Here is a 144,179-nt window from a genome sequence, read left to right as displayed (position 1 = left end):
ACTTAAAATTATCTTGGGAAGTCCTTGAGATTAATTGGGAATCTATAAAGTTAGAAAGATTCTTAAATAAAATTAATAGGAATTTATTGGTGTAGTTTTAGAGTTACATATAGCTCTCACGAGTAGCTTTAGATTGAGAAATAAATTTGATTCAATTTGATTTTAATTTATCAATTCTCTATTTGTAGAGGTGTTAAGAGTATCCTAGGGACTCTTTAATTTTTACTTTGACTTTTAAATTAGCTGGAAGACCTCTTACAGAGAGATATTGAGTTTTTTGAGTGAACTCGAGCCTAAATAATTTCTTTTCAAGTTACTTGCATGCTAATGTTTTTGTATAAAAATATTGAACTAAATATAAACAGAATGCCTATCATAACCTTTTGCAAAAAATTGGCTTATTGGTGAAAAATTAAATTTTTGGGAAGTTTTTGTGAAACCATGGTTAGTGAAAAACCTCTAGGAATTTTTATAAATGGTTTTTTTATAATTTATAAGACTAGATAGACTCACATTTATCATAATTTGACTAGTTGGAGTTTGGTCAAATTGTTTGAATATATACAACATGTGAAGTTTAGTAGTATCTATAGAATGATAAATGCTAGAAATTTTGAGAAATACTAGTTGTGAAAATTGTAATTTGATTTAGAATAGTAGAATTGTATTGTTATGAGGTGGTTGCAAGTTATGGATTTAAAATGAGGAAATAAAGTTAGATTGTGATCATGCATTTGCCCCCATGTGGCATGCATTGGGTAGTAGGGGTGTTCATAGGTTCGGTTTACTAATAATTGAGACCTGATCGATTTTTATGAAGTTCGGTTTGGTTCGGTTTTATTTTCAGTTTGGTTTGGTTTGGTTAAGGTCTTAATCAAGTTTTAATGCACTTGTTTAATTTTTTTTCCTTTTCTTCATCTTCATAATGGTGCTTTGTTAATTCTTTTTGGCTCCTTTTTTTCATAAATAGAGGTATAAAAATATAATAAAATTTCAATGTGATAACAATAATTAATCATAAAAATTGATATAAGTTTTTAAGATTAAAATTATTTAATATTATGTATTTTCATTAAAATCCTTTGAAAATGTTTATCTATGTATCTATATTTTAATAAATAATGAAAAACTTATTATACAAAATTCAAAACAAAATGTTTTTTGTAGATAAATTAAATGCTGAGGCTTTTAGGTTGTAAATAATTAAATGATGATCATAGCATGATTATTATAATTATTTAATATTATGCATTTTCATTCAAGTATTTTAAAAATGTTTATTTATTACTATAAAAAATTCAAAACAAAATGCTTCTTGTAGATAAATGGTTATATATATTACAAATAAATAAATAGAATTTTTTTAATCAAGTTTGGTTCGGTTTGGTTCGGTTTCTAGTACTCAAAACCGAACTTGAACCGAATCAATCGGTTTTTATATCATAAAAATTGAAGCAGACCTAATTGTTATTCAATTTTGATCGGTTTTTGTCGGTTTGAATTAGTTTGGATTGGTCCTTTCGGTTTAGATCAGTTTTGAATACCCTTATTGGGTAGCACCTAAACTACTTTGATTCCTTTGACTAGGGTCGAGATGAACTTGGTACTATTGGGCACCCTTTACGGTCAATAATAGGAGATTGAGGCTTGATGAGGAGCAATAAGGCCTTGGGTCGAGCACACCCCTTATTGCCTAGAATCTCAGCTTGGGAAAATAAAAAGGAAATAAGGTAGAAAAAAAAAGGATTTTGTTTGTCACTTTTTACTGGATTCGAATTTGAAGGGTTTAATCATATTATGAAGAATGCAATGAGATTTGGTCATGTTGAGTGCTTCTTGAAACTCCAAAATGTTGGAAGCTTACCTAGCAAGCAAGCACAGACAATGGCTAAGAGGAAGTATTCATATTCCTTAATTGTCAACAGAAGCCTAGAAATAGGAAAATAAATACTTGTATAATAAGAAGAAAATGTTACTTGTTTCTCCCCTCTAACTACCTTTACTCTAAAGATTCCTGATTTGATTCTTTAAAGTGGGAGGAGAGACTATGTTGAATATGATAATGATGATATGCTTTTTCAATTGACGTTGGTAAATAGAAAATGCTTCCATTACTTCAAGAAAAATGATGAACAGACTGACAATGGTGACAGACATAAGAGTCATAAAATGAAGGAGTAAGATCTAATTTTGCCCTAGTATTTTTTTTAAGAAGCATTAGATATCTTATATTTTTAACTTGTCATTGTGTAAGGCTAGAAAAAGTTGACTTGGCATAATCAGACCCTCCTTTTGTCCAACTACGTGGGTCTCCTTGTTATAACATCAATCATAGAATAATTTTTGGAGGAGAAAAAATGTCCTTATCAAATGCTCAATCTTTCATACGCATAATAAATTAGCATTTTCTGGCCTATTTTCAGATCATTTGGAGTGAACACATTCATGAAAACTACACAAGAAAATCAAAATCAATCATAAACCTAGAAATTAGATAAGAAAATCAATCATAGAAGAATCAAGTCATTTACACATCCAGAAACCTAAACATTACAGTGATAATTAACAATCGATTTGACATAAATGTACAAGAATAAAATTGTGTGGGGTTGTCGCGGCTTTAAAAATATGGGTTGCTAGGAAATATCAATCCAAACTAGATCTAGATTAGAATCAACAATATCGCTAATCAACAACATCGCTTATGATGCTCAAGTATGCCTTCTTACTTTGTTCATTTATGTTGGCAAAACCATGTTTTCCAAGCAGGAAAATGAGTTTGAAGGCTTTGAATTAGAGAATCTCCAGTATAAGCGCCTTGCTCATAGTGCCCATTGCAAAAGGTGAATTGGGAGATGAAGATTTTGTAAAGGAGAAATAAAAGCACAAGCACCTCACTTACTGTTCCTATCACAAAAGGCATTTTTCTCAACCTCAATCACTACATAGTTTAGATTAATTTTCGTGAACACCCAGTGTAGTTCTAGTGAGACACAACAAAAGCAGAACAAGTAACAAAATATTAAAAGCTATAAGAAGGGAGGGAAGGAAAGCAATTGAGGGAGATTTGGGTTTTGAACGATAGAGAGTAATCAAGGTCAGAACTATGAAATGAAGAAGATTAAGATTTGGGATTTGGATGGAAGTAGAGTAAAGACATAGGTAGGGGGAAGAGAGAGAGAGGAAGCAAGTGAAAAGGGAATAAGCTATATGGGAGAAGAAGTTGAAGTGTCTTCTTAGGCAAGCAAGCCAAGTCAGATCAAATTTGTCGAGGCCCATATCTTGCCACGTTATCATATAATGAGGGAATAAATAGCTAGTTGATAGAAGGAGATTTCTATTCCTTTAAAAAATAGTTCAAGAAAAAATTTGCCTCATTTAAAAGTATACGGTGCCCAGTGCTTCTAAAAAAAGTATAGGAATAAAATTGAACTTTAACACTAAAATAAAATATAGGAAGAACGAAATTTAAGTCCTAAAAGAATTATTTTATCCTATTAAAGCCCCAACAAATTTTAAAATAGAAAGGAAGTCCCTTAGTCCTTAATTAATCTTTTGACAAAATTTTAAATGTATAAATTTACAATTTATTTTCTAAAATTTGCAATTTCTTTTACTTTGATTTACAACTCAATTTCCTATTTTAATCTAAGAACACAATTTTTATTTTATAAAAAAGAAAATTAATATTGAATTTTATAAAATTTTGTATTAAATTCTAAAAATTTGCAACTTACTTTTTTAAATTTGCAATTTCATCCACTATGATTTGCAACTACATATTTCAATTTTATTTATAAATACAATCTCAATATTTATTTCCTTATAAAAAATTACTAATTAAATTTCAAGATTTTGCAACATACTCTCTATAGTTTGTAATTCCAATTACCCAAGTTTGCAATTTGAGTTCCAAATTTTATTTAAATATTCAAGATTTCAACCTTGAATTTGTATTGTTATTTTGTGAGCTATAGGCATAATGTTACTTTCCCATATTTGTAACTTTATATCTTAATTTTATTTATGAACAAATAATTTCAATATTAATTTTATTTAAGAAACTTTATTTATGAATTTCTAAATAATATTTGGAACTCAAGTTGTAAACTAAGATAAATGGAATTGCACATTAGGTAAAGTAGATTGAAAATTCTTGGAATTGAACAAATAATTTCTCATAAGAAAAATAAATATTGAGATGATATGCATAAATAAAATTATGATATAGGGTTGCACATATCGAATAAATAATCTTATAAAATTTCATGTTAAAATTCGGTGTTTTTCATTTTTAAAAAAATGCGTGTTTTTAAATTAAATTAAAAAATTGAGTTGTAAATTTCAAAAAAATGGCTGCAAATTTAGAAGTTTAAAATTTAGTCAAAGGATCAATTAAGGATTAAAGGACTTCCTTCGCATTTTGAATTTCATTCAGGCTTTATAGTGATAAAATGGTTTAAATGAAACTTAAGTGTTTTACAGAACTTTTAAGTATTAACATTATTGACCAGCTATCCTATAATATTTTTCATTTTTTCTCCATAACTTTTTGATCATACGGGAAGCCAATCAAATTATATATATTAGCACAGTGAGAACCTTTTTCTTCATAATAAAGTATTTTAAATTGGTTATTACTACTTAAGTTTTATTTATAAATTACTTCCAACATGTTTTATTAATATTAAGAAAAATTTTAAAACTTATTAACTTTATTTTAAATTTTAAGAAGGTATCAACTTTATCCCTATTAAATATACATATTTCAATAATATATTTTTTCTCTCCAATATTCAATGGAACATAAAATAAAAAATTTATGATAAAAATTTAATGACATAACTTGTAAATAGAATAAAAAAAATCCTTCTCTTTATGTCCTATAAATAAGATTAGAGGGAGTATAAAAAAAAATCTTAAATAAAGTGGTTTTCATTTTGGTCATTGTTGGCCAACTTTTTTCTTCTCTTTTTTTGTGAGTTTGGTGAAGTAACATTTAAAAAATGTTTTAACATGGCATTCAGTGCCTTGCCTACTTAACTACTGCCAAATAAGTTAAGATCAATATCTCTGTTGAACCCCGCCCATGGTACTATTTAAAATTTGCATGTGCATTTGTTCATCTGCCAATCCAACCCTAATCTTTGACCATTTTGTCAAATTCACACTTTTTCCAGCTGTCAAATTCATCTTTAATCGATACCATACACAAACATTGAATAATTACATTACAACAACCTAATATAAATGACTACTGCCATACAAACTTAGAGGATATTCAATGTCTCGTGTTAGTTCATGAGCTACATGTCTAATAAGTGTTTTATTAATTATATTTAAATTTGTACTATTCAATTCCCTAAACTCATCCTATCTGTCTATTTTTTATTTTAGTTTTTCCTTCATACAGAATACATCATGAAAATGCAGCTTTTTTATCATATGTACAAAAGTTTCATTTCTCACTTTAATTTAATAGGTCCGTAATTAATAAAACATTAAATTTTGTTTGGTTACATAGAAACTAGCATTTTTTGGCCAAAATATAAACTCGCATTCAACATTTAGATCTGAGCATATACTACACTCTCCCCAAAATATATCTCCTTACAAATTAAAGTATGAGGAGAAGTACTGGTGATAGAATAATATAGTCGCTCAAAGGAGAAACTTAAAGCGTACATCGTCAGGCTACTCGATGGGTATCCCATTTTTCTTCCACATCTTTGGCATGAGAGGAGAGACAGTGTGTTGAATAGTGATGGGCTTTTTATGTTGTCCTGTTAACAGAACAATCAATGCCACTGGACTGAAAATGGGTTTTAACATTGGGTTGTTTATCCAAACACACCCTCGAACCCTTTGGTTCACTATTTTCGATGGCAATGTGTTCGGAAAGTAGCCTCCTTGTGTCTTCGTCACAGCATTTGGTAAAGAACCCCACAAACTCAATTTCATTAAATTGCAATTATGTTATATTCCCTTAAAAAATTATATATTTAATCTTATATACTTAAAGTACTTATTTTCAATTAAATTCAGATATGTATATTTATTATAGATTATTTATTATCTAATAAATTTTTGTAGAGCCGGTAATTTGGGTCAAACCTGACAGGCCAACCCGAATTCACGCGAAAAATTTAAGCCCAAGCCAAAATAATAATAATTTTTTTATTGTTTGGGCCTATTCGGGCGGCCCGAATAGGCCGGAGAAAAATACCTGAATATAAAAAAATAAATTTTTAAAAATATATATAATATAATAAATATTAATTATTTTTTAAGTTTTATATCATTTTATTTTAAAATAACATATATTTGAGTGTATTGCTATAGTTATTTTAAAACAAATAAAAATATTTACATTTTTCTATTTTTTATTATTTTTAATCAAATAAAATATCTCAAAATAATTATTAAAATATATTTTAATATTAATTTTTATATTTTAAGACTCAATTTTTTTTTGAAAAAAATTGAGTCATACACACCATTTTCTTGTCCAAAAAATTATATTATATATTTTTTATAAATAAAATAATTAATTTTAAATTAAAAATAATTTTAAAAATAAAATCTGGGCATGTACGAATTCCCAGCTCTACTATTAAACAAACATAATAAATAAAATAATATTTTTAGATAATTATTTGATTATCATCCATGACAGACTTAGTTAAAATTAAGAATGAATTAAAGTAAATATTCTTTGTATATAGGACTTAAACAATATAAAAGGTTAAAGAAAAATTCAAAAAAATAGTATTTTACCCATAATTAAATGATTTTATTTTATATAATATAATGATGATTATTTTTTTCATATTCTTAAAAATGAAAAGCACAGTTTATCTAATAGTTATTAAAAACTTTAAACTAATTAGGACAATAATTTTAAATTAGTAGTCTAACCGTAGTTGAATTGAGATTAACTTGATCATGACTAAAATAATATGATTCAATTAAAATATATAAATATTTTTATATAACCATGATAAGGGCAATATTTAAATAAATAAGATATTAATTTATAAGTAAAGGAAATATTTATGAATAAATTGCACATAATACAACAAAATAGTAACAAAACTACTTAAATACTTAAGTATAAAATTAATAAGTTATTATTATTTTTATTTATTTCAAGTTAAAATAATATGTTATGCTTAATAAAATTATTTAAAAATTAAAATTGATTAAAAATAAAAAAATATTTTTAAAAAAGTTTCGGGTATTTAGGCCGGCCCAAATAAGCCCGAAACTCGAAGGCGTTAGGGCCAGGCTTGGCTATATAAGCTTTTTAGAAATAGTAAGATTCTTTAAGCCCGATTCGAAAAAACCCGACCCGAATTGAGCCTAATCTGAATAAGCTCAGCTCGCCCGAATTACTGGCTCTAAATTTTTTTTATTAATATTATTGACATATTAAAATCTAGATGTCTTGATTTGATTGGATGAAAATATATTAAATATATAAGTCTTGCCCTTGCCATTATTGAGGCTGAACTACAAATAATGTTTTGAAATTTATTCTCCTTAGTCAATCATGTTTATTACAAGACACATTTAACTACTTTGTTAAAATCAAGGAGATATAAGGTTAGTAATTTTGTTTAAAAATATAATAAAATTTCAATTTTATATTTATTTAAATGATTTTTTAAAATTTACATTATATTTTTTAGTGATTTTAAATAAGGGTAATATTGAAAAAAATAATTAATACCTTATTAAGTGCCCTATATTAAAAATCAAAGACTTTTTAAAACACATCTTCTGAAGGAATGTATACTAAAACATACTATTGTTACTATTTGTGTAATAATAAGAATTCAACACATATGCTATTGTTTTAACTTCCAGTACATTCACACAAAACGTACAAGTTTATTAACCTGTTGTTTTCTGCGCCCACCAAAAAGTTGTTTTCTTCTTGAAGGAAAATCAATATTTGCCTCTTATTCTCAGTTTTTTAGTGCTTTCGAACATACAGTTGAATCAAAAGCCTAAGTATAAAGTGCCCAGATTACTCCTAAATAACATAAACAAACACTCACTTCTTATATAATTACAAAAATGAATACATGTAGTGTACAAGTGACTGATCAGCTCAATTTTCCCTCCCAGAAATAAAACAAACTCTCATAGGATGCAATAATGCAAAAGATGAGACAAAGGGACAAGAAAGAGGCTCCTTACCTCTCCTTTTTCCTTGCTCCCAAAAAAAGATTTAAAAAATGACAAAACTAGTGGGTCCTAATTCTGTCTGTCTAATAAACTAATGCCCTATTTACCTGGCACAGCAACCTTCTGTTGGATCTCTCCAGCTTTGCAAGCCAGGCCTTTACTCACAAAATACAATTTGACAGGGTGGCTTTTCCTCATCAGCCTTCACACACATACACTCATCATCCTTCTTTCCCTTAGAAGGTGATGATGGACACAACCAGAGAGATTCTCAATCTCTTAACTAGACCCTACCTACCAAAAGTAAGTATACCAAGTGAAATTATAAATAAATATATAAGCATGCCCAGGTTAGCTTGATTTTCACTAAAAAATGAAGAACTTGACATGCTTACATATTTTGTTCATAATTTACTCAGTTTACTTATCTTTAGCAGGTTGAGACTATATAAGTTTTCTGACGCAACCCATAAAAATTTGGGTTTACATGGACAATAAAACGAGGATTAAAAATAGAACAGAAAATGGCAGGCTTCATTTTGTTGTCCACCATGATATCAAACAGACCATACCAGGATTCTCCCTTCTCCATCAGGGAACTCCCTCTTGCATTTTTTTAAAAGTGAACTGATGCTTTGGTGTTCTGTATAATGCATGCTTGATTTGCAGCTTGCGGATCATCTCCAATGTGGCAACTCTATATGTAATAAGAGCTTAATAAATCAACAAGTTCTGTCCCAATAAATAATTAAGAGGAAAATGGCGTTCCAATGGCGGGGAAGGCTAAGATTTTTACCTTTTTTTAGTCTCTTGGCTAAGCTGGCAACAAACTCTTATGAAGCAAGATCGCTAATATTCCTCACTCTGAGTTCGACACTTCTCAGATCACGTAGATGTTGTAAAATTTCTTGGAGAAGGTCTAGGCCTTTGTCCCCTTTTCTCAAGGAGCTAATACAGTGCTTAAGAAACTCTCTGTCTGCTTCAAGTGCTTGTAGTCTCTCGTAAAGGTTATCGATCTCTTCTACTATAACAAGCTTCTCCTTCTCCAATTCAACATTTTCTTCTGAACCATTTTGCAGGGAATCAAAATGCAACCCGTTTTCATCACCATTAAACACCCCATCTTCTGCTTCTGAATCAACAATAGCATCAAAAAGTGGAAGAAGTCTCTTGGCTTTTGGACCCATGATATTCTTCCCTAGATGATGCTTCCCATTGATTTCCTTCGCATGACCATTAGCAAATCCATTTACCTGACCTCTATCATCCTCATAATCATGGAATCCATTCCCATTCTCGACACAAAGATGTTCTGTTGATTTAATATTATCAAAAGCATGTTGTTCTTCGTAATTCAACTTAACCAGCTTTTCTTCCAGTACTTTCAGCTGCTCCAGAATTGATACCCTCTCTTCCTCAAAGTTCGACAATGATTCTTCCAAATATAGAACACCATCCACTGGGGTGTTTTCGTTGCTGCTGCTTTCTTGATGGCTGTAGAAGCCATTTTCTTCCTTTGCTTCGTGATTAAGATCAATAGATAGTCCATCACTGTCTTCAGCATTGCTACAAGAAGGAGACGAAGTCCTGCTTCTTATTGTGCAATCCCTTCTTGACATCAAAGTTTTCTCTCTAGTTTCATACTCTTGAACCTTCCACCGATATGCTTCAAGCTCCTTTTCTAGCTCTTGATTCTCTTTCTCCCTCTTCACCATAATCTCATTCAGAAGCTGCAAGGCCTCTTGATCATACTCAGATTGTTCTTCCATCATCCTTTGGTACTGCAAAGCTTCCATCTGCATTGCTGCTTTCTCTTCCTGAAGCCTATTTATCATTGCCATTGTCTGATTGGCTGCTACGGCAGATGCACTCCTCTCTTCTTCTAGCTCTGCATAGAGGGTATTTAAAGCCTTCCTTTCAGCTTTCAATGCTGATTTCAATTTCTCAGCTGTTAGCTCACCACAATCAATGTCACTTATGACACTTCCATCCAATGAGTCTTCTGTTCCAGATTCTTTCCTCTCAAGTAGTAGCAATTTCTTGTGTAGATGATGCAGATTCTCCACAGAAGCGGGTGTATCAGGAACTTTCTCATCCTCATTTTCAGAAGTGGGGGTATCAGGAGCTTTATCGTTCTCATTTTCATTAATATCCAAAGATGACAAATGATTGTTTTCCACTGGGATCTTTGGCTCAACTACCATGGTTCTAAATTCTACAAATTCTTCCTCACCTTTGTCATGACCTAATTATATATTTCAAAATAGATAAAACTCATATCTTCTATATCAGAAAATCAAAACTATAGACTTGTGGAAGAAGATAGTAGATAAAAATTTGAGCCTTACCACATTCATGTTGATTGGAATCCAAGAGAATATCTTGGCTTTGATATTCATTCCCTAGTTCATGTTCAGGAATTTCAGTCCCTATTGAGACATCTGCGTCAAATTCATCACCGTGAATTTGTGCTGCTTCTTCAGATGCTGCAGGTAAAGACAGATATCAGAAATGGGTACAAGAACCAAGAAAGACCATAGCAAAACAAAGAACAAAGGAGACATATTATTACAACCTGGAGAAATAATATTCGTGCACGTTTCTTCTTCTCTTCTTTCCATGTTTGCTTTAACATTATCAACCTTAGGCGAGTCTTCTTGGTTCTTCTCAAAATTTTCTTCTTCTTGAAATCCTGAGGTTGCCTCTCTGATGTTGACTTCAACTGGTTCAAGCCAATTGAATGTGGAAGCCTCTGTACTCTCACGAGCTGAAGATAACGCCTCAGTATTCCCAAAAGTGTGCCAGTTTTCAATAGCCGGTTCAGCTTCAGCTTCAGCATGCATATCAAAGTCCAAAATAACATCTTCGTTACTGTCAATTCCATGATCTACAACATGTTGACTGTGGTTCTCAATAGGGATCAATCTGCAATCGTCACCATGAATTAAAAATTCCAGATGCTGAAGTGAAGTTCCCTGAGATTTTTCTTCAGTTCCAGAAATCTGAATTAAGGACAAGTCACAAGATTGATCATCCTTGGGGATATTCAGATTTTGCTCCTCAGCGGCTTCCTGTTCTTTATCCGTACCCAAATCCAACTTGTAATCATGATCATCCACAATCTCCTTCATATTATCACAAACAGAGCAAGCACAAGTGTCATCATCCTCCTCTCCTCTTCCACCAGAACCCTCATCAACATCAGAAACCAGGTGACTTCTCTTGTTTTCTTCAGTGCTTCGTTCATCTTCATGTTGATCAACTGCAAAATCCAATCTGATAAGATCTGAGTGACCACCCTTTTCAATCTCTGCATCAACCCCTCCTTCTGTAATCAAATTTTGCTTCTTGGTATAGTCCAAAAAGCTCAAAGAAGGTTTAATCAGAACACAATGAGGGTAGAATCTGCTGTCCAAGGGAACACGACAGCAAGAACAACTCAAACTTTCCTTTTCGTTTTCAATTTCCATATCATGAGCATCCTGAATCCTACCAATCCGCTTCATCCATGGGAAAAAACCAAAATTCTTGGAAATTTTGACGTAATCTGCTTGAGATGAGGACGAGCAGTCCTCACACATATATTCCGATTCAGCTAGTCTCCGATGAGTCGAGCAGAAACCCAGTTTGGAAATCTCAGAGGCATGAGCTTCACACACAAGATCTCTCAAAGAATTCTTGCTGTCGCCAGGCTCGATGATGTGATCAATTCGGGTACACCACACACAAGGTCTTTTGAGGCCAAAGTAATCGGCGAATTTCAATATCAAGAAAGAAAAGAGAGAGTTTAGAAGAAGAAGAATGATGAGAATCCATTCCAGGATGGCATAGACAAGAACAAGGGTGATTTTGTTGGTGTTTCTGAGCAACATGGTAGCAAACTTGTTGGCAGCCATGGATGGATGATGCTGTGTTGCTGATATGTACAAAAGAAGAAAAGTTTTGGGAGGAAAATCAGAGAGGAACCAAAATGTTACAGAGAAAGAAGCGGAGGAGGGGAAGACAGAGATTAGCACAAAGTTTCAGAGGGAAGAGAATTTTCAGACGAGATGTGCAAACTTTTATTGTGGGTAGAGTACAAAACAAGCGAAGTAAGCTATAGTAGTTTTATAACAACTAGCTGTATACTTTGATGAGTTGAAGTTTAATTTTAATTTTATATTTATTTTTTAAAAATATTAAGCATTTTATTCTTTTAAATGCGATATTTTTTTTAAAAAAATATTTTTTTGGATTCAAAAATATTCTTCTATTATAAGGTTGTTAAGTTTTTTAGTTTTTACTGATGCGGTATTTGGTTCATGCATAATAATAAATAAGATTTTGATCATATTTTTTGATATTAATTTATTTTAATTTTTTTAAAAAAAATACTGGGCACCTTAAAAAATTTTTTTATAAGTAATGGGTACCTTGAAGTCTGATTAAAATAAAATTTAATAAATATTATCAAAATATTAAATATTTTTTATATTTAATAATTTAAATATTATTATTTATAAATTTGCATTCAAAATTTATAAATTACTTTTTAAATATTAACAACAAATTAACATTTTATAAATTTATAGATGACTTTTTATTATATATCAATCTTCTCTTTAAGATAATGCTTAAATTGTTATGCTTTTTGTGCGCGTCAGAACTTATTTATATTTTTAATATTGGTTAAGTTTTTTAAATTTTTAGGTCATTTTCTATAATTTTTTTGGTCAATTAACGATCTTTCTCTAAAATATTACACTACCCAAATTTAATACCCTCTATACATTGCATTATTAGGAGTAAAATAAAAAACATACAAATTAAGACCAACAATATGCGAACAAAAATGTTAATATAAAATATATCACTCATTTCATTAATGTGTTACAAAAAAGAGAAAAATGGAGAGATGGGAGGAAAAAAAATCTCTTTGTTAATTGAAAAGTTTATTCCCTTCATTTTTAATATAAAATTATAAAATATAAAAAATATTAAAATATTAAATTAGGTGGTCTAATTTTTTAAATAAAATATTTAATATTTCAACAATGTTTAATAAATTTTATTTTAACAAGATTTTAGAGTGCCCAGCGCTCATAGGAAAAGACTTAAAAGTGCTCAATACTCTAGAAAAATAGTTTAGGAATAAATTAACATCAAAGGACATGATCAAAGTCTCACATATTATTGTGCCCCCACGTGCCACATTAGTAGAAAACGAAAAACTTAACGGTTGACTAACACAAAAGATTTTTTGCTCCTCAAGAAAATAATTCAGAAGTAAAATTGCCTCACTTAAGAATATATGATGCCTAGTACTCTTAAAAAATAAGTATAAGGACAAAATTAAACCTTAACCCTTATTTATTCTTATTGAGAGATTATCATTTTAGCTATATTTTGAGCAGAATTTTTTTTTTTCTGAAAAATGTGAACAGAATTTTAATTCATTCCATAATGTTCTCATTTCAAGGTATTTTAATGACAACTAGAAATTAGAGGAGACTGAGTTGGGAGAAAAAGAAGGGAAAGGAGCTTGAGTTAAAGAAAATTAAAGAATGTTACTTTTATTGGTATATGGAAATGCTTATTACAAAAAAAAAAAAAAGAACAGCTAAACCCATTAAATGCATACATATAAGAATTTTGTTTTTTATTATAATGTATTGGGGTCAAACTAATTTGAGTTTCTAACGATACAACACAAAGCACTGGAATTTTCCATGGAGCCAAGGAGGGAGGTTATGTTGGGATTCAGTCATGCCAGCTCCTCTGATGAAGTGGTGGGGGCTGCCCTAAAGTTAAAGGGTGGGACCTATGGTGGCTGCAGATGCTTCATTTCATAACGTGGATTTGTTTCCCAAGCTGCTTTCTGCTTTTAATTTTTCAACATTTCCTCCCCCACTCTCTTCAATTTATCAAACTCTCTTTTCCTGCCGCTCACAACTTCACCAATCTTACTTTGTTAACAAGCTTCTTGGTTTCTTCTTAATTCATTTTCTACTGAGCCCTCTTGCCTTCACCAAATGCTAATCTTGTTTTGTTATCATCACAAAAATATCTCGTCCTTTCATTTCTCTTCACCAACATTTTGTTTTATCATATATGTCTCTAGAGTCATTTTTTTTTCTTTATTTTATTTTTTAAAAAAATTATTGACACTTAGAACTTCCAATTAAAATATTAACAATAGCTGGGATGGAGTGAAAGGAGCTCGATTCCCTTTAATTAAAGTCGAGGATTTAAATCTTATAAATGAAAAATCACATTAAAAAATTACTTCTAATTAGACTAACAATACTTAATTAAAAAAATCAGATATTGTGTTTTGTTTTTATTTAAAAAAGACTTGCAACTAAAATGAAATGAATCACTTGAGATTAAGTCATCTATCAATCAAAAAGAAGAAAGGGAGCTAAATGAAGCCAAAATGCCTCAAGAGTCATGCATTCATGCTTGTTTTCGTTATGGTTTTGCGTTAGGGCCGCACCGTCCTTCACCGACTTATTATCGTCATCTTTTTTTTCTTCAGAAAAATCATAAAATCCTTTTTGACCATTTGAATTTAATATTTCATAGATTGGATCTGCTTAAAACTTGTTATTTGCTTCACCAAACATGTACCGCTAAGTTTTTCAGCGTCTTGTTTGGCCCCACTGGTTATAATTCAGCAGATGCCTCCATTACCCCCACCCTAAAGCTAATTTAATTAAACCTAATTATGCTTCCATTACAAAAATAATTTAAGTACAAATATGCCAGCTTAAAGGATTTCAAAAAGAAAGCAGCAGCCAACTTTTTCACCTTTTCATGAAAAATATTTGAATCCAGAGAAACATGTAAACATTCTCAGAACGTTAACCCTGACACAAATTTTAGGTGCAAATTATTGTTGTCACATGAAAAATTGCATAGCACCTGATAAATACTAAGTACTAGCTATTAATTAAATGAAAATAAAATTTGAAACAACTGTATTCAATTTGTGGAGAACATGATTGCTCGCATTAAGCCAATTAAATACTCTTCTAATCTTATTTATATTTATATGGTAAAAAAAGATTAATTTTAATTTTATTTATAAGATATTTTATTGTTTTCTACATTCATTTTTACCTTTATGCTTTTATTAAATGTTAAAAAAATTATTAAAAATAATTTTTGTTGTCCTTATTAGATGCTAGGGATGAAAATTTATTAAATTTTAAAACAAAAATAATAAGATTTAAGATTTTTTAACTTTAATAAAATATATTAAAAATAATTTATAAATAAGACCTAAGGAGTAAGCAATAAAAAAAATCATTGAGATAGTTGGATAGATTGGAGATAAATAGATAGATATTTTTAATGAGCATTCCATTGTGTCATGATGCTCATGTGAGTGCGTGTTATGTTATAAAATCTGGGTTAGAGACCTGGGTATTTATACACTCTGATCTCATTTATAAAATATATTTTAAAATTTTCATTTAGTTTTACTTAAGTCACTGACTTTTTAAATAACATTTAAAATATATTTTTAAAATTATTTTTTACAAGAAAAAAAAAGCAACATAACATCATTTTTTAAATTTGTTATACATGGACATATTTGAAATTTTACATATTTTATTCTTTTTACTTTTTTCGCATTGGCATTTGATAAAGTTGATAGAAATAACCTATAAAAAAGACTGTTGGAGTATAACAAATCATGCAGAAGAAGGCATTAGAATAATCCAAATTATGCTAAATTAATTAAGTTACGGTTTGGAAATTGAATTGATGGATTTAAATTTAAATTTGTAGATTTAAAATATTTCATTCAAAATCCATCTATTTAAAATTTTTGTTTGAATAATATAAAAGGTTGGATAAATTGGCCCACCGATAAAAAATAATATTGTGTCAAAAAAATATAGATCAAATTTTTAAAAATTTAAAAGTATGACCTATTCACATTGATATATAAAGAGTTTGTCATTGATATATGGGGTCTATCATTAAAAATTTAAAATTTACAAAGGATTTATTATTAATATACAATGACATATCATTAACAAATATAATAAATTAATCATGATACAAAATATAATAAATGTTGGATTGTTTACTTAGTTTTGTCATATAAGATGGGCTATTTTTGCTAATGCCCCTAAAAATTTTTAACGGTGAAGAGAAATATGAAATTGGAAGCAAAAATGAAATGTTGAAAGTGATGTATTGTTCAATCAGAAAGGGATGAAAATGAAAGACAAGAGAAGTGACAAGAATGATAAAATCACTGATGATAAAAATATGAAAAAAAATAAAAAGGTTGAAGTTAATAAAATTTTGAATGATTAGGATTTAAAAAAATTCAAAAACTTCTGTGTATTTAAATAAGTAATTGATTTAAATTTAAATTTAAATTTTCATGCATTCAAACACACTCTAAAATTATTAAACCATAGATGGATCTTTAATGGGATTAAAGAACATTGAAGTAAAACCCACTTTGTAAAGTGAATTACTGGTGGGAGCCCGGAGCCCTTAATTACTCTTTAACAATGAATTTTGTGTTCCTTTAATCACAATTTTTGTGATCAATAAATTGGCTCTTTTTCTGGCAAAAAAAAAAAATCACAATTCTCTCACTCTAATCCAAAATACTACTCATTTTTCATTTTAAAAACTGTCCTCTGGTCAGCTTTGCAATGCGCGCAAGGGGTTCAAAACATTAAGACACAACGACCTAAAAAAAAGAAAACACATAAAGATTATTTATTGGCCCCCGCATTGCTAATAAAATAGTCAACTATTATGAGCCAAAGAGCTCCTAACTAAAGCTTTATTGAAAACTTCAAATTTGACGACCCAAGCTAACACATGAATGTGTGTGTGATTGATGATTCATGAATGTAGCATTATTGTCAAATTACTCAATTAGATGGGAGGACCCTACGGCATCATGTAAACGGCTCGCGTGGGCACGACGACACCATCTAAAAAAGCAATTATAATTAGTATTAGTATTATTTAAAAAATATGGGAATGAATCTGAAACTAGTTTGCTTAACCGTGCATATTAATCAATATGGAGCCTATTTTCAATTTCCAATGATAACCTTTAACGCCACCTTTCAGCCACAGCTTTTTTTATTTTTTTTATTTTTGTAAAAAACCATTAGTATTTCGGCAGTGATATAAAAATTGATAAAACGACGAGGTATTCATTATTTTAATTTAATAAATTTTAGTAGGACTTAGGAGCCTCGTTGAAGCGAGTGGTTTAAAAAGCCTAAATGGCCTACAATGAGTGGATCGGATTATTATTTCTACGCATAACACGATATATGTGATTCGTTCAAGGTATTAGTACGACTATATATATAATATGGGATTGATCCTTAATTAATTATACAGATAGGATAAGCATAGATTATGGTTGGAACGTCCAAATCTTTGGTCCTCAGGTAAGAATCCAAGCAAAATTTATGGGACCAATTTTTACTATTTTGTTAGTGAAGGAAAAATAATTACTTTAAGTTTTAGTACACAAATAATTCTCAATGCACTTCACTAACTTGGCTCGATTTTAAAATTAAAATATTGTATACCATATTGGGAAAAAATATTAAATTCGGTTTTAATTTCAAATCACAATTTGAATATATATTTTTGGACAACTAACTGATATGATGAATTTCGTTCCATGATATGGCTCGTTGCCTCAATTAGATGTACCGTTTTGATTTCTCATCTCTTAATGGATATTTTCTAATTAACTGATGGAGACTTGTTCTCTTTTCGTGCAACATACTGACCTTTTTTTTCTTTTTCTTTTTTTTTTCACAACTAAAAATTGAAACATTGTATCCTCAATCATAAACGACATGAATCGGTAAATAATGTCAACAAGGAATGTTATTTTATTTCTATGTGAAAGATGTAGCATTATACAAGCTGTTAAACCATTTCATTAGCTGCCTTTTACCAGTGGATTATACTCTCTTTACAAATATTAAATATACAGTGATATATACTTGGAAGAATTTAACTTTAATTTCTAACCCATTCGTCTGGCAAACTAGTCAGTCCCATGCGGTTCATCTTCATCCATCTCTACTCTTTCCTATTTTCTTTCTTTCTTAAATCAAAGGTCTTCCATTAAGAAAATACACCATATATGTTTCAAAGAAGGATTTTGTTATTAAAGACCATCTTTATCCCCTTTTGTATTACCACCAGTCTTGATGTCTCATAATAACTATAAATATTATACTTTTTTTAAAAAAATATGCGTATAAAATAGTTTCGTGTGTGCGCGCGCGCGTTTTTTTTTTCCTTATGGGGGGAGGTGTTTCGTTGCCTGTTCATATGATTATTTTATGAGCCAAAGATTTTTGTTAAGCTGTTTCTTTGTTGTCTGCCGTTAGAATGGGAAGCACATTTGGTGCTCATTAGAGTGCTTATCACCATTAAAAAGAATTTAGATTGTCCATATTTAATTTAAACTGTTTAAATTTAAATATATTTTTTAAATTTTTTAAAAGAAAAAATTTATAAAATTTAATAAATATATTAATTATCAATATGTACAGTTTATATCTAATCATGTCGGTCCAAATTTGATATTAATATTTTTATATTTTTATAAATTGATCATACAAATTTACTTTAAATTGTTTTGAGTCTAACAATATAATAAATTAAAAATTTTGAGTTTGAACAATACAAAGTAAATTCGTATGGTTAATTTAGAAAAAAATTAAAATTAAATTTGAGCCAATCTCATTAAATATGAATGATACATATTGATAATTAATAGATTTACTTAAAATTTTCTAAATTTCATTTTAAAAAATACAAAAAAATATATTTAAATATGAATCATTTCGATTATTTTTAGGGGTGTTGATGGACACATAATGTGCACCCATTAAAATGGCTCTCATATCGACGGGGAATTAAAAAAAAAAAAAGAGGTGTCGTATTGTTATTGTCTTTTCCTGCTTTGCTGAGCTGAAGGCCAACAGTTGAACCGCTGATAAGAAAGACCTGGAATAGATAGTATGTTCTCAGTAATGATCAAGAAACTCCCCAGACCTCGGAGTCGAAGAAAAGTGAGAATTACACATGTCAGATCAACATTTGGTTTGATTGGAATGTAACGGTGGAGTTTCAAGTCGTCGCTGGTTTATTATATGTCGCGTGTGTTTGGATTGAGGAGAAACGCGCGTTTTCAGCCCCAGAATTGATTTTTTGAACAAAATATCCAAACAGTAGAAAAACGCAGAAATCGATTAAAAACACAAAACGCGCGTTTTTTTATAAGCTCTTCCCACTAGCTTTTCGCAAAAAATTTGTCAAAAATGTTAGAGAAAATTACAAAGAAAGGCCCAAGAAAAAATTATAAAAAAAGCACATAATTTAATAAAAATAAAATTAAACTCTCTTCTTTTCCCTTTTTTTTTCTTAATAAAATTTAAACTTTGTATATTCAAAAAATTAATATTTAATATTTAAAAATTAAATTATATAGTAATTTATATAGTTAAAAATTAATTTTAATTAAATTATCCAAACAACTTCAATTCTATTAAAATCAATTTTAGAAAAATAGTATCCAAACAGATTGCGTTATAATATAATCAATTATGATTAAAATCTACTACTTAATCAATTATTTTCATAATCTATTATACCCAACTGAAATCCAAACGGACCCGTCGTCATCTTCATGGCCTGGACGGCAAGAGCATTAAACCCCTCAGCCTTGTACTTTGTAATTTCTTCCTTGTATGTGGGGAAGGAATATTGGCCTTTTGTCTTGTTTTCTTTCAAAACATGGGATTCTGTCATACTTGCGCACACAAGATCACAAATATTATTCCAAAAAAGAAAAAAAGAAAAGATCACAAATATTATTCCCAGAGAAAAAGTGACGATGGTGAAAGACCTTCTGCCTGATAATATTAATATAGGATGAAAATTAGTATTAGGTCCCCCATATTTCAAGCAGTTTTCATTCTTGCCCCCATATGTTCTTTTCTAGATTTGTGCCTACTCTCTGATAAAAATATAAAGTATTTTTAACTAAATCTTACCTCCATAAAGTAGTAATTTGTTTTCAAATTAACATCATCTTTTTATATTTATTCATATTTAATAAGGTGTTTTACTTTAAATTAAATATAAAGTGATTTATTTATTAGGAAGCTTAAAAAAAACAGTTATTACACTTTAAAATATTAAAACTGTCTTACATATTTAAACATTCAATATCTTAAAAAATGTAATGACAAAGGTCTTTCAACATAAAAAATGAGAATCCAAGAGAAATTCGTGAGATAACCCTGAAACTATTAAAGATAAATTATTTTAAAAATGGTTTTAGCACTCTCTCTCTCTCTCTCTCTCTATATATATATATATATCAATTTAATCTAATTCTCTCCATCTCTATTTCTTTCTCTTTTTTTAATAATTCAGTTTTATTTACTTAATATTCTTTTTATAAAGACAGATGACTTACTGAAAATATATGACAAAAGGATAAAATTAAATATTTTAAGAAAACAAAATGACAAATTTATCTGCCTCATATTTAATATTTTTTTATAATTCAAATATCTCACAAAAAAATAAATGAACAAAGATTAAATGTTATATATATATATGGATTTTTTTAAACTAGAATTCATATGGGAGAATTTTATTTAAGGATCATTGTAAGAAGTTATTTTCCAATCAAACTCAATAAACTTTGAAAATACATTGCAGGGTATGAGTACCTAACTGAAATTATCTCTCTCCGCAAAATGACCAAAAGGCCCAAATGCTTAAACAAAAAGAATAAACTTTGGATAACTTCTAACAACATGCACAAAGACATCATCAGAAGCGATTTGCATAAATGGAAGGCGATTGCTTGAGGAATTTTCTTGACGACCTTCCATCATCAGAGGCTTCTTTGAGTTGCTTGCTTTGTCGCCTCACATTTTGATTGCCTTTGAATTTTTCACTTCCAAAAGGTACATCTAAAACGGCTGTGCTTGCCATTTTGGGCAACAATAGATCCTTAGGAGGATTGACCACTTGCAACGGTGATTCTTCTTTTGCAATGGGTTGCTATCTTATGAATGTATGTGATATGTAAATTTTTGAAGGCACTTGAAGGCATATTGGCACAAGTACTAGCATGAATTTTTCTATGAAGTCTGTAAATATTACTTGTTAATAATGTTACATGACTTGTTTCTTGCTTTATGTTACTTGTTAAAATTGTTACATGAAATTATAGATATTGTGAATTTTTCTTAATTTTAGTTGTTAATTCTTGAACTTTACTTATTAATTTTGTGATGAGAATTGTTAAATCCTGAACCTGTATACATTGAACTACGTTACTTATTAATTTCTTAACAAGACTTGTTAACTTTTTAACTCTACTTAACTCATAAACTCAATTACATTATTTGTTAATTCTTAACAAAGACTTGATAATTTTTTTTTAACTTTACTTGTTTATTCTTGAACTCAAAAAATCAATAGCTATTAATTCCTTAATTCTTGATAATTTTTTAACTTCACTTGTTAATTATTTAACTCGAAAACTCAACTACACTGCTTGTTAATTCCTTAATAAAATTTGTTAATTTCTTAACATAACTCGTTAATTTTTTAATTTCTCAACTACATTACTTGTAAAATCAATGTGGTGAGTTACTTGTTCAATTAATTATATGACTTGTTAAATGCATAATGTTACTTGTTGATTCTCCATCATTACTTGTTCAACATCTAACTTGTAATAAATCCATTACTTGTCAAATTATTATCTTAAATTATAAAATACCCCCTCTAATCCTATTTATAAGAAGCCTCCTAGAAAATATTTTTGATCCAAAATATATGATACCTTATAATAATTAAACTATTTTTTTCAATTTTACCTCTTTTTTTATTAGCATGATGTTATTTAACCTTGTTGTATTATTATTTAAAGCCAAGGGCACAAATGAGAATACATCTCACTTTTTTGTGATATTAAGAAAAAAATAATTTTTTTAATATAGGTGAAAAGGTTGAAAGTGTTTTATAATAAGAACATGAAAGATTACATAATATTATTTGTTAAACAAATAACATTACTTTATAAGTGTCTGACATCACTTGTCAAATAGGTAATTTAAACATAAAAAGAGCATAAATGCATTTTAGCACAAGGAACATTTGCTATTAATTTACATTCCATTTGTAATTACGAAAAGGAGAACATCAAAATGATGCATGCTTCCAAAGCACAAATTCTCTACTTCCCCAACCAATCAGAAAACTGAGAAAAATGTTTAGTTTGATTATCTTATTAGCATTGAACCAAGTCACAAATTTACAATTACAACTATCATATTTACAACATAACATAATCATTTTACGACTCAAAACCCTTTTGTCTTATCTTCTTTACCTATGGGGAGAGCGTGTTCGCCTGATTGACAAGGTAGCTTGCTTACTTATAAGATAAAAAAGCAAATGAGTGCTAAATTGAGATATAGACAGTGTTCCGTTAGGTCTCTTTCATTGAAACTAGGAAAGGATTCAAGTTAAAAGTGTGCTGTGATGGTCTAACTATAAGTAAGCTTCATTGTGCTCCTTATCATTTAGGTTACTAACAAAACTTTCCCTATGGTCAAGCAAGCTCTCACTTATTTTCTCCTTCTTTTTCTTTGTGAAGATAAACTGTTGTTTATTGCTTTGCGTGTCAAGCGTGAGATTGGCATTAAGGAATTGTGTCTGAAAGGTTATCTATATGAGACTATCTATCTAGTATGATTGATCAAGTCATTCATTTGTTTTGGACAACATAACTTAATACCATAAATGTCAATAACTACCTAGTATGATCGATCAAGTCATTCAGTTGTTTTGGACAGCACAACTTAATACCATAAATGTCAATAATCTTCATCCAGCCATCTATTTTGCAATGTCATGTAATAGTTTTAACAAGTAACATAAAGCAATAAACAAGTCATGTAACATTATTAACAAGTAACATTTACAGACTTTACAAAAAATTCATGCTAGTACTTGTATCAATATACCATTACGTACCTTCATAAACTTGCACATCAAATACATTCATAAGATAGCAACCCATTACAAAAGAAAAAAAATATTTTGGTTGTGTACTTGTACACAAGAGCTGCTTCCTCAATCAAAAAATCTAAGGACAATGTTCAATTCAACTACCTTATCAACACTAAACCAAGCTACAAATTTACAACTACAATTATCATATTTACAACATAACATTAAGGATTTTACAACACAACATACAATTGTTCTAGACAGCACAACTTAATATCATGAATGTCTAGAACCCTCACCCGGCCATCTATTTTGCAATTCTAATGTCAAATGTTTCAAAGTAAAAATTACATCACAAAAAACCCAATCTAACATAGCAAGATAGGACGAAGACAAAACTACCTCCTGTTTTGGTTACAAAGAAGAGGAAAAAGAAGAAGAATCGCCACCACAAGTGGTCAATCTTTCTAAGGATCCACTGTTGCCCGAAATGGTAGGCACAACTATTTCAAAGATACAATACCCTTCAGAAGTGAAAAATTCAGAGGCAGTCAGAATCCAAGGCGACAAAGCGAGCAACTGGAAGAAACCTCTGATAATGGAAAGTCGTCAAGCAAATGCCTCAAGCAAGTGCCTTCCACTTCCACAAATCGCTTCTGATGATGTCTTTGTATAGGTCGTGTGAAGTTCGTGAGAGCTTATTCTTTCTGTTTAAACATTTGGGTAATTTCAATTAGGTGCTCATATCTTGCGGTGTCCTACAATAGTCCTTACATGAAATTCTCTCAATTCATATTCAATATGTTTGAATATTTATTTAATAACTAGAGTCTAGCAATCTCTTGATGGCATAGAGTGATTAACATTGACAGTGCTTTTTCTTCACTCTGCTTTCTCCTTACTGTCCCCCTTGTAGCTCTCTCTCTCTCTGTGCGCCAACCGATGAGGACACTGGAGGCAGCGATTGTCACGAAAGCAGTGTTGTCAAATGTCAACTCCTCTACTAGTTTTGGCCCCAAAAAACCCAAAAAAAAAAAAAAACTCAACTAATTAGTGAATAGACAGGCATGCCCTCAAGGCCTGCACTGCTTCATCATTCAACTTGAGACAATCCTTCCTTCCCTTTTCAACTCCGCCACTGCCGCATGCACTCCTTCAAAATACTAGTCCTTCTTTTTCAGACGACATGGCACGCAAACATCATCCATATTTGCTATCCATCACACACGGTACTAACAATCTCATCTGAATTGCACAACACTCACATTGCTTCCACATGACGCTTGTCATTCCTCAGGCTGCTCCCTCACACTTCCCTTGGGTTAATTTAAATGTCAGCTATCAGGCTTTCCATTACAGCAGTTATCGTATTTCCTGCCAGTTTTACTCACATGACACAAGCAATCATGTTGATTCGGTCTCAACAAAATTTGTAAGTCCACCTAGTTTTTTATTTAAATAAAAAAAATCATAAAATGTATACAAGCTTGTCAAAACTAAACTCAGCAGATATACACATAGAAACGCTCTTTCGTTGATGGCTGGTACAAGCTTCCAGTAGATCAGGTCTACCAAAAACTTTCACTGTCCACAAAAAATAAACGAGCCTAGTCAACAATGAATTAACTTGTAAACACGTCCACACGCCTAAGATAGACTCAGAAAAGAAATGGTTCAAGATCTTCAATTATTTTCCTTTATCTTTCTCTGCACCATGTCTATCAAAGAATTTTTCCAGAATATGAATTGAGCATGCATGAATTTAAGAATGTTAAAAACACATAGGAAGTAAAAATTCCCAGCAGTCAGTGCATTTAATGGCCGCGACCTTCTCAGTGTTGTCTCCATTTTACAAGAGAAGCACGTCTTTCCTAAAAAACCATCTATCTAGCAACAAGTAAACCAATTTTACTCGCTTCTGAATGCGTCGAACCAGCTTCATTGACTAAATACATTGCATTCCACCAAAAAAAGTGTTCTCATAGCAAGCCCGGGTTACCAAATGGATTGTTGTTATTTTGTGAGTGAGAAACAGGATTCACAGGAAACGCCCCATATCCTGCATCCCCAAAAGGATTTGCAGGGCTCGTCAACAGATGCTGCTGCTGCTGCGGCTGTGGCTGAGGCTGATAAGGCTGGTATGGACCAAATGGATTTGCTTGCTGCTGAGCCATCGCTGCCATTTGGACAGCAGGAGGAGGAGGGATGCTGCTTGAGAAAGCAAATGGATCTTGCACCTCAAATGGATTTGGAGCCGGTGCTCCATACACTGGCTGCTGCGATCTGTATGCTGCTTCGTCATATAAGCTGTTAAGAGTGAGCGAGTCCATTCCACCAGCCTGACATTCAATGAAAAACACATTGTTGAAACAGCCAAGGGAAGGATATGATGCTCTCATCACTAAACAGTACACATGATCTCCATTTTAGCATCAATCAAATCAATTTTTTGAAAGGAAATCAATCATTAACAAGAATTACTTGCTAGTGCTATAATAATGATAAGAAAAAGTAATACTTAATGTACATGCCACCCATGCAGGAACGGGAGGCAACCCCACCAAATTCGCTTCTTAAAACTACTCTACATTGGAAATAAGTCAAGGCTGCAAGCTTAAAACAAACCTACTAGATAGAGCCTAACATCATAGCAAAAAGAATATGCAATTTCGTTTTTTTCCAGCCATAGATTTTATCCCGCACAAACTCATTCCATAGTGAAATATTCAGTTTAATATTGCACCAATTTCAGTTGATTTATATTAAAAGCCTAGAAAGGACATCGGAGGACTCACCAACTGCCTTTCATTGACTGAAGAAATATTGCTACTCGGAGTGGAAACCAAAGCAAGCTCCCATCCAGTTGGATCAAAATCGTTCGCTTGGGTGGTATTAGATTCAAAACCTGATGTTGCGCCTAATATGAACAAAATAGTCACATTAGTTAGGCGACCAAAATTCCACCAAACCATCCCACATAGCAGAATTTGCAGAAAAACCATAAAAGCCAATAAAAATATAACCATTTTCAGTGGGTACTATGGCTAGGGCAAGAGCATTTCTTTCCTCTATTGATGATGCATCAGGTAGAGTGTCATTCAAACCCTGCAAACAGGATAGGACAAGGTAAATACACTAGAGGAATGACCTGGAATGTTAAAACAAGAGACTTACCAGTAAGTCTCCAGTGTCAAAATTATTCTGAGATGGAAGTGGCGGAGGAGGAACAATATCAGAATTGGAGACAACATCATCCGCAGGAACTGATGGCTCCTCCTCTTCAACAGATACTTTACTGTCTTCAGTTGTTAGAACTTCTTCCTCCGGTCTGTATGTCAACTGAAGCTGTAGATAAAGAACAAGAATGAGTTTTGCAGAGCTTAATTCTAAAGGCAATATTGCAGTGAGAAATATAAATTAATGGTATCTGGTCAATGTTAACAAAAGCCATAATATTCAAACACTACATAATGAGGAAAATGCGACAATTATGCTCTCTAAACATAATATGTAATGTACTAACCAATGGCTCAGTAGGCACTGTCACCACTCGTGGAGCCTCTCTTATGTACTCATCCATGGTTGTCAGAAAAGATTGAGGAGGCTGAAAAGGCCAATGCAATGATTGGAACAAAATGAGAAATAAATTGGAACTTGTGAAATCAAAGAATGAAGTCACTGCAACAAAATCACATACCTCTCTTAGGACAGGAAACTGAAAATTCCTAGCAAGTTCCAAACCTCTGCATACTTCATAGAAATCAGATAAATTTGCTGCCTGTACCAACTCAAACTATTCAATACAATGTCTTCGAAAATTAAATTGCATAAGCATTGCACTTTGTTGTGCAAAACTATAGCGTGCAACATGTTGGATAACATCATCATCATCATAATAGTTATAGTAATAGCCACCTGCTGGCCAGCACGTTTATAGATATCAAGGGCTTTGACAGCTTCATGTCTCGGCATCTCGAAAAACTACAAGGTAACAAAGAGATAATTACAATCCAATAAAATGAATGCATAATTGCATATAATACTAAAACTTTGAGAATTATTTTATACATAACCTCAACACAGTTTACCTTATCAACAAGATTGATGATTCCATCATTAACAGCACAATAAATCTTAAAGCTCTCTTTCAGTACCTGAGATGCACATAAAACCCATATCAATAGCAGATACAAGCAATGTAAAAGGAAATAATAACTATTAACTTATATACCTTCAACAATAACTAAAGATGTAACAAAAATGAAAAGTTATAAACATCTCACAAACCACAAGCATGATAAAAAAATTGCAACAAAATCTTTAAGAGAGCATCAAATTTAAAACTACCAACAAGGGACCCTCACCCTTTAAACACATATACAAATTATCAGCATAACTGCTGTCTCAATCCTAAACAACATACTTAAACACATGATTGAAACTTAATTCCAACAATGAAAAGAACCCAATGTAAATATTCCCAGTCCAACATTCAGAGTAGAGACATCAGTAACTGCTGAAGACACAACATAGTTAGAAATCTATCATAACAACCCAAAAAGTCTCAAGAATCTACTTGAATTCTTAATGAATAGCTTTATACAAAGAGAGAATCAAAATAGAAGATCAAGACATACCAGAGCTAGAGCATATTGTATCACATAATTGCTAACAGCTGCTCCTTCTGGCTGTAAAGTTGTGGCATACATCAGTTTGTGTTATTTGAAAAAGATAATACTACATAAAATAGCATAAAGTTAACAATAATTAAATCAAAACGTAAGGTAAAGTGGCAAAGCCAGAAGAAAAAGAAATAACAGTATACACGTATCTAGCAACATTACCTTGCAGCCAATAAGTCGATAGAGAAGCTGCTGCAAAGCAGGCAACTGCTCTAATAGTTCTTCACTATCTAGATCCCTTGTCCTGCTGTAACCCTGCTAAAAAAAATTGACTGCACATGAAACCTCTTCAAAAACACACTCAATATAAAATATCAGGAAAGTGAAGTTTCATATTTCATTCTCATATAAATGCCCTTCAACTCTCATCAGATAACATTGGAGATGTTATAATCTCAAGGTTGACTCATTATTGCAAAGATGCATGGTTGTTGTTTCATGAAGTTCACTACCTTCTCCTGCCCTTGGGCAGGCTTGGGAAGACGTTCAGCTTCAATATCATACTTCAAAATCCGAAAACATTCAAGCCTCTCTTCCAAAAACAATGCATAAGTGCGTACCCAGGCAGAGCAATCCCAAGCTGCAAGAAAATAAAATCAGAGTCCGGAAAATTATATAACACAATTTTGAATTTGAACTAGCATCAGAAGTCTACAAACACCTAATAAAAGCCAGTAACTAGAACCAAAAAAGACATTTTGAAGAAAATGAAATTAATAAGCAGGATAAGGCAATCAATTTTACCAATTGGGCTAGAGTCATCCTTAAAATTAGAAAGTTGGAGAATGCGCCCTCTTTGTGAGAAATTCAGAAATTCTTCCTTGAAAGTAGGATCGCCCTCTCTTAATAGCCTATGGATGACTACCAGTGTTTTTAGTGCCACCTGTTAACAAGAGAAGATGAAGGAAAAGATTAGCCTATCTAACTGCTAAGTCATCAGCTAGCCATTACAAGTAATAACATCAAATAATCCCTGCAAGACATTGCACAGACCCCATGTAAATTCCATAATTCCTTTTGAAGGGACCATTATAGTGAAAATTCAATTAATAGCTAATAGTAAATTATAAATATATAGTAACAAACTAACAAAAGCAAGCTGAAACATCCCCTTCCCCCACAAAAATCGTGTTTCCTTGTACTGTGTTCATAAGCAAAGCAGTTATAAATGTCTCAGGCGATTCATAAGTATGAAACTAGCTACAATATAACATGGGTTTAGAGAACATTCTAAAAATTCAGTTTAGATGTGTTTGAACTTGGGAGTAAAAGTGAAACCAGACTTCAAAGCAACATATAGCATGTGACGTAAATAGGCATTGGCAGAGAAGTTAAGTGGATCTCATCGACTTCGAAGATAAGATCAGGTAGGCACAAAACAGAAATTCTTACGTTTAATAAACAAGTAATTCCGTGATCAAATTAAATCATAATTGCAAGTTCTGGTCCTATAAATTCATGACATCAATTGAATCCAAGAAACAAATGTCAATACCGTCCAATTTCGTGTCTTGGCCAATCGACGGGCAAGTGCATGAATGCAGTAAGCAACATCAGCTCGGGGTCGAATAGCAGACGTGGCAAATAGAATTTCTACATAATGCACAAATAAAGATGCAATTTTCTCATTCAATAAACATAAAAACTAAAACCTAGAAGAACAACTTGGATCGACAAATATAAATGACTTACTTCTAAGGTGTCTCTCCTTGGGAGGGCATTCAACGTGGTTCGTGGCTTTGACTATGGCAACCTCCAAATCCTATAAATAGGAACCAATTGAACCATGCCCTCATAGGAAATTTGGAAGAAAACAAGCAATCGAATCGACAAAAACTTTGAGGTATCGGTCCATCGGAACAAACTATATTTAGAATATGAAAAATTATCTCAATACCGCGTAATCGCTGTTGACATGGGCAAGACCAACTTTGGTTGTATCTTTGATGGCACCATAAGCTTTTCTCCAAGTCTGAAGCGTACCCATATCTAAACTCTGAGTGCTGATCTCTCTCACTCTATCTCTACCCCCTCTGAGTCACGGTACAAGTGGCACCCAACCCTTGAATTTCTGTGTGTATGAAAGGGATTCTGTTGCAATTCAGGGCAGGAGATAGAAGAGAAAAATCTGATCACGGAGAAACCATGGAATTAGAATGGCATGGCATCGTTTCAATTTAGTTTTTTGCGTGATTTTTTTTTTTAATATACAAATTGTTGGCGTGATTTTCTTCACACACAGGGAAAGAATTTCCCACCTTGGGTTTTGGCGGCCCCTCCTTCGCTGTGTGTCATCATCAACCCTTGACCTTTTAATTAACAATTTCTCTTCCTTTCCTTTATGTTGATATTGTCATCATTGTTATTTCATGAAGGGTTTCTCATATGGATATTTCTCTGATCATTATTTTAATCTACTATTCCCTCTATTTTTATTTGTAAAAAAAAAAACTTATTATTTTTTACTTATTTTTTTATATAAATAAAATTACTTATTTTAATAAATATTTATTATACATTTTTTAAATCACTCTTCATAATTTATATGAATGAAAAGTAATTAATGCATGTTTATTTTGATTAACATAGAGCATTTTAGTTAAAAAATTTATTTTTAGACATAATTATTATGATTAATTAATTTTTTTAAATTGTGTGATACAGTTTTTTTTTTTATAGATAACAACTGAGAGAGTAATTGCTAGTGAGTAATTTATTTTAACCTATTAAATTGGGGGCCAAAAAATAACCTATTAAATTTTTAACTTATATCATATAAAAAATAACAAAAAAAATCACTCCAAAATATGCATTTTTCTCAAGTCTTTGAGGACCTTTTTTATATTAATATCACTTATAGAATGTGTAACACACCAAATTTTTTTTTAATAATTTAACTCAATTATAGTTGTGTTACAGCCACCCAACACATTTTATATCAATAAATTCAATATAAAAAATATTTTATAATTGGCTTAAACTTGCACAATATAACATTTCAGATAAATTTTTACCTCTCACATGCCGTTAGGTTAAATCACCTTTGTCCATCCTTATACTCCCAACAAGTAAACTAAATTATTTAGTCAATTTTCAAAACAAGCCAGTTATTTGATCTCATAATCATGCCATTTTAACAAATTTAAAGTAAACTAAATATTAAAATTACAATCATCCAAATTGTACCAAAAATATAAATAGTTTGAAAGGCATAATTATATTTATATATTCATATAATTGTCAATAAATAAAAAGCCCTAATATTGGCAATCTAACACATTATAAATCATAAATCAAATACCCAAAAGAGACAGTGGATCTATGACACTAAACCTTTGGGACTCTTCCACGTGTCACTCGTAACTCTTCTTCTGAAAATTGTTAACCACATAATGAGACTCAAAAATCTCAGTAACCAATACCAATTTATGATAGTGTGTACAAACAGTTAAGTGTGTCCTTATTAAGTGAGAATTAAAAATAATATAATTCCAACAAATATAAGAAATATTACAATACAGACAAACAACCATCCTTATATCCCTCAATTAACCTCGAGCCGTAATCCTCACTCGGTGCTAAATTACCTGGCCAAAAGTAGATTAGCCCGAGCCCTTACAAGCCACCTATTGAGCTCCAATAGGAGCGTACCACGTGGCACATAAATACAACAACAATAGCAAGCCTCCCAACACCTCCCACAATAATCAAACAAATTCATAATAATATTGCACAATTATACAATATTACAAAATTCATAATTTTTTCAATAATCACCCAATTAACATGAAGTAACACTAATCACAAATTAAAAGCATGGTTACCTCGTAGCTTTTTCAATAAATTATTCCTTACAATTTATCTCCCACCACAATCTTCACCAATAATATAATGTACAAATAACATATTATTTATAAATATTAGTTTCAATTTTTGAAACTAATAAAATAATTCTAATAATAGAATTAAAAATATAATATAATTCCTAATTTTAAATCTTAATACAAATCTAGAGTTAATACTAGTAAAATTTTTAACTCCTCTTTTACTTATCAATAAATATTAATAATCTAAAAATTAACTTCTAAACTAATTTCTATTATCAAAATTTTCTTTTTATTTCATAAATTCGCACCTGAAATACTCAAAAATTAAAAATTGAGTCTCTAACTTAGAATCATAATCCTATAACCATAATAATTCATTTCTCATCCCAAATAATCATCTAAACATTAATAAATTAACATATATTTTCAGATCTAGTTTAGAATTTGATCTATAAGCCACAAATTCAAAGATCATCAACAAATTTATACTCTAGAATATTTATTATACTACTAACAATCTCATAAATCATATTTATTCAACATAAATTCATCCTCTTCCAGATCCTAAATTTTCTACCACCACAAAATCAGAAACCAAAGAGGAAGGATGACTAAGAAAATTTTTTAGAATACTTACTTAGTCTTGAAAAGTTTAAAATCACACCATAAATATCCTATTAAAAACTCTTACCTTAAAACCCAGCACCGGCGAACTTGGCTCACAAACGCTCTCTTTGCCTCAGCTCACGTACGAAGGAAAGAATGAAGAAATGAAGAAAACAGGTGAGTTTTTATAAAAAATTTAATGGATCCCATATTTTTTTTATTATTTCTTCTTTACTCTCTCTTCTTTCTTTTTTTTTATTATTATTATATAAACATAATCATTGCACCAGGAGAGCACCGAAAATTCACTTCTTCTTCCCCCCTTTTTTTTATTCATACCTTTCTCTTTTTTTATTATAATAATAATAATAATAATAATAATTTAATAATATATTTTTTTAATTAATTATTTAATTTAATTTTTTTAAAAAAATTAATTTAAAATTATATCCTAAGTTAGATTTAATAATCATTTTCTACTAATTTACTTACCTCTAAATATTTTTTAAAATTTTTATTAACCCAAATTAACTATTAAAATTTAAATTGGGATATTACAGAATGACCATAATGACCTCAATTTAAAATATAAGTGACTATTTTAATTTAAACAATGACTATTATTTTTCTAACGATGAATAACGTAGAATAATAAATGACAAGTTATACTTTACAAATTTTTTAATTAGAGTCCAAATGTTATAAATATTAATGACTATTTTAATTTAAATGACAACTACTTTTTCTTAGGCAATGACTAAAATGGGACAAGTGATTATAATTTTCTCTATGCAAATTTTTTAATAACTAAATTTTAAATGTTGTAAACATCAGTAACTATTTTAATTTAAATAATTATTGTTTTTCTTCTAACAATTAATAACAGAACAGGGATGGCAAACGGTAAGTCTCACTCTACAAATTTTTTAATCATTAAAATTTAAATGTTATAAATATCAGTGATTATTTTAATTTAAATAATAAATATTTTTCTCCTCTTAATGATTAAAACAAAATAAATAATGATAAGTTTTCTCTACAGGTTTTTTAATTAATAATGTTCAGGTATTATAAATATCATTGACTATTTTAATTAAAGAGATGATAACTTCTGACAACGATTAAAATAAGATGTCAAATGCTCTACAAATTTTTTAACCACTTATTCAATCTTTTTTATTTTGAATTAGGGGCATGATAGTTATTTTATAAAAGACATTAATGTTAAAAGGATTTCAAGGGATTTTAGAAAAATTATCATATTTTATAAAATCTTATTATTATTTATATATTTCAGGGACATTTTTCTCTTATGCCATGCTTATTTTTAATTGATCAAAAAATTTTAAAAACAAATACAGTATAATGTTGGAGATATCAAATTAAATTACAAAATAATACTTAGGCCATTTGTTATTATGATGTCACTAATGATGATGCCTAGGATTTACCTTTCCGCGCATGTAACGTATTATAATCGTTAACTCCTATAAAAGTCAATAAAATAGTTCATTAATAAGAGAAAGGTTGGCCTGACTAAGCATTCAAAACACAATTAACTGTTTAATCAAGTGGAGAACCATACGTATGAGATTATCTCTTCTAGGAGAAAATATTAAAAATATATTTATTAATTCTTACAATTTTATTTAATTTTAAATTATATTCTTATAATTTATTTTATTTTAATTGAATTTTTAATTGAATCTTTATAATTTGATCAATTAAATTTTTTAATCCTCAAAAGTTAAAATCTTTAAATTTTTCCTTCAAAAAAATTAATATTTTTATTAAATAATTATATAACTTCAGAATTATTTACATAATTTTTACAATTCAAAGTTTATATAATTTGTTTGTTTTCTAAACAGTTTTTATACATATACAATTGTCATAAAAAATTAATAAAAATACAAATAGTGTATTAAAACATTTTGGCTAAAAGTATTAAACTAAATTTTCTTTAAAATTTAAGAATATTTTTGTTCTGTAAAATTTAATAATTCATTATTAATTTTAACCTTCAGATATTAACATATATAATAGGCAAAAATATAAGAGCTTGATTAATATAAAATAAATTACAGATATTTGATTTAAAATTGAGTAAAATTATAAGAATTTGTAGATTAATTTTTCCAACAATATTATAAATAAGATCCAGATTCTTTCTATTTATCAAAGAATAATCTATGGTTAAAAGCTATTTTTTTCAAAAACTGTGCGTTGATAAATTATTTAAATTGTGTTTGTTTGATATTAGAATATAAATACATTTTCCTGCTTTTATTGTTGATTTTGTTAGAAATATATAAATTTGTAAGTACGTGATTGAAGTAATTCAATACCTAATTGTAATTAGAAATTATCCAAAAACAAGAACAACTTATCACAAAAAGATATTCTTGAAGTATCTTTACATTAAGAGCAATCTTATTTGAAATGTAATCAGACACCATACCTAAGCACCTTTCTTGAGTGAGATTCTTAAACAAATATTCCCATACAATCATACGCATCTAAAGAATGAGAACATCTTACTTTATGATTAAATTGTTATAATAGATTTTTAGAAATGGAGTCGGGATATTTGTTTATAAATAAAATTGAGATAGGGAATTGTAAATCTAATTAAATGGAATTGCAAATACAAGAAAACAAATTGTAAACAATTCCAAAATTTAATGTTAAAATATTTTATTTATAAATAAAATTAGAAAATAAAGTTGCAAATTAAGGTAAATGAAGTTGCAGACTTGGAGGAATAAGCTGTAAATTTTTTACTCGAAATTTTCTATTATAATTATTAAGGATATTTGAGTCTTTTCTCATACCTGCCAAGGACTTATTGGACTGACTTTACATTTTGAAATTTATTGAGACTTTATTAGAATAAAATGATCCTTTGAATCTCAATTGTCATTCTTCCTTTTTCTTTGATCATTATCGTATTAAAATATTTGGAAGCCATAAGCATTTGTTTTCGGAAGTTCAAGCAAAACTTTTTCCCCCAAAAAAAAAAATCTCAAATTAGATAAAATAACAGCAAAGAGAATGGGGGATTAAAATCCCAAGTACACATTCTACTGTAGTATTGTTATAACAATGCAGCAAAAAGGGACAGTAATTCAAATGACTTGTAGAAATAATGTAGATAACATATGCTGTACAATAATTCAACATTACTGTTTGGGCTAAGCAATATTTTTATTTACAAAAATTCAATCCCCCTAATAATTTCATGCGATCAGATCTTTTTTCACAGTGCAATAATTCGAAATAAACAGACTGCTCCAACCTTAACACACATATTGCTGCTTCTCATGGGGGGAAAATTACATATTAAGTATATCATTAAAATCCAATACACCGTATATTTTGTAATTGCCCAAACAAGTTGAGTAATATCCTCAATAATCTTTTACCCAAACATCACATAACACATCGACCAAAACATTACCTTCATCGATCGCCTCTTTAAGACTTGCTCACCTCATCAGTATGATTAAACCATTGTGTGGTTAAGTAGAACCATCTATCTACTTATTTTAGTAAAGCTGAAAAGATTTGCAGGGAACTAAACCATGCATCATGATCCTTAATATACAACTAGATTTATGCCCGTGTGATGCACGAGAATATTTTAATTTTTAAAAATAAAAATAAATATTAATATTGAAATTTTTTTTTTACATAGATATAGATCCTCTTTTCATTTAAAAATATAAAATATTTTTAATTAAATTTTATCCTCAATTAAACAAAATTTATTTTTTTCATATTTTCCCCTATTTAATAAGGTATTTTATCCTAAAATAAATATAAAATAATTTATTTAATATGGACACTTTTTTTTAAAAAAGTAATGATTACAATTTAAAAAACTTAAAAAATATTTTAAATATTCAACCCTTCAAAAAGTATCTTAAATTTTTGAATGAAGGGAGTATATAAAAAGTTCTATATATATCTAACACTTATTGTTTTACTAAAAATCTTATATTCACCATTAATTTTTAATACAAAATCCTATATGATCTCCCAACATATAAAAATTTTATTATTTTATATACCTTATTTAAATTTTTAAAATTTATAAATGTAAACTCCGCTCATATTTTTAATGATAGGTCTTGTACACCACTTTTTTAAATTACACTTCTTCAATTTTTTAAAAATTAAGTTTATTAAAATATTACATTCTCTCTATTAACTTTAAAGCTTCAATTTATATTGAGTTTTAAATATCTGAATAGATTAAAAAATTTATAGTCAATAATGGCTTTTAATACCTTTAACTTTTGAGTTTATTTAAACTGTTTTAACTATCCTAAATTATTAAAAATTATTTTATTTTATCTTTCTCTTTATTAAGTCCATATATTATGCCTTTGAATATCTTTTTTGGTCAATTTATATATTTAACTTTTTAAAAATTTACAAAATAAATGCATTTAAATAAAAAAATTATTTTTTGGTAATTTAAATAATTTTTGGACAACATTTATATTTAAATAAGGATATTTTACTCCAACATATGTGATTTAATGATCAACTAATGGTTAGATGGATAAAAATAAAATCTTAAAAATAAAATGAAGGCTTTTATTTTATAACTATTCATACTAAAAAACATTCATATAAGTTTTAAAAAATAGAAGAGATGTATTATAAAATAAGATAAAAATAAATAAAATATTTTTCTTATTTCTATGTATCTTAAGTTTTCGTATGCATCGTACCCATATGAAAAAAATAAAAAAAAATACGTTAGATTCATAAAAGATTAAAAAAAAAAAGTCGGTCCGATGGTACCAAGTTTTTTTCTAAAAAAAAAAAAAGAAGAAAAAGTTAGATTCATTAAAAAAAAATGAAAAGTCGGAAGGTACAGTGCAGCACCACCGATGATACCAAATTTTTTTAAAAAAAAGAAAAGTCAGACCTGATTTAAAAAAGGGCAAAAGTGGGGGCATTTTCGGAAATTCACTGTTCATCAAGCATATCAAATTTGCATAGATATACATTCTCGTCCAAAATGTTCTAACATAAACCTTGATATACAATTCAAGAAGCCATGGCGAGAGGACTATGATCACATAATCAGGTCGTCAAGAAAAGGAGAGTTGAATGGTAACTTGATCACCCCAGAAGCTATTAGGAGTGACATAGCCCAAATAGGCAGTATCCACTGCAACACAAAAAACAGAATCCTTTTTCCTGCAACAATTTTACAAAACCAAGCCACAAATAATCATACATAAGCAATGCACTTCCCAAGAACTACATTCAATCTAAACGCAAACAAGATATAGTTCCAATATTATATTTGGATTTCGAATCTTCCCTACAGAGTACAGATCTACTACTATATTGATCTGCCCGCTTGGCCTACCTACATACTCACTGGCATTCATGCATGGGACAAAGAAGAAGCTAGGACAGTTATAAACACTTTTATCTACTTGTTGAAGATTTGAATCTGCTCATTGACCCAACAGTTCTACAAATAAACATAAGTCATTCTCAGCAATTCACCAAGCACAAGTTGTGATTTTTCTTCTTGGCATGTATAATGAAATTCAGAGTCCTTCTTTTCCAGAAAATCGCAACATTTACCACGTTTACTGATCTAAACAAACTGTAACTGTTTGTTTACTGCATATTTCTGCCTCAGCTCAAGCATTTCAATCCAAACTCCAACTTAACTACCTCATGAGTTCAACGAATCCCAGAGTTTAGTCCTAGAAGAAAACGTTTGAAACTTTTTCTTGCAACTTTTCTCGCTTTCCAGGGGACACAACATAAAATCTCGAAGTTATCACCTAAACTAAAACAGAAATCACAGCCTCAGAAGAGATTGTTACCAGAAGAACGAAAATCTTGCTCGGTATTGTTAATGAGCCACTCTCCAGTCTCCCGCAGCTTCTTCTCTACCGGCCCTTCAAATTTCTTGCCCAAGAACAAGTCAAATACAGACTTCCTCACGTCCGGATCACTGTTGAAAAACCAAAGACCCCTAAAATCAAAATCCCAGAATTACAGACGCACGTGTATGTGCATTTATAACATAATGACTAAAACCCCATCAAAAAACATCATGCTCTAGTATTCTGAAAACAAACAGTCCTGCTCTGCCCAGAAGTGAAGGGAAGAAGGACGAACGCTGGTTGGCCGTCACGGAAGCTGCCGGCTCCCACAATACGTTCGATTTGGACTACAGTAGGCCGAGGAGGAGAACGGTTACGCTTCTTTCTGGGTAAAGCGACGGTTTTTGTGGAGACAGGTGGAGATTTGGGATCATTGCTTCGAACGGTCGGAGCAGAAGAATCGCTTTCGGGAAGGTTGGCTTGAGCAACAGTTTTGGTTACGGAGGAAAAGCTCGATAAGCGAAACATGGCTGGTCGTCTTCAACAATGAAATTCTCTGTTCTTTCCGTTATCATGTAGCAACGCTCCATATAAAACGTTCAACACAGATAAGATATAGGCCTACAAAATATCTTCAAAGATGTACTCCCTCTCATCCACTTCACAGGTCAGTGATTTGGTTTATAAATTATTAAATTGACAATGATATTTTTATTTTAAATAAACTTCTTAATTTACCCTTAAAAATATAAGAGAAAGGGATAGAAAAATAAAATCATAAAATCTATTTACTATTTACATTTTACTCTAAAATTATATTTCAAATTTTATTAATTTTTATTCCTTATATTTTTATTGTATTGATATTAATAAAATTAATAAAAATAATTTATAAATAGTATCTGTCAAAGTAATTTTTGGTAATTATGAAAAAAAAAGCAAATTTTTTTGTTGGATTACCATTTTCTGAACAAATAAATTTTATATGTACAAGCCAGTTAACATATATATTAAATTATAATAATTAATAATTATAACAATTCATTATAAAAAATAACTTGGTAAAATTATTGTTATTAAAATACATAAACAAATACCGAGTCTTAATTTTATAACGTCAACTCGCAAAACCTTACTATATCTCTTTTATAACTGAGCTTATATATGCACACCATTACCAATGATATATTCAAAAATTTAATAAAATCATATAACAGGGGACCAAGGTTTTATTTTACAACATTCAAAATAATGATCCAACACAAGAAGAGGATCATTTGAAGACTTTCTAAGCTTGAAACCCATCATCATGTTGACAAATTCCTCAGCAAATGAAGGGCCCTTTCCCATTGTGGCCTTTGTGACAGCACAATCCTTCTCAACACCGGGACTGCTCCAGCAGCAACAATCAATGAATGATTCTCACGGCCCATGCTCAGATTATACAATATAGCCAATCCTGCTTCAACCGCCCTTTCACTTCCTTCTTCTATCAGCTTCACCAGTGGACATATTGCCCCCTCAGACACAACAGCTCTAGCAGAATGTACCACCTCTTCAGATATTATTCTGTTCAGTTCTACAGCAGCAGCTTCCTGTGCTTCCAGAGAGAACGAAGTTTTTATCTGTTCTACGAGTCTTGGGATTGTCTGATACAGTGTGACTTCCACATTGATAGGATCAAGACTTGGGATGTCACTGGAGAGTGAGCTGAGTTTAACTAGGCAGGCAGCCACCCAGTCTTTGCTGTGGAGAGGAATACAAGATTTGAGGATTTTTCGAAGTAAGCCGATGAAATGGGAGGAATTTACTTTGTCTTGAAAATGCTGACAATCGAGCAGTCTCGCCATCAACCGGGATGCTGCAGATATTGCTAGCCCAGCTTCTTCAACTTCGACCGGGTATGCTTCTGAAACCTGATCTTCTACATCAGGTTCTCCATCTGCGGCATTACAAATCTTGTGGAAGTCAAATCTCTAGACACAAATGAGTTCCCGAAAGAGATATAATTATTGCCGATTCATAGTTAAACTAAGAACCAAGCAAGGAAGGCAGGTAGACAAGATTACAAAGCTTTCACATGAAAATGTTAACCATGCAGGTACAAAGCAATTTCCTTCAAGCAATATGTATTACTGTAACATTCATTTGATTTGTCAGCGTTTTGGAAAACATCTCAATTTGATAGTTCTGTGCAACCGCTGAGGCATTGGTAGCAATGGTTACAGACAATTTGTTAACTATATTATGTGTAGAGACAAAGCACTAATAACAGATATATAATTTTCTACAATGATTAATGAATCCTTACAGAGAAGAAATTTAAGACCTGAAATTCTCAAAATTTTTTGCAGAAAGACAGCATTGAGAGCAGATTCAATATCTACAGACATAATAGAGACCATAGTTGGGTCAGTCAATGCAACAAACTCGAGAACTGATGCAGCTTTTCCTTGTAAACTGGGAGAAGAGGACTTCAGAATCTCAACAAGGCGGGCTACAAAAGCAGAATCCAATACATCATTCCTGAAATAATTATCAAATGCAAGTGAATTTTAAGTATCTCCGTGCACTGCACTTACCATCAATTCTTTAATCAATTATATCAGTAACGGCCAAAAATAATACTCCCTCCATCCCAAATTATAGAGCACTTTTAAAAGAGTTTTTCCGTTTCAAAATATAAGACACCTTGAGTAGATTAAGGTTTCATTAAATGCACTAATTTCAATATTAACTTTTCTCTCTCTATAATTAATTTTCATCCCCTCTCTTTTCAATATATTAAAAGATGAATATTTTTGAAAGTTTATATTTTTGTTTTAGAAAGATAAGATTGTTAAGTATATTTAATGAGATTTATTGATATGTGAGATTTTCTTTAACAGTGTCTTATAATTTGAAATGGAGAGAGTAATAATCACATCATATTGGAATAAATTACGCTGACCTCCTTGAGGTGATAAAACCATGATTTTATTCTGAAGACAACAACAAATCAAGTAAATTTATCTTTGGTAAAAAGTACTGAAATTGAACTTGGATAATCAAAAATACATAAGAGGGGAGCTGGCTATGATGTCTTAAAACAAGAGTTATTGTTACATGGAATTAGCAGTACCACTCCAGTTACGAAAACTAACTTTGTAACTGGTTACTCTTATAAGTGATATGTGCAATGGACTGAAGTGTAAACAGATAGCTTGTAGCTATCAGTTTGTTTCTCCGTGGGGCAAGTATCAAGTGTAATTTAGCCGAACTTCATGGGAAGCTAGTGTAGTTTACTCATTGTATTAATAAGTCAAAAGAATCAATCTTGGATCTTGTTATGCTGGAACATCAAGAAATCCAAGTCCTCTCTTAGGCCAAGGCCTCGAGAAAAATAAGGTGCATCACCCAACCCACAAGAGAAATTAGCCTTTCTCCCTACTGGTCTCACATCAATCATGTACAAATGACCAAAGTATACACAACAATGCAGATTAATCTCTCTGGTTTATTTTTGTACAACATATGATAAGAAGATCAATCATCACGACAGATTGTAACTGGATAGAAACTAACATAACAACAGTAGGAATTCCCAAAATTAAAAGGTAACAACAAATATATTTAAGGAGGAAAGTAGGGGGAAGTTAACCTGGTAGTGGTGTTTGATATCGGATAATCAGTGGTACTGAAGCTAGCTGAAATAGCATTATTTCTAACTCCACTTAAGGCCTTCTCGGATCCATTAACTGGTCCATCATGAAACTGAAAAGAACAACTGTGCTTGATAGTCATTAAGGGAAAAAAAATCACAAAGGCTCTCCACCTTAGCTGCAAGATCAGAGATAAGAACCTTCAATTTCATCTCTTTACTGGGGTCTAGTATGCGAGCGATTGTATTCAAAGACTGTAGAAAAACAACACAGCATCATCAGAAACCTGGTAAAATTAAGTTATGAAACATATAAAAAAAAATCCTCAAAGGAAATAGCAGTACCTTTTCTGCAATAGTTTTGGAAATCTCTGAGCATTTTAGAATATTAATTAAAGGACCTAACACTCCCTCAGATTCAATTTTCTGGCAAACTACATTGCTGCAAAAACAAAGCTTAGAATTATTCGAATTCAACAAGGAATATGTACCACCAGTCAAGTATGTTAATTAATTTGAAAATTTGGTGTTAATAAATGAAAGGTAAGTGACATAAACAATTGAGTATATCATAAACAGTAAATTGGTGTCCATATAAATAATAAATTGATCTGCATATTTACATGTGCATCAAAATTGGCATCGTCTAGTGCACCCATGCTGGTGAAAATCATTATTAGAAGTAGGTTTTTGCATTCAATATTAAGGAGAAATTATAGTCGACAAGTTGAGTTGGATGCTTCAACTGAGACCCTACGTTCCTGGATTCAACCAGCAAGAAACAACTAAAAATGAACTATTGACTTCTACGCATGCAGCATGAAGAAGAACTATTCTCTGACTAACCTAGTAAGATTACACAAAAGTGATCCTTAAATCACACAACCCACGTAAAATTAAATGACAACCAATTAACCATTCATAAATGATATTTTAGATTTTGAATACTTTCAGTTTCAATTGAAGTCAATCCTTTCACTTCATTTTTCTTTCCAAAAGATTGACTTATGAGTCATGATGCAACCAGTCCTACTTTCAAAAGAAAATCACTAAATTAAGCCATCCTTCATAACTGATAAGGCTCTTCTTTCACCCTCTAGGTGACAGGTCCTCATCAAATGTTTATTTATAATTACACCATAATATGATTTTTTAACATTTTTTTCAATGAGAAAACCACATCATATCACACAATTTTCTAAAACAACGAAGCAATGACAGATCAGTGTTTTGGGTAAGTGATGACAATGGTCCTTAATAACAAAAATACAACTTTGCTACTGAAATTTTAAAATAGGAACTAAATTTTGATGGATTTCAGCTACCTGGCAGACAACCTCTCCAAAGCTTGAGTTACAGCCACTCTGACAGCATCATCATCACAATTCAAAAGCCGAACTAAATGCTTAACAGCTCCAGCCTCCTTGAATGCAATGCGCATATGTTCATTTATAGATACATCAGCTATTGACTCTGCAGCCCTTTTTATGGCAGTCTTATCCTCTAGTTCTAGAATAAGTACCAAGCGAGCAACACCATCCATCCAAGGCAAAAGTGTAAGTTGTTGCCTATCAGAGCTTTCAGAATCAGATGTTCTTTTTCCTTCCCATTCTATAGCCCCAATACGAGCGAGGAATTGTTGTTGTGTCCGTCCCACAATCGCATTCACTTTTTCTTCCTCTATGTTAGCACTTTTATCATCAATATTAAGTCCAAGAAGTAATTCTGATGCACCATACCTGGAAGGTTTTACAGAAGCCCGTTCAATCTCTGTACCATCTGGTAATTTGGGCCATGAATGCACACCAGGGGAGAATGACTTGTACGCCTCAGCACCAATCAATGGCACAGGAACCAGACCTTCCTCAACGACAAGAATTTTATAATATCCATCCTTAACAAATTCCAGCAATGCATTTTTTGCTTCCTTTTTAATGACTTTGGATCCTTCAGGATCAGAAGTTAAGAACTTTGCCTGCATGAAAAATTGATCTGGAATTTAATCAAAGTCCTGTTGAAAATATCACATTCTTCTTACCATTCTTTCATTCACCATCTCTCCCCCAATATTCTTATGGGATTTCAGTGAATTTATGTTGACTGGATTTACATGCCTCCTATCAGTAAGCATGTAAAATCAACATGTCATGCAAATATTTTATTATGGATATAACCATCTTTTAATTACTATGTAAACTCAAAGAAAGTCTCACCAATTTTGGTATAACACCCGCTTCAACCAAAATGCGGTGGTTAACATGGCTCAAAGCTAAATTTGCCAATATGCCTCCTGCAGCTTCCTTCACTTTTACATCCTCGTCTTCAAGGTACTTACTAGTCAATGGCAGGATATCACTCTTTGCAAGTTTAATGCGGAGCTTCTCATCCACAGATAAATTCCACAATGTACTCATACTCTGCTCCTTCACCTACGAAAATGACATCCACATATTCCTCAATATTCTACAGCAAGAAATATGGATAAATGCAAGTGGCAATATACCTATTCCTATACCTCAGGAGCCAAGGAAGACTGCCTCAGCAGTCTATTTATCTCTTCTATTGCTCCACTCTCTGCCACTGAATTCCTGTATAGATTGACTGAAGATAGAGATCGCAAAAGGCCTGCAGCTCCTTCGCATGCTAAACTAGAATTTGATCTGAGGAGGCGCACAGTAAGATTAATACAACCAGGGAATCGCATTAAAGTATCAATACACTGCTTTCCACCCAGTGAATATTTCCAGAGAGCAATTATAGCCTGTTCTCTATCAAGAGGATCATGATCTAAGCCCAACATTCGAACAAACAAGGCCACATAACCATCACCGAGGCCAGAAGAGGCACTCTTCTCTTCTTCAAAGTCCTGAAAACAAAGTTAGACACACACACACACATAGCTGTATGAAATGGACTGTGCTGTAATTCAAAAACAACCTCAGCAAAAACCAAAGCCCAAAAGAATATAAACACCAAATACATTATAGAGCACTAAGATATACAAATCACATAGCATCCCATGCTCTAACTCAGTGCATGCACTACATATGTATTTATGAACTGAAAGGAGTGGCATACAATAGGATGAAAAGTAGCTTATCTTACACCCTCTGGTTGTTACTCATAGAATTCGAGTGACATACAATAGGATGAAAATTAGCTTATCTTACACCCTCTGGTTGTTATTCATGGAACTTATTCCCAATGAAATCAACCTTTGGGAATGCTGCCTCATTGTTATAGATTCTAGTAATCAAAACTTATTCTTTTGCAGTTATTAGATAGCATTTGAGCTTCATAGGGCAAAGACAGCCTTTTTCTACATAGAGAATAGAAGTAAAAATGAAGAATTCCCATAACAACTAATTAAAGATGAACAAAAGTATCCGGCAGTTTGCCTCGTGAGTTACTGAGTATGATATAAGGCAACATCAACATGGAGAGTCCGGTGGAAAAAAAAAATTAAAAAAAAAACTTGTCTTGGTATCCATCAAAACTAATTATAACGGGAATTGTCACAACTTAATGCACAAATAGCTGCATCTCAAACATAATTGAATGAACCCATCCCAACGATAAACAACACAATTTCCAGATTTAAGAGCCTCATCACTTCTGCTTTTACTGTATGCCGATAGGGGGGACCTTTGGCCCCACAAACAACTCAGAAATTTATGCTAAAATCTGCATAAGACAGTAAGTAACACCTTACCCCTTATTACCAAAAGGAAAGAAAAGCCAGTAATGCACTCATGAATCATGGCATTTTTACAGATAATAATACAAATAAAGCTCTAGTTTCCCTAGCATGTTACGACTACTGAAACATATACATTCCATAAACGCCATCAAAATGGTCAACGATTGAAACAAGAACCCAAAACAGAAAAATACTACTTGATAACGTACAGGAGGAGGAGAGGAAGACTGTTGCGAGGTAGCATCAAATGCGCCATCATCGCCATTACTGACCCTCGTGGCCACTATAGGTCTACTGTTCGATTTCGAGCAAAGACGGCAACTGCGATGGGCTAATTTAGAATAAGCTGACACTCTGCTTCTCCGGTATATTCTGCTTCCAGTTGGGAAGATTTCTATGTTGGTGTTTGGTGGGAATAACACGAAACGCAAAGGTTTCAGTTTAGACGTTGTTGGGATCGTTAAGGCGAACATGTCAGCTGATCGAGAGGACGCTGCGAGAAAGATAACGAAGCAAAGGCAATATATGATTATTAAAGCCGCAGAAAAGGCTTCACCTTCTAAGGTGGCCTTCCCTGTGTTTCTGGAGAGTCAGATAATGGTGGCGCTGGGCTTTTGGCTGCCCATTCGAATCATTGCATTTATATTTTAAAGTAAATTCCCCTGATCTTTTTATCAAGTATTAGCATGGAGTCATAGGACATATATAATTCATGCAAATTAAAATTTAATTTATTTTAATTTAATGTACTCTAATTACCCTTCTATTTTATCTTAATTATATAAAAAAATTTTATTTTAAAAATATATAATTTAGTTCAATCTATTTACTTCTTAATAATATTTTGAAAAAAATTCTAAAATTATATATTTAAATTAAAATTTATATGAAAACAAATTTTATTAACTAATTTACCCCTCACCCTAATAAATCTTAAATTATATTATTTTGATAATTACTCTCTCCGTTAAAAAATGTAAGACATTTGTAATTGAATCTCACCCTCTAATAAAGTAATTATTTACTTCCAAACTAACACTATCTTTTTCATATTTATTCCTATTAAACACCCTAAAATAAATATAAAGTCATTCATTAATAGGGACTCTTTTGAAAAAAGGTAATGATTACATCTCAAAAAAAAATTAAAAATACTTTACATTTTTAAAGATATTTTTTAACAGAAGAAATACATCATTTCATTATAAAAAAAAGTTTACAAATTTTAAATTTAAATTATTTACCAAAATTTATCAAACTTGTATCATTTTATGTCATGTGATGAACAAAAATATGTGTGTGAAACATATTTTTATTAATTTTAAAAAATATAAATAAATAAGATTAAAAAATTTGATAAAAATTAAATTCATAATATTTTATAATAAGAAAAAATTAATAAATTTTATAATATAATAAAAATTTGAAAATTTATTAATTATATATATTTTTGTTGTATATAATATATATATATATATATATATTTGGAAAATATAGATTTTTAAATAATTCTCATGTTTTTGGCCCAAAAAAAAAAGATAATTTTCATATCAAAGAAGGACATTTTGATCAAATTAAAAGTTAAAAAGTCAAAATTAATAGTCAACTAATAATTGAATGAATAAAAATAAAATTTTAAATATATAAAAAAAGTTTATGTAATATATATTTTAATTTTAAGAAAGGTTTGAATGAATTTTTAAAAAAGAGGGGATGTTTGTGTAATTAATACACAATAGAAGGGTGGACAATATATTTCACTCAATTTTAATTACAATTTTTTTCTCTAAATATAATTTATATATGCATAGGAGACTCAATTTTATTTATATCCTATTTATAAAGTATAAAGAAATTTTTTTATTATATTTATAACTCATGTCATTAATTTTTTATTATAAATTTCACTTTTTACTTTTCATTAAATATTAATAAAAAATATGTTATTAAATTATATATATTTAATATGAATAAAATTTGAAAAGTTATTATATTTTTAAACTGAGTTAATAAGTTTTTTTATTTTTAATAAAATATATTAAAAATAATTTGTAAAAGATCTCTCACACACATATATAAGAAAAAATGTATTTCTTTTTTTTTTTTCATCTAATATCCTAAAGTGTTTGGGTATATTGAATTTATTATTTGTTCAGTTCATTCTAAATTAATTCAAACCCTTGCTTAGCAAGCGCTCTTTGAGGGGGTTCTCATAGGTACTATTGGCCAAACATGTTTTGTAAAAAATAATAATAACAACTAACAACAACAACAACAATAATACACGTCCCCACTTTCGGGGCTAATTCTTAACAGTTAAAACTCGAAATTATGTTGATGTAGCCTTGCCCATAAGATCTGTCAGTATATATTGAATTATTGATAATATTAAGCCGAAGTAGAAATGAGCCTACCAGTGGAAAATCACACAATCGCTTTAATTGACATGAAATTTCTCACTTGTCAGTGGATGCGGATGAGTCTGATATCCACGTGGCATCTGCTGAAGTATTTGGCTCTTCTATCTTTGAACTGAAGGCTAGGAGTAGGCTCTATGGACTACGGTGGCCGTGGAATTGAACTGACGAAGAGGATAAGAGATCAAACACAGAAAGAGATCAAACACAGAAAGGGAGAGCTCTGAAAAAATGAGCTGCTCATTCAACCTCCATTTTCCCAAAGCTCTGCCTCCTCTCTCGTCCTCCTCTCGATGTGGGACTCCTGCTTCTTTCTTTGTTGCTTCCAAGTACAAACCATCATCTCATAGCACCACTCCTGCCCAACCGGTATAGTCTGATTCCCTTTCTTGTGCCAACAGTTTTGAGTTAATTATTACTTTTTACTGGATCTTTCTTCTGACTACATCCCATGAATCCAATTACAGACCATTACAAGCAGTTCCCAAAAGCCAAATGAGTCCATCGGTCTACAGAAACCAAGTTTGGCACTACAAATAGAAGCTCTCTTGGCCCTTGTGAGATCTTCTTTTTCACATATACCTGTTGGGGTAGCACGGAATAGCAGTAAAAACACTAATGATCTTAGAAATCAACCAATAGGGTATACCAAACATTTCTGTAATTTTTTGCGGCTTAAAGTTAAGGTTGACTGTGGTCATTTGAACAGGCTGAGCAACCGGCATTCGCAGTCACTGGAGTGAATAACGAGCCAGAACTCAGCTGGGTTTTGATACAGCTGGGGATTGTTCTTTTTGGGTACTTCATAGTTATGCCTGTAAGTTCTCTCCTTTAATACAGATTGTGAAGTTTGTGCTTGCCTTTCTTATCTGGAATTCTGATACTTGGTGTGTGTGTGTGTGTGTGTGTGTGTGTGGGCGAATTGCAGCCAATTATATTGAACTGGCTTAGGATAAGATGGTACAGAAGAAACCTTCTCGAGATGTATGTGCAATTCATGTTTGTCTTCATTTTCTTCCCAGGGTGAGAAGTTGTTGCTCTGCTGTTTTTGATTAGTTATGCACGGATGTGATTACAAAATTTTTTTTAGATCTATATATCATATAAATTATGATATTCATAATATAAAGACTTCAAATTTGATTGTGCAAAGTTGTTGTGGGCGTCAATTCAACATGCTTGTTAATTGCTTTTTTCATAGCAATGCTTTTTTCCAAAATTATTTGTTTTGCCAAAAATATCCTCCCTCTTCAGCACCATAAGAAGAATTCCATTTTGCCACCGTGAATGGGTAAATTATTTCCCTCTTTTCTGCAGGGTACTTCTGTGGGCACCATTTCTGAACTTCAGGAAATTCCCAAGGGACCCATCCTTGAAGTATCCTTGGTCGACGCCTGAGGATCCTTCAAAGATTAGAAATGCATATCCAAAGTACCCGTTTGCCGAACCTGATGATTATCAATGAAACTGTATTCACAAGACAAGAAATCTGGCTGGAGATTTTGGGAAAAGGGATCAATTGTATTTTCAAATTATTGTGGGTAAGAGGGTGATTCAGCCTTTGCCAACAATACACTCGAGGTGAAGGCTTGTAAACGGAAACAAACACGCCTTTTCTTCTTGTGATCAGAAAATATATTGATAGGAACACAGTCGCAAAATTTACTACTAATCATTTTTCCCAATTTGAGGTCCCTGACGAAAGAGAGTGGGAAAAACAAATGGCAGAGGCCAAATTCAAAACATCAAACCTACTTCAACAGTTTGAAAGACTGTTGTAAAGTCTAGGCTTATTTGTTACTTTTGTAGTTATCAACTTATTAATCACCTAGCAAGAGAAGCACTAAAAACGTGGTTCTAATTGTTTCCCTGAAACGAAACACAGGTGAGACAATTTGGTTGGACTCAATGGTTTGGGCCTCAAGTCGCATTTGTTCCAAAATATGATGGACAAATCATGGGTCTAAATTCAACAATGTGCAGTGCCTCCAGCAGATACAGATTGAATTATGCATCAGTGCTAAAAGAGAGAAGCTAGGTACTTTTAGTTAATCAAAGCAACCATCCACCCTCTCCCTCTGTCTTCAAGCAGTCATCTATTCCTGATTTTTAAAAACCAAATAATGATTTGCAGAAGCAATATTGATCAATTAAAAATTATTCAGAAGAAAGTAACTGACGAGCAAAAAGGGAACAGGCCACAGTGACAGCCATAACCATGCAAACTCGAGAAAATTTTGCATCTTTTTTTGGGTGAAAACTCAGCTGTATCAGCCACAACTGACTTCAGGATACAGGGGGAGCTAACTCCGGCATTTTGCCAGCACTGTCATTTTAACAGCCATGATGTAACAAATTTTTGGAAACCGAACAGAAACAGTATAAAATAAGTCCTTAATGGTCAAACTAAACTAAACTTCCTCGAAGCACTGTTGCCTAAACTACGCAGCTCTCCTACCAGGACTTGAATAAGCAACCTCCATGTTACGCTCTTTATGAGGAAATTCACAATTTAACTAGTTGCACTTGTGGTGAGCTGAAAAGAGCCATGGGCTGTCAGTGCTGCAGAATAATTCTCGCTTTTCAGAAGGTGAGCTGAGAGCTGACGGCTACAGAGAGTTTCCTTAAATCCCAAGAACCCATATTGGGGGAGAATGCAACAGTACCCAAAGCTAAAGCAACAACCGTGAAGGTCAAACATGTCAAGCACCCATGACTTCGCGATACTGTTCCTAAGATTATTTTGCTATACTTGTCTACATCCTTAAGGAGTGCTTGCTGAGCAGCATCTGTCCCAGTAGCCAGTGCTTGATCACTCTATGGCCAAAAAGTAGCCAATCATTAGAAAGAAAACATTCATATATTCTGCTACAATTATATATAAATGAAATTCTCTGAGAAATGCCAATCAGTCCATGTCAAGGGTATCGGCAACCAGCACAAGATACTTTAAATGGAAAATATCATGCACGGTAAAAATGAATGAGAAGCTACCTTTTGCCTAAAATTTCTTAGAGTTTCCCTCAGAGGCTCAAAAGGAGATAACTTTGCTGCGTGTTCAGTCCAATCTTCAGAAAGTTTTTTCAGAATGGAAACACTTGCTTCTACGTTTTCTGGAAAAATTTTTTCCTGCCCATAACCAATAAAGAATGAGACTAAATAAAATCAAGCAAAATGACTGCCCCCAAAAAAAAGCACGCAATAATCTTGTATGAACTCACAAATCAAAATGGCATGTTTATAGACAGAATGGCTCACCCATTGCTTCTAACATTCTGAACTCTGGCTCAAGCACCAAATGAAAACACCAGCTGCTTCTTTTGACAACACAGGATTGACTGGAAAACCTAGCTACATTACATATAACTTCTAATATATATTTACTTCTATAATATTTTTGGCAGAAAAGAAAAGGGAAACAACAAATGAAGCTCCGAAATACAGTTTCCATAGCTTCTCCTGGTGCCCTGATTGCAAAACTGAGAATTTGCTGTGAATTTTGCTTCAGTGCTTTACTTCCAGGGGAACCAGCGAGAGCTACATTTTTCAGAGTCGGATATATTGCCTCAAACCTTTCAGTAGCCTATACAAACATGCAAACAAATGAAAATCAACCATTACTCTAGCTGAAGATGCAGGGAAAGTAACACGCATCAATATTTCAAATGCAGAAGGTGGAATTAATCGTTCCCCTTTCCTGATTGCACCATTTACTAAAATGGGTCGTGCTTTTGGAGTAGACAAAATTCTGCTGCCAAATTGGGGGGAAAAAAAGACAATGTTATCAATGCATGACAATAGTATTGAGGAGAAAAAGCTAAAACGTACTTCTCCACTGGCTGCAAAATCAAATCCCTGGATTGTGGATTAACACTTTTGCTGCTCACTTAGGAGATTGTGTGCCCAAAGCATACAAACCTACTAAGAGGTCTCCTATTGAAGCCTGCACAAAAGTACTTCAATATTCAGCATTACAAAAGTGAAGGAAAAACTAAAAAAAAAAAAATCATATTTTATACGAATTTTTCTGGTGGACTCGTGTATAATTGTTTCAACATTTAGCACTCACCTGAGATATTATCCATACAATCACTGGAAGCTTATCTTGCCCTTAATACTTTGCACTGTCCCTTAATATGGGTAATTGGCTAAGTAGAACATCAGGCTTCCGCCGCAATACCATGCCTAAGACAGCAAACATTGCAACCTGCAAATAATGTCAATACAAAGTAAAATAAAAAATAAAAAATCATACTAGAATTTAAAAAACTATAAACAATACGACAAATGTTCAATGTAAATAAGGTGCAAAGAGGCGCAAACAGTCTGCAATCAAATTCACACAACCAAGTTGATGGAATCAGGAAATATAAACTACTCCCCAAATAAGATTTAACCAGCTGGCTGCTTAAAAAAAAAGCATCGTCTTTGTTTGGACTTTTTTGTGGCATTTTTTTGTTTAAGACTTAAAGTGCCCAATAATGATTAAATTATAAATTCAACTCAAGCTTCCTCTTTTAGCCATATATCTAAATGCAAAGCACTAATTAATTAGATGCACATCTCAGGAGCACATAACTCACAATTAATTTATTTTTTCTTTTGTTTATAGGACCTATTGATCAAAAAGATCCCAGAAGGAAAACAAAAACAACAATAACAGACATCCATACCCTGCCTCGTACATCAGCTACTTGAACATAGTTGTAATTGACATTAACTAAACTCAACACTAGTGAACGGCCCCCCGAATGGCATACAAGACCTCATGACTCATGATAAACAAACTAAAATAAATAAAATAGCAAACCTTGTTAAGAGGTGGAAAGACCATTAAAACAAAGAACTCGTTGATGAACTGGTCTAACATCTCTGGCTCTGACCAACCATACCGTTCGCTAGTGGTATCAAGTTACCTAAGATTTTGTAGTCATGCGCTGTGCAGCTTTTTTGGAGACCTTGGTCACAGCTTTCTGGCTAGTCAAATCAGCAAGAATACAGTCTAAAGACCACAGAATAAAGGAACTTGGTGCCTCAAGAAAACGTTGGTTGATCCAGTCAATTGATGTCTTGTATACAACGTCAAAAATGTGAGAAGCGGGATCTGGTAAAATGTACACTTGTTAATTAGCTTCCAAGGAGAAAGTCAGAAAACTAAAACAATTCTTGTAAGCCACATGAGATAAAGTTTGAATGCTAATGATGTCCATCAAATTTTGTTCGGACATATCTTACCATGACATCAAACATCAAAGTATAATAACCTATCATGGTACAAATAGAAAGGAATTAGAAAAATTGTATTTTGTTTAACATAACACCATGTAAAGGTGCAAGGTATAATGATCTAAGAAAAACTTGTGCATAAAAACTTTCAATATTGTATGATCTCACCACAACCCCAAGGAATGTTACGAGGCATAATGGTCTAAAAACACAAGCAGAAAGATATTAGAATATTATCATGTTGTATAATGGGAAGCTATTACTAGATTCTTTAAATTTAATAGAATATTTAAAGGAAAATTGCAACATATGGTTTCCGATAAATTTAGCTTTCATAATTATAATCATATTTAAAATCACCGGTTCTATAGTCTAAACATGACAGGTACCATCACTTTAAACTTAGATAGCACTATATTTAGTGGCATAGAGAAATAAAATTAATATGCATTTCAATTTAAATTCACAACCACTTTATAAAAGAATCATCATCAAGAATAAAACAACAATATCGAAGAAAGAAGAAATATAACAAATATGCTATAAATGGTGTACTCTGAAAAGCAATATGGAACCTCAAGGAACAAAGACACTCCGGGCAAGTTTCCATTTACATTGGATGGTTGCCATGGTTACCAAAGGTTAACGCTTCAGAACGTATATTCAAAATCTAGTTGATGTAAAACGGGGAAAGGGAGAGGGGAATAGAGATAAAGAGAAAGGAGGAGGAAGAGAAAGAATGAGAGGAAAGGTCGAAACTCTCGAAAACTCTTGTTCAATAATATTCAAAAGCTGAATACAAGTGAAAAATTCTAAAGTTATTTATAGAGTCCTAAAACTAATAAAATAATAATAACTTAAATTCAAATTCTAAATCTAAATATAATATTAAATACTAATATTTAAGATAACAATAAATAAATAATAACTCCTGATTCTAATGAATAAAATCCTTATTTAAATATCCCTAATGGATAATCCTAATATCTTAAATAAATTTTAATTATATTAATTAACTATCCCGTATTCCATCACTAGTTGCCAATGGTTAACGCTTCTCACTATAATTACATACATGCAAATGAATATGCACACAGATTATCAAGCAACATTGACCAGCTTATCAAGCATCAAATCACAGTTTTTTTTTTTTTTAATAAACTTCGGTCTTCCCGAATTTATCATGAAGATTATAATTAGATAGATGCATGTATACTATACAAATTAGACCAATGCGTAACTCACGTCAGCCATCTTAGCCACCGTTGACTCCCTCAACAGCTTCATCCAGGGAAATTGTGAAGAGCTCACAGCAGAAAATGCACGCCCAAAATAATCAGCAAACCGCATTATCTGAATGTCCTGCTGCAACTCGTATGATGTCTATTGGACAAAACAAACAGACAATTAATCCAAACGCAATTCCTCTCCGAATCAGCAGATCAAATCCAAACACACACATAACCGTGTGTGAATCAAAACCCATTAAGGGAGGAAGGCGCCCCACCGATATTTCAGCAAGAAAAGCCGTCAGATCAGCCGCATCAATCTTCGCAGCCGCTTCGGCGACGGTCACCTTAAGCTTCTTCGGCTTCTTCTGCTTCACCTTATTCACTTCCTCCACTTTCCCATTCTCTGGCGCATCATCATCTTCACTTTCTTCGTCATCATCGAAATCAGACCGTTGCTTCGATCTAACTGGAACACCAGCTGCACCGGCAATGGATAGCATGGCCCCGAACCTTGCTCTAGTACTATTCTCATTTCCAAATACAACATTCATAAATTATACTGTCTCCTTTCATTAATTAATCAAACAATATTATGGCACCTCAATCTCATTCTCTGTCTCATATCTTAACAACGATATAGTATTTATGTGTATATAATAGCATAGTGCTCCCTACCTAATTCTTGTCCACGTCACACGATATAGATGTGGATAGATTGTTCTCCGTTACTCCCTCTTCACTTTTGACTTATATTTTTTTAAAAGTAAAATTACTCATTTCAATAAATTTTTATTATATATTTTTTAAATCATTTTTTATAATTTATATTAATAAGAAACAATTAATATAAAGTTACGTTGATTAACAAAAGACATTTTAGCATAGTTTCTTTTTATTTTTAAGTATAATTATTATAATTAATCGACTTTTTTAAATTATATGATACAGTTTTTTCTCTTATATATAAAAACAAAGACAATATGTTATAAAGTATATAGTTCACTCCAACGTGAGTGGTGGATCCAATCTAAAAGGGCAGCCTTATAGATCATTCATTTTTTCAATAAGATTATAGATAATTAAATGATTCATGTGATAAAAATTTAATTAGATGTAATTTAAAAATTTTAATTGTCTAAACTATTGTATGATTTCTACTCTATATATTTTAATATTAGATGATAATTATTTTAAAGAGGATAGTTGGGAACTACATACTATATTATTATACTCCTTTCCTTATTGAGAGGATGACAAGTAAGAACCTTGTAAAAATATTAATGTCAAATCAAAAATTTTAATATTGAAATATAGGAGAATAAATATTGAATTTGGAAATGTTAGTGTTGAAAAAAATCTTAATTTAACATTAATGTTCTTATGGGGTCCTTACTTGTTACCCTTTCTTTTAACATTATAGGGCACTTTTTTAAAAGCATACATATAGAAAGTATCTCTAGTCTTTTAAATTGTGATTAGTAAGGTTTTTTTCAAAAATTCATTTAATTAGAAGTTATGATTTTATTAAGTTTTTTTTTTACTTGAGACACCATACTAAATAAAGGTGAACATAAAAAGATATATAGTTTTAAATGTCATTAACTAATTTATTGAAAGTGTGAATTAGCAACAAATGCCTTATAATTTTGTTCGCAGTGTTTCAATGCACAAACATGTTAGAGGCGCGTGTTTTCAAATAGTGCACATGTGCTTCAAAATATTCCCTTTGGTCCTATTTATAGGGTAGAGAAAAAATTTTGTCTTATTTTAAATCACATTAATAAATTTTCATCACAAATACCCCCTTATCCTCCATTGAATGTTAGAGAAAAAAATGTATTGTTAGAATATGTATATTTAATAAGAATAAAATTAAAAATTTGTTAAATTTTTACATAAAATTAATGAGTTTTAAAGTTTTCTTGGATTCCCATGTTAGAAGTAACTTATAAATAAAAGAAGAAGAAAAAAATGAGACAGAATAAACTACGAAAATTATGTAGACCTAGTATTGTTACTATTCTGAAATAAGTTACAAAAATTGTAATATAGAAAAATAAAAGGAAAATGCTAGAGCATCTATGCTGCTATTCATTCATGTGACGTTGTTCTTTTGGTTGCAGGGAACTTGATGCTCACTCATGGATGCATCATGCATATTGATATAAATGAATGAACTATATCTAAATTTGCGACAAAAGAAAGCACACATCTAAGTCTAGGTGGTGATTGATGTGGTGAATTAATTGGAGTTGAAAAGACCTGGTACATGTATAAGTATGCCTTGCTTCCCTTTTTATAGGTAAAAAATAACAATTTCCTCTTAGCTCTACATTTTCTTTTAAGGCCATTTGCTGCAATATTTTTGAACCTCTTCTACTTGCCTTGTTAGAGGACAACTTGTTAAAGGACAAGTCTTCCTATTAACCACATTTTTTATATAAATTTAGCTTGGGTTTGAACCAAAAATTTGATTTTAGCACAAACAATTTAATTCCATCTATTTTAGAAGCTTAAAATAGGCTTGGAACAAAAATTATATTTTAGTCAAAACAAATTCTTAATAAAAAGAAGAGTACATGCTACATACGGAAACATGAAAAGTGGATCCAATCTAAAAGGGTGGCCTTATTGGGAATCTTTGACATCTATGAGAAGGTAAGTAAATATTTAATGGTATTTACTTACTACTCTCTCTAGACAAAAATATAGGGTATTAGTAACTAATTCATGGATGTCAAAAAATGATAGTTGAAACCTTAAATTCTTAAAAAAAAAATTACATCTTTCTAATTTTACCCTCGCTAAATACTTTATATAAGTGCTTTAATAATGATAATTAAAATTTAATATATTATTTTTCAAAAAGAGTAATAAATGAAGTAAATGTATAGTTAAAAAATCAATTATAAAAGTTACCAAATACCCTATATTTTAGACCATGTAAGACTTCAAAAAGATACCATATATTATGATTCAAAAGGACTATAAAAAATTACTAAAATGATAAGCTTTAGTAAAAGTGGAAAAATAAATGAGGCATCCCGAAACCTAGCTAATAATCCAAGAGCAGTTTAATTACATGACTTTTTACTTTCTCTTGGTACTATTCTTGTATGCTACCTCCCTTTTAAATTATAAAATATTTTTGAAAGAAATCATCATTTTAAAATATAAGATATTTTTTAAAAAATTCATAAATGATGTTTTTCTAACATTATCCTTTCTATGATATTCTTTCTTTAATATTTTTTTATAAATAAAGTATTAAATGAAGAATATTTTTAGAAATATATATTTTTACATTGAAAAAACAAAGTTATAAATGTATTTAATGAGTTTTATTAGTATGTGTGATTTTATTTAAAAATACATAATAAATTAAGATGGGGGTATAAAATATAAAATTTATTACAAAATATGTCCTTTTAATTTCTAATGATTAATCTATCGCTGAATCTTAGGTTACACAAAATCATCGAACAACTTGGGTATTGGCATAGAATTACTTAAGACCTACTCTACATCATTTGTGGACTCTCTCAATGATTCCTTGTTTGCAACAACAAATTAAAGAATCATCCCTTTTTTGTTTCCTATGTTTCCTTTCCTCTTGCTTCCTTCCGCTATATGATTCCTCTTCATCCTACTTTCTAACCATTTTTCTTCCTGCATCCATTATCCACGTAATTGATTAATTGTTCCTATTCTCACTTTAAATATTCTTCTTTATTTTATCTCAAGAATTGTAGTGTGTGTTTGGGTTTCTCAAGCGGGGGAAAAATTTGACCTTTCCATCATACACTGTTGGTGAAGTTTCATTTTAATTAAGCTTGACATCATAATTTCATTTGTCAATGTGATAAGTTTGAAATTCATTTTTTGTCTTGTACGTTAAAGGGCTTCAGGTTTTGATTCGACAAGGATCGTAGGTTGACGGGATGATGAAGAGTCAACAGCTAAAGGATATAACATACCAAAAAATAGCATGGACCATCAAAAACTTCAAGACATTGAAGATCAATACCCGACACTACTCTGAGGTTTTCACCATCGGGGATTGTAATTGGTAATTCAAACCTATTTTGTATATGTTCAAATACAATTCCTCATTAAATTGTTTCATCTCCACTTTAGTTCTTATACACAGTGACTGTTTATTCTATGATTTTATATTTATAAATCAATAAAAATTCAATCAAAAAAATCCCATAATTAGTTTATGGCCAAATTATCAAAATAGTTGCATGCATGGGCAACGAAATATAAATTTTTCTTTTGGCGATAATTGTTGCAGGAAAATTGCTGTATACCGAGGAAGACAAGATGGGAAGTTTTTGGCAATATATTTGCATGTAGCTGATGCTTCAAGTTTGTCTCAAGGGTGGAGCATACATGTAGACTTCACCTTTACTGTGGTCAATCAAGTTTCCAGGGAAAAATCTGCAAAAGGAGGTATCATCATTTCATACTTATCTATTCTACATTCCACTAAAACTTGTTCTCAGATCGGTGGTATCATCTTTTAATAATTGAAGTGAGATGGGCTGATCGATCTCATAATAGTCTTTCATTTGAATGCAGATATAAAGCATAAGTTCTGTGCACACGCAGTTAACAGGGGCTTTACATCTTTCATGCCTTTAAGAGTACTTCAGGACCCATCTGGTGGGTTTATTTCCAATGATAAATGTATCATTGAAGTTGAATTTTTTATTGTAAGATCTGAAGGCATCGAGCCTGCAAATCACCCTACTTATCCTTCTTTACCTAAGGAGTCCAACCAAGTTCTTGCAAATGATTCAAAGGTTGATGATGATAATGAGGTTGATTTTAAGGATATAGGACGAATAGAGAAACCATTTGTTCCACTGCTAGAGGAGGTTTGTATGTGGCATCCTTCACTATTGGATTGTAGGAATAATAGAAGTCATAGGTTTACAGAGTGGGCATTTAATGCTTTGGGTCGAGTTCTACAATTTTTGAAGGACAAAAAGTGGAAAGACATGAACGATGAGGGGTGTGAGCAGCTTCAGCGTTTGTGGGAAGAACTTGAGATGAGTAGATTAGATTTGGGTTGGTTGGAACCTGTTATTAAATCTGCTTTAAAGATGAGAGGATATGAGGAGAAGGCAGAGAAAGTGAAGAAGTTGAAGCAAAACTTGTTGGCTTTAGAGATAGAAATGAAGGAGTTGAAAGAAAAGTTGGGTGATTATAAACAAAGTGTTGAAATGATAAGAAAAGATCTGGTGAATGTAGAAGAAGGCTTCGAAGAAAAGGATCTGGATGCAGAAATTGGATATGGAAAACCCTAGTCCTATCTATACATATACGTAAAATAGACCTAAGATATTACATAAAAATTGTAGTATTATAATTTTCTCTTTATGTGTAAAATAACATCCAAGTACGTCCATTTCATGTTTTATGTTTGTCCCTAACTTTCTTGTAATTTTCTTAAAACATATATATTCTTTTAAAATAATAAATAATTATAATATATGATACACACACAAAAAGTAAATTGGGCTAGGGGCCTCTAATGTGCTATTCTCTAATGCTCTTTGTAACACCCCAATTTTTCAATTTTATTTTTAATTTTTCTTTGAATCATTAGCTTGTACATAAAATAAGAGACATTTTAATATCTTGAAGTCCCAAAAAGGTGAATATTTCTTTTTTTATGATTTTTCAAAAATAAAAGGGTATAATTCTAATATTTTTCTTTAAAAAATCATAGAAAATATAAATCTTCATTATTTTAAGATTTTAAGATATCTAAATGTCTCTTATTTTAGATCAAATGCAGTTATCTAAAGAAAAAAACAAAATTGAGAAGTTGAAGCATTACAAAGGGTATTAAAGAAAGGCATATTAGAAGCCATAGCCCTAGTAAATCACACTATATATATAATTATGGATAATATGATTACACAAAAGAATAATTTAAATGCTGAGATCATATATGAATAAAGTTCAATTCATATGTTTTACGTTCACAAAATAAATATTTTTAATGTATGTGAAAAAAAGTAAAACCTATAATAAATTTACATATAACAAAAATGACATGCAATTTATGTCACTCTTTTCTTCAACAATTATGAATATAAAGAGTACAATTTATGAAAAACCTTGATCAGTTGATCCAATTAATAATGGCTTAAGTACTGCATTACAATCGAAAATGACAATAGGAATATTTTAAATTCCCTTATAAATAAACCATGAAGTCATTAATTTCTTCCTATGTAGAAAATTTTGGGTGTATTATGGTTTGGTTCCAAGTGCAAGAGTCTGATAAAACCAAGGGAGAGAAAATATTATTTTCTCTTGTTATTGATCTTAGAGTTTGTGGGCAAAGAACAATTGCCTTAATCGATGCCAAATTTGAATAGACAAGTCATAGCCTACGAGAATAGATAGATTTGCAGAAGCCACCAACCATAAGGTGAGACCTGAGTCTTGAATTTCATATAGCTCGAATGTAAGACTCACTATAGTAAGACCTTTGTCATAGCCTACCAATTGAGAAACACAACAAACTGGAATAAGAAATTAAAGAAAGGAAGGAAGGAAGGAGAAGAAGAAACAGTCACCTCATGCCTTATTGGCAAAGGCGATCTTCGTGCCGATCAAATATTAGGATTTGCTAATCAACAAGTAAAGAATTGCCTAGTACACCTATTATGCATTTGGAATTTGTGATCCTTAAAAATTGTAAAATTAAAGGTTTCTTTAATAATGCAAAGACTATGAACCTAGGTAATACAAGGACAATGAAGCAAAGTAATAATTACATGGTAAATATACAAAATGAATCTTCATGATTCAACAATAAAGGCTTTTAGAAATTATGCATCTCTTGAGAAACCTTTTTAGAGGTTTTTGTAAAAGCAACTATCAAAGAATAGATGAGCTAATTTCCTTATAGATATTTTTTTTTTCATAGACCATAAATTGAAAGCATGAGTTTAGGAATATTCTGACTTTTCTCAATGAGTTTCTATTAGACAACCTTCCATTGAAGAAGATTCCTTAAATATTTGAGGCATTATGAATCAAGTTTTTGACTATTTTAAAAGGCTTTCGATAAATGTCTTCCTCGCTAGGATTAATGTATGTTGTTTGACTATACTTCATGCTACCAGGTATTATATAATGTAGGCTAACATATTTTCGAAACCTTGGAGAAACTCTTACAAATTTCAAAAATTGAAAAGGAAGTATGTGTAAGACGAAAAAAGTCAACAACAAATTTTTTATTACTAAAAGAAAGACAAAGCATGCCTATATGTATTGTGTAATTGAATGAAAAGCAAGATGAGAAAATGTGAACAAAGAAGCCTAATGTTAAGATCAAAATTAGTATAAATTGAGTGGGTTATACTATATTAATTGGAGATTAGGAGTGCATCCTTGATGGGTTAACAAGCCCAAGTCCATAAATCCTTAATCGCGTTGCGTAGGGAAAAAATCAATAATTAGTATTTGCTATAGCCATGGACAGAAAAAATTGAAGAACAAAAAAAAATCCATTTAATGTATTTAAAAAAAAATAAAAAATCATAATTAATTTAAAACTAAAATTTGTTTAATGATGTGAATGAAAAGCAGGATGAGAAAATGTGAACAAAGAAGCTTGATGTTAGGACCGAAATTAATATAAATTGATTGGGTTATACTATGGTAATTGGAGATTAAGAGTGCATCTTTGATGGGTTAACAATCCTAACTCTGTAAATCCTTGATGGCATTGCGCAGGGAAAAAAATCAATAATCGGTGTGTTCTGTAACCGTGGACAGAAAAAATTAAAGAACAAAAAAATAAATCCATTTTATGTATTTAAAGAAAAATGAAAAGTCATAATTAATTTAAAACTAAAATTTGTTTAAAGATGCTTATGTTTATTGTCATTCTTTCTTGAAATCAATAAATATAAAGAATTCAATTTTTTTAAAAAACTTAATCCTATTAATATTGGCTTAAGTGTAACTACGAGGGAAATGATAATAGAAATATTTGTAATTGCAATCACCTCATTAACAAGGCTACCTTTCTTTTAGTGTAAGGTCCTGAGCTCAAACCTTATATTAGTATGTGTGCGTGAGTTATAAATTTAGAATTGATTCATTTTCTTTTTTTAAAAAAATTGCCTTTCAAATTATCTTTGAGATAATATATTATTTTTTCATAGAAATACTTTACTTTTTTTGCTATGAAAAGCAATTTGGTTTCATACAGACTTTATTTGGTTATTTATACTAGTGTGGAATCTTGGGTTATGCAAGTCAATGTACAACATTGGCATTGGTAAAGAATTACCTAGTACTTACTCTGCATTTAGAATTTCTGAGTCTCAAGAATAATGACATGCATCTTGGAATCTCTTCCCTATATGCAACAAGAAAGGAACATCCATTTTCTTGTTTCTCATGCTCTATTTCCTTCCTTGTTTTCATCCCTTTATATTTTCTCTTCCTCCGACTTGCAATGCATTTTTCTTTTACCATATTCACTATGTGCCTTGACATGTTAGTTTAAATCATACTCACCCTTTAGCTTGTGTGAATTAATTTCTAAGTTTTTGATAATTATGATGCTATTTTTTAGTATTCTATATGTCAATTAAGGTACTTGTAGATTTTATTATATACAGGCATCATTCATCAGTGAATGATCTGATGAAGAGTCAAGAGCTAAAGGATATAACATGCAAGAAAATAGCATGGACTATCAGCAACTTCAGTTCATTGAAGACTAATACTCTACACATTTCTGAGGTTTTCATTATCGGTAGTTGTGCTGGTATATTCACTTGACTGCTTAATCTTTTTTAATCACTTAATTTATTGGTAATTAAGCATGTGATATTAAAAGGTTAATCCAAATCGATGAAGTTGCATATGTCCAATATGTAATGAATATCTAAATAAAATTATGGCAGGCAACTTACTATAAATAGAGGAAGAGCAGATGGGAAGTCATTGGCTATATATTTGGAAGTAGCTGATGCTTCTAGTTTGCCTCAAGGCTGGAGTATACATGCAGCCTTCAGGTTAACCGTGGTCAATCATATTTCTAAAACAAAATCTATAATAAAAGGAGGTATCATTTCTCGCAAAAATAAATCTTCTAAAATTGAGAATCCATGAATTTCATGAAATTAAGATGATTTCATGTTTCATAAAAGATAAGAAAATGAAAAAAATATAAAGAAAAAAAACTCCATATAAATTCATTGATATGAACTTTAGTTTGCTTCCATTTATCGTGTTTTCATTTTTAAAGTCCTTTCTTATGTTTCAAGATGTTAAATCATATTTGAGTGAATAACATGCATATGAAGCAGATAAGTTTTTTGCAAATAGTGGTGGTTGGGGCTACCATATTTTCATGCCACTAAGTCAACTTCAAGACCTATCTAGTAGTTATATTTCTAATGACAAATGTATTGTTGAAGTTGAGATTTTTTCGGTGACATTTGAAGGCACTGAGCCTACAAGTCGCCCAACATATCCTTCCTTATCCAAGGAACCTAAAGATATGAACTAAAAAGATGAAGATGTTATGGTTGATTTCAAGGATGTGGGAAAAATAGAGAAACCACTTATTCCATTATTAGAGCAAGTATGTTCGTGGCATCCTTCATTACTGGACTATAAAAGGAACAAGAATCATAGGTTTACAGAGTGGGCATTTACTGCATTGGGTCGAGTTATACAATTTCTCGAGAACAAGAAGTGGAGAGATATGAATGAGGAGGCATGTGAGCAGCTTCAGTATTTATGGGAGGAACTTGAGATAAGTAGATTAGACTTGAGGTGGCTGGAGCCTCTTGTTAATTATGCTTTAAATATGAGAGGATATGCTGAGAAGGTAGAGAAAGTGAACAAGTTGAAGCAACACTAGGGGATTCTGGAAACAAAAATGAACAAGATAAAGGAAAAGCTAGTTAGCACAGAATAGAGCATTGAGATGATAAGAAAAGAATTAGTAAATGTAGAAGCAAACTTCGAAGAGAAGGATTTAGAAGCAAATGTTGGATATAGACAACCCTAGTCCTATACATGGATAATGCAACAGAAGGATCTTAGATATATGCATCGTGTATTGTGAAATACCATAAAAAATTCCAATAATAAAATGTTGTATATATTAAAAATGAAGAGTTTAAAATATGTCATTATTATTGATTTAGACTAAATATTGAAATAGGAAGTAGAGAAAAAGTCGAGGAGAAAAGAAATCAAAGAGAAGGAAAAACCAATTGTAAGGTGATTGGAATTATTGTGATAATGTTAAATTATTGGTAATTTTAATTAACATGGTTAAGAATGTTAAAAAATTTACTTTTGGTTATTAAGATTTGTCTCACCCCTCATTTAACATTTTTCAAGTGATAGCTCTAATATTGTAGGGAAGGTACCCAAGCGATGACCCCCCTTTCCCTGATACAGATCACATCTCCCTTATTCCATATACTATATGTGCTATAAATTGGGAGTTAATTGTACAAATGTCAAGTGTTAGGTTTTGATATATTCAGCTGACTTTTAAAATTATGCAATATCCCTTAATTCTAATAAATTGTGTTTTTGGACTCATTATTAGCATTGGATACTGTATTATAATTGGGTTGAATGTTGTGATGTTATTTTATAGATTGTTTTGTTATCTTTAAGGTTGTGTTAGGCCTCAAAGGTGGAAGCCCCCTCCACTAGCTTAGGCTATACTATTTATTTATGTGGTGGATTCCTTGAGGCAAGATCCTGGGTAAGTCTTTGAAAAATATGAAATTTTATTTTATAAATTGTTATATGGAATTATGAATCAAGAGTATTGCACACATCGCAAGAGACAAGATTTGAAGTTTGTGAAAATCCTAGTCTCCATTTGGGTTTCAAATTAAAGGTTTGAAGGTTTCAAGGTTAAAATTCTTTTTTCTAGGAATTTGGTTTTCAAAATATTGATTAGTGTTGGATGAAGCTTCATGCTCTTTGGATTTTTTATTTGTTTATTTATTGTAAAATGTGAATATGAATTTATTTTACTGTAAATGTCAATCGTTGGTTGTGAATTTGAAACTTTTTAATTTAAAATGATATACACCTCTATGGAATTTGCAATTTCCAAATCTTCCTCTAGATAAGTTCTCCACTCATGCCATCCTGTTAAAGATGATTATAGGCTGATTTGACTGAGAATAAACCATTTCTCTCCTTACGCCACCTCACATCATCACGACCATTGACAATCTTCATCCCCTCATAAACCTTATCCTAAGTTTTTTTAATTCCATACTAGATATTTAATCCAATCCTTTTCACATCAATTTCAGGGATTAAATCATTTTCACAATTATATTTATTTCTAACCGCCTTTACTCAAAAATCATCCCTCCTTTTTGTTAAATTCCAACCAAGCTTCATTAATAAGGACTGATTCTGCAGTTGAGCTTGGCAAAGCCCAAGACCACCTCTATCCTTTAGCTTACAAACCTCATTCCAAGTAACAAGAGGAATTCAACAACGCTCCCCTATATTACCCCAACAAAAGTGATGGTTACCTCTATCCAAGTCATCACATGTACTAACTAGTAAACATGTCATTTGCATTAAGTAGCTAGGAATAGCGCTTGTTATCGATGAAATAAGAGTACTGTGAATAACAAGAGATAAAGAGTTTACTTTTCAATTATCCAATTTAGGCTTGACTTTATCTACTACCCCTTAAAAGTCTTCTTTCCAACTCTTTGAAGATGAAGGGGTACTCTCAGATATTTGCCAAGATCACCTGTTTGCATAAACCATAAGGTAGTGCTTAATTCATGACACTTTATAATTATATGATTGACATTAGAGGAGAAAAACACTCTAGTTAGACTTATTCTCATGAGGTGCATTAGTTTCCAACTCTCATTTTCTGTGTTTATCTGAATAAGATGCGTTAGTTTCTCCATGCAAATCACAAACATATAAGCAAATATCGATTCCTTGGCAAACTCCCTTAAAAGTCGCAAAAGTTTCAGCCTTCTCACCATTCTAAAGCAATTGCAAACTTGTTATAGATATGCAACAATTGATGAGATTAATATACTGGGGTGGAAGCATGAATTCCTATAAACAACTTTTAAGAAAACCCCAATTTACTCTATTACAGGCCTTCACAAAATTAATTTTGATAGCCATAAAATCTTGCTTCCTTTTTATATTCCTCATCGAGTGAATAGCCTCTTGAGCCACAAAGATTTTATATGTATTATGTTGACTTGGGACAAAACTGCATTGATTCAGTGAGACAATAAGTGGCAAAATTAGTTTCAACAAATTCGTGACAATTTTTGTGACCAATTTATAAATAATATTACAAAGGCTAATAGATCAGAGATCTTTGAAAGTCTTCGGTGGATCCTTCTTAAGTATAAGAACAAGTAGTGTATTGTTCACCTCTTTAATCTTATGAGGATCCGAAAAAATATCTTTCACTATCTTGACCATCGCAACTTGCACCATGTTCCACTGATTTTGGAAGAAAAGGGCGTTAAACCCATTTGGGCTCATGGCTTTTAAAGGTCTCATACTAAAGAGAGCCTCTTTAATCTCCTCTTTTTCTGCATCTCTTCCATAAATCCATAAGAAAGCCTCATCCACCATAGGAAAAGAATGACTACAATCCAGAGTTGTTCTGGTCATATTATCATTTACAAATAAATTAGCAAAGTATGAAGTTACACAATGCTTAATTTCTTCAGAATTATATAACTACGTTTGGCATAGATTTATATTTTAGCTCAACTATCAATGTGTAAAAGTAATCAAACATTTTGTCATTTCAAAATTTAAAAATACTAAATCTATCTATTGGCTGATTTGATCCTAGATTTAATTATGCCCTTGGGGAAATAAACTAACAATGGAAGGAAGCAGAAATCAGAAATTTGTGGACAGAATGCCGAATATCTAGTTATTTTTATTTTTCAAAATTAATTTTTCTTCCTCTTTCTCTTTGAATTATATTAAATGGAATTGATTGTTTTATATGAGATCATTGAAGTAAATTAGTCGAAATTTTCTACAAACACAGTAAAACCAACGATTATCGGTTCATTATAAATTATGCTCTTTCCTCCTATCGGTAAAATAAAATTATTTTCTTCTCATGATTTGAAAATAAGGTTGGAGAAATGTCATGGAGCAAACCATGACAATTTTTTGCTAACATAGATCACCGCGTTATGATTTTGGATGACATGTGAATTAATGGAAAACATTAATTATTTTTGCTATGGTAAAAAAGGCTAAAGGACTAACTTTAAAAAAAGGGAAAGTTTAGAGTCATGATTGATAATAAACAAATGGCAAAAACTAAATAAATAACTGAAGAAAAATCTAGGCCGGGGAGGATCCATTTTTCTAGTCATCATCACTGTTATTTTTAGCAATAATTTATTATCATGCGGCAATCAAACTATCAATTAAAAATATTGTACAATATTCAACTGTTTAATCTGTTAGGCTAGCAATTGACAACTCAATCTTAAATTATATTAATAATATTAAATTATTAATAAATATAAATAGTAATAGTCGAGAGGGCAAGGTGAGGGTCCTTTGTTCAGAGTAGGGGCTTTTGTTATGTCCTAGGTCTAGGTGTAACACGTTTTCAGCCATCCCCCGTTGATAATTCATCCGGGGCGATAATCGAGTTTGGTAACGCCTACAGCGACTAAACATACATCTCGGTTATGACCCCTCCACGTGCACATAACCCGCGTCGCCAATGAAACACCGAAAATTATAGGACGCAATTCAGTGCATCGGGCTGTGCTGTATACTTGTCCGTCTTCCCTTGAAATGTAACAAATTGGTGAATTACTATTGGAATTGCAGTATCTGTTTTCAGACTTGGCTTCTCTCTATTTTCCGCTTTCTTCATTTTCTCTTTACTTGTTGGCCAAAAAAAATAAGAACTCTTTACTTTCTATGTTAAACATTGGATTTATTTTTAAATGATTGTAATTAATGTTTCATAAAATTAATTAATTGGCAATTTCTCTTTCCCCGCGTCTCATGCTCGACTCGATCACTATAATTCCCAAACCAACCCCTCCTCAGTCCTCTCTCTTATTGGGAGGAGAGAACGACTTTTTCCTCTCCGTACTCGCTCTCTGGTCTCGTGTTTGGGTTTTTATCGACTGCTCATGGATCTTGAGGTGGCTGATTGCGTCCCTGAAAATCCTGTAAATTCAGGGACGGCGAAGAGACGCAAACATGAAGAGGTACTCTTTTCTAAATTATTCCATAGATGGTTTGAATTCTTCCTTGCGTTTTTGTTTGTGTTTCGGTGGAATTATATTTTCCCTAGCTAGATATGATCAAATCTGCCCTTAAACCGACACATTATTGATCAATTTTGATTATTTTCGGTTTTGACTTTGATTCGCCTGCTTTCAATTTTAGCCTTCTTTGGTGATCGTTTAAACTGCTTAAAGTGTGCTACTGCTTGAGTTTTTTTTTTTTTTTAATTTTAAAAATTGGGTTGGAGTTTGTAGTTCACTTACTGTCGATGTTTCCCCTTTTTATAAATAGTTTCTTTTCTTTTTCATTAATAGATTGGCTTTCACGTTTTGGGTTAATTGAGAGCCATGCTTGATTTGATTTCTCCTTGCTGCCGTGCATAATGGTATTGTTGTCAAGTTTATGTTGGCAAGAACAATGTCAGTGGCTTTGCCGAACCTTGTCAGGCGATTCGTCCTTCCCTACTTGTGTGGGTTTTGTTGGTTTGGTCTTCCAGTGCTTTGTCTCTTAGATTTTAGAAAAGGAGAAAAAAACTGCTGGAATCAAGTAGTGTGCCACACTTGCCTCTCATGTCCCAGGCTCCCCTTTCTCTTCCATAAAAAGGATCGGCAAATAGCTGGTTTGAAAAATTGTTAGTGTGATAAATGATTTCATACCTGGAAATTTTTGTACAAGCTGTTGCCTTTTTCCTGTGAAGATTCATTAAGACTGGGCAGTCAATTGAAGTGTTAACTGCAAGTCAGCTTAATTCTAGATTTGATAATGCGTGCTGAATCTTTAGTTTCCTTTTAAATTAGCAGTACGGATCTTAATTTGCTCCTCAAAGCAATGAGTGTCAGCTTGATGATCATCAGTTGTAACTGAGCCATATTACTAATCAAAGTTCTGTATTAAGGTGTCATAAAGTGGCTAAATCTTCATAATATGGCAATACTAAGGTTTAGGAGTAGGAAAATGTTTGAGCAAAGCAAGCTTACTTGGAATGTAACCAATAACCAATGCTTAATTGCAGCACTGGGTCTCATGCAGCAGGCTGTTGCTCAGCTGCACTTGTATACTTTACAACCCTATTAGTAGGTCTGACTTAAAAATTAACAGTAAGAGAAATTATTAATATTTTTATCCATGCATGGGTATCTGCCTTTTCAGCTAATCGAAATCAGTTTCTGGAGTGGAAATATCAAGCTATACAATATTATTTTGCTGGATGAACAATGATGAATCCATTTTCTTGACATGATTTTTTGATTTATAAAGGTCTTTAAGTTTGATCTTTACTTTCCACAGGATGCTTCTATAAGCGATCATGGAAATTCTGTGACTGTGGGAGAATCATCGGGAAGTGGTGATATTTCCAAGAGTTCCATGTCCTCAAATAATGTTAATAGTCCCAATTCTGATTTTTCTTATCAGGATGAAAATGATGGAATGAATGATGATGATGATGATGTTGATGCTGATGATGATGTGGATGAGGATAATACCTATGATTTTTACGACAACAATGACTTTACATATGAAGATGATTACACAAGTATGCAGGATCAGTTTGACAGTGTGGATTTACCTCCCGGGGTAGAGGCATCACTGCCATGGTTGAAGGATTTTGATTCAAATGTATCCAAGCACGACATTGCTATGGGCAACACAGAGTCCAGTTCTAAGGGTAAAAGAAAAGAAACTGAAGATGCCATCATTCAAAAGTCCCAACAATTTAAGCAATTTGATACTGTTGATTCTTTTCAGGATCATTTCTTTGATAAAGAAGGCTCTTCAGAGCACCAGGTATCATATATTAGAAACTTGTCAAAATCTCACTCCTTTTGACTTATGTTTAAACTCATTTTATTAAACAGAATCCTGTTCTGTTGACAGCAATCAAAGAATTGGGCAAAAAAAATCCAGGAGGAGTGGAAAATTTTGGAGGAAAACTTGCCAGGTGAATTTTCACCTTGTTCGTTTCTTTTTTCCTCCTTATCCTTTTTAAGAATGTGTATGCCTTGCTATTATAACCATGGGTTCTGATAATTTTTCAAGGGTTTTGTTCCCTTCCATTGTTCCTGTTTTGCTTGTTTGGGATACATTATAATTATATAATCATCACGCAATGTCATTTATGTCTTTCTTACTATTTCTATTAATTTGCTTTGTTATGAAATTTAACCTTTTATGGAAATTGGTTTTTATCCTTTGACTTTTAATCATCTTTGATTTTGTCTGCATCTCACGATCTTGTATGTGCAGAAACTATTTTTGTGCGAGTTTGTGAATCGAGGATGGAGCTTCTAAGGGCTGTCATTATTGGACCTTCTGGCACCCCGTACCATGATGGCCTTTTCTTTTTCGATTGCCTCTTTCCTTTATCTTACCCTGCAGATCCACCTGTAAGTATCGCTTATATTCCACTTGTTTTGGAATGTGTCTTGTGCTGCAGATGTCTGAAATTGGGCTTAACTTTTGCAGAAGGTGCAGTACTACTCAGGTGGCCTAAGGATAAATCCAAATTTATATGAGTGCGGAAAAGTCTGCCTCAGTCTTTTGGGCACTTGGCGTGGTAAGAGTAGTGAAAACTGGATACCAGACAAATCAACCATGCTTCAAGTTCTGGTTTCTATACAAGCTCTGATTCTGAATGAGAAGCCCTTCTTTAATGAGCCCGGTTATTCATCAGCCTTTGTTGGTTCAGTGGGGGAGAGAAAATCCAAGGAGTACAACGAGAATACATTCATCTTGTCCTTGAAGACAATGATGTATACACTGCGAAAACCTCCAGAGGTTTGTTGGCTACAATGATTTATCATCTATTCTCTCTTTGTTCCTCAAATTATAAGTATGGCGGATTTAGTGAGCTTTATGGCGGGAATCTAGACAAACCTCTACGCCCAATGTATGTCATGATGTGGATGTGGTAGGAACTTGAACCCTGAATGATAATCTCATTTTGTTCTCTTCTGTGTTCTGCAGCACTTTGAGGGGTTCGTCGCTGGGCACTTTCAAAACCGAGCCACTAACATACTGTCGGCATGTAAATCATATGTGGATGGCAATGCAGTCGGCTCAGTTGCACATAATTTAGATCAAAGTAGAAAAAGTACGACAGATAACAGCAAAAGTGAATTTCAGTCAGCTGTGAGTAGGATGATGAACACCCTTATTGCATTTTTCACAAGAAATGGCTCTACAGACTGTGAGGAGTTTCGAATTCCTGAGATCTATGATTCAACATCTCAGGGTCTGGCAAATCTAGATACTTAACAGCAGCAAAAGCACAGCAGAATCAACAAAACTTGTTGTAAAGTTTCTGGATATTTCTGTTGGGAATGAGGTTTCGGGGGTCTCCTTGCGTTCCTGCTTTTTGTGGCAGATTTGATGAACCAAGAAACTAGTCTTATTAATGTAACACCTAGTTAAAAAAATTGACGTGTTAGCATGGTTTCTGAAAATATCCTTCGGACTTTGAAGGATGGTTTCCGGATATTTTCTCTATGTAAAGATCTGACAGTTTATTATCTTAGCAAACAAAGGTAATCAATTGATATCAATCATCCTAGTTGTACTTAGATTTGACAATTTTTGGGGGTGTTTAAATTTTAGGAATTTCTCCTATCATCCTTATATATGTTTTTTAGAAATTTATTAGTCCTAAATGTAAGGGGTGTGAATAATATTTTTGACGGACCAAACAATTTGGATCTTATCTTGAAAAGTAGATGAGGTATTAATTATGTGCTTTAATTGTGACATTATTAGAGGTAAGGCTGAGAAAAATCATTGTGATTTTGTATAATTTTAATTAAATAATAAATTTTTATTGATGTGTGAGATTTAATTAAAAATATTTTATATATGAGGATGGAAGAAGTGCCTTAATGAGAATTAGGGAGGCTGTTAAACTTCCTTGATTATAAAAGTGCAATTAATGTCAATTCAACTGTCTAAAATTCTGTGATTTTATTTGCTTTTATTCTAAATATCGTCGTGGATATTCCAAAACAACTTGCCGCTGGATCTAGAATGCCTTTTTCTTTAGTCAAACAGGCTGGTTTGGAAAATCTTGTTAATAAATTTGGTGACTTTCTGGCGGAATGTATTGACGAAGTTGTCCTTTCTATGTGTTGTTGTTAATGGTTAATTCTTTTCTTAATAAACATGCATTTTGATGTAGATAAACAACAAAGGATGCTGCATGGCAAGATGATCTTTACAATTATTGTCATTCACTTGTTATTCAGTGTCCTACATCTAGTAGTCTGCTAGTATTCTTAAAATGCTGTGTCTGGAAGCAAACATTTTGCACAAATTACAAGGAAGCATCAGTTGGCATATAAGCTTATGGTGGCTACAGTACAATTTGTTCTACATTTCTGTTATTTGGCTTGTTTTTGACAAGAACTTTCAGATGGTACTTAGATTTGTCACAGAATAGTAAATGATTTAAAACATAAATGGAAACACTAGGTACTATGAGGTATTAGATAAAATCCTATTTTCTATCTAGAAGACCCATTATTCTTTTGTACAAAAGGGCACGCCCCTCACCCTCGTGTGATTATTTTTCAAGTTGAATATAATCTCATTCATCTGTCTTTTTTTTGAAAAAAAAAATAATGATATTAAAATGATTGGCTAATTGTATATTGCTCGAAATTATTGACTGTTAAAATTTCTGTTACATAAAAAATTATTTTTTCAGCACTCTTTATAGTAAGTTACTTTTAGTCAGAAAAATATACGTATTAGCAAAACAAGTAGCCAAGTGGTTCGCCATTGTCGACTATCCATACAGTTAATTGTCGCGAAACCAAAAATAACTTCACCAAGTGGAAGGAAGAAATGAAACAATAACTTATAAATTCATGCAAGGCACCGTTGACGAGACATTTTGAAAAGTTTAAATCATTAAATAAAATTGCTTTTGCTCTCTGCTTCACTTATTCTCGTAACATTCCAGCTAGTTAATTAGTTAGAATGAGATCTGGGCAAAATATTTTCAAAACCCTCACAATTGTAGTTGTAGCTGGAAAAAGTTGTATATTAAATAATAAGAGCCATTTCTAGATCACAATCTTAAAGAATGATAAATAATTCTAATTTTCAACAAATGATGCTTGACATATTATATTTACCTAAAACTTTTTCTACAACCAAATGTTCTAGTCGCTAGTAAAAAGAAGTGAACGATTCAATGATCAAAAAATCTTCCCTAAACAAACTCTTCATGGCAATTAAGAGGAGCATACAAATTCCACGTGTCAAAGGCGAGTCATCACCCAGCAGATCCACATGGCTGCTATTTATTGGCTTAATTTACCCGGATAAGTAAACTATGTCCCCCAAGAATTTCTAGATATACAGCGCAGCTGCAATATACTTGAATCTCAACATCAAAATCCACATTGGCACCTTCCCAAAGAGAATGGTTCTCTGATTCTCACCATACGTACCTGAAACGAAAATATTACAGTTCAGAGAAGAAAAGGGTTTAGAACTGAACTCTCTGCTGAGTGATTATCTTGAGATTCATGACCAAAACTATTCTATTGCCTTCATGAATCTCGAGAAACAATCCGATAGCAGAAAGCTTGATCTCCCAATAGATTAACCCCCAGGTAGCAATTTCTTTTGTACCCTCGGCACACCATTGATGCAAATTCAAATCTTAGAACAGTAGTATTATGTAATTGTAATAAGTGAACTAGCTGTCTAAAAATTCCTTCCAGGATAACCTTTTTAGGATTTTGAACTGATCCATCAGTGCCTTCTTATTCCAATGTGAAAGTTATATCACCCAGGGGACTTGAAAGGACTATGCATACAGATTCATATCCAATCTTGGGCTCTTAGCGTAAAAATCACGCCCCTTATCACCAGCCGCTCATATTTATACTTCATTTTTTTCACTCCATCCATCCACTCATAGAGCGTAAAAATCACGCCCCTTATCACCAGCCGCTCATATTTATACTTCATTTTTTCACTCCATCCATCCACTCATAGAGCGTAAAAATCACGCCCCTTATCACCAGCCGCTCATATTTACACTTCATTCTTTCACTTCATCCATCCACTCATAAAGGGCTATGTTAAAGCCTCCCTCTCTCACGCACGCATGCAAATCCAATTTACATCCCCCTACACTCAATAGAAAATATCCCTAGTAAGACAGTAACAGTCAAGATTGTCACGATAATGGTAGAGATTATAAAAGAAAAGTGGAAGCCCATAAAGGCATGAGCACAACAAAGCATGTATGCAGCCGCAATACATGAAACAAAGTACACTGAACAAAAATGTTCTAAAACCACATGAAAGCATATCTATTCTTATAGGTTTGCAATACCGTAAGTGACACAACATAACCTTGCCTTCTCTATAGTGCAACTTGTTATCTGCCTTCTAATATTCCCTATACATACATAACTGAGTATGGGAGCTAAATTGGATGCCTAGTTATAATATTGCTTCAGAATTGAATGTTTACTTACTCATTTTGTCTTGGATTTCGGCAGTCTCTTGCTTACAACATTCAGAGAGAGAAAAGTATTTCATTCCAACACTCATCTGTTTTCAAGTTTTGCTTGAAGGTCTGGTTCTTGAAGTTTATATAGAAGTTAAACATAGAATCATCACCTTTTTCTGATTTCACTTATAGTTCAGTCAAAAGGGAGTCGTACAGCAGAAGGGTAATTGGAGAATATATTCTTCCTTAGTTCCTTTTGGTAGGAATCTGTTAACCTAACTGATCCGAAGTTTGTTCTTCCTTTGAGTTTAGAGACTTCATGCCTCATGTGCAATTTATTAAAGTGAAACATTACATACTGTAAATCATAAAAGTATTGCAATTAAAATTAGCATGGATTACCCAACTCACCTAAACTTTTTTTCTTAAAAAAAAAATTATCATGGATTAATAGATATTTATCTCTCCAAGACATAAAAGTACATACAACAACAACAACAACAAGCCTTTATCCCACTATACATAAAAGTACATACATGTTAAGAAATAAGAGATGATTGCATGTGCACGGACAACTTAGTAAAATAATCGGAAAGAATTTATAAGTGAAGTATGCTACCTCTTGAGGAATTCATTGGCATATCGCGACCAGTTGTAGAGTACAAACCACAGAAGTACAATCACCAAAATATCTGGAAAAAATTCAGGAAGTCACAAGTACAAAGCCCAGCTAGCAGGATCGCTTATGAGCTCAGGAAAATCTTCAACTTCTTTGTAAAAGAAAAGATCTCTTAACTTGTATTGGCTGTCCAAATAGTTAAAATGCAGAACAGACTAATTAAAAAGCTACTGATGCCAAGTCCCATTTGGTTACTAGAAAGGATTGAAATGAAATAGAATGAAAAAATAAATATAAAAATAAGATGATAAAAAGAAAAAGGTGAACTACATTCGTAAAAGAGAGGGATGATTAGTTCATGAGATTGGGAATCATGATTCATAAAATTTTTAAAAGGTGTGATGATTTTCACATTTGTGATATATATTAATAAGTTTTGTCATGCTTATCATAAGAAGAAAGGGTGATTTAGTTCATTTTTACTTTGATTTTTTCAATTCATTTCATTCTAGTAACCAGGCAGGACCTTAGTTTCACAATTTCAGGCAATCCCATACCTAGGAATAATCAAAACTTGGTATTTTGTATAATTTAAGTTTCATGTACATAAACCATTAAGCAATGAACATAATGAGCTTGTAATTTATAGAATCATCACATTCGAGTCTGCTCCACCAGTGCAAAATGATCTATTTTTGGAGTTGTGAAATTACGAAACAAAAACTATGTTTAGCAGATTACGAAACAACAACTATGTTTAGCAGTAAAGAAAGAATAGAGGATACTAAAAAGACAACGCTCCCACCAGTCTAGCATATAAAGGCCAAAAGTTACATTGTAGAGGTAGATCTTGCGCTGAACCCAATTCATATCTTTCAAGGCTGTGAAAAGAAGTGAAGGTAGATTCAAGCTAGCTTCTTTAATGGAACAACTCAAAATTAATGGAAGTAACAAAATTCAGACCACATACGCAGAAGCAGCTCGACGGAAGATCAGAAAAGGGGTCAAGCGACAGAGGGAGGCACGTCCAACAACCACGACCTTGGCCTGAACGATGTCATTCGGCAATTGGTTTATTTTTCCAGGAAACAACGGACAGCACAATAAAATGGCGAGCAGAAATTGATATCAGCAAACGAGAGAAAAGAACACTACAAAACTGAATTTGGTTGGAGAAAGAAGGAATTGTGCAGCATGAGAGAAAATAAACAACTGAAACAGGGCGAAAAAAGATGAAATATAACATGGGCATAGAGGAAAGACGAAAGAGAATATGTAGAATTGAGAATGGAAGAAAGAGGAAGGCTCGGATTTACCTGGTTCTGCTCCAGAAGTACCCGGATCAGCTGCGTTCTACTATTCGTGAATTCGACGACGCAACCTTTGTTCCCTCCAAATTTAATAGTCAATGCAATGCCAATGGTTGCTGCAGCGTGGGCTTTTCCCAACTTTTCCATGCCACCTACCTATTTCCTTGTTCGTGCGCATTGGGCTCGACCTATCTGCCAATTTTGCACCAAGTTCACAATAAACAAAACCATCCATTTGGAAATTGCGCCCATTCATTTTATTTTTTTTAAAGTAGAATTAAGCCATCAAGAGTTATACTGTGAGGTAGTGAAAACATTCATGGCAGAATTCAAACCTATCAATACGGAGCCGTATCTGTATCCAACGGAAGCAAATTTTATTGTTAAGTCGGGCCACTTCATTCATATTGTTGTTGGTGATTCAAATGAATAGGCTTCATAGACTGTTCCAAGGCCTGCTAATTTGGGGGACATATTGGGCCAGGCCTCTTGAGAAGCTACGTTTCGGGCCTCTGATTGTGCAATGTGCTAAAAGCATCAAGCGAACTCCAACACTTGTATTGATCTTTAACGGAATAAATTAGCGATATGAAACATATAATGACATTTTATAATTTTAACTATTTATATATTTGTGTTATTGTAATGACATTTTATGTTCATTATTTGCATGAACAAATAATAATAAATAGGGAGTAAGATATGAGAGATGATGTTGAGAAAGCAGAGAAAATGGGGGAAAACGTGCGTGATAATGAATATAAAAAATAAAATAAATAAAAAAGGTGAGAACGGGAGACGATGGAGACATATAAAATGAATAGGGGGGCCCAGAGAGGAGGAAAGAGGAGGAGAGGGAGAACGGAAGCTTTCACTTTCTTGAAGGAGGAAGATGCAGAGAACTTGACCAAACACACCCCACCAATAATGCTGCTTACGTGGCCCCCCCTTCCGGTCTCTCACTTTCTCGCTCCAACCATCCCCATCTTCTATTTTTTAACACACACACACACATTCTATCTTTTCTTTTTCAATTGAGTAACTAAATCAACTAAATTTTTCCCTCAAATTTAATCAATGAAATCGTTTTAAAGATTTTTAGAGATTAATACAAAATCAAAAAAAATTTATATATTTTTAGCACTAGAAAGAAAAAATAAATATGGAAATTAAAAACTTAAATTATGATAATATCATTAGTTGTCATCCCCTTTTTCTCAATAAAATGGTAATGGGGAGATAATAAAGGCAGTAATGGAATCTTTGAAAGGCACATGATGGTCGTTGTTGGAACATCTAATGGTCCAAGGTCTCATTCCATTGGCGAGCCATATTGATCCACCTTTCTTTTTCTTTCAACCAAGAAGACGTGGACATACAAATAAATAAATAATTCTTATAAAGCCATCTATTATTTCACTCCGCGCTTTTCCAGAGCCCGTAATGCAGGTTTGATTGGGACTCATTTAAATGGAGGCCTTTTTTTTTAAGTCCGCATCGTATTGCCTGAACCTGTCATGGTTAGTCCGTTTTCTAGCTCTATCTCCTCACGGAAAATTCCTATACGTGTGAATTGTGATATGTCTAACCATATGCTGGGTTGATCCCCCACTACGTACGTACTACACTATATTTATCCATAGATTGATATTTCCATATATATGACCATATTCCTATCAATAATTTTGTTGGTGCTTAATTAGCTACAAATATAACATTCATGGGCACACATCATAATGAATGTGTTGGTTGGGCAGTAATTGTGTAAAGAATTAACCACAGTCGGGCATTATCCGGAGACAACAAACTGAAGGTGAAATGATGAGGGGGCCGGGCTCATGAGGTGGTGGGATCGAGCCTGGGTACGAGTGCATGAACCTTTTTACTTTCCGGGAAAGCTCCGCTTTGCTTTCTCAGGAAAATGATTGAGTGATCTCAACTTTCAAGTGCTACGTTGCTTTCTTTCAAATGCATTAATCTCGCCTCGCTCTTCATTACCAAGTAAACTCTGCATCTAACTCTTTTACTTATCATCCTCTCCCTCGTCTGTAGCCTCATCCTCATCCGATCCCCTACAAGTTCCACGTGCGACTCACACACAGGTATACTCCTACTTACGTGCTTCATACAATCTATAATAATTCATTTGTTGCTTTCATCACGTGCTAATTAATTAGCTTACTTTCGCATTAATCAACATCAATTACCTTCTTCCTGCATGCTTCCTACGCACAGTTACGGTCTTCCTATTTTTTTTATGCTTTCGCGTGTTTTTCCTCCGTGATCCACAGGATTTAATGATTTTTCATTTTCAGCCATTCTGTATATTTCCACGTAAAATTTTATGGACAGTGCTTCTGTGCTTGTGCATGTGTATAAATATAATATTAAAAAAAAACAAGTTCGCCATACTCTTTGGTACGAAGTTACCAATCAGTGTTTAATTAATATAAATTTGTTATTTCCGGAATACTTTACGGTCAAAACTGACCAGCTTCTATTTATGGAATGTTGAGGTTCGGAATCATTTGCAGATTATTGTTGACCAGGTGGCATCCCTCTCCTCAAACCACACTCGGTGATTTAAATTTATGGATGCTCTTCATTCTTCAATACAACTAATATGGACGTAAAAGCTAGCCAGCCATCCCTCCTGTTCAATCCTCGCGTAAATCTTTCATATTGAGACATAAAGGGTGCTGGGAAAAAAATGTCGAATTTTTGAGTTGGTCTGTCTTAATTAGGGCTCACCGTTTTGGTAGCTGCTTGTGATGCAGATGGGGTGATTTTGGGTGGGTTTGAACTTGAATTGCGGGAAAGGTTTGAAGGTTGAACGTCTTAATTTAATGTGATGTGCCGAGGATACGCCTACAGAACAAAGGACGACAAATAATTAAGCATCTTTATTAAAATGAAATATGTTTAACCCTTTTCATTATTTGTTTTGTTCCAATTACAAAAATGCGTGCATCCGTAAACAACAATTATATCCCCTTTCAATGCAACCTCTCTAATTTGGACACATCAACGTTCCTGCCACTTGATCGTTTGTGGCAGAGTTTATCCACTTTTTTTCTCTTTTGGGTTTATTGTTGCTAAACTACTCCATGTGTTCTTCTGAACCAAAAAACTGTCAATTCTATTAATATCAAAAAATCAATTACACTCACTAATAAAGAAAGCGGTGAAACCTATAGTACAACCTATGAAAAACAGAAAGCAACAAACCAAAAAAAAACAAAACAACGAACACAACGCCAGAAAAACTCAGCCAATTCCTTTCTTCTTTTAAGATTCAACATTATATTATTGCTACTCAGATCCTTGGCCAGAACAGCAACCAGAGGAGATGGTGGCTCAAAGAGCCATCCTTGTAGTACCATACCCCTTATCACACCAGCTGCAATCCAATGTGCAACAGCATTGCCCTTTTGAGCAACCAAACTGATCGGACAAGCACCATCGTACCTGATAAGCTCAATACATTCCTATACCACATCAAAACACCACCACTCACATCCCTTCACTTCCAAAGCCTTTACCTTGCTAAATAAAACCTGACAATCAATCTCTATATTCACCTTCCCATCACAAAATAAATCTTTCATATGCAAAGCCTCAAGAAGAGCTAAGCTTTCAGACATAAATGCAGATTCAGCCTCAACCATCCTACCAGCACCCCCCAAAAACTGCCCAATATCACTTCTTGCAATCAACCCAATCGCTGCCTTCTTATTCTTAGAGCAATAAGCCTCATCTACATTGATCTTCACACTCCCAACCTCAGGCAAACCCCACTTTATTGCTCTCTCCACACCTTGAGAATTTATTGTCATTTTCTTTTGTCTGTCCAAATTCTGCCACCGTTCATCTACCATACGCAAAGTCCCACACAAGCACCAATCCACATGAATATCCACATGTTCAAAAACAGAGCAACATCTAGATTTCCAGATTGACCAACAAATCGCCGCAATCATAGCAACCACATAATCATTAGTTTCTTTAACAGACAAAAACCAAGCTTCCAGCCAATTATCAAGTCTTGTAACATTCCATTTTCCAACTCTCGGAGATAAAGGAAAGCCAAACCAGGCCTATTTCACCCAAGGACACAAAAATAATAGATGCTCAACAGTCTCAGCATGATTGTTACGTAGTAAACAAATAGGACCACTATCACATTTCCTCTTAAAAAGAGCCTCTTTAGTAGTTACAGCTCCATTAGCTACCCTCCATAAGAAATGAGCAACTTTAGGAGGCAACTTAATGTTTCAAATAGCTTTCCACAATATACCAGAAGGTTTATATGAGATACTCAGATCCTTAATCAATCCAGCATTCAGGTTCTCCAACACCACCCTATACCCACATTTGACAAAATACTCCCCATCCCTACTACCTAACCAAACATATCTGTCATCCCCACCTGAATTTGGAACCCAAACCCTCTGAATCAACTCTTGCTCTTCCATACTTAACCGACTCACATTCCCAGACAGATCCCAAGCACAATTACTTATAAGTTCACTAACCTTCAACTCCTTCACGTCATCCGGCAGATCCCTTTAACTCAATTTAAAGTCTTGAGCAGGAAGCCATTTGTCACAAAACATCTTAACCTACGAACCATTGGAAATTTTCCAACACAACTCATTAGTGAATAGACTTCTTCCTTCCAAAATACTTGACCAAGTCCAAGATGCCTTACTACCCCTCTTAGCATGTATGAGCTCTTTTGTGGGAAAATAAATCCCTTCCAAAATCTTGCACCAATACTCATTAGGATTTTGTAATAACCTCCAAACCGTTTTTTCTAGAAGAGCTTTATTAAAAGTTTCAAAATCCCTAAACCCAACTCCCCCTTCAGCTTTAGGCTTACACAACATACTCCAAGCCTTCCAATGAATTCTCCCTTCCTCCCTTTCTGGCCCCACCAAAATTTAGAAACCATACTCTCCAATTCAGTACATATCTTTCTAGAGAATTTAAAACAAGTCATAGGGAAAATTGGAACTGCATTGGCCACAGCCTTTACCATTACCTCTCTCCCTGCAAAAGATAACAATCTACTCTTCCATCCTTGCAACCTCAAACTCATCTTGTCCTCCACAAAGGTCAATGCTTCAGATTTAGATTTACCCCATATCATAGGTAAACTTAAGTATTTCCCTGGGTCATCAGTTGGCTTAATTCCCAAAGCCTCATAAACAACAACTTTCAACTCATCAGACACATTATGAGAAAAGAATAGACAAGACCTTTCAAAAGTAACAGCTTGTGCCAAAGCACAAGTATCTAGAATTTGTTTTAAAGTACTGCAATTCTTCTTAAAGGCATTTAAGGAAAATAACGCATCATCTACAAATAAACAATGCAATAAAATTGGACAATTATGAGCCAATTTAATACCTTTAAGCTTATCACAATCAACATGCCACTGAATCATCCTTGACAGAACATCTACAGCAATAATAAAGGGATAATGAGATAAAGGATCTCCTTGCCTCACACCTCTCTTCATATCAATATTTGCAATTTTCTTTCCAGCCACTAACAGATTGAGACTGACAAATCTCACACACTCATCACCCACCTTATCCACTTATCATCAAACCCCATCTTACACATCACTTCTTCAATAAAATTCCACTCTAACCTATCGTAGGCCTTCTGCAGATCAATTTTCACAGCCATTTCCACTTTATTTCCTTTATTTTTGTTCTTACAAATAGTGGAAAGCTTTATGAGCAATAATCAAGTTATCTTGGATCAATCTACCACCAAACAAATGCCCTTTGATTATGAGTAACAATTCTAGCCAGCATCCCCCTCAATCTAGTAGCCAAAATCTTGGAAATAAATTTGTATCCAAAATTACATAGTCCTGTTAGCCTAAATTGACTCACATATTTAGCATTTTCAACTTCTGGGATTAGAACCACATTTGTACTATTAATACTATCTAGACCAGCATGATTATTAAAAAAAAGCTTGCACCATAGTAATAACTTCAAAACTAACCTCCTGCCAAGCAGAATGATAAAAGGCCCCAGAAAAACCATCAAGTCCAGGAGCTTTGTGACCACCCAATTGAAACACCGCCATCCTTATCTCTTCCACAATAACACTTCTTTCTAGCAGTAGATTATCCTCATTAGTCACTAAACAATCAACATACTTCAACACATCTTCCATGTACTGCACACCTCTAGAGGCAAAAAGATCAGAATAACAATTAGTAAAATGATTATGATTTTGAAAGAAGAAAGAATTACATGATTATGTGTTCTTCTAATATTATTAATACTTTCTCATTTCTAAATTATAACGTATTTTTAAATAAAATAACACATTAATAAATTTTATTAAATACATTTTACAGTTCAACTTTTTCAAAACAAAATTACAAACTTTTCAAAATGCCTTCATTTAACGCTTCATTTGTTACAGAACATTAAGGAAAGAAAATATACATGAAAAGAGTAGATAGGTGATATAAAAAAATATATTATTATTAAAACTTTTTTTTCAAAGTGTCTTATAAGATCTCACATTTTTTTCAAAAGTATTTTATAATTTTAAGATGAATGTAGAATTATTATTAATTATTTCGCGGGTAACATTTTTTGTCTGAAAAATACCAAATAATTCAAAACAAAAAATAAAAATTGACTGAAATGTGTTTTTTTTTTTTTTTGTGACAGGCTACTTATTATTTGATACATAATCATGGTTTCATCAATGATCACAACCATTGATTGCTTCTCCAGGACCAGATAATCAACTTCCAGGCAACAAGCTTTGTTAGCTAGCTAGCCAATCTATAACGCAGCAAATTACTTCCTCATTGCTGCGATCAAACATTCAACAGTCATTGTCCAATCCTAGATCAACGTCACCCACGTTTTATTTTCGATTATCCTTAATTGTTCTTTTGAATCACCATGCTACATATCTAAACATTTTCACTCATTTGATATTGGATTTTCAATATTAATATGTTCTCCTGCATTTTTAAACATGTTTTAAGCGGGTGCGTATATAAAAAAAACAGTAGACGCACAATAAAATAAAAACATTTTATAGAGGTTTTAAACTCACATTTGTAGTGACTTTAATCTAGTGATTTAAAAACTAAATTAAATTAGACGGTCAGATCGTCGGTTAGGTTAACGGTTCGATCAAGTTAAAAAAACTATTTGGAGAGGTGAGTCAGATTTGGCCACTTTGAACCTGCGATTGGATTGGGAATTGAAATCAAACCAAGAACCAATTTTGGTTTTCAAAAACTAACTGTTCAAATTTTCTCAAAAAATGATCAATTTTTTAAATCATTTGATATTATATTATATCATTTAGCTTATTAAGTTATTATAAATTTAAAATATTTAGTTTTATTTTTAAGTTAAATAGTAATTTCATATTTATTTCTTATACTTAAATTATAATATATATATATATATATATTATTTTTAATTTAATTTTTATATCATTGATTCGATCATTAATATAACTTAATTGAATTATGTGAATCCTGAACTACATATCTTTTTAATTAAATATTCAATTTAATTTTAAAAATATTACTTTAATCGCTCCAAGCGCTATAATAATAGTTTCCAAAATTGCCGTTGCAAAAGTCAAATCACTACAATTGATATAACTATTTCTGAACCGCCGCAAATAAAGCACTACCAAAGAAGGCACATAATTTGGAAAATTAATTTGAAATATCTCGACAGGAGGAGGCTGTAGCGATTCTAGAACCCCTACAAAATTTGAATTTTATGCCAACATCAAACACTAAAAATATATAACTAATGTATAAAAAAAATATAATTTTAAATTTTTACACTTTATTTAAATTTTATTATTTATTTTCCTATGTCTAAAAGTTAAAACTCTTTGTGGATTGCTTAAAGCGGTTCTGGGGGTTTTCAATAAATTATTTTTAATTCATTTTTTTCCAAATATAAAGTAGTGCTTTATTTAATATTTAAAAAATATATATCTCAAAGACATGCATGTGTGATTTTTTTAATAAGACAGAATGACTTATGGAAATTAGAGACCTTTGAAAAATCCATATCACTTATAAATAGTCACCTGTACTTTTTATAATGATTGAATAGTGTTAATATTGAAATGTTTTGAAAATAATTTAATTTATGTTTTCATGTTTAAAATTATAAATAAATTGAGAAAACAAGTTAAAAATAAAGGTGAAAAGGGTATTATAAAGTAACAATACGCCTGTAATTATCAAAAAGATAAAGGCCAGAAATTAGTGTTCAAGTTATTGTATGTTTTAAAATTATGATTTACTAAATTTTATTTGTCATCTCAGACGAGAATAATCAATTATCCGTGTAAAACTTATAGAAGGATCCTTGGACAAAAGAATATGTGCGACTGTGAATGATTGATAAGCGACTAACCTCCGTTAATTTCTGGCCCTATCACATGGTGAAGTATCGCTAATAACGCCCGTAAGCAACAAAATTAGTATATAGTATTTCTTTCATTTAAAAATACAAAATATTTTTAATTAAATTTAATTTTTAATAAAATTATTACTTACTTTTAAACTAACTTTACGTTTTTATATTCATTCTTATTAAACATCTTATAATAAATATAAAATCATTATTAATAGGGACACTTTTAAAAAAAATAATGATCACATCAAAAAATTAATTTTTTACATTTTTAACACTCAATTTTTTAAAAAATATTTTATATTTTTAAACGGAGGAATATATTATAACCAATCAGCCTCTCTCTTATTGCACGAGTTTTCATTTTAATTTTTTATTTTAATAACGAGCAATCGAGCATGCATATGCATGGCTGCTTTCACTTGTCCAAATTGTTAATGCCACCTCTTACATCAAACACCAACAATACATCACTTTTTCCAAAAGAAATTAATGTTCCCTCCATTTTAAATTATATAATACTTTTTAAAGAGTTTTTTATAAAAAAATATAAGACACTTTAAGTAGATTAATGTTTCATTAAATGTATCAATTCTCATATTATCCTTTTTTTCTCTATAATTAATTTTTTTCTCTTCTATTTTCAATATATTAAATGATGGACATTTTTAAAAGTTTATATTTTTATTTGAAAAAGATAAGGTTGTTAAGTGTATTTAATGAGATTTATTGGTATGTGAAATTTTATCTAAAAGTGTTTTATAATTTGGGATAGAGAGATAAATAATTATATTTATATACTATCCTCAATGCATGGGAGGATGAAATCAACAATATAATACTTTGATTACTACAAAATTTAAGACTTGATTATTTCCAATGACGAGTCTTTGAGATGTAATATGATTTTGACTTTAATTTAAACAATATCCATACGATTATCCTTTTAATTTGTCATTAGATCAAGGTTTTATTTGTTAAAAGGAATTTAATCCTGCCTGACGTCTGTGATATACACGAGACTAAGTATTATGTGCTAGAAAAGAAATTAATACCGCGATCAGTTATCGACGATCTGTCAAGAAATGCCAGCCCAGTCTGTCTGTTTTAAATTTCAATTATTTTTCACCGTAACTTTCTTACTTCGTCGATTGATTAATTTTGAATGCTATCGCTCCATTCTGGTGGCGTTTGTACAGTGCTTTCTTGCATGAATTGCAAAAAAAAAAATAACTAACTAACTAACTAACTAACTAACAAAAAATTTGCCAGTTTAAAAATATCTAACTACCAACTTTATTATTATTGTTTAATTATTTAATTCAATATTGAATACGAATGTATGGTATCACACACACACACACACACACACCAAGTTTCGTAGTCTGATCATCATTTATACGGCATATTGCCGTCTAGTTAATGTTATAGCTATTGAGGGTATTGAGACAAACTGAAAAATAATATCTTTTATTGTATACAAGTGTCTTTTTATTGGAAATGGTTGTGTTCGAAATAAAAGCTTATCTGTTAACGGAATTTGAATTTTGATTATTTACGCCATCGAAGACTAATCCCTTATGCTAGATTCAATCTGGCTGGTGAAAAATAATGCATTTTGTTTTGTCGGTTTCAGATATTAAATCAGGGAAAAATTGTAACACACCAAATTTTTTTAAAAAAAATAATTTAATTCAACCATAGTTGGGTTACAGTCACCCAACACATTTTTTTATATCAATAATTTCAATATAAAATATTTTATAATTGGCTTCAACTCGCACAATATAACATTTCATATAAATTTTTACCTCCCACATGTCACGCTAAATCACATTTGTCCATCCTTATACTCCCAACAAGTAAATTAAATTACATTTGTCCATCCTTATACTCCCAACAAGTAAAATAAACAATTTAGTCAATTTTCAACACAAGCCAGTTATTTGACCTTATAATCATGCCATTTTAACCAATCCAAAGTAAACCAAATATTAAAATTACAGTCATCCAAATTGTACCAAAAATAGAAATAGTTTGAAAGGCATGATTACATTTATATATTCATATAATTGACAATAAACAAAAAAGTCCTAATATTGGCAATATAACACATTATAAATCATAAATTAAATACCCAAAAGAGACAGTGGATTTATACCACTAAGCCTCTGGGACTCCTCCACGTGTCACTCGTGGCTCTTCTCCTAAAAATTGTTAATCACATAATGAGACTCAAAAGTTCCAATAATCAAAGCCAATTTATGATAGTGTATACAAACAGTTAAGTGTGTGCTTATTAAGTGAGAATTAAAAATAATATAATTCCAATAAATATAAAAAATATTACAATACACACAAACAACCATCCTTATATCCCTCCATTAACATCGAACCGTAACCCTCACTCGGTGCTAAATTACCCGACCAAAGGTAGATTAGCCCGAGCCCTTACAAGCCACCTATTGAGCTCCAATAGGGGCGTACCACGTGACACATAAATACAACAACAATAGCAAGTCTCCCAACACCTCCCACAATAATCAAACAAATTTATAATAATATTGCACAATATACAATGTAAAAAAAATTCATAATTTTCTCAATAATCACCCAATTAACATGAAGTAACACTAATCATAAATTAAAAGCATGGTTACCTCGTGGCTTTTTCAATAAATTATTCATTAAAATTTCTCTCTCACCACAATTTTCACCAGTAATATAATCTACAAATAACATATTATTTATAAATATTAGTTTCAATTTTTGAAACTAATAAAATAATTCTAATAATAGAATTAAAAATATAACATAATTTCTAATCTCAATCTTAATACAAATTTAGAGTTAATACTATTAAGTAAAATTTTTAAATTCTCTTTTAATTATCAATAAACATTAATAATCTAAAAAAATTAACTTCTAAACTAATTTCTATTATCAAAATTTTCTTTTTATTTCATAAATTCGTACCTAAAATACCCAAAAATTAAAAATTAAGTCTCTAGCTTAGAATCATAATCCTATAACCATAATAATTCATTTCTCATCCCAAATAATCATCTAAACCTTAATAAATCAACATATATTTTCAGATCTAGTTTAGAATTTGATCCATAAGCCACAGATTCAAAGATCATCAATAAATTTATACTCTAAAACATTTATTATACTACTGACAACCTCAAAAATCATATTTATTCAACATAAAGTTGACTCAATGGTACCAGGTTCAGCCTCAACTTCGCTATGTAGGAGAGGTTGGAGGATCGAACCTAGGAAGGCTCCCTTAGCACAGTGGGTGCGGGGAATAACCCATGAACTACCATGGGGAAAGCAGGCTTGGTTGCCGTGAGGTGGCACGGCCCAGTCCACCACTCGCAACAGTGGGCTCGGGGGGGTGTGACTGTTATAAAAATTCTTTTTCAGGAATAGTTTTTATTTTGCCGTAAACTAAAATCCTTTAACATGGACATGGTAGCCGCACAATGACACCCGTTGTCCGAAACAATCATGTAGTGAAATTGAGGGCAAATGTTCTTCACAGTGATTTCAAAATATACTGAAATTTTATATGTGATCATGTATATTTTGCGTGTATAAGTAATCAGATAAAATTATTGTTTAGGAAATCAATATGTACATAATGATTTCAATGGGTAATATGTATTCCTTTTCCTCCGAAACTCTAGCTGCACAGATAAGCAAAAATGAGGTAGAAGCGTTTGAAGAAAACGGAAATTTTCATAAAACTACATCCTGCAAGGTATATTTATTCAAAACACACAGATAGTAAAACTTATGTTGGAAAAATGTTGTCTTCAGTTTATACTTGACAATCTCGAATCTGAATTTTTCAATATCATTGCATGCTAAATAGTTCCACTAATTAGATTAAAATAATAAATTATCATATGATGACAGCTAACCTTTTCTTTAATTTTATTTTATTTATTTTTTTTTTCCTTTTTTTGCGAGCAAATCCCTCCCGTATGCGCATTCAGGTAAATATTTTAGTTGCCGGAGACTTTTGGAAAACATTTTTTTTGTACTTCACTGTCCAAATTACCATATATAGAATTATAGACGCGGTAATAGCCGTTGGAAATATCAACCAACTTTTCTGAGCATCCTTTTTTAAAAAAAAAAATGGTTTTGCAGGTATCATTTGTTCAAAGAAAAGGGGGGGTGAGTGTAAGGTTTGAGGTTCTCTTGTTGTTAAAATCATATGTTGGGAGTAAATAAGAATACTTTTCATTAATTGAGTATTTTCTAGTTATTAAACATATTCATTGAACCCAATCACATTCCTAGAACTTGGTCTCTTTGCCATTAATCATTCGACGGGGCAGGTTTTTAAATTCTAAGCTATGGCTATAACCTGCATGTGTAGTGTATATATAATTGTTATTATTACTAAGAAAAACAATGACTTGTTGAGCAGGGCATCCGATATTTGACCTATCTGTGCACAAAACATGTCTTTATCTGTGTATATATACTACTTTCCCCAATACTTCGGTTCTTTTCCCCACATTTTACTGCCAGGCAAAGTGGCCAAGCACATGTAATTTATTATTATATGATGCAGTGTTTTAAAAGTTGAGGCTGAACCATGAATCAGAAAAAAATTAGCAAGTTGTAGTTATTGTGGTTTAATTAGTTATATCGATGGATGGTTGAATCTATATCATAATAATTAAATAAAAAATAATATATATATATATGTGTGTGTGTATAATATTAAAAGTATTGATAGTATCATTTTTAGTTCAGAGTTACGTTGTTTAGTTATAACATTTTAATTTTAAATTTTTTCTTTTTTTATATGTATATTTTTTTATTTATATTATTTATTTGTTTAAAGTAAATGAATTTTTAATTTTCTCTACATATTTGTTCATATAATGCCTAAAAAAAAATCTTGCACTCAAGATTTTATTATAATAATTCAAAAGTAAGTTGACATTAATATTTTAAAATTGAATAAAAAATTTTATTAGTGAAATAAGAGTAAAAATATAAAAAGATTCTTATAAAAAAAATATAAAAAAAGATGGCTCAAAATGATCAAGCTAGTTTTGAGTTCAAAATTTTCAAAACTTGCCCGAATCATAGCAGATTAACTCAAGTTGACTATTAAAATAGGTTAAATAGTTAAATCTTTTTTACATGAGGTGTCGATTTAATAATTTCACCATTTGATTTTGAGTTCAAGGTTTTCAAAACCTGTCCAAATCACAGCAGATTAACTCAAGTTGACTATTAGAATAGGTTAAATAATTAAATCTTTTTTACATCGGGTGTCGGTTTGACAATTTCATCATTTGGGTCGATTCAAATCTCAAAATTTAACATGATGCATGATTGACCCTTAAAATGTACAAGTTTTTTTTCATTTTGAGATTTTAATTTTTTTTTTGTGCATGATAGTAAAAGAGATTAAGCAAATTAATTGGAAATCATGGATTTAATACGCTCGAATAAAACATCAAAATGTTAAATTCTTTTTTAATAGATTAAAAAAATTTATTCATAATTAGCAATACAGTCTTATCATTTTAATACAATTATACAAAGGTAATAATAGTTTGGAAGAATTATGATTATCCGAATTTCAAAATTGTCTCCACTGTCCACATAACAGGCAACAAGCATACTATGTTTACATGCCCGATTAACGGATTTAAAAAAAAAAATTAGCCAACGAATTAATGGAAGTTGAATTTCACACTTTTCAGCGTTATTGCATATCAATCAATATATCACTGTACTATATAAATTTTACATCCAGCTTAGCTTCATAAACGAACAATATAATTTTATTTTGTGCATTACGCAAAAATGAATTAATTGTAATTAATTCAACAAAGTGTAAATAAATAAACACTATCCTCCAGCCCGATTTCATCTGGAGTAAAGGATTCTAAAAAGTGGAAACAAGCATGAATATGGATATGAAAATGTAAAGGCAATATCCGGTATGAATAAGAAAAATTAAAATATTTTACTGAATAACGCTTGATGTGATAAAAGGAGGGGAAAAAGAGAGATATAAATAAAAATAAAATTGCTTAAAAGGACTTAAGCATAATATTTATTGCTCAGAAGGACTTGAAATTTAACGAAGGACATGGGTCTTCTGGTGTCAATAAAATAAAACGAGCAAAAGACCTGAGGGCCCTTAACCCAATCCTGTACCCTTCCCTCACCTCTTACGGATCCGCTCTGCTCCCCATTGTTTGGCTGCAGCTCCATGATTCTGACAGCGATGATGGGTCGTCGTGATTTCGACGGCGACAAAGGAGAATAAGGTGAGGTATTGGTTTTGAAGACGGTGGGAGAGGGAGTGAAGAAGGTACATCGTGAGTCTTGAGTCTTCAGCTCGTATTGTTTCCGGTTCTTCCTCTCTCATCTCAGATCTGCCGCTTGCTCGCTGCCGTTGTGTCTGCTTCTTCTTCTTCTTCATGGCCGAGGTATTTCTTCTTCTTCTTCCTCCTTCTTCGTGTTTGCGATTTGCTGGTTATTCTTCATGCCCTTCATCCTTTGTTTTGCACTGATTTTTCCTTCATTATTTGCTGTAGAGGCGACAACAAAACCACAAAGGCCAAGCACTTCAATCCTGAAAATAGGCAATTTACATATCCTTAAAATTGCAATATAAAAATTTGATATCAAGCATAATTTTTAAGACATGTAATTGTGTTTGAATATATGGAAGTTAGATTAAATTTCCTTGAAGGGTGTTTGATATCGTGGAACACTTTGTTTTTATAAAGATCTTGACGTGCTAAGTGCTAACACTGAAAAACCTTATTTGATATATTGGCATTGAGTGACTTTATTTGACATATATTGACATCAAAATTATCGATGACAGAAAACCTCGTAAGATATTGACGATGAATAGCCTTGAGTAAAATATTGATAACATACGACCTTCTTTTGCAAGGACAGATCTAGAATTTCATGGTTGGGGACCACACTGAAAATAAAATAAAAAATGAGGGGCCAAAATCCAGTTCGACTATTTCACAAAGAAAAAAAAAATAAAAACCTTTTACTATGCCAGTGTGGTGACATGTATGGGGGAAAAGCCCCTCCTTGCCCCCTTTGATTCGTCTCTGTTCTTCTAAAATATGTCACAAGTTTTCACGAGTGAATAAATTTGTGTTGAGGTCTTTGTTAGCGATTTTTCCCTGAATAAATTATAAACATTAATAAAATAAACAAATGTGCACAGTGGTGGGTGAGATTTTTTTTTTTTTCCCCAGGCATTCATTCCCATGATTTACTCTCACGATTGTTGGCTTCAATCCTGACGACTCTTCTATCTCCATTTCCCTCATCCTTTTGCGAGAAGGGCCTTACCTTCCTGCTATACTGGCCTCATGATCATTCATCGTATATTGAATTCACAGGCGTGCTTTTATTACCAAGATATTGAACCAAACATAAATAGGTAAAGTAGCAAATTTAGATCTGAACTAGTTTTCTAAAAACGTCTGCCAACCTAAATTACTAAGCAATGTGAAATAAATTTTGAACTTTTAAAAATAAAGTATTCAATAACATGCCGTTAACTTTAATTGACAGATATTATATGAGTTCCATAATAACATGTGGCATTCTACGGGCATTTCACGTTAACATGTGTGAAGATGTAAATTTAGTCATAAATTATTTTTGGAAAAGTGCTAGATAACTTTAATTTAATTAAATATTTTTTTGAGAAGTGCTAGATAACTTTATTACAAAAAATGAATCATCCAACACTTTTTCATTAATTTTGATTAAGTATTATTTATTTTCATACTTATGAGGTCAACAACAAATTAATCTCTCCAATTTTTTTGCCTTTATTTTTAATTTCAACTCAAAAAAAAAGTTTAAAAAATTTTTATTTGAAGATATTTATTAGCACAATGTCAATGAATTACTTGATCATTGTATTTTATTTATCTTTCTCATGTTATGTGTTTTATATGAATAGGAAAATTTTATTTATTATATTTATCTTTTCCATATTATTTAGTACTCCTTTAATTTTCTTTATAAATCACTTCTATCAACTCTATCAATATCAATGTAAAAAAATAAAAAGAATAATAGTATATAAATTTTAAATATGCTCTTACATAATAAATTCAAAAGATAATGTCATATTATTTTTTATCTTCTATAAAAAAATATTTTTTAAAATATTTTTTAAATATTATTTAAAAAGTTATACAATAACTTATAAGTAAAATTAAATAATTTTAATAGAATTTGTCTTGTAAATGGACTGAAGGGAGCATTGATATGAAATCAATGTATACGTGGCACTCATGGTCCCATCATCAGCAATATATTTTTATAATAACTATAGTATTATATTATGGAGTAGGCTCCTATATAATATGAGAAATAATACTTGTATAATAGATGAGAACGACAGGCACAAGCAGGCAGATGCCCAGTACGAGAGGCGGGGGGACACAGCGTCCAATGTGGGAGGGGCCCGCGTGGGGGATTGAAAGTGGTAACACGTGTCCAATCACATGGTGCGGGGCCCAGATACAGCTGGTATTGACAGTTCAGGATGGTTGTGGGGTATGTGTCCGCTCAGTTTCACCTCTTTTTCGCTCCCCTCCTCTAACGAAAAATTCCGTCGGTTCATTTACCCCCAAAAAAACAAAAAAAAAAAAAAAATCCTCTGGTTCTGGTATTTTATTTTCGTTTAACAGTATTAGTAATGATAAGTAAAACTACTTTCTTCGTTAAAAAAATAAAAACCATTTTTAATTAAAATTTATCTTTTAATAAAATAATTATTTATATTTAAATTAAAATCATCATTTTATATTTACCTTTATTCAATAAAATATTTTATTTTAAATAAAAATAAAATGACTTATTTATTAAAAGTGCTTTTAAAAAATACATTAATTATTTTTTAAAATATTAAAAATACTTTATATTTTTTAACATTTAACTCTTTAAAACATAATTTATATTTTTAAATAAAAAATATATTTTATTTAAAATTTAATTGAAAATAGCATATTACTTGGATTATACTTCATCCAACCCTATTTACTATAAAAATTTATAAAATATCTTTCAAGATTTAATTCTATCATTCATGCATGTTTACAAAAGTTATTTTATGAAACGCTTATTGTTTTTAATATCTCCTTTATAATTATCATGTTCCCTTGTTTTGGTGATGTATATTTGACTTTTTGACTTTAAATTAAAAGCTGACGACTAAAACATATATAGGATCAATTTAAAATATTGTGGCAATTTTTTTGCTAATTTTAACCATTTTCCATTTGCGTGATCAGGATAAGAAGTTCCTATTAAGAGGACGGTATTTTTCATAAACTTGTATCGATCATTGCTGAATGCTGTATACCGAAAACAAGGTCAATAAAAGTATTATTATCATGCGTGAGACCCTTGTTTGATTTTTACGGCGCACTAGATGTGAGTCTGCTACCTAACCTGGGCTGGGAGTATGAGAAATTCAGAATCGACTGTATATTGATTTTAAATTATAAAATAACATATTCTTTTAAATGATAATTTTTCACATTTTATATTGATGTATTTGATGATTTAATAAGCCCCTCTTTAATGTCCTTCATTTGTTGCAGAGAAAAACAGAGAGAGAGAGATTTTGATAGAGGTCAAGAGGCTTTCAATTTAGCGGAACCGTGCTCCTCTCAATGCCATATTTATTTATTCTAGTAAGCAGGGCATTTAAATTGATACTCATGTTGTTTTTTAATATTATCATTACTTTGAATTATGATAGTGTGTGTTTGTGCGTTGTTGCTTGATATTTTATGAGAAATACTGGTAAAATGATTTACGCCATACTAATAGGATGTTCATTACATTCCATCCATCAAAAAATGCTAAGCTCTTTTTTTTTAAAAAAAATTTGATGTTAATTTTTTAATATTTTAAAGTATAATTAATATTTTTTAGATATTCTTAACGTATATCACTTTATATTTAATTTAAAATGAAATCTTATTAAATTGACGTAAATATAAAAAGATGATATTAGTTTAAAAGTAACTAATTATTTTATTAAAAGGTAAGATTCAATTAAAAATATTTTATATATTTTTTAATGAAGAGAGTAGTTTTTTTTCACAGTTCATGTTATACATGCTTATAATACTGTACTTATATTAATAATTATAATTTAGGTAGTGTATGGAAACTGGACTGTCATGATATGTAAGTGTAAATATACAGGTGAAATCCAAAAATCAACATATCTAAACATACACGATGCCCCTTTTGAGCTCGCTATCTTAATCTATGCGTCATTTAAAATTCTAAAAAATTAAAAAGATGAATTTATAAAGAGAATAACGGCGATTGATGTTTTCTTGAAATTTTATGGTAAGATAGAAATTTTAAAACAATTCAAAGGCGTCAGTTAAAAACTGAAAAGAATACTTAAATAACATTTAATTAAACGCGCGCGGACACGCATGCACATATGAATGAGAGCAAAGGAGATCAATTAACTATCGACGTTAGTACCTCTGATTTTATTTATAAATTATTTTTATTAATTTTATCAATATTAATATAAAAAAAATATAAAAAATGAAAATAAATAAAATTTTAAACATAACTTTTAAATAAAAAGTAAGTCGATTATATAATATTATTTTTTTATTTCTTTTACCTTTTAAGAGTAATTTAAAAATTTTAATTTAAAATAAAATAATTTTATTAATAAATAACTTATAAAATAAATTAAATTATATTTTTAAAAATGATTTATATGCTAAATTGGAGGAGGATATGGAAAATTCTGTGGTAGAGTTGGGAAGATGAAGTTTGGACGGCCGTTGGTGGCGTCTGACGTCGACGGCGGGGCCGTTGTTGTCAAACGGTCTCCTTTGTGTGGGGCAGAGTTGACATTAGATCAATGATAATGGACGTTCAACTCCACGCGCTGATGTCAACGCGCTTCTCCCAAGCTGTTCCAGTGAAGTAAATTTTGATAGATACAGATCACTAGGAGGAGTAAAGTGGAGGGAATGATTAATGATCAATTGCTTTGACTTAATTACACCTTAATTATCGATTCTGGGCCTCGTTTATTCTCATCCAACTACGACTTTATGGATGGCTCTTAAATATTTGGTGCTCAATCATCCTCTGTTGAGCGCTGAGTATTTAGCACTAACAATGAAAGCCTCGTGTGATTATTAATGATGTGTTGGCAAAAAAAGATTATTTATAAAAATTACTATAAACAATCATACCCCAGCAGCACAGATCAGGCCGTGTGAATTCAAAAGCCTTGCTCTGCACTAGAAACAGCATAGAAAAAACTAGGAGTGCCCCGGCACATCCATTTTTTCCCCACACATGTTTTACTTAAATTAAAAAGATTAAATTAATTAATTCTCTTTAAATTTTAATAAATTTTTAATTTTATCATTATTAAATGTACATACTTTGTTTTCATGCTACTCTCTTCTTTCATAATTAAATTGAACTTCTAACTATTTTATAATTTCATTAAGTTTGTTCATGGTGATCAAAATTATGCATTCTTTCATGTGTGCCTTTATTTAGCAAGATGCTTTAATTAGAAAATATCATTAATCACACTCCTTGTTAAAAGTATTTTCAGAAAAAAATAAATTTATCAATTACACTTTAAAAGAATTAAAATATCTTATTTTTTTTAACACAATACTTCAAAAAAACAAGTATCTTATAATATTAATGGAGTTTGAATACTTTCTTCAGCCAGCATAAAATTGGGATAAAGTTAGAAGCTTGTGATAAAAAAAATAATGAAATGACTTTTAAATTAAAAAATCTTTCCCTCATTCTTATAAATAGGATGGAGGATAATTTTAACAAAAAATTGGCACAGTATATAATTGAAAAATAACCATTTGTGTGTAATAAAATAATAACAGGTACTATTTTATGTGTGTGTGTGTGATTTTAAAACTGATATGAATATGTAAAAAATAAACTGTAAATAAAAATAGTATTATTAGTGAAAAAGTGAAAATAAGCAGCCAATGGCAAGTGACAAAACTGAATTCTACTGTGGGTCAAAAGCACCACCCCTGGAGGAAAGAGGACATTTTTCAGTGACCCCTCAAGACTCGAGAGAAAAACATCCAGTTTGTAAATGAATTGAACGATAAGCTTTTTTAAAATTTTAAAAATTATCATTTCAGTTAAATGTGTGTGTGTGTGTGTAAAAGAAATTTAACGCGAGTCACGCTATCGTCGTTCATAGGCAGGATATCGTCTGGTATATTTTACATTATATACACAATATATTTATATAATTTATGATACAATTTATAAAAAGTGAGATTTTTTTTAACACATTTTATAGGGATATTGATTGATATATTAAAAACAAGAACAATAGCACTGAGAAAAATCAAACAACAAAGGCATTGATAGCCTCTTGAACATGCTTTGGGATAATTTTACCTCTTTTAGCCGTATATTGATCAGTCATCTCCATGTATCAATAAGATTATAAAATTATACATTAAAATACATTTTGGCATTATTTATAGTATCCCTAGAATTTAGATCAAGTTACGGCCTTCTATTTCCACACAAAAGCACTTGCCTGATGAAAAGTTGAAGACCCCCTCTAGGTTTCAATACCATTCAACTATTCAAAGATGTCAAACAACATCATTGTTGTTGTCGTTGTTGTTTCATTTAACAGAGTAAAAATTAAAGAAAAGCTCTAATTACAGATTTACAGGTAAAAATTAAAAATACCAACGTCATAAATTTTGTAGAATTTCATATAAAACGAGGAAAATTCTTATACAAATCAACTTGATTATTTATACGATTGTAATACTAATTATTTACAATCAATGTAATGATTATGAAAATACTGAAGCAACTTAAAACTCACAGTAAAAACATCCAAAAATCAACGCGCACTGGCATGGTTAATGAATCAGTCCACTGCATGTTATGTGCTCCATGTGATTCTATATGAGAGTCACATTTTAAACAAAATTCATGATCCTTCTAATAAGTTATTTGGTATAAAAATATGTATCACCAATTACTTTCTTTTAATTTTATCATTTTACATTTTTCAATGAATAGAGGGTAAAAATTTATATGAGATGAAAAGCGTCTTTCAAAACAACGGACTACTATTTAACAAGACCAAATTATTCGCCAAAAAAAAAGAGCAAATTCAGAAATTTTTTTTCTTTTTTGTACAACGTTATTAACATTAATTTAATTAACTCATCGATTTTCATAAAGTAGATAAAATCACTTGTAAACACGATAGAAGGAAATATCAAATTCTCCACACTAAATGCAGCTAATAAATTTGTATTTTTAATGGTAAAACTAGAAGACTAGTTGTGTCTCTAGACTCTGGTCCCCAGCAAGCTCCAAAATAAATGAAACCCCTTAATGGTAACCTTCAGTGAACCAAGAAAAATCCTTTATCTCCAATATTCAATTTTCAAGTGCACATTACTTAGGAGCCAACAGTTGAAAGCAAATCTTTTTTTTTTTTTTGAACGAAAACAGTTGAAAGCAAATCTAAGAAATGAAAAATATGGCAAAAGTTAAAAAAAAATTAAAATTGTATATTTTGGATCTTATCTGTTTGAGCTGATGTTGTTGGTGTTATTGTTCGCCTGATGTGTTCATGGGAGGTCGCGCCTGATCACGAGCGCTTTTGAATAATATTCTCATATTCTCTCTCTTTCTTTTTTAAATATTTATTTTTAAAGTCTAGTTTCGATATTATTGTGCATTTCGAATTATTCCGATTTGCTGTTTTGTGAATAATTTGCAGTACTAGTAGTGGTGAAAAAACTATGCCAAGGAGCCAAAGAGCCCCAATCCCCAATGCTCAGATTCTTCACCATTCATAGCGACTGCCTCATCTTCATCCTCACCCTCTGGGTTTCTGAGCACCCCCACTAATCGAAGGAAGATAAATCGCTCTCAATCGCCAAGCTCCCTTTGAATCTGAAACTAAATCCTCAGCCCCAAATCACGAGGAAAAGCAACCAGCCATGAAAAGAGAGCATCATCAGCTCTGTCCCAACCCGGGCGACCCATTCATGACCGCCAGCTCTAGCGGGAAATCCAAGCTATGGGAAGATGAGGCTCAAGACGGTGGCATGGACGAGCTTCTCGCCGTGCTTGGCTACAAGGTGAGGTCGTCGGACATGGCGGATGTTGCCCAGAAGCTCGAACAGCTAGAAGAAGCTATGGGTAATGTTCAGGGCGGTATCTCTCAGCTCTCCTCTGAAACTGTCCATTACAACCCTTCTGATCTATCTACCTGGCTTGAAAGCATGCTTTCTGAGCTCAACCCATCTCCCAATTTCGACTCTTTGACTGCCGTCGCCGGCGCCGTCTCTGCGCCCCCCCTCCCTGCGCCTCCGCCTCCTCAGGCTGATGATTCCTCGTTCTTGGCTCCAGCTGAGTCATCAACTGTTACCTCCATTGACTTCACTGACCATAGCCAGCACCAACATTTGAATCCTCTTCCTCTGCATAAGCACCAAGATAGCTTAATCTTCGAAGACGCATCTTCCTCTGATTATGATCTCAAGGCTATTCCTGGCCAAGCTATCTACAACAGTCAAACTCAAGCCCAGCACCCGCAGCAACTCGAATCTCCTTCCCGAGAAAGCAAACGTTTGAAACCCTCTTCCACTGTGTTCAACCCTGCATTGTTCTTGCCCTCTTCTCTGGGCTCTTTTACCTTGACAAATGAGTCGACCCGTCCTGTTGTCCTCGTCGACTCGCAAGAAAACGGAATTCGACTCGTTCATGCGTTGATGGCTTGCGCGGATGCCGTACACCAGAACAATTTCGCTCTTGCGGAAGCTTTAGTCAAACAGATCGGATTCCTCGCGGTGTCTCAGGCCGGAGCGATGCGCAAGGTTGCGACCTACTTCGCCGAAGCGCTTGCTCGCCGCATATATCGGCTTTACCCAGAAAACCCCCTCGACCATTCTCTTTCCGACATGCTACAGATTCACTTCTACGAGACCTGTCCATATCTCAAATTCGCCCATTTCACCGCCAACCAGGCTATCCTGGAAGCCTTCCAAGGCAAAAGGCGAGTTCATGTCATCGATTTCAGTATGAATCAAGGGATGCAATGGCCGGCTCTCATGCAAGCACTGGCTCTCCGACCCGGCGGACCACCGGCGTTTCGGTTAACAGGAATCGGACCACCCGCACCGGATAATTCAGATCACCTTCAGGAAGTTGGTTGGAAACTCGCCCAGCTAGCAGAAACGATTCACGTTAAATTTGAGTACAGAGGGTTCGTGGCGAACAGTTTAGCTGATCTAGATGCTTCGATGCTCGACCTCAGACCGAGTGAGGTGGAGTCAGTGGCTGTTAACTCGGTGTTCGAGCTTCACAAACTGTTGGCGCGACCCGGTGCGATCGATAAGGTGTTATCAGTGGTGAAGCAGATGAAGCCGGAGATAGTCACCGTCGTAGAGCAAGAAGCGAACCACAATGGACCGGGTTTCCTGGACCGGTTCACGGAGTCACTGCACTATTACTCGACCCTGTTTGACTCGTTGGAGGGATCAGTGGACACTCAGGACAAGATCATGTCGGAGGTGTATCTGGGGAAGCAAATCTGTAACGTGGTTGCCTGCGAAGGGGCGGACCGGATTGAGAGGCATGAGACGCTGAGCCAGTGGCGGAACCGGTTGGGTTCTGCCGGGTTCGCTCCGGTTCACCTGGGTTCCAACGCTTTCAAACAAGCAAGCATGCTCCTGGCTCTCTTCGCCGGTGGAGATGGTTACAGAGTAGAAGAGAACGATGGGTGTCTGCTGCTGGGCTGGCATACTCGGCCATTGATCGCGACGTCGGCGTGGCGACTCGCCTAGAGAACGGTGGTTCGCTGAGTTGACTCATCGAGTCGGTCCTTTGTTTCTTCGCCCAAATTCCCAATTTTTTTCCCGGAAAGAAAAGGAAAAGAAAGGAAAAGGATTGTGGGGAAAGAGAGTGCAGTGTGATGCTGAGCTGTTTGTACAGCTATTCGCTGAGAGGCTTAGACCCACCATTGTCTATACCTTCCCCCTTACCTTTTTTTTCGCTTCCCTCTCTCTCACCCTCTCTGTCACATTCCCCTTTCTGCTTAGGGTTTTTTTTAACCAGTTTTGTTTCCTTTTTTTGGGTTGAACTGGAATCTCTTGTTATCTTTCAGGGTTGAATCCGAAAATAGGGCTGATGCTGTATTTATCTCTTGATATAAATAGCGTTGCTGGTAATAAATGTAATCTTTTTCTCTTGGAGGGCCATTGAATGATGAATGCAGAAGTGAAATGATGGATGATGGGTGGTGAAGACAGATAAACTGATTAATCCCAATTAATCTTTTGCATATAAACTGATAATTTCTGGGTTTGGTCTCTGGCCCAACTAGCCGGCTTTGATACACAGATAGCTATGAACATGATAGAGAATTTGCCATATTGCAGATTTGCATAAGCAAGCGTGGAGAAAGCAGGCTTCCCTTTCTTGAATAGATGCAAGAAAGAGACTGAGTTTGATCAATCAATCCCATGTTTAAAAGGTGGGGGAATGGAACTGTTTTACTGTTACACAAATTTACTGCAATCAACAGAATCCTCTTTGATGTCCTGGGAAAAGCACAATCACCAGAAAGTGAAAATAAAAAAAAATAAATAAATAAAGGACTGTCTACGCACTTGTGATGTCAAGATCTTCATGGTTCATACTTCACAGGGTGCTTTCCCCAGCTGAAAATGTTTTCACTTTTCAGTGCTTCTCTCTCTCTCTCAATCATATATTGCTATTCACTGTTCGTGGTTTCTTCTACTCAATCTCTTTCTTTTGCATCTCACAGTTTCAGTTTTTCTGGGTTCATTTCAGATTCTGTGTTCTCTGCACTCTTTGGAGGTGGTGCCCCTTGGATCCATGACACATTCTCATAAAAATTGAAATAGGTATGCATAAAGTTCATGCCTTTTTTCTTTTCTTTTCTTGGTTTCAACCTGCAGTTTTCTGTTTCATTTCTCATTTTCTTTCCCCTGCATGCTGAAGAGATAATGCCATCTCTGATCCATCTCCAAAAGATGTGATTTTTATAATAAAATACAGTATATAAAACTGTGACAGATACTCAAGATGAAGCAGCATCCAGATCATTGGTCAAAGCAAGAATCTTGATCTCCGTAGTTGGTTTATTCTTTTTATTTTACTTTGCTGATAACCATGATTGTACTTGCCAGGAGGTGCAGGTAATTAATGTAAGATCCTCCAGGTTTTTCTTGTCCTCCTCCCAGATCGTGTTCCCCCAAATTTTAAATCCTCAAAGCTCAGGCAAGTTGCATCTGCAATTCCCCATGGTCCACAATTACCGAAACAATCATAAACAAATATTAGCTTTCTCAAATGCAGACTCTGTTGTAATGTTTTGGAATCTAAGCAGTAAACGTGTTCATTGAAATAATTCCTTATTTCTTGGTATAATAACAAAAATGACAATAACAATGCATAGAGAGGAGGCTAGATCAACTTCCTTGTATCTAAATTAACCTATTTTTTAATCCCATAAGATGTTAAACACTAATGTTACTGAATGAATTTGGAACATAAAATATAAATAAGGCCACCTAAGAGGATCACAGGATGGAGAATATTTCAAGTTTATTGCTGAATTGATCTTCAACAACCAAATATCTCTTTTGATTGACCCATTATTTATTGTGGATATTAAAGGGGGGGGGGGTGAGGGGAGAGGAACAATAAGAGTGATGACAACAACTTGTTAAAAGCATTAAGGTGGCACATCCCAGAATGCCAATGTTATATACATAAGGTGAGAAGAAACAATCAAGAGAACCAAATAAAAGAGAGTGATTCATCAGCATCTGTCAATACATAGAGGAGGAGGCATTAAATTAGTGCTGAGCAAGGCAGGCCATTTGATTATTGAATTCAACAAAATGAACATGCATACGTATCATCCATATTCATCTCTATGTATTGGACCATCTTCCAGTATCGTGTAAATACTAAATTTTATTTTTTGGCCGCCTCCTTGAATAGACTAATAAAATAAGTGCCCGCAAATACGGTGAAGTTGATGTGAAGGATCAACTGGGCAGTACTGTAACGGAGAAGTTATGGATTAACGGTATTAACTTGAGAGGAAAAACTATGAATGATGCACATTAAATTAAAAATTAAGTGGGGCTCAAGTTTTTTTTTTGGCCAATCATTTTTTGGGGGGCTCAAATTAAATTTTTGCATATGCTCTCTTATTTGGTTGGTGAAATTATTTTCTTAAAGAATGTTGAAGATTTCAATCTCAATTTGTGTTGCTTGATAATCATTTATTCAGCATGAAACCAACTCCTAGTCATAATTTTCAACATGATAAGTTTTGTTTTGTTTTTTAATTCTATATCATCACGAGTCTTTATTTCATTCAATAATCAAATACAAATAAACATGAATTTTAAAAGAAGATTTTGCTTAATCTGGATTTAATGGTCATTCATTTCTTTCATTTAGATGGGGCCTCAAGTATTACACAAATCACCGTTCAACACTTAAGCTAAATTATTCATAGCTTAGATAAATAGTACTGCTTGTTTAGGTTTTTATATTTTAGATTGAACCTCAATTTTAATTATAGAAAATACAAACATTTTCTTTGTTTTAAATTTGAAGTTTGATATATGTTATACTATTATTCTTAATCGAATCAATTTTTTGTTTATTTTTTAAAAAAATGATGACAACTTGTCCACATGAGAAACGCGGATGGTTCTTTGTTGCTGGCATATGAAAATCAATGGCCCACATGCGGCCCATCCTTTTATTTAATCTTGGCATATCCTTTTCAAGCTACCAGAGAAAGTCGATGAGGTCTCTTTCAGTTAAGCGGTTAAGCTATGGTTTTAAAAGAAGCGTTAAAAGGTCACAAAGGGAAAAATGGATCATCTTCTAAAGTAGGAGTTCAGTACTGCTAATAAGAAAAGGATATTGAAAAAAAAAAAAGGAAAAGTGGATAAATTATTGGAGCAAGCATCAGAAGTGAGTGGTAGTGAAAGTTGCCAAGTCAAAGCAGAAGTACAGTTTCCGAGGTATATTTTTTGGATCAAGAAGCAAAGTGTGTGGATTTTAGAGTTATAGTCAAAGCAATAATTAATTTGCAGTTTCTTGAATGAGAGAAAGTCATGACAATTCAGGTTTCTCAAAACTGAATATTCATAAAATATTTTAAATGGCATAAAATTGTCTTAAAAGGGAAGGAACAGTACGTTTCCATTTTTTTTTTTTTTAAGTCAGAATTGGAAACATTTGAACAGAAGTAGTAGAAAATTGAAAGGTGAGGTGGAGATGGGTGGTGATTAGGAAATACTGAGATTGGAAGGCTGCAGGTATTTGCTGTTGCGGCGGAGGCGCTGCAATATCACAGAGAGAGAGAGAGAGAGAGAGAGAGAGAGATCTGAATCTGAATCGCAATCACTAATTCATTCACTCGTGGGGCATGAACAGTCAAAGTGGGAAGCATTTTGTGGGGCCTCTCTGTGACTTGCTGTCTTTGTTGAATAGTGCTTGTCTGAAATCCTGATCTTCATCTTATTCTTTCCCTTCAAATGTAATGAGCCCATTTCCTTGGTTGCCTGGATATGATTATGCCATTGCCCACCATCCTTGCGGACGTGCTCTTGGATTTTGCTTGAATTCTTTTGTATAGGCATTGGGATGTGTCTTTCAAATTTATGTATAGGAAGGCTAACTTCTATGGCCACTTTTTGGTTAGACACGCTGTCAATTGGACAGATAATTTCTGCACCTTTTATTGGTAGATGATGAAAGGAGGTTAGCTCAAATCATGTTGTTGTTTTGTAATCTTGGTTGATTAACGGGCCCATTGTTTTAATTTTCTCTTCTTCTTCTTTAATCTATTGAATTGCCAGTTTTGAGTTTTCAAGAAAAGAAATTGGTGAATGAGTCTGTGAGGATGATTGAATATCTTTGTTATTTTATCCTATTTATAATATGAGACAAATTTTACCTATTAATGTTGATCTAAAATATATAACACTTTATAAAAAGTTAATAACATCAAATTATTTTTTCACAAATACCTTATTAATTGCATTGTCGTGAAAGATTATTTATGATTTGATTTCTAGAGGTATATATAAAAAAATAGGAAAAATATAATTTTTGATATCTGTATTTTACTCGCATTTTACATTTGGTCCATATATTCTTTTTTTTTATGTTTTAGGTTTCTACACTTTTATTTTTAATTATTTTTTATCTTTCTATGAGCAAAGTATATGGATCTTGAAAAGATCCAAAACAATATAAAACAAAAGTGTAAAAACTTAAAATACTAAAAAAAAATATATATGAACCAAAAGCAAAATGTGATTAAAATACGGAGATCAAAAATTATGTTTACCGAAACAAATATTACTTAGGAGATGAAAGCTACTTAAATGACACTTAAATTTTTTAAAGGATTAGTCTTATGGTTGCTGGTAGTGAAAATATCTTGGGTAACCAAAAAGAGAGAAATTGAAGAGTAATCTTGGGGAGTAGTGATAAATTTTTAAATTTTTGTAAGTAGTTATAACTATTCTATATTTTAGATGAGAGATATTTCAAACTTGAATGGATATACTGACTTAGCCCTACAAGATTAAAGTGAATGACAATAATAAGAGTAGCCTCTGACATTTTTTTGAACATGCACTTCTGATACTACAAAGAGGCGGTCGTTTAAAATTTCGCTTCTACAGTTCTAGTCTTCCACGTTTGTCCTTCTAATCATTTTGCCCTTTGAAATTTCTTTGTATGGCATTTTATTTGGAAGGTCCTTATCCATTCGTTTCATCTTACATGACATTTTTTCTCCCCAAAGCTCTCGGTCGTTGTTACATGTTAGTTCAACTAATAATCTAGTATATCTAATTAACTGTAAAATCAGCTTCTCACAGAACTCTTTTGATTTTCATATGATTTGCGTTTGATCAAGAAGGGAACAAAAAAACAAGAAAGATTACATTGAAGTCTCGTAAAAAAAATAATTATTCCAAAGTCCATTAATAACTACTGCAAAACCATTGACAATATAGTTACCTTAATTTAATTGTTAATAAATTTTGTAATAATTAATTTTTTTATATAAAACCTGCATATAATTCTTTCAAAAGGAAAGATTTAGGCCTTACTGGCTTACGAAATTGATCTTTGCAAAAGACTGGATTTTTTGACACAAAATGGTGCCGTTAGCAGCAGAACAAGATCAATCTGCCTGAAACTTCCAAAATGTCAATTAAAAAGATTGACACCCCTTCATAACTCTCTACAAGCCACTATGAGGAGAAGAAACTACATGTAAAATATAGTGTCGTGCCTCAAATTCAATTGGATAAACTATATCCTCAAATCCTGGAAAGCTTTTTGCAAAATTGAACCACCAGACTTTGACTTAAGATCCCTTGTCCAATTACATCTTCAAAGCAGCTCTGGCCATGGCTAGGGCACCATCAAAATTTTCGTGTCCACCAATAAATCCACTCATGTGCACAAAAACACAACCAGGAATGTCAGCCACCCTTGACAACTCATCATCTCTTAGACCCTGCCACTGTGATGGTAGAGGTTTTCGGCTCTCGAACCTATCGGGAGACACTGCAACTGCCTGGACTCGCCAGTTTTTGTTTCTCTCGTCCTGTAAAAGGCATTCAGATAAGGAAAAATCAGCTCAAGTCAGAACATCTCAGATGTGTCGACCTAACAAATCTTAACAAGGAAACGTTAAGTTCTGGTGATGATATAAGGACTGAAGCCTACTAATTCATAAGAGATACGAACTTCATTAGACCAAAAACAAGCCAGAGCGTGATCAAACATTGATCCTACTTGTTCATCTATCCGCACTACAAATTAATTGAATTGGTTATAACAACAAGCTTTATCACATTAGGTAGGATAAGCTACATGAATTGTATAACACTATTATGATTTATCATATACCAAACTTTTAAAAATGTTGGTAATTAAAAAATCTTAGTTAGCAACTTCCAAAAGTATTTTCTTTAATTTTTTTTTACCTCTTAACAAAGGTTCAAAATTATCTTTTCCACTCTCCTCACTCATGCCTTTCGCAATCTTCTTTGTGCATGTTCAAACTATGATTTTCTACCATTTTTCCCTCAACTTTATAAGCTCACTTTTTCATGTATGTGCTCATTTTGAATTTTATTTTTATATTTTAAACATTTTCATCTTTATTATTTCAACTTTATGCTCTTGCTGCCTAACATTCACTACCATATAATATAACTGGTTTTATAACAGTTCAATAAAACTTCCTTTTAAATTTATTAGGTACCTTATGATTGCAAATAACTCCTCTAGTCTTTATCCAATTAAACTACCCAACTTATATCCTACGTGCAATATCCCTTTAATTTCCCCATCATGTTGAATAATAACTTCCAAATAGCTAAACTTTTTCACTTGAGATATAGCATGATCTCCCAATTTCACTTTCAAATTACCACCAACCTCTTTTGAAAATTACAAAGCAAATATTCCACAATTTAAATTTACAGTTAATCTCTCCTCTTGTCTGCACAATAAGGACTAGATCATCTACGGGAAACATGCATTTGGAGATTTCTTTTTAAATATGCTCAGCCAAAACATCTAACTAAATCAAACAAATAAAAACTCAAATATGATTCCTAATGTAGTTCAATCCTTATAGGAAAGTTCTTTGTTTTACCGCCAAACGTTCTTATATTAGTTGTTGTCCCTCATACATATCTTGTATAACTTTAATATAGGCAATACAGACTCTCTTCTTTTCCAAGGCCTTCCAAAATACTTCTTTTGATACACAGTCAAAAACTTTTTCAAATTGATTGAATTGGTTAAAATGAAAAAATTCTGTAGTTTATCAATTTTTTTTCATGTCCTCTTGAAAATATTCTCTCAACAGAAGTTCATTTTTGGCAAAGACTTTCTTCTTACATTTAAAAAATAAATAAATACCTAAAGTGGCAACCTTTACATGCAGATACCTTGAAGAACAAGCCAAACACATAACTAAGAACAGATTACATCAGGAGAACTAGCCCATTTGAGACTCGACAATGCTGAAATCTGGATTAATTGGTAGTACTAAGAACCAAATTATTATTAAAAAAAAAAAAGGTTAAGGATGAGTGTACCGTATAGAGAACATATTTGATGGGAATGTCAATTTTCATCTCCTCCTCAAGCTCAAATAAGTGAAGCTTCCACTGCAAGATAAAACATGAAGTTCAAATTTTCTTGCAAATACACCATGTAGCTCGTGTTAATGCATTCTAGGCCATATGCAGCTGCAACAGCATCTTATCTGCTCTTTTATGTCATAGTATTAGCTAATGCTTATCATGCTTGTTTAGTAAACATTAAGATCAACATAGACGTTGCGCACCAGCTAAAGACTTAACATCCAGGAGGTCTCTTGCTACCCAATTACTAGATTAAGCACAGAAAATGGATCAAAATGTAAAACAAAAAACAGAAAAACTCAATTTGGCAAGGAAGAAGAGACCAAGCACAACCAATGCTTTTGGCAATAAGAGTCATTAGCTATGTGAAAATGAACATAATCAACAGATGAAAGGTCGATTCTGTTAATTGTATTCTTTCCAGAAAAAAGCACGTAATAAGAAATACACTCACAATTTTTCTCGTTTTGCTTTCTCATAATATAAAGAATCACTTAAGAGATTAATCAGGGATGGATGTAGGATTGAAGGGCAGCCACCACCAAGAAATTTCACAGGGTAATATATTTCCCTCCTACATTTTCAGGAAGTCTTCAATAATGTTCTTGAAGACATAACTATCTCTGACATTAACCATGAAAACAATTTTATAAATGATGAGCCTCCCACTTATTGGCCGAGCTTGCCACTAACCTATGGGCTGCAAGGGGTGAGGTGTGCAATTTCTAGTAATTATTAGTTTGTGTTCCATCCCTAGTTTATATTCTATGCATTCAAATCATGATTTCTGCAAAAACATCATCTGAATGAATGTGAAATAACTACATTAAATTTAAATAGTATACAGGGACTACTACAGCACTACATGTGGGATACAAGAATTTACAACTCACAGGACAGAACTTTGTCAAAACTAATATTTCTCCACTAGGATCAACAGCATGCCTTGCTTCAAGGGTCTCCATTACAATGGACCTAGCTGGTAACCATGATTTTGCATGGAATCGAACACACTGCAAAATTAATAACAAAGCTTGCTAAAACACAAATTCAAATAGGCACAATAGCACATCATACATAAATCCTTCTTCCCTCACAATAGCTACAAGCTGTTCATAATCCCAATGTCAGGCAAGACATTATTAAATTTAAACCCCTTATTCATTAAAATGTTTGGAAAGAAAAGGGGGGGAGAGCTTACATCCTGAAACTCACTGCCAGCAAGAGCCATTGCTCGCTGAAATGCTTCATTCTCTTTGTCCTGTGATTGATCAGGTTCTGTCCAATCTAAGTTACACTTTCCTACTCTTGAGGACAAATGTGTATTGTTCACATATTTTGGAGGCTGGTCTGTATCATACTGATTGATTCCATTGTCAATAGCATCAATTGCCTGACATGAATAGAAAAGAACAAGGTTATTGTCCAAAAATTATCAACACTGTGGGAGGACTGATAAACCATGAATGCACTATAAGTCATATGAGCCCTGCTTCACCGAACCAAAGGACATGTGCTTCAAGATTCAATTTGCTTTAATGTCCCTCTCACAGAACAAGCAAAATGAAAGTTCTATTACAAAGAGACCATTATCGAATCCATGACCTCCCACTTACAGGAGAAGTACAAGCCATTAGACTACAAAGCCATTGGTAGAGGCCATTGAATGTTGAATCGAAATGACTTAACCTTAAATGCAGCTTATATCAGCCATACATGAAAACCTTTTTCTATTATAGGACTGAATTCCAGCAATTCAAATTTCACCGACTTAACCCTGATACAGAAGATGCATTGACAAATGTCAAGATGACTTCTGCAGCTTTCAAATTAATGATATGGAAGATGCCCACAATGAAGTATAACCACTAGACAGCATGCTCATGTTTATATTGTATAGAACCATATTTTCTGAGAAAGCTTTAAAAACTGATTGCCATATTTTGCAAAATAAATAGTACACTCATCATGTGACAATGACAGTCAATGCATAAAGTATGATAGCATTTTGAGCAAAGGCACGAACTTAGTTCTCCTAATCCCCATAAACTATGCCTTTGTCCATTTCCATAATGCCGTTAAGTTCTAAGATTTTTTCTTTCTTTCTTTCTTTTTTTTTATTACAGTAACAGATGTCATCTGACCTTTTTTATTTGTAAATTCAAGCATAGCCCTTATCGAGCTTTTCATTCCTTTTTCTTTCTTTTTTTTTTTTATTGGTTGGGGCGCTGGGTGAGGGGCAGGGGCAATGAAGAGAAGAAAACTCAAATTACAGAATTGGCTACCTCCATGAAGCTCTTGTACACAGCCAGAAATAAGCGATGAACATCTGGATGATCTTCATTCACCTTCAGTTCCTTGGCTATAATCTCCTTACCAAAATGCTATAGGAAGGGGGAAATGCATAGTAACGTCATAAAATTGAATTCTTTTTAAAGTCAGATTTATTGCTGATTACACGCTTTGTTTCAAATAGAGATTACCTTGTAAACAAGACCAGCGCTACTTAGTTTAGTAGAGAAACCATGCCCAAAAACCTCATCAAATCCTTTTTGGTGGTGATCATACCTATCTCGGCTAGGATCATACACTCCCCCTACATCAAGAACAGCGTCAAGACCCTCTAACACCTGCAAACGCAAGTTGTAAAATATCTTTTACAAGAATGATAAAAACTTCTAGTACATCTGGCGGTTAGATGTATGGCAACGACAATTTAACGGGTTGGTAAGAATAAAACATCTCTCCATATTTTGAGGGAATTAAACCCATTTCCTTTTTCCTCCTTCCTACTTGATTTCAGCTGCTGCTTCCCCATGAAATTTATTGAAAGCATTTTCAGAATTGGAATGTCTTCCAATCGAATTTATGTGAAGCATCCACCTTCATACTTTGTCAGCAATCAAACAAAAAAAGCAATTCAAGTAAGAGTTTTGCGAACGTACCCGGGGGTCTCGGGTGCGTATAATTTCGGCGTTGGCGAAGTTATCAGTGAGGCGAATCATGAAGCAGCCAAGGGCCTCGTCGCAGTGGAAGCTTCCATTGTGAGTGCCAACACGCTTGAGAGATGGGTTGAGGGGAGAACCAGTGGAGAAGGAAGCAGAAGCCCAAGCTGTGGCGTCGGCCATTAGAGGACGAGTGAGTTGTCTAAGGAAAGTGAAGTTAGACAATAGGTTCCCCCTTGTTGCCGCGAACATGCTCTCTCAATTTCTAACGACGGTCTTCATTGTCCTCTTTTTGTATTGCAGCCTCTCCCACGACAGTGGCTCTTTAGGGTTTATCAAGCAGAGTTTTAATGTTAACAACTTTAACTGTATTAAAATTCGGAATTTTAAGTTTGTGCATTGTAAATGAATGTTCTTCTATTAAACTTTCCGTATTTATGTAAAAAATATTTTTTTTAAATTTATTTTGTTCAATATTAATGATATTTTTAATAATAAAATAATTTTATTTTTATCTTAAAAAATAGAAAATATATTAATTATATCCTATCCATCATTTTAATATTAATTATGATATTATTAAAAAATTATTATAATTTTAAACAATTTTAATTAAATAATAATTTTTTATTAATATGTGACTCAATTAAAAGTAGTTTATATATAAAAATAGAAGGAGTATTCTTTTATTTTATTTTTTTGAAATTTGGGATGTAAATCTTTGCTAGAGAAATATTTGCAAGAATATTGGGGGCTTTTTTTTTTTTGTAACAAGAATCAAGAAAGATTTTACAAACTCAAAAATGTGAAGTAACATACGAGATTTCAGTGAATGTATTTGGTATTAATCAGTACACTTTTTAGGGATATTGACCAAAAAAAAAACCTAAAGATACAAATAATAATTAAGTTCATGAAATATGAGAAAATTGTCTAATATTTTGATTTTTAGAAAATGACAATTTTGTAATCATTAACTATTATAAGAAATTATTATTTTGATTGAGTTATTGAGTAATAATGAAAAATAATTATTTCTTATCCAAATTTATTTATCATTCAAATTCAATTAAAATATTTATTTTCATAAAAAATAATCATCTTATAACCTATTTATAAATTACAAATGTATAAAAAGAAAGTGGCTATTTTTTATACTGTTTTAACAAATAACCCAACCAAAACAGTTATTTTTTATAATAATTATTGACAAAAAATATGTCATTTTGTTAAAATGTTATAGATGTTTCAAGAATCAAAGAATAATTATCACCTTTTGTCATATTTAATTGTCATTTTCAGGTTTTTTTTTTTTTTGTCATTCAGAATATAATTTAATGAGCTGGCTGGGCTGCTGGGCCGTGGAAAAAGATAGGCCTAGCCACCAAATGTAAAACGGTTAGTTGGACCAACAAGGATGGGCCAGCCCCCTCCATTTTCACGCGGTGAGTGCCTATGGGGACCCTTACTTAAAAGCATAGTGACGATGGATAAAGGCCCAAATTCACGAACTAGGGAGTGTTACGTTTACCATTTTGATTATCATTCTATTATTTCTTCGAATCAAATCACCACTGTCGAATATCATTCCCTAATCAACATTCAACTTTTGTGTACATGCTATCGAGTTTCTTATTACTTGATGTTGCCACGGTTAATATTCAACTCATTATTAAATGTTCGATTTAGATAAATTTTAAGGCAGTTCTTAATAAAACATTTTAATTGTAGTTACTAAAATATTAGTACATCATATCAATAAAATGGATTTTGAGTGTGCAATTCACCAACTTACGTAGTTACGTTACCATAGAAATGGACTTTGAGTACATTAGAAATAGGAATTTGTTATTACAAATTAAAAGTAAAAAAGCTGTGATGAAACTTAGAAATGTGAGAAGATTAAGATAAAACTTAACAGGACCAATGAATGAACATTTCAATGATGGAAGCAAAGGGTGAGCGGAGGAGGATTGATTGGAAGCATGATTTTTCAACGGAAATATGATGCTGATATTTGTTGAAGTGTAATTATGGTTCACGTGGCGTGCATTTGGTCTCCGAAAGTAAAATGACAGGAGGTGAGTGGGCATTCAATGGAGAAGATATGAGGGCGGGCTGGAATGGGTCCGCCCAAGATTCTTTTAGAGGCCTTGGGAAAACGAGGGTGAAAAGGATTGATTAAGATGTAAGAGGAGAAGATAGAAGAGACCCCACCAAAGAAACCACATAAACAAGCAAGGACCACTTATTTTTCGGGTACAAGAGCAGTTCCCTACCGTACCCTTTCATTGCTCTCTCTCATCCTCTCATAACATTTGTTGCTGTCCATCCAAAGATTCCCAGATTATTGCCGCCCCGCTAGCTCTCTTCCCATACATCACGACAAATAGGACGATATGAGATCTTTTCTTGTTGATTTTTTTAGCTGTTTGTTCATTTTATTCTGCAGCTAAATTATTCATACTGTAAATGATGTTGCGTCTGTAAATAAGCGCTGGAAACAGATGGTTTGGAAGAGGATCTAATTTCCACCTGGTCATGCCAACAAACTTTTGTTATCCCAATCATGTTTTTTTTAATAAAATAAATTTCCTGAAAATTTGGACGGTCACAGGGCAATAAGAAAAACCTACTTTTACCACATTTTTTTGTTTTGGGGGGGGGGGGAAGGGAGGGGTGAACAGGGGAAGACAAACCCGCGGCGGAGGATCGAAATGTGTGGAATAAGAGAGAACGTGGAGGAGGTAGAAACTGTTTCGGCATTAATCACTTACCACGAGTTGATCCAAGTGTAAATGGAGGTCCGAGATGCCTTTGAAAGGAAACAACACTCTCGGTTTCAACCCCCCTAAGGTTTTTTTTTAATCATTTTTTCACTACAAATCTCAATTGTTTAAATTAAATCTGTATTTTTAAAATTTATCAAATATATATATGTGAATAATCAGATTAAATTTAACAGTTTAATTTGTAGTGTTCTTTACTCTGCAAAACATGAAAGTCAACTCATTCTTCCAAATCAGCCAGTGTTTGTTCAAAACGTGAGACACTTTTTTTTCAAAAAAAAAAAAATCAATAGCGTTACTCATATGTTTACTTACAAAAATGTCATTTTTAAAATTGATTATAATATCTTTTTATTAAAATAATTCTATTTGAAATACAGTTAATTATTAAATGCACATACCTTTTTCAACAAGTTCGAACTTAGTTTATTAAATGTATTTTAAAGAGATGTATATTGTATAAGAAGGAAATTAAAATAGATTGATTGTAATTAAATGATACTCTTGAAAGGTAGCAATATATATATATATATATATATTTACGATTTTAATTATTTTTCTTAATCTTAAGAAAATAAATAAAGTATCATATATTTTAAAAATTGAATGGAGTAAAGGGTGGCGAAAAGGGCGGAAGAAGGAAGAGAAACAACGACACATGGGGGTGGCAGTGGCACAGTGAAGCTGTGTGGCTGGGGGCATTGGCATGTGCGTATTGCAACTGCTTTTTGGAGTTATTACGGCGACCATTTGCACCCACCAACTTCAAACTAAAACCCATTTTTTCTGATTCATCATTTGACTCCCATGAGAGTAAGTAGATCATGACGGCAGTTTCAAGTATAATACAAGCGAACGCCCATTCCCACGTCATATGTTGCCTGCTTATTTATCACACGAATCAATATTGGCGCTCCTACGCCATATCGCCCACGGCTTCTTTCTTCCATGTTACGAGTATTATCAACCGTCTCTCACACGAGCACCACGCAGCATTTCATGACGCATTTGGGTTATTATTGGGTGCGGTGAAAGGGCACCAGCTCGGCTACCATGAGGGTCCCATTGGCCCACAAACACAAAGCTCACTCATCAGAAAAAGCCAATTGAACCTCTCACGACTCCTCGCCTTGCGCCTCTGGCTGCGGCTTCCGTCCATTAAATGCGTTCCCTCTCAAACCTACTCCAATCCGCTCCTTCTTTCGTGTAGTTTACACTCAATTCTTATGACCGCAAAGGAACCCAATGTACTTCGATTTAACAGATCGTTTGTAATCAATACTAATTCATTGTGTAACAAATATTTCAAAAATTAAATTGAGATGCTTTTATTATTAGAATATCCAATGGAAGACAAACAATAATTTATATAGGGTAGATCAAGATATCAGGCGAATAAAATAATCATTGATTGAAACATTAATTTGCCAGAGCCATCTGTATCATATACGACTTAGGAGGGTAGTTACTAGTTTTAAAAAACGTCCCGATCCTATGAAACAATATAAAATCGTCCATGACGGCAGACCCTCCAATTTCGTGCTCGCGTACAATTCCATAATACCTACTCATGGTTTGGTTTTTTTTTTTTTTCCAGACCCGATGCACTGGTTCAGTCTTGGACATGCTCAATTTTACATTTAAAAACTACTAAAATCATATAGTGTCTGATAGAAGCATAAGGTCATTTAAGAGATGGGTTGCTTATAGCAACCTATTTCCACCAAAGTTATGGCTACAGTCCTTTCCAACCTAGAACCAAACACAAAATCAATTAACATTTCTGATCACTTTGGGATGGTTTTCTGCTTTGTTGTTGCCAACAAGTGATTTTAGTACATCCCTCGTGGCTCGTGTCATTCAATATTGTACCATTAATTGACTTGACTCGTACAGTACAAACCCCATCGTGCAACTTGTAGCGTACGTAGGGAGTAGGGTCCAAATAAAAGATACTAGAATACTCGATTTGTTTAGATATTAATACCTCACGTACAAAGTCAACAAACATGATCAATATTTGATACCAGGTCATCCAAATTCAAAGTTCAGTGCATCCAACTCGAGCAAAGTCAACAAAAATATTTGCCCCATTCATCGCCTCCAATGAAAATGAGAACTACACAAAAAATTGAGAATGTGCCAAGCTGAAGTAGCAAAGTGAACAATAAACATCAACCAGTATTCCAGCATTATTCATTAAAAAAAAAAAAAGAATCCCTGACATGAGAACAAAATAAAATCCTGCAAGATTTCGCAGGCTAGAACAAGCCGGAATTGATCATAATTTCTAACATAACTAATCAAGGACTCAAAAAAACAAATGTTAGCTAAGGCGTGCAAACACCAAAAACCAATTCAACTTTATTATATCAAAGGCCGAGGACACAATGAATACCTAAACCAGAATTATTCAGAGTTCAGAGTTCGCGCGCCTCTGGCCAATGAGAACGGAAGTGAACAGTAACACAAGATAACTGACCCAATAAAGAAAACAACACAAGGTGGGATCACCGGAAAGCTCAAAACCACGATCAATGGGAAGAAACTTTCAGGCTGAGGGACTTGTTGAACCAATTCTTCCAGCTGCCACTGCCACCCTTGCGCGCAAGTGCGGCAGCCACAGTTGCTTGTTCTGCCTCCTTCACAGGCTGAGGCTTCTTGCAGAGCATGAAGTTTCGAGCTCCAAATGATCCAATTGTGTCCCATGGACTCAGAGCTGGAATAACATCACAATTTAGGATAATTTAAAAACATAAATTTTCTCAATAACAAATGAATAAATACTGAAAGTAAACTTGCGCAGATGCATTTATTTGAAAACAGGATTACATAAATTGATCGGAACCTACCATCTGATCCAACCTGAGGGGAATAAAGCAAGAAATCGCTGATATCAGACCCCAGAACCGGGAGCCGACCCTCACGAGCGTACAATTTGAGGACGTTGTCCATGACCGCAGCGACGAGCTCCTCCTCATAAACGACGAAGCGGATCGGGCCGGCACTACCGAGCACATTGATGCTGATCAAGAGCCTCTTGCCGTTAGCGTTCTGGCTCTTCTTGGGCTTGGAAAGCAACATTGTGTCACAGTCACGAATTAAAATCTCAAATCACGAAATGCCGGGACCCAAAATCCCAAAGAAACAAAGGATCTAAGAATTGAACCGAACGGGAATCAGAAGAGGTTGAGAGCGACGATGAATCAGGCGCAGGATTGAGAAAAAACAAAAGGGAACGGGGTTGGGTCCGAATTGGGAGTTCAGGGGTCGACGCCGAGGCAGCGGTAATACCAGCCTTCCTTGCAAGAGCCAAAAGCGAAAGCAGAGGCAGGGAGAAGAGCGCTCGCCCTCGATGGGAGAAGGGAGAGCATGAAATCGGGGGTACTCAGGGTTTCTACCATTCACAACGAACTATGAAACTCAGAAACGTGGAAGGGGAATTGGGATTGAAAGGACAGGAATCGGAGTAATCTAGAAATCGATCGGTGAAAGGTGGGGGGTAATTGAGATGGGGAAAAAGGGAAGAAGAAGATGGAAGTGGGTGAGCGAGGTAGAGAGGAGGGGATATTTAAACGCAAGAAAAGGCTTGAGGTAAAGGGTTAGGGTTAGGGTTGAGTTAAGGCTCGCGTTGGTGGAGGTGAGATTTGGAAATCCGTCTCCTTATTTTTATTTTTTTTTTATTTTTTTTGACCGGTGGGAATCGGTTGGTTCATCATTCATGGCTTGGAAGGATCTGAAGTTGCGGAATTCGTTTTGATTTGAAACGTGGTCAGGTAGGCGCTTCCGCTAATTTTACCCTCGAATATTCTAGCTCCGCCCCGGTTTTCCCCTGCGCGATCCAATCCCATTTTTTTGTTTTGTTATAATAATATAAAAAAAAAGTATCTATCAATATCTATATAAATTTGAGATGCATCAATGAACAGTATATGTTTTATATTATCCCCGGGCTCGTGCCATGCCCCTCATGCTGGTAATTGCTTTTTACAGTCATGTACAGTAAAAAAATTCAGTAAAAAGCGATTATATTTAATATTTTTATTCTTTTAAAAACAATGCGCTTTTAAAAATATTTATTTATATTTTTCATCATTTGACTCCCATAAAAAAGTAATCAGTTAGATAAGATGATCTCATACAAATAAAGTTCATATTAATAAGATATAAATTTTATTTTTTAAAATATCTAACATCTTTTTTATAAGCAAAATAAAAGCCCATTAAAATTTAAATTGTTCCATTTCATTTTCTTGCCATTGAAATTTTTTAGCTGTGACTTTTTTCATTTTTTAGCTGTATATTCTCTTGTAATCTACAAAATTGTTATATAATAGCACTTACATGCTTTAAATAAATCATAAATCATCCTAAAATATAATATATAAGTAACTAATAATAAATAAATAAGAAAATAGTATAGATTAAAGATTCTACTTAACAAATTAAAAAAACTATTGTATTAATATGCAATAGATTAATGTTTTCAAAATTACAATGTTTTACATCATGTATGATGAAATATTTCACCAGCATTGCATGGGGACAAATTGCAGTTAATTAATTATTTTTAAATTTTATGACACCTTTTTAAATTTTTATTTTATAGAAATAATTTAATATTTAATAATTTTAAAACTAATAATATTTTCATATATATGACCTTTTAAAAACATCATCATCCGTCCTATCATAGTCCTTTCAGAAGTTACTCAAAGGTTTTCATTTGTTTAATATTAAATAATAAGTTATTTTTACATAATTTGGATGTTTTATTAAAAAATATTTATTTTGTAAAGATTTTATAAAAAATAGACAATTTGTTTCAACTTATTTTATAAAAAATTATTTATTTTTTTAAAAATTATTTTGTTAATTTTTATTATTATTATTTAAAATTTTAAAAACAATAACAATAAAAAGTAAATTTCTAATTATTTTATTTTTTGAAAAGAATCTAACGCGGTCAATGAGATAAGGTTTTTTTAAGAGACAAAATACACAAATATATTATAAAATATTTTAATAATAAAATAATAAATAATTTTAATAAAATCATAAATCAAGTAATATATTATAAAATTTCAAAATAACTAACTAATAATTATTTTTTTGTAATCAAACATAAAATCATGTGTGATTTTTATAAAATCTCAATAAAATAAATCTCTTTTTCTTAAATTTTTAAATTATCAAAAAGTAACATATTTTTTAATCCCAAAATATAAGTTAAAAAATAACTAATTAATAATTAATTTTTTATTATTATAACTAAATATAAAATGATATTTATTTGAACAAAATATCTGCAAAATAAAATTTTTTTATAAAATCTCTAAAGTATCTAAAAATAATTTATTTTTAATTTTTCTTTCGTTCAAAAATGTGAGGCATTTTTTAAAAAATTAAATGTTAAAATAGATAAGGCATTTTTAGTATTTTGAAATGTAATTATTATTTTTTTTAAAGTATCCCTATTGATGAATGACTTTATATTTATTATAGGGTATTTAATAGAGATAAGTATGAAAAGATATAGTTAATTTAAAAGTAAATAACTACTTTATTAAAAAGTGATATTTAATTAAAAATATCTTATTTTTCTAAAGGAGGGAGTATCAAACAAACGGGCCCTTATTTTATACTCCACCTGTTAAAAAATATAAGGCATTTTTAACTGAATCTCACCCTAATGAAATAGTTACCTACTTTTCAATTGACCTTATCTTTTAATATTTATCCCTATTAAACACCTTATAATAAATATAAAATTATTATCAATAGGGATACTTTAAAAAAAATAATGATTATACCTCAAAAGATTAAAAATATTTTATATTTTTTAACATTTAAACTTCTCAAAAAATATCTTATATTTTTGAATGGAGGAAATATTTTATTATGATAATACAAAATAATTATTAATTAATTATTTTTAAATTTTATAATATCTTCTTTGATTTTTATTTTATAAAAATTAATTATTATTTAATTATTTTAAAGTATTATTATATTTCACATATCTTACTTTTTTAAAACATTATATTTCATTTTTAGATTTAGATTATTTTTAGAAATTACACAAAGACTTGTTTGTTTAAAATTAATAAATAAATAATTTTTAAAATTTTAAAAATTTTCTAAAAAAATTTATTTTGTAGAGGTTTTATTAAAAAAAGACATGTATTCTAATTTGATTATAATTATTTGTTACTATCATAATAAAAGAAGTGATTATTGGTTAGTTATTTTTAAATTTTATAATATATTTTTTTATTTTTATATTTCAAAAATAATTTATTTTTAAATCATTTTAGAATTTTATGATATTGTTGTATATTTCACCTCTTTAAAAATATTTTCTCTCATCAGTATTATATTAAATTATTTTTATAAGCTGTCCAAACTACCTTCTTTAAATAATTTTTTATTTTATTATTTTTAAAATTTAAAAAAATATAACAAAAAATCACAAAATAATTTTAAAAAAGGAGTTAATTTTTCATAAAATAAGATAAACCAAATGAAATTAAAATTTTAAAAAAATCAAAAATTTACTTTTTTGATATTATAATTATTTTTAAAAGTTTAAAAAAATCATTAAAACTCACAAAATATTTTTCTTCAAAAAATATGTCATATTTTTATAAAAGAAGAAGACTAGGGCCCACTTGCTCAAAATTAAAAATATTTTTTTAGTAGTTTAGAAATATTATAAAAAGTGATTTATCTTGTAGAAATTTTATAAAACATAGATCTTATTTTATGTTTGGTCATAATAATAAAAAAATAATTATTAGTTAATTTTTTTTAAATTTTAAGAAATCTTCCTTATTTTTGTTTTATTAAAGTAATTTACTTTTATATTATTTTAAAATTTAATGATATCTTTACATATCCCACCTCTTTAAAATTATTTTTTATCTACCATATTAAATTATTTTTAGAAGCTATTTTAAACAGCTTTTTAAAATAATTAAAAATTTATTTTCTTTTTGAATGCTAATTATTTACAAAAGTTTAAACAAACATTATAAAAACTTATAAAATAAATTTAAAAAAATAAGTTTTTATAAAACAAGTTAAAACAAACTGACCTTTAGTTTTCTTCTTTTCTAAAAAAATTAATCTGAATTGACTAATCAAATTGGTGAATTGATTTCCTGACCAGTCGAGCCAAACGTTTTGCACGAAATAATAAATTAATAATCGAGGTGGATTTTATATTCTTTTCCATACTAAACTTGAAGTGACATTTTTTTGGGTCAAACAAAACAAAGAAAAAATAACAGTGTATCAGGTTTGTGCCTTAGTGATCTGTTGGTATTATATAATATTTATAAATGAATATTTGATTTATTTATAGATTAATATATTTTTATTTAAATATTACTCTTTTTAATGTTATATATGAATTTTTTATATATTTTAATTAAAATATATATCATTGTAATCATTACAAGATTGTAAAGCCATCAATTAGGACAGAATCCTTTAAACCTAAAAAAATATAAGGCCAAATTGCTACTTTGATGTATAAAATATAAGACTAACCTTTTTAAGGTCAGTTCTTTTAAATCTATATATAATTAAATGTCATTAAAAGTCTAAAATCTTAGTTTCATTTCATTCAACGAACAAGTGTGTTATCATCCCTTCTCCTTCAATCGATAGGTTTTAATTATATGAGAATGATCAAATTATATTGACGTTGATGATAATGATGCTAACAAAATCTAATTTTTCGTTGCTAATTTTGTGATATTATTATTTTTTATTAGATTTAAATTTATTGTTATGTGAGTTGTCTTAAATTTATTTTTCTATATTTATATTATGTGAAATAATTTTTTTGTAATTTTAAAGATATTTTTAAGATTTTTAAATTTCAAAAAATGAAAAAAAATAAGATCAAGACTTTAAAAATTAAAGTCAGGTTGGCCAAAATAAAGTCTTAAAGTAAAACTTAACAAGACCAATTCGTTTACACCTTAAGCTTTTAAGGCCTGCTCTCTAAAGCCAAGCCATATTGATTCAATCAGTATTGAATAAGATCACTGGCAATTAATCAGTGTCTCAACTGATATAATAACTAGTTTAGGTTTTAGTGCTTTGACTTATTGATTGCATCGAAGATGACTGTACCGTGGCATGGTTACTCATTAAAAAAAAAAAGTGACAGTGGAATACGTTTCCCCTTTTTAACAAAAAAAAAATTATATAATAAATACAGTTGACGAACTGTAATGTATTTTTACTCAACCGTAGGCGTGGGTGACGTTTACCTTAAATTTCTTTCCTACTTGGTGATATTCACGGCATACTTTTCCTTGATCGCTTAATGTTTGGCATCTCTCGTGTGAATACTTTATATGCATATTTAATATATATATATATATATATATATAGAGGCTAAGTTGTCACAGGATAGAGGTCGAAGATTTGTCATGATCGTTAGATTATAACCAAATAAATAATGTATGGCGCCCCTACTGGCTACTGTTATCAACGTAAGGATGACAACATAGTATGGATGTTATTGTTTAAAAAAAAGAAAAGAAAAGAAAAGAACAGAGACGGGAGAGTCGGAACAAATAACAACAAATACGTACAGTGAAGATGCTGGGTAAATTTTTGGAAAAATTTCGTTAAAAGTTTATTGGATGTGACATGCATCTGCTGCGACGAATGATGCCATCCAACTCGAAGCTTGCTCAATATAATCAATAGATTCGTTAATGACTCAGAAGTTCAATAAATTGAATTATTTTATTAATTTACTAATTTATTCTTATAATTTTTAATAAAATCTCAATTTAAAAGTTCAAGATTTTATAGAGCATCCTTTCAGAGAACCAATCAAGTGTTGTTGCCTCGGACCATTGACTCCTTTCATTTTTGGAAATATTTTAGAATATTCCACAGGTTATCGAGATCATGTTGGTTTAATCACACCATCTTCAGCAGTGATATATTGCCAACTTTCTAGAATTTAAAAGGAAAAAAGAAGAAGCCAACATAATTGTTATCCATACCATTTAATCTAGATAGAGTATGTATACAAACATGAAAATAATAATTGAACAATTAAATTAGGCAATGAATGATAAGTTGAGTCTGTTTGTACTTTGTAGAGTGGAAATTTCTCCAATAGCCATTAAACTAAGTTGAGTCTCTCAATACTCTCTCTTCTCATAAAGTGCACATGATTGAAGGGATTTAAGAGAGAAGCATGACAATAAATATATTCTTACTTTTTTCTCATCGTAAATGAGCTTACTATCAATGAAGTATGAATCATAATAGATCAATCATCAGCTTCAAAGATAGGTCAATTTTTAGCTCCCTATATAGGATTTTCCTAGCTTCATCTTTGATTTTCCCTTAGGACCTATGAGAGAAAACACAAGATCAAGTTATGAGAAATGAAGATGAAAAGTAAAAAATTATTTGTATTAACATGCTTGAGCGGGGGAGAAAACACAAATCATTGAATACCAAACAATAAGTAGATAATTCTCTAAATATTTTTGTAATTAAAAATATTTACATAAATTTGAATATTCACCAAGATTATTCCCTTCTCCTGGAATCTTCAATTCGAACACAACCAAAAATGGAGAGATTCATTAAAAAGAAACAAAAATTAAACACTAAAACAGTCCAATACATCTAAGAAATCACTTTCCTCTTGTTATCATTCATACAATAATACTTGAATATTTCATAATGTTCACTGCTCAGGCTATCCCCTCTCCCATCACTTCTCCACCAAATGGTGAGAATCCTACCTCCTCTACTCATAACGTCCAGAATTGATCATTAATCATCTCAATCTTCTTCATTAGGGAAAGACCTGCAAACATAGGAAAGGAAAGGATCAATATATACTAATAGAAGACGGGTACCCTTCACAAGTACTTGCATTTGCACACTTGACTAAAAGATCACAAGTAAACCCTGCATTAAGCTACCACAGATGTTAACACTCCTGTGCTATAATTTAATGCTCCATAAAATGGTCATTGATTTCATCTCAAAATGTTCTAGGCAAACAAATTGGAATGTCAAAATGATTAATTACAAGGATGATAAAACTTTGCTAAGGATAAAAAATCTTACACAGGAAAACAGAAAAAATTGGAGGTTGAGATTCAAAACAATATACCTCTATTGTTCATTAGGTAAGGCAAGAGGTAAAATTTGTTGGAAAAAAAAAACTGAAATCATAGTACTCTATGGATATTAAATTGGTTAGGAATATGTATAAATAATAAAGGATAAAAAACAACAAAATAAAATAAAAAAAGCAACCCTGATAGCTCTAAAATCTCGAGCATTACAGCTAAAGATGGAAAGCTTTGAAGGTGAGCAAACTCAAATTCCGCTCACCTAGGTGGTCAACAATTGAAAGAAGCAAGAATAAGAGCAAACAAACGTAGCAAGATACTCGAGAATAATAGAGAGATGAACAAGAGCCTCAACACTAGCATGCTCTCGATATACATCCCAGCCTTGCGGAAGCAAGTGATCCTTCTTGACTTAAAGGCCTTGGACTTGCCTATGCCACCGTTAGTCACACCACCGACCGACCTCATGTCTTACTTTGATTTAACCCTAACCCTAGATTTTGCAAAGGAAGTGTTTGGCTTCACCTCATCATGTGATGGCTCCATAAGTGGCCCTTGAAGGAGCATCTGAATGAATGAAAGGCTTCCATTTCCATTTACAAAAGTGACGAGAAGAAGGAGGAAGATGAAAATAATAGTTTGACGACAATGTGAAATTAATATTTTAAAGAACAAATTCAAATTTAAAATTTGAATTTTGAGAAGAGAGTGTTAAGATTTGCCTGTAGAATCTCAAGAAAACATGCCTTGAAAACTGATACATGTCTCTCTTTATTGGTCAACATGCAGGATAAGGAGAAAATGGCATATGTTAATGCTCTCATGATAAGTTGCTGGGTAAAATTTGATTTTGAATTTAACGGTCCCCAAAAGAGTGGGGATGAACAGTTGATTAAATGCTTTCATGGATTTCCATATTTCAATTCAAAATTTGAATACAAAATAGGTAGTATGTGGATAATTAAAAAATAATAGATGTATACCTAAAAAATTAATTGAACTAATGGGAGAGAATAATTAACATTATACATTAGTATGTTGACCAACAAGAGAAAAGATTTTTGGCCAATCACCTTCATTCTAAGAGTTTGTTAAATATATATTGATGATGATGGAAAACACTTGGGTCCATTTACACAGTCATTTTATTTTATTTTTTTTTAAAAAACTTCTCATCTGCATGCATAAGTTGCATAAATATGAAATAATATGGCTCATTTTTCACAACTTAGTATAACGCACGCCCCCATGTCTATGACCTACGGAAAATGAAGTAAGATTTTAAGAGTGTTAAGCTGAAATAATTAAAAGAAATAAAAATGTCAATCTTTAATTGTAATTGTTTATTTTTATTTATTTAAAAAGTTTGTTTATGAAATTCTTAAAAACTAACAACTCGTTTTGTCAAGTCAAGACCAAATAATAAATTCGTGTAATTTAACAACAACATTAATGTTGGTGATGTTGGTAAAATATAGATTCTTAAAAAGATTACCCCGGGGTATGGAATCTGGTTGGGGGGCATGGAAAGGGGCGCGAAGGAGGCCAGCTGCTTCCACGACTCCAATCTGCCCCGTTCACACTTACCAAACGACCCCGCTTGCTACTCCAATTGGATTCTAATCTATTTAGGTGGAGCCAATGAGCTGTAAAGTTTCTATTGATTTATAAATTTAATTGGATAAGATGTCATATATTGTTATCATTAGTAAATACGCATTGAATGTAATTAAAAATGAGAGGTAGCTGGGAATCAGATGCGTGGGAGAGGGATGGCCTTGGCTGGAATTTTGCAGGCGGTGGGCCCAAATCCAAAGAGATGAATTTGAAATTAGAATTAATTGGAGGAATGATGGGGGTGGAGATTAAAGAGAAGGACCAAAAAAGCAAGGGTCTGAAATTGATCATCAGCATCAAGCAATCGTTACCACACACAGCTTCTCCGGACTTTGCCGTAAGAACCACATTCCTAGCTTTCCAGCTTACATCCCCTCCCCCAATTTGGCATCCGCATTATCCATCCTCACCAACGCACGGTGCAAGTGTGTGGTTCCTTCCTTCTCCGTGGTTGACACTTGACACCAAGGGTCCAAGTTATTGGGATTTGAACTCCTTTGCAGAGAAATGTTCAATATTATTAAGGTCGAGAGGGTTTAGGTTAGGTCATGAGAGATGCTATATTCATTATTTATGGCAGCCATCCAGGAAAGAATGGAGAAAGTTATTTTCATATTTTTACAGGATAATCTCAGTAAATCTGTATTTGCAGGTTTGTTAACCATTATGTTGAGCTAAAATTTTGCTAATTAGTTTAAAACATTCAATTTATTATTTTCAATGGTTGGATCATTTGATTCGTTGCTAGCATAGGAGTTATTATGTTTGCACTACAATTTTTAATTTAAGTGTTTTCAATCTCTTTTATAAGCTTGTTGCTATGGTGCTTTGGTTGATTGTTTACACTTATTTGGGTATTTGATTGAATCTTTTTTGTATTTTGCTTTAATCATAATGGAACTTTTTTTTTTATTAGTATGGATGGTTTGTGATTTATATCATTACAAAGGTTTTTTGGGACTGGTAAAAGTCTAAAACTAAACTGCAAGAGAAAAGAAAACATAAAGAAGGGAAAAAAATCCCTCAATCCTTTTTTATTGTTTTATTTTTTGTAAGCATAGAGAATAGATTCTGCCAATAATAGATAATATGTCTCTTAAAATAATGAGAATAATGGATAGACTCTCGCTTTTAATTGGTCTAACCTTTTTTCATATTATCCATACATATTAATGGACGGAAGCAGTGTATCGTTTGTTCACTTAAATTTTAAAATTATAGTAATTTAGTATAATTAAAAGAATCGTAAAATCACTAAAAGTGTATAAAAGACCTTTTTTATGAAGAATTTTTATTTAAAAACAATATTTAAGAACAGGTAGGTGGATTTAAATCAAACTATGATGGCCAAAATTTATACAATTTTATTTCAATAATCAAACTAGGATTGGATTTGGTGGACTTTAAATTAAAAAATAAATCAGAGGGCGTTGATACTGATATTTGGTCAGAGATTAAATCATGGATTAAAATATGCATGTCTTTCTTTAAATAAAAAAACTACTTTAAGTGAGTGTGTTAATTGTTTTCTTTTTGGGCTAAATTAGGCAAACTGTGACATAGAAAGGGGGGGGGGGAGTTGCGCGCTTATATAAATTTTTGGAAGCCACGGTTAGAATGTGAAAATCACGAAAGCACGCAATTAATCGTGCGTACGTGTTGTTTTGGTATATCTCACCTGCAGTGTGAGAGTACTCTCTCCATTTTAATTTATAAAATATTTTTAAATAAAATTTTACATATTAATAAAATTTATTAAATATGTTGTATATTTTTTAAAAATAAAATATAAATGTATAATAAAAAATTTAATATTAAAAAAATCATCAATAAAATTTTATTTTTATTAAAATATATAATATTTTAAAATGTAAAATATCATAAATTAAGACAGAGGGAGTGCTATTTTTGAAGGGCGCGTTTTGGTACATTTCCTTTTCCTGGAGCCAAGGAGGCCGATTTACGGCAGCGCTTCCATCACCGGATTGTCAGCTAGAAATGCAGATACGTGTGGAATCTCCCAAATTTTGTTTCATTCGACTCTCAGCCTTATCTCACAGTCAAACAAAGAAAAAGTTTGCATTATATTGAAAACGGAAAAAACGAGAACACCCTAAATCGGACAATATTCACACATACATACATACATACATACATATATATATAGAGAGAGAGAGAGAGACTTGAGATACATCCCTTAATAAGTAATAACGACGCCATGAACCAGGCTTTTTCTAGGCCTGAATGGAATACCTTCAAAAGTCATTCAAATTCGGCAACCGATTGGGATAACTCTGGTCTCATTGATTTAACTAGTAAATCTTTTGGGGGAAAAAAAAACGGTCATTAAAAATAATACAGTATAATACCTTCTTCTAACTAGTTTATGTCTGCTTTTGACTTCCCCCGTAAGCTTTTTCTTTTTTTAAACTCTCTTTAATGCCGAAGACATTTTTTTTTTTAAAAAAAAAACCACCTTTAATCCAGAAAGAAGAGATAAAGAAAATCTGAGTATATAAGAAGAAGATATTCCAAAGTATATTCGAGGCGGTTCTCGTTAACATTCCAGAATGAATGAATTCAACGTGATGGCGCTTTCACGGTCAGCCGTGTTACTTTTTTACTGTTGTAGTCCAAACTGGCCCATGCTGGGTTTCACCTGACTCGTCTTGATACGTTCTTTTCATTTCTTCCCTTCCCTTTTCTTTTCTTTTCTTTTTTTTTTTTAATACCAAGAAAAAACTAACATTCAACACAATGGAGGCGTGCAAAAGCCACAAAAGCAGGCACCAAAGAAGAACAAAACAAAGCAAGCCAACCACACAATAAAGGACTAACTAAAAGAGTGGGGTATCAAAAAAAACATACATCAAGAGTAAAATTATGAGCTAACTTAGCCATGTCGCTATTTTCTTTTTATTTGTTCACCTCAAAGATGGCATCATTTTTCACGTCATGTCTGGTTTAATCATCTTTTAAAACAAACTAACTTAATTGATCAATGAGCTGCTGCTGATGTTACCCACGGACTAAACATAGGTCCCATGTTTTTCTTTCGTGGCGTGTTGTGTTTTAAAGACATTCAAGTTCAGTTTTCATATTTTTGTTTATTAAATCTGTTACTGATAACATGATGAATTTATGATTCATTCACACAAATAGGATATGTTTGTTTAATCCAGTACCCACCGTGACATAATTTAATTTATTTTAAATTTGAAAATAATGTACGTTTATAAAATTAATGCATGATATCTATCGGTAGTTTTTTTTTTTACCAGCAAAGAATTATGGAAAACTTTTTAATTTTAATTCCTGAAATCATACAGGCCTCCTTTTTATATTTGAAATATATTTACATTTTTTAAAAATAATATAGGTTATATTTTAGCCTAATGTTAATTTTAAAACCGAAATACCAATCGCTGAAAGCAATTTAGTGAAAGAAAAATATATTATTTTGAAACCTCATCAGTGTATCTATAAATATATTACACATCTGTATATTTAAAAAATATAATGTAAAAAAAAAAAAAACTCATAACTCGCTCTGGAAAGTAGAAGGATTCGGATTATATTTTATTTATACAACTAAAATAATCACAGCTTATCACAAGTGGCAGATCTAAATTTAAGAAACATATTTATATTTGGATCTTTTGAAATCGGTTACGATCTTGTTAGCAAGTCAAAGTGGCTCAATTTGCATAAAAAATGTCACTTGCACAACTAAAATAATCACAAACGGTGTCGTGTATTAGAGACCTTAATATTTCATCTTATTTCCTCGTTAGCTCAGTTGAACTTGAAAATCAGCCACGATTTTGGATTAATTTTCAAATCATGAACTTAATATTAATCTATATCCTTCATTCAATATACAATATAAAATTCGTAACAAAGTCAAACTATTTCCAAACTATCAGCACCCATATTTAGATCCAGTGTAATGTATAACGTAGAGGAAAAATTGTTCAGTCATAGAAAAATATCACGACTCTATGCATTGGCGAAATTGATGGCATTGTGCCTCGTATTTCACACAGCATTCGTGGATATTAACTTTGGGCTTTGAAAGTGTTTGCTAAAGTTGATGAGAGCTCTACAGATTGGGCTTCACTTCGAGCCCCATATATTCCCGTTTTTCGGATTCCAGAAGGGATGTTCCAGATGATTCATTTGACTTTGGATAATAATTATTATTTTCAGTGGAAGGAATTTTGCATATGTGAGCTGTTAAATTGGATTTAATAATTTAAATTTGATAGTTTTTTAAAATTACATATTAATCTACATCGATAAAATTTTATTCTAATGATTTAGATTTGCAATGGGGTCGCAATGGAGGGTAAATGTGATGGGGGAGAAATTAAGCCTAAACCAAATGGGGGCTATGTCAGTTTCTAAAACCAGTCTCTAATTTTCAATTTGTAAGAAAAAAAGTTTACATCTGATTTATTCCAAACATCGTTTAATATCTTGTCAGTTGCTTCCTTAAACTCGTCGCACTTGCACGTCAACGTATGTTCCTGAATAATAATTTAAAACGAAGTAAAATAATGATTACAGGGGAAAAAAAATAAGCACATTGCATTATAAGGTGGGCTTGGGTTTCTTTCCATTATGTTTTCCTTCCACTATAAATCCAAATCATTCAAATTAAATTTATATTTTTAAAAAATATTAAATTTAGATCATCATATATAATTCAAAGGTTCAAATCTACAATATTTCCTTCACTGTAAAAGGACAAAAGCCAATTTCTCATAAGCTGGGACTGACAGAATATGGGAAAATATAAAATGACATACATGATTTGCAATCAGCATTTGCTGGACTAGTCTTGTCTTGCTTCATGGCTCTATTTGAAAAGGCAAACTCGATGGGGGAAAGGGACATGATTTAAAATTTACAAAATGCAGATTTGTAGAAATGGGCCAGGGTTGGGCCAGGCTTGTGTCCTTCTGTTTCCTCTAGCATTTTAAGATTTTTCTGCCATATGGACCTTGAGCTGAACTTGTCAACAAAAAGGAAAATTTATAAAATGTGGATATTACAGCCCGACCTTTTGCTTCTTGCAAGTTGCAACTTCGGCATTCATCATGAAATTTTTCTATTCCCCAGTTATACTCTCACTGTTGAAGTAACAAGATTACTTGGTCAAAAAAAAAAAAAAAAGTAACAAGATTACAATACACATCAATTAACAGAGAATCGCACTAGAGTTAGCTCATTGATTATGATAACAGTTAGACCATTGACTAATTTTATTGAAAAATTAATTGTAAATATGAATTCAATCAATTATAAATTCTACAGTTTCAATTATAAATAAAACATTTAAACTATATATAGAAATTTAGTTTATAACTAGTATTCCTGTTTATAATTTTTTAAATTATTATTTATAAATTATTTTAAAAAATTATTAAAAACTTAACTATCATTAATTTATTCTGTCATCTTTGCTATTCGCTACCATATATTAATTTGAACAAAAAACATCTCTTCCATTGTTCTATTAGTAATAATTAAAAAAAAATTCTCTCATTCTAAGAGCTTCTCTCCCCTCCTGAGAGTGCCCTAGTTTCATAGTTTCTCCCTCCTCCTCTTTAAGGGTTAGGTCCCTTTTCCTTTTCACTGTAATTTCTCTTGAATCTTCTTCTTCTTCCTTCCTTTTACACCTTTCACCCAAATCCCCTTCTTCTCCCTTATACTATTGACCTTCCACCTGTTTCCTAAATATCATAGAGTGTGCTCGCTATGTGTATGTGCATTTACTTGTGTTAGAGTCTCGATAGAGCTTGAGGAAGATCAAGGGGTCGCGCAACGGTAGATGTAATGTTGGTAGAGCAAGTAATGATGTTAATCTTCGCCAACAATCAGAGGAGGAAATTAACATGTTGGCAGGACAACTTGTGCTTTAAAGTCTCAAAATAAAGCCACTGTTAAAACCTCTATTGATAGAGATTGGGGTATTAAAAGTAAGTTTTCCATTCACGTTGCTAGTGATAATCCATATCTTCTTAATTTTGAAAGGCATAATGAGCTTCTTAGGATTCTTTTAGAGCGACCATGGATTATTCGTTCTATATGTTTAAGAACTAAAACAATTCATGACGGTTGATGAAATGATCTTTGATGACTGCCCTTTTTAGATATAAATCCACGATCTTCCTATAGCAAGAATGGTTCATGAAATCATCATCACTATGGGAAATAAAGTTGGCCATGTCTTTGGCCTGTGAAGAACCCCAAATTAATGAACATGTTAATTGATGCTTCCTTAGAATTAGAGTACTAATATTGCTTTCCAATCCCTTGATAGATGGTTTCTGTTTGCTAGTCTTAATCACCTTAGCTCTTAGGCAATAGTTAAATGCAAAAAAATTCTTCTATTTTGTTACAATTGTGGTCATTTTGGTCATGATAATAGAACATGTGACTTAATTTGAACAATGCTAGTTGGAGAGGGATCCCTTTAAGCTAAGGTATGGAGGATGGATTAGAGCTTTAATGCAAAAACCGATATCAAGAATCATTATAGTCATTGAAATAGGGGATATTGTTAGTTTTAAAGATAGTTAGGGGGTGGTGCGTGACAACAACATTAAGGGCAAGCATATGAATGAGAGTACGAGCATACAATATTTTTCAAGGATGAGATTCATTGGTGGTAATATACCCATAATTGACATGCCTCATGCTATGTACAACTAGATAGATGGGTATAAGGGGGACAAATGGCAATACCTTCCTAGCTTGATCCTCACTAATGATAAACCTAAGGAACAAGTTCCTTACACTTTGATGGTTTAATAAGGCCACATCACTCTTCCCTAATTAGGCTAATTCTTCATATAAGACCCAATCAACTAGCGTGAGTTTTGATATTTTAGTTAACCTAGACACCTTTGCAACTATAATAGGAAAGATAACAAACCAAGTCTCCTTATTTCATATGTCGTTGGGTTTACAAATATAAGTTATTTTGTAGAACTTCCTCTTAATAATGATACTCTTTCTAACCCAATTCCATCATCACTAAAAAAGCCCATCATTATAAATGAAGAGCTCACTTGATGCTTACTAAGGTTAATCTTAAGTAGCCATCTAGTAAAGATTGGCCATCATTAAATGCCAAGAGGTAGAAAAAAAGATGAAGTGTATTATAAGGAAACTCGACTCACTTTTGCCTATACCACTATGGATATTTTTTACTCCTTTTCTAAGGGTAAAAGCCCGATCAAGTAGAAAGGGCAAAGGAAGTGTACTCTTAAACCTACTTAAATTAATTTTGAAACTTTGGTTGATATTCTTATTCAAGGTGACATCTTTAATCATATTATTTTCTCTACCCTAACTCTCTCTACTGTCTTTAAAAGGTTTGATGGCTTGTCTTCACAAAGAATCCATAAGCAGCTTGGAATTGTTAAGGTTTGGGGACTTTTATCATCTTTAACATGATTGAATTTGAACGTGAGGATCTGAGTCATATTCTTGGCATCTCAAAAATGAACTCTTTAGGGAAATATCTAGGCCTTCCCATACTGTGGGGTAGATTAAAGGCTAAAGCCCTACCATTTATTAGAGATAAAGTCTAAAAAAAAAATCAAAGGCTAGAAAAATAGACCTCTTTCTCAAGCTAATTGAGAAACACATATAAAAGCTATTACGAACGCTATCCCGACTTACCCAACTGACCATATAAAAGCTATTATGAAGGTTTTTGGGGACTTGAACATACTTCTTAGCCTTCTAGTGTGGCTAAAAAAAATGAAAGGAAGGTGTACTAGTTAGCGTGGAATAAGCTCACTGTCTTGCAAGTGCTGGAAATTGATTTCTAAAACTTCTATGGGGTGCCAAAGGTAATTAAATGAATTTATTTCCTTAGAACTTCTTGTTTGAATGCTAAAAGTGGTGTCAGACCTTCCTGGGCATGTAACACCTCAAACATCTTAGATAAATATTCACAAGAATTTTACGAGAATAAAACCTTCCCATCTTATTTTCACAAATATTTTTCTAAAAACCTATCAAATAAATTAACGGGATCTAAAAATAAATAAATCATCACTGGACCTAAGGCATATGAAGCCCAAAAAACAATCCACAACAAGTCTAGCAGTATTAAATAAATTAATGGGATCCAAAAAAAAATCATCACTGGGCTTAAGGCATTTGAAGCCCAAAAAAAAATCCACGATAAGTTTAGCAATCTAGCAATAGACCAATGGGCGCTCGATCAAGTTGGTGAGGAGCTACGATCAGCATTTTCAAGGATGAGTGTTTGAATCTTTAGGAGTGATGGTTACTATAATTAACACAACCTCAAAAAGGTCATCCTATCAGTACCCGTATGCCATCATAAGGTCTACAGTTTATAGGGGTTTGGATTAGTTTGGGGCAGGCAAAGAACTCAGCATACCCAAGGATACTGGGTGGTTTCAACCAAAAAATAATAATAATAGAGAAACCCTGATTTCTAGTTTAAATTGGATAAATACAACCAAATGAGTTAGGCTTAACCCAAAAAAAATCTACAATTTAACAATCCATTTTGAATATTAAATTTTATAATCTTTTCTCAAAGGGACACCCCTAAAGACTTTGTAAAGAATTAGTTATTTCGGTTATAAAAATTTAAATCATAGTCCCAGATCGTGGCAACAAAATAATAAAATAAAAACTGCATGTGCCAAACCAAATAAAACAAGGAGCCTAAGCTCATTATTTTGAAGTCTTCCTAGTAACTCTATTGGATAGCTCCTTTGAAAATGGTAAGAGGTAACATATAAGATCTAATATCTTAGTAACAATTAGATATTCTAACTTATAGTAGCACATCAATTAAAAACCAATTTTCAAACCACACACACACACACAACACACACACACTCTCACTTTTCACAATCCTTTCACAAACTATTTCTCAATAAGGGAATCCTTTTTTCTCAGTTAAAACAATTCACATCAAATAATAATTTAATCAAGTAATGCTTATCTCGATCACACCCTTATGTCCCGCCCCTTGCAACTTATTATCGCTAGTTAAAGCCCAAACTATAGATACACTTAACCAAAGGTACTTTTCCAGCAAAGTAGGACTCATCTCCTTAAAAGGAGGCACCTAGTACTTAAACCACAGGAACATGAAATTGCAAGATAGGCCAGTCATTAAGCACTTAATAGAGAGATACCATGTTGCACTAGATAATCAATCCTTAATCTCCAAAACAATAATGGCACCAACAATTATATACCAACCACCTTATTTTCTCTTTATATCACATTCCAAAAGTTAAATTTCAAAAATACTGAAGTATGCTTAAAATAACAAATCATATTATATTTAATTCCTAAAACCAACAAGCATATTTGAAAGGATTAAACTACCATTAGGCATAATTTCCACAATCAAATCATTACTCAACAAAAACTAGCATGCTTGAAAGAGATAAAAATAACTATACGATAGTTCAAATATCACATAAACATGTTGGATAGTTGACAACTATATTTCCAATCCAGAAATTAGTCAAACAATCCCTCAGTTGGTACAACATTTCCAATGTAATTATATATACAAATTAATAAAAAGTAGATATCTAAGTATAAGAAAGAATAATCTAATGTTAACGCTCACCTTAGCTAAACAATACCATTCATTGAATGCTCTCAAGTGCTAAATATTTCTTACAATTGCAAATCTACATAAGCCGTATCACAATTAATTAAAACAAAATCAAAAGAGTTAAATTAAATTAACTCTAAATCTCAACCCTCAAAATTTATGTCAATGTCAATTCTTTATTTCTAAAATCTAATTTCAATTTATCTCAACCTTAACAAATTTGTTAGAATCCTAATTTACCATTTAATGGTCTAGCTTTGCAGGTATTGGTATAATTTTTAGAAATCATCATGGCACTATACTCTCTATCATGGATGAAAAAAAATTAAAGCTTCACTTTTCTCGAGTGAAGCTTTTACACTGCTTAAAGCCCTCTAACTTGCTACTGACTAATGCCTCACAAATGTAGAGTTTGAATCTCAATGCAAGTTCTTAGTAGATACTATTCTCTCTGACTCAATTTGCCCTGGATGGACCTGTTTGACTACCATTACTGATATAAGGAGCTTTTTTATGGATCACACTAGTTGGAGTTGGAGGCTGTCTCGGATTCATAAAAATGCTAATCTAATTAGTGAATGGGTTGCTAAAGAATGTCACCAAGGGTATGCCCTTATAGCTAGGATTTATCTCCGCTCCCTCCTTTTTCAATTTAATCTCGTTTGATCTTTTGTCCTCTACGAATGTAGACTCTATGTGTTAATGTATCAGCATTTCCTTTGACCCAAAAATAAATAAATAATAATAATTGTTATCTAGAATATTTTAAAAAATTTCATCATTATTGGGTATATATCACAGTCATTATTAGGAAATATTATTTGATATTATTATGTAATTATTAATTATTATTAAGTTGTCTTTTTTTGATGTGTATATTGTACCTTTTAGCTCAATAATAGATAAGATATTTTTTCATACTTCTCTTACTCCTTTCATGATACCAAAGCCGTATTTTTCTTGCTCTTTCTTCCAACATTGCATCTCTATCCTCTGCTCGCTTGATCCCCAACACCGTCTTTAGTTGCCTTTTTCTCTTGTCTTTGGAATCTTTCCTTCAGCTTTTCACAATTTTGGTGGGACCTGCTATAGCCTTTTTCTTTTGCCTTCACGTTCAGTTCTTTTTTTCCCCTTTAAAGTAGCACCAATTTTGCCTTCTTCCTCATTAAATTTTTAGAACTTCTCATCTATTTGATAAAGCCAACTCGATTCATGTGAACTCTTTTATTTTGGGATTCTCACTTAATCACCATCTCCTCTTGGTCTTTGTATTTTTTTTCCTTTATTATTCAATGAAAAAATTCGAGGTTGCTCAACCTATTTCTGTTTTGTTGACTGGCCCTAACTATCGATTATGGATGGAAAGTATGCGTGGGTTTTTGAAAGGCAGGAAACTTTAATAATATATTACTGGGGATGTCTTATTTCCTATTCGATCCTCTTTTAAAGATGACTAAAAATTTACTGATTGATTGGATGATTGGGATAGTAAAAATAATCAAATTATAACATAGTTTTGAAATACTTCTATCGTTGGTATTCATCAGTAGTTCGAGTGCTTTAAAACTACTAAAGATGTATGGGATCATCTTGCTAGCCAGCATACCTCTTCTGATTTGTCCAATCAATGCCAAACTGCAGAAGGACTTGGCTGTTCTTAAAATGGAGAAAGATCAATCGCTACTTGAGTTTCTTTCTAAGATAGAGAGGCTATTTGAGACCAACTAGCCTATTCTGAGTTTACTTTTAAAAATGATGAGGATGCTAAAATTTTATTCAAGTAGCTAGATTAATTTGTCTTATATAATTCTTGATGGCTTTTATCGATGATTTTGAGTCTTTATGTGCCTCTCTACTCTATCAGAGCCCACTTTTGACTCTTGAGGATGCTTTTCCTTGTCTCCGTTTCGAGGAAACTCGTTTAGGTCTTTTCCAACAATCCCCTGACATGGCCTTTGCTACTTCTAGAAGGAATTCTAATCTTTGTCGCCACTGCCCTCAATCTACTCACACTTTTGATCAGTGTCCATATATTGAATGCAAAACTTGCTAGAAGATAGGACATATAGTTACGGATTGTCCTTCTTTGACTCGTCTCTATTGTAAGAAGCTTGGGCATCTCATCAGTGCCCCACTTGACTTGCCAAACTTGATCAGGGGAGGTTATTCAAGTCTATCCAAGCCTGCTCTATTTGTTATTGATAAGCCACCTATTGCCACTACTTTCACTTTAGGATCTGATATTGCTGAACTTGAGTCTTTACCCTACAAGATTATCCCTAGCTCTTCCATTCCACCTGCTACCTTAACTAATTGACAGTAATGGATGAGATTATCTAATAATGTGCTATCAGTAAAAATATAGTGAACGTTTAGCTGAATAAAAGTATTTTGAACTCGTTTCAATAATAATAATTTGAACGGGATCGCTACGCAGCGTGAGAGCACGAGATCACAACAATTACTGTTGAAGTGGGGACACTCAAGCACGTGCAGAATCTGCCACAATCTCCCACGCGTTCCACGTTTGGCTCATCTTTACGTGACCTAAATATATTTAACTTTCATCAATTGAACAACATGGAATACAAAATAAGAAAATTCCACAATTTTCACCCGTTGATCACTACCTTTATTTCTAAATCGTGTGGACACGCATTGTACCAGGGAGACCAATGAGTTCCCTACATCTCCCTACAAATGTGTAAAGCATAATAATGTCATTTAACTCTTCGACAGTTTTAAAAATATCAATGAAAAAACATTAATATCAATTTTTTTTCTTAAAATCTGAATTTTATATAATAAATTATACAAATTACAAGCTTATAGCATCTTTTGGAAACTCAAATATAGTGAATAAAAATTATGTTAATTTAGAAGGGCCGCGAATTTTGATCTCTTTTGAAGTTCACAATGACCCGACAGATATGCAGTTTTTATATAAATATTATTTAAAAAATTAAAACACAAAACCTTCACAATATTTTACTTCGAAATCTCTTTAAATATATTCATAAATCGAATGAAAACTAATTTTTTTAAATTTAAATATTTAAATCTTATAAATAAAAAATTATCCTAGTTAAATTTGATAACACTCAAAGATGTCAAAAAATCTTTTGCTCTAATTCTGAGCCACTCAAATTTTGAGATGGAAAGTGTCCCTCGGTTCCCATGACATTTCGGCCACAAGCCCCACAAGTGTCGGTCTCGTATCATTTTCGGCCTGACTTGTCATTTCAATGTCTCGTACAATCTATGCCCACCTCTTTACCGTAATGAATACTGGTAATTACTATAAAGCATTAATTAGGCCGGTTTGGTTACTAAAAAAATTAATCTTTTAATTCTTCAATTTTAAATCACTTGTAACTCAATCTCTTAATGTCTTATTATGATTCAGTTTTTCAACTATAATTCGTCCATAATTCAATCCCTCAACCTTTAAATTACTTATAAAGTAATCTCTTAACTTTTATTAATTTTTTTCATATTAGTTTATATCTTACATCAATGAGCAAAAGAAGAGTATTTTAAAATAATATATAAGCATTTAATATATATAAGCATTTTTTATCCCTTTTATTTGATAAAAAAATTTTTAAAAAAATTAAAAAATAAGGATTGAATTATAGGTGAATCAAAAATTGAAGGATTAAGTAGCAACGAGTTATAGTTAAGAGACTGAGTTGCAGCGAGTTATAGTTAAGAGACTGAATTGAATTAAAAGTTGAAGGATTAACAGATTAATTATTTCAAAAATTAAAATAAAATTGATTGAAAAAACAAAATAAAAATAAATTAAATTATCTTGATAAGTAAAATAAAATTTAATATTACATATCAAAATGTGAGAATTATTATACTCCCATAAATTTTATTTCATGTCATAACTTTTAATTTTATAAGAGTATTTTTTTTATTTTTGATAAATATGATTTATATATCTGTTTTATGCTTTGTTCATATTTTTTTTTAGTCTATTTCATTCCGCCTGCAAAACCTGGAGCTTACTGTTATCCTTAATTATACTTTAACGTATTAATTAGTATTATACAAAGATTCACAAGGTCAACTCGATTTTGTGGATATAAGCAGCTCCATCCGAATCCGTCATTAGTCTTCCAGCTCCTCTTCTGCTCGACCACCTTGTTCTTCTTCCTGTGATTAACAAGCCACTCTGCAATGGATAACATTCTGGGTCTTCTCAAACTTCGTATCAAAAGAGGTATTTCGCTCGCAATTCGTGATACTCGTAGCAGTGATCCTTATGTCGTTGTCACCTTGGGCGACCAGGTTAGTACAACCTTGCTCTTTGCGTGTTTTTGAATTAATTTTGCCTCAGTGCGTTCCTCTTCATGAAATGGATTGTTGTAGCTCATGATATTCGATTCCTATAAGAATTTGGAGAAATTCTTTATCTTCCTTGTTTTCTCAACTTTCCTTTCTGAGATGTTTAGGTTTTTAATACTTTCTGGTTTCGTTCTATAAGTGCTATCTGTTTCATGAAATACTGCTGTGCACTACATTTCTGGATTGGAAAACACCCTTTTGGGCGCTCACCGTTTGAGATCGTCTAAAATGTTCATCTTCCCTGTAATGAAGCAGTTGTTAGGACTTAGGTGTTCAATCTTTTCAGTCCTCATTTCCCAGAATTAAATTAAACCTTTGCCCGCTTTAAGCCCTAAAGATTTATGCAATGGAAGTTCATATTTATATGAATATATATAACTACCTACACGGCTTAATAGACATAATTTTAATTTTATAACCTGAATAGTCATCAGTGATTGTTAGTGTACTCTATTAGGTCTCAACTTTCTCTTGTCAGGATCCAAGACGCTTTCCATGCAAATCATCTTCCATGTAGTATTTACTCCTGGAACTGATATGATATTTAATTCGCATCATATATGTGGAAAATTCAAAGTTGAAGCCTCATGTGTAAAGACAAAACGCATGTGGCTGTTAACTACCCATAATATTATATTATTTAATTGTGCACAACAGCGAGAATGACTTCGTGATAATTAATTGCAACCTGACAAAGTAGCTACTGGGAAGCCTTCTTTTTGAAGCACTTTTATGTCATTTGAACTGTTCTGAACTTAGTGATAGCACCGTGGGAACTTCATGGCCGATCTGGATTCTCCATTTAAAAGCTCTTAAAGTTTTTAGTCTTTTTTGAAGGATAGAGTGGATTATGGATGCCTTCTTTCAAGTTCCATGCCTCTTCTTTTAGATGTAATTATCATCACATTCTTGAGGACCAACTGACATGGAGATTGTTTGAAAGATTATCACAACAATTTGAACTTGAGAAGTTTGAATTTCTCGACGCTGCATAAGTATTCATTGATTCCACATTCTGTTGCTGTAACTTGCTTGATTTGAAGTTTATTCCATATTGGAACAGAAAGTGAAGACCCGTGTCGTGAAGAATAATCGCAACCCTCAGTGGGACGATGAATTGACACTCTCTGTTAAGGATGTCAACTCTCCAATTCATCTAGTAAGTACGAAGCCAAACTGCCTCATACCATCGGTGATAGTGCTGTTGGCAGATCCATATCCTTATTAAGAAAAACAGTCATTGCTAGGACTAGTAGGAAATGCTTTTCATGTTCTTCTAGTGTTTATGTCATCAAGTTCTCTGATAAAATATACTGTCTCTAAGAAGTCAATAATATGGTGCTACTGCTGAATTTTCTTTTGCAGATATTTGATAGCAAACACCTAGAGAACTTTATCTAAGTCTAGGTCATATCCTCGTGCTCAATTGTTGATGGTGACAATGAAATTTGCTTGACTCTTGCAGGCAGTTTTTGACCAAGACACGTTCACCGTGGATGACAAAATGGGGGATGCAGAGATAGACATAAAGCCATATCTTCAGTGTCTGAAGATGAACTTGACCAACCTCCCAAATGGTTGTATAGTGAAGAGAATTGAGCCAGATGGGAGAAACTACCTTTCTGAGCAGAGCAGCTGCATATGGAAGAATGGAAAAATCACCCAAGAAATGACTCTTGCATTGAGAAACGTGGAATGCGGCTATGTAGTGGTAGAGATTGAGTGGAAGGAAGTTCCAGGTTGCAAGGGCTTATCTGGGATTGAGATCTAAACCTGCTGCACAATGTTTACAGAGGAGTGAGGAATAAGACTAGACTCTCCTAACGAGTCATGAAGGGTTATATGTGGTAGGATATTTCTATTATGAGTCCACGGTGTTATCCGTGTGATATTGATTTTATATGTATTGTCATTGTCTGAGACTGCTAGGTACTTTCAGGCACCAAAAAAAAAAAGACGACTGCTAAGTACCTTATCTTATTCTGAGTTGTAGCAGAACAAGTTAGTGTCATGTAGAAATGTTTAATCAGTATCAGCTGACATTAGGATCTGTGCTTGTCACCAAGCTTTGTGATTATGCCATTGTGGTAGTTGATTTTGGATATGCATGCAGGGTCCAATAAGCATAAATTTGGGCCAATGAGTTTGAATTGAAGCCCATCTTGTATGGCCTATGCAGTTGAAGCTGAAAGATATGCCAGGGCTTTTCCCATGGGCTTGGCTCTGGATTTTTTTAGTATTTCTATCATGGGAGTCTTGTAGTTTGGTGAGAGCAGCCGAGTGACGTAGCAGCACAGCCTTGGCAAGAGGACTATCGATTGTGTTTGTGAAACGTGTCGTCTCCTGCTGCCATGGCATATCCTTAAGGGACCGAGGTATATTAATCTATGCTAATCTATACCGTTTTACTAAAAGAATGAAATAATGATTTATTAAGGTTGAGGCGAGGCATGGGTATATAGATATTCGAAGTTTTTTTTTAAAATATATTTGTATCATGCTATTATAAAAAATCATAAAATTGTTACACAAAGGATTTGAGTTGCAGTTTGCATTGCATTAGCTACTCATTATTGTCTGAATGTTTGTTGAGAATAGCAGATGCGCATGGAAAGGACCATGAGCTCAATTGCATGGTGCCACGGAGTCAAGCGCACTGTTGCAATTATTAGAGTTTGCTGGGGCTGTTGATTAGCTGGTCGAATATTATCAATTGCTTGTTCTCGTGATCAATCTCTTCAGGGTTCTCCTTGATATTAAATGCCTTGACTCCTATAATTAAAATGAAGTAGGTTAAAAAGATGTGCTTACATTGGGAGAAGAAAAAAAAAGGCTTCATGATATAAAAAAAGAGCAAAATACTCTAACCTCTTATCTATTTTATCTTAATTAAAATATATATTTTTTATTTTTGAAATTTATAAGAATCACCCACATTAATAGTTACGTTCGGGTTAAGATGTAAATTTACTTTTAATGTTTTCAGCTAGATATACTCTATATCTTAAATATTTTCAGCACAATTTTACCTTAACTTTACAATATCACTCTATCGTTATCTTTAACCGTTATCTTTGAAATTTTGATCATTTTGCCATCCTAGATTTGCCATGTTGATAGCCACATGGCATAGTTTAATAATTAAAAATTAAAAAGAAAAAGAAAAAAATCCAACTAAGATGACAAATCAATCCATATTCTCCCTCCCTAACCGTTCTTCTTTTTCCTGCAACAGTGCAACCAGCAAGCCAAGAGTTCGATAGGCAAGAATTTCAGCATTTACGCAAAAATTCCAATAAACCACAATCAATATTCCAGCATTTAAACAAAAATTCCAGATCCATTATCACACAACCATCATTCCAACAAGCTCCACATTTTACAACAAAATAAACAAAAATCAGAATTAAATTTTTTAACAAAAACTCAAAGAAGATGAAGCATCCAAAATCAATCCTCAAACGCACACAGACCTTCGAATCCAAAATCATTGTTGTTAAAGAAGAAGAATGAAAGGACCCAATAGTGGACTTAGACTCGAGGCTGAACTTGTTTCAAGTGAATCGAGAGAGGAGGTTGGATTTGCCAACACCCAAGCCTCATTAAGGACAACATTGAAGAGGTAGTCGTAGTCATCGTCAGGTTTGTAAGCCGCCATAACTCGATTCAAATCCAGGAAGCCCCTAGGTAAGGTAGTGAGTCTGAAAATCGGATCGAAACGCGAAGCTAAAAAGCATTAGCCATACAAACACAATAATTGATTGCTCTTGCAAGTGTATAGGATCACAATAATAAATTATCTAAAGTATTTCAAATGTCAAACTCACAAA

At 32.1% G+C, this 144,179-nt stretch overlaps 12 protein-coding genes, 1 long non-coding RNA gene and 1 pseudogene across 22 annotated transcripts; 6 read left to right on the top strand and 8 right to left on the bottom strand.

Annotated features, from left to right (window-relative positions):
• Positions 1–8,043: 8,043 nt before the first annotated feature.
• Positions 8,044–12,254, bottom strand: LOC129311493 (myosin-binding protein 2-like). Its single transcript, XM_054953823.1, has 4 exons — positions 10,769–12,254; positions 10,542–10,679; positions 8,990–10,438; positions 8,044–8,890 (listed from the first exon to the last, which is right to left on the bottom strand). The coding sequence occupies exons 1-3, from the start codon at positions 12,087–12,089 to the stop codon at positions 9,027–9,029; spliced, it is 2,871 nt and encodes a 956-aa protein (XP_054809798.1). The 5' UTR covers positions 12,090–12,254; the 3' UTR covers positions 8,044–8,890; positions 8,990–9,026.
• Positions 12,255–24,905: 12,651 nt separating this feature from the next.
• On the bottom strand, positions 24,906–30,226 carry LOC129311920 (putative clathrin assembly protein At2g01600). Of its 3 annotated transcripts, XM_054954424.1 has the most exons (16): positions 30,176–30,226; positions 29,815–30,045; positions 29,610–29,679; positions 29,413–29,510; positions 28,662–28,800; positions 28,370–28,497; positions 28,080–28,175; positions 27,873–27,923; positions 27,324–27,389; positions 27,151–27,216; positions 26,933–27,013; positions 26,759–26,839; positions 26,410–26,580; positions 26,259–26,340; positions 26,031–26,152; positions 24,906–25,574 (listed from the first exon to the last, which is right to left on the bottom strand). In XM_054954424.1, the coding sequence occupies exons 2-16, from the start codon at positions 29,902–29,904 to the stop codon at positions 25,215–25,217; spliced, it is 1,701 nt and encodes a 566-aa protein (XP_054810399.1). In that variant the 5' UTR covers positions 29,905–30,045; positions 30,176–30,226; the 3' UTR covers positions 24,906–25,214. The 3 variants fall into 3 exon arrangements, with proteins under 3 accessions (XP_054810399.1, XP_054810398.1, XP_054810400.1); XM_054954423.1 differs by lacking the exon at positions 30,176–30,226 and having other exon boundaries at positions 29,815–30,148; XM_054954425.1 differs by lacking the exon at positions 30,176–30,226 and having other exon boundaries at positions 28,080–28,172; positions 29,815–30,146.
• Positions 30,227–37,322: 7,096 nt separating this feature from the next.
• Positions 37,323–38,820, bottom strand: LOC129311997 (probable NAD(P)H dehydrogenase subunit CRR3, chloroplastic). The gene is made up of 3 exons (XM_054954534.1): positions 38,513–38,820; positions 38,215–38,345; positions 37,323–37,567 (listed from the first exon to the last, which is right to left on the bottom strand). Exons 1-3 carry the CDS (start codon positions 38,743–38,745, stop codon positions 37,443–37,445), a joined length of 489 nt encoding a protein of 162 aa, XP_054810509.1. The 5' UTR covers positions 38,746–38,820; the 3' UTR covers positions 37,323–37,442.
• Positions 38,821–39,391: 571 nt separating this feature from the next.
• LOC129311654 (uncharacterized) lies at positions 39,392–46,174 on the bottom strand. 2 transcript variants are annotated; one of them, XM_054954042.1, is made up of 9 exons: positions 45,767–46,174; positions 44,373–44,723; positions 44,071–44,286; positions 43,183–43,832; positions 42,203–42,299; positions 42,059–42,112; positions 41,858–41,970; positions 40,529–40,743; positions 39,392–40,159 (listed from the first exon to the last, which is right to left on the bottom strand). In XM_054954042.1, exons 1-9 carry the CDS (start codon positions 46,028–46,030, stop codon positions 39,525–39,527), a joined length of 2,595 nt encoding a protein of 864 aa, XP_054810017.1. In that variant the 5' UTR covers positions 46,031–46,174; the 3' UTR covers positions 39,392–39,524. The 2 variants fall into 2 exon arrangements, with proteins under 2 accessions (XP_054810017.1, XP_054810018.1); XM_054954043.1 differs by having other exon boundaries at positions 40,547–40,743.
• Positions 46,175–48,101: 1,927 nt separating this feature from the next.
• LOC129311758 (NAD(P)H-quinone oxidoreductase subunit L, chloroplastic) lies at positions 48,102–49,646 on the top strand. The gene is made up of 5 exons (XM_054954210.1): positions 48,102–48,343; positions 48,442–48,531; positions 48,684–48,791; positions 48,903–48,997; positions 49,292–49,646. Exons 1-5 carry the CDS (start codon positions 48,206–48,208, stop codon positions 49,437–49,439), a joined length of 579 nt encoding a protein of 192 aa, XP_054810185.1. The 5' UTR covers positions 48,102–48,205; the 3' UTR covers positions 49,440–49,646.
• Positions 49,647–50,187: 541 nt separating this feature from the next.
• LOC129311759 (uncharacterized) lies at positions 50,188–55,036 on the bottom strand (annotated as a pseudogene).
• A 3,057-nt stretch (positions 55,037–58,093) lies between these two features.
• Positions 58,094–59,862, top strand: LOC129310397 (MATH domain and coiled-coil domain-containing protein At3g58370-like). 4 transcript variants are annotated; one of them, XM_054952224.1, is made up of 4 exons: positions 58,094–58,118; positions 58,333–58,501; positions 58,730–58,887; positions 59,017–59,862. In XM_054952224.1, the coding sequence occupies exons 2-4, from the start codon at positions 58,374–58,376 to the stop codon at positions 59,745–59,747; spliced, it is 1,017 nt and encodes a 338-aa protein (XP_054808199.1). In that variant the 5' UTR covers positions 58,094–58,118; positions 58,333–58,373; the 3' UTR covers positions 59,748–59,862. The 4 variants fall into 4 exon arrangements, with proteins under 4 accessions (XP_054808199.1, XP_054808194.1, XP_054808196.1 ...); XM_054952219.1 differs by having other exon boundaries at positions 58,108–58,242; XM_054952221.1 differs by lacking the exon at positions 58,094–58,118 and adding an exon at positions 58,129–58,242 and having other exon boundaries at positions 58,341–58,501.
• An 8,468-nt stretch (positions 59,863–68,330) lies between these two features.
• On the top strand, positions 68,331–72,278 carry LOC129310479 (putative ubiquitin-conjugating enzyme E2 38). 2 transcript variants are annotated; one of them, XM_054952329.1, is made up of 6 exons: positions 68,331–68,714; positions 70,147–70,518; positions 70,609–70,672; positions 70,978–71,117; positions 71,197–71,508; positions 71,698–72,278. In XM_054952329.1, the coding sequence occupies exons 1-6, from the start codon at positions 68,637–68,639 to the stop codon at positions 71,986–71,988; spliced, it is 1,257 nt and encodes a 418-aa protein (XP_054808304.1). In that variant the 5' UTR covers positions 68,331–68,636; the 3' UTR covers positions 71,989–72,278. The 2 variants fall into 2 exon arrangements, with proteins under 2 accessions (XP_054808304.1, XP_054808303.1); XM_054952328.1 differs by having other exon boundaries at positions 68,332–68,714; positions 70,021–70,518.
• Positions 72,279–75,814: 3,536 nt separating this feature from the next.
• Positions 75,815–77,320, bottom strand: LOC129310623 (uncharacterized). Of its 3 annotated transcripts, none has more exons than XR_008593154.1 (4): positions 77,129–77,320; positions 76,783–77,024; positions 76,598–76,693; positions 75,815–75,954 (listed from the first exon to the last, which is right to left on the bottom strand). XR_008593154.1 is itself a non-coding variant. In XM_054952520.1 (4 exons), coding segments are annotated over exons 1-4 (315 nt in total). In that variant the 5' UTR covers positions 77,270–77,320; the 3' UTR covers positions 75,815–75,953. The 3 variants fall into 3 exon arrangements, 1 of the variants encoding a protein (XP_054808495.1); XR_008593155.1 differs by having other exon boundaries at positions 76,783–76,971; XM_054952520.1 differs by having other exon boundaries at positions 76,783–76,859.
• A 14,420-nt stretch (positions 77,321–91,740) lies between these two features.
• LOC129310368 (uncharacterized) lies at positions 91,741–92,301 on the top strand. The gene is made up of 2 exons (XR_008593101.1): positions 91,741–92,042; positions 92,151–92,301. It is a non-coding gene; the product is annotated as an uncharacterized LOC129310368 (long non-coding RNA).
• Positions 92,302–99,353: 7,052 nt separating this feature from the next.
• Positions 99,354–101,897, top strand: LOC129311219 (DELLA protein GAIP-B). Its single transcript, XM_054953349.1, has one exon. It carries the CDS (start codon positions 99,636–99,638, stop codon positions 101,481–101,483), a length of 1,848 nt encoding a protein of 615 aa, XP_054809324.1. The 5' UTR covers positions 99,354–99,635; the 3' UTR covers positions 101,484–101,897.
• Positions 101,898–106,900: 5,003 nt separating this feature from the next.
• Positions 106,901–112,141, bottom strand: LOC129310309 (uncharacterized). Its single transcript, XM_054952124.1, has 7 exons — positions 111,824–112,141; positions 111,362–111,508; positions 111,164–111,262; positions 110,080–110,271; positions 109,772–109,891; positions 108,831–108,902; positions 106,901–107,323 (listed from the first exon to the last, which is right to left on the bottom strand). The coding sequence occupies exons 1-7, from the start codon at positions 112,073–112,075 to the stop codon at positions 107,099–107,101; spliced, it is 1,107 nt and encodes a 368-aa protein (XP_054808099.1). The 5' UTR covers positions 112,076–112,141; the 3' UTR covers positions 106,901–107,098.
• A 4,632-nt stretch (positions 112,142–116,773) lies between these two features.
• Positions 116,774–118,182, bottom strand: LOC129310506 (uncharacterized protein At4g22758). The gene is made up of 2 exons (XM_054952364.1): positions 117,465–118,182; positions 116,774–117,331 (listed from the first exon to the last, which is right to left on the bottom strand). Exons 1-2 carry the CDS (start codon positions 117,694–117,696, stop codon positions 117,147–117,149), a joined length of 417 nt encoding a protein of 138 aa, XP_054808339.1. The 5' UTR covers positions 117,697–118,182; the 3' UTR covers positions 116,774–117,146.
• Positions 118,183–140,094: 21,912 nt separating this feature from the next.
• LOC129310950 (protein C2-DOMAIN ABA-RELATED 7-like) lies at positions 140,095–142,504 on the top strand. Its single transcript, XM_054952851.1, has 3 exons — positions 140,095–140,292; positions 141,413–141,508; positions 141,815–142,504. The coding sequence occupies exons 1-3, from the start codon at positions 140,182–140,184 to the stop codon at positions 142,118–142,120; spliced, it is 513 nt and encodes a 170-aa protein (XP_054808826.1). The 5' UTR covers positions 140,095–140,181; the 3' UTR covers positions 142,121–142,504.
• The last annotated feature ends 1,675 nt before the right edge of the window (positions 142,505–144,179 follow it).

Source organism: Prosopis cineraria, unplaced genomic scaffold (assembly GCF_029017545.1).
Source record: "Prosopis cineraria cultivar Desert tree isolate PC_DT_omini unplaced genomic scaffold, ASM2901754v1 PC5, whole genome shotgun sequence".
In the NCBI taxonomy this organism is placed as follows: domain Eukaryota; kingdom Viridiplantae; phylum Streptophyta; class Magnoliopsida; order Fabales; family Fabaceae; genus Prosopis; species Prosopis cineraria.
This window is presented reverse-complemented; position numbering and strand designations above follow the sequence as displayed.

Coding starts and splice junctions, on each gene's coding strand:
- LOC129311493 (XM_054953823.1), bottom strand. CDS start 12,089: ATGGCTGCCAACAAGTTTGCTACCATGTTGCTCAGAAACACCAACAAA. Junction 10,680..10,768: donor CACGAATATTATTTCTCCAG/GTTGTAATAATA, acceptor CTTTACCTGCAG/CATCTGAAGAAGCAGCACAA. Junction 10,439..10,541: donor TTCCAATCAACATGAATGTG/GTAAGGCTCAAA, acceptor ATATATAATTAG/GTCATGACAAAGGTGAGGAA.
- LOC129311997 (XM_054954534.1), bottom strand. CDS start 38,745: ATGTTTCGCTTATCGAGCTTTTCCTCCGTAACCAAAACTGTTGCTCAA. Junction 38,346..38,512: donor TTCCGTGACGGCCAACCAGC/GTTCGTCCTTCT, acceptor GTTTTTCAACAG/TGATCCGGACGTGAGGAAGT. Junction 37,568..38,214: donor GCAAGATTTTCGTTCTTCTG/GTAACAATCTCT, acceptor AAATTGTTGCAG/GAAAAAGGATTCTGTTTTTT.
- LOC129310623 (XM_054952520.1), bottom strand. CDS start 77,269: ATGGAAAAGTTGGGAAAAGCCCACGCTGCAGCAACCATTGGCATTGCA. Junction 76,860..77,128: donor TACTTCTGGAGCAGAACCAG/GTAAATCCGAGC, acceptor GACATCGTTCAG/GCCAAGGTCGTGGTTGTTGG. Junction 76,694..76,782: donor TTCCGTCGAGCTGCTTCTGC/GTATGTGGTCTG, acceptor TTCTTTTCACAG/CCTTGAAAGATATGAATTGG.
- LOC129311758 (XM_054954210.1), top strand. CDS start 48,206: ATGAGCTGCTCATTCAACCTCCATTTTCCCAAAGCTCTGCCTCCTCTC. Junction 48,532..48,683: donor TAGAAGCTCTCTTGGCCCTT/GTGAGATCTTCT, acceptor TCATTTGAACAG/GCTGAGCAACCGGCATTCGC. Junction 48,998..49,291: donor GTCTTCATTTTCTTCCCAGG/GTGAGAAGTTGT, acceptor TCTTTTCTGCAG/GGTACTTCTGTGGGCACCAT.
- LOC129311219 (XM_054953349.1), top strand. CDS start 99,636: ATGAAAAGAGAGCATCATCAGCTCTGTCCCAACCCGGGCGACCCATTC.
- LOC129310309 (XM_054952124.1), bottom strand. CDS start 112,075: ATGTTCGCGGCAACAAGGGGGAACCTATTGTCTAACTTCACTTTCCTT. Junction 111,263..111,361: donor GCGCTGGTCTTGTTTACAAG/GTAATCTCTATT, acceptor CCCTTCCTATAG/CATTTTGGTAAGGAGATTAT. Junction 107,324..108,830: donor TCAAATATGTTCTCTATACG/GTACACTCATCC, acceptor TGCCTTTTACAG/GACGAGAGAAACAAAAACTG.
- LOC129311920 (XM_054954424.1), bottom strand. CDS start 29,904: ATGGGTACGCTTCAGACTTGGAGAAAAGCTTATGGTGCCATCAAAGAT. Junction 27,390..27,872: donor TACAATATGCTCTAGCTCTG/GTATGTCTTGAT, acceptor TGTGCATCTCAG/GTACTGAAAGAGAGCTTTAA. Junction 26,581..26,758: donor CAGTGCCTACTGAGCCATTG/GTTAGTACATTA, acceptor CTTTATCTACAG/CTTCAGTTGACATACAGACC.
- LOC129310397 (XM_054952224.1), top strand. CDS start 58,374: ATGATGAAGAGTCAACAGCTAAAGGATATAACATACCAAAAAATAGCA. Junction 58,502..58,729: donor ACCATCGGGGATTGTAATTG/GTAATTCAAACC, acceptor TAATTGTTGCAG/GAAAATTGCTGTATACCGAG. Junction 58,888..59,016: donor GGAAAAATCTGCAAAAGGAG/GTATCATCATTT, acceptor ATTTGAATGCAG/ATATAAAGCATAAGTTCTGT.
- LOC129310506 (XM_054952364.1), bottom strand. CDS start 117,696: ATGTTGCTTTCCAAGCCCAAGAAGAGCCAGAACGCTAACGGCAAGAGG. Junction 117,332..117,464: donor CCCTCAGGTTGGATCAGATG/GTAGGTTCCGAT, acceptor ATGTTATTCCAG/CTCTGAGTCCATGGGACACA.
- LOC129311654 (XM_054954042.1), bottom strand. CDS start 46,030: ATGTTCGCCTTAACGATCCCAACAACGTCTAAACTGAAACCTTTGCGT. Junction 44,287..44,372: donor AGTCTTCCTTGGCTCCTGAG/GTATAGGAATAG, acceptor TCATTTTCGTAG/GTGAAGGAGCAGAGTATGAG. Junction 41,971..42,058: donor GTAAAGAGATGAAATTGAAG/GTTCTTATCTCT, acceptor TGTTCTTTTCAG/TTTCATGATGGACCAGTTAA.
- LOC129310950 (XM_054952851.1), top strand. CDS start 140,182: ATGGATAACATTCTGGGTCTTCTCAAACTTCGTATCAAAAGAGGTATT. Junction 140,293..141,412: donor TTGTCACCTTGGGCGACCAG/GTTAGTACAACC, acceptor ATATTGGAACAG/AAAGTGAAGACCCGTGTCGT. Junction 141,509..141,814: donor TCAACTCTCCAATTCATCTA/GTAAGTACGAAG, acceptor TGACTCTTGCAG/GCAGTTTTTGACCAAGACAC.
- LOC129310479 (XM_054952328.1), top strand. CDS start 68,637: ATGGATCTTGAGGTGGCTGATTGCGTCCCTGAAAATCCTGTAAATTCA. Junction 68,715..70,020: donor AGAGACGCAAACATGAAGAG/GTACTCTTTTCT, acceptor TACTTTCCACAG/GATGCTTCTATAAGCGATCA. Junction 71,509..71,697: donor CACTGCGAAAACCTCCAGAG/GTTTGTTGGCTA, acceptor TGTGTTCTGCAG/CACTTTGAGGGGTTCGTCGC.